The sequence below is a fragment of the Sciurus vulgaris genome (assembly GCF_902686455.1).
Source record: "Sciurus vulgaris genome assembly, chromosome: 11".
Lineage (NCBI taxonomy): Eukaryota > Metazoa > Chordata > Mammalia > Rodentia > Sciuridae > Sciurus > Sciurus vulgaris.
This window is the reverse complement of record NC_136472.1, coordinates 87,753,432-87,897,610: the sequence shown is the minus strand read 5'-3', so window position 1 is coordinate 87,897,610 and position 144,179 is coordinate 87,753,432.

Here is a 144,179-nt window from a genome sequence, read left to right as displayed (position 1 = left end):
CAATGTTGCGGTATGGTACTTCTATCTCTAGCTTTTTAAAATATCAATGGCTCCTATTCTTTGTCAAATGCTTTTTTCCTATCTATTGAGATAATCATATTATTCTTGTGTTTAAGTCCTGTTTCTGTCAGTTTTTGTACTGGAAAAAAAAAAAAAAAAAAGACCTAACCAGAACAATCTTACAGGAGAAAAAATTTATTTTGGGGGCTCACAGTTTCAGGGATCTCAGTTCCATTACTTAGGGCTTGAGGTGAGGCTGAACATCATTGTGAAGGAATGTGTTGGAGGGAAGTAATTCAAATGAGGATTAGTAAGCAAAGAGAGACTCCACTGGCCAGGCACAAAGTATACACCCACAAGGCACAGCCTCAGGGACCCACCTCCTCCAGACACAGCCTATTTGCATTCAGTTACCACTCAGTTAATGCCATCAGGGGATTAATTTCTGATTGAGATGAGGCTCTCAGGTTTAAATCAGGTTTGATCCTCCTTTAACTTATTCTTCTAGTGCAGTTCCCTCCCTGTGCTGGTTTTAATTTTTATTTTTCACTTTCTCTTCCTAAAATATTTCATTTAGTAAGTATGGTTGTCAGGATTTCTAATATGAATTCTTTTAAATTCCATTAATCATGGTAGGTTTTCATTTCATCTTCAAATTCAAAGCTTAGTTTTGCTGGGTATAGTATTCTGTTTTTATGATTTATTTATTTTGATTCATTGTAAACAAACGGTGCAACTTGTTTCTCTGGTTGTGCATAAAGTAGAGGCATACCACTTGCATAATCATACATATATATATGGCAATAATTTTGACTCATTCTGTTATTTTTTCTCCCCCCCAACTCATCCCACCTCTCGTTTTTCTCTATACAATCCATCCTTCCTCCTTCCTTGCCTCCTTACCATCCCCCATTACATATCATCATCCGCTTATCAGAGAGATCATTCAGCCTTTGGTTTTGTGGGCTTGCCTTATTTCACTTAGTATGATATTTTCCAATTTCATCCATTTGCCTGCAAATGCCATAATTTTATTATTCTTTATGGCTGAGTAATATTCCATTGTGTATATATACCACAGTTTCTTTATCCATTCATTGATTGAAGGACATCTAGGTTGGTTCCACAATCTGGCTATTGTGAATTGAGCAGCTATGAACATTGATGTGGCTGCATCTCTGTAGTATGATGATTTTAAGTCCCTTGGGTATAGGCCAAGGAGTGGGATAGCTGGGTAAAATGGTGGTTCCATTCCAAGTTTTCTAAAGAATCTCCACACTGCTTTCTAGAGTGGCTGCACTAATTTGCAACCCCATCAGCAATGTATGAGTGTACCTTTTTTCCCACATCCTCACCAACACCTACTGTTGCTTGTATTCTTGATAATCACCATTCTAATTGGGGTGAGCTTGGACTCAGACCAGAGACCCTGCTCCTTACAGAAGAAACAGTAGGTCCAAATATTCATCATGTTGGCTTAGGATCAGACTTCATTAACATGACTCCCTAAGCACAAGAAATAAAAGCAGGAATCAATAATTGGGATAGATTCAAACTAAAAACCTTTTTCTCAGCAAAGGAACTATCAGTAATGTGAAGAGAGCCTACAGAGTAGAAGAAAACCTTCACTACACATACTTCGGATAGAGTACTAATCTCCAGAATCCATAAAGAACTCAAAAACTTTACACCAAGAATACAAATAACCCAATCAACAAATGGTCTAAGGAAATGAGCAGACACTTCACAGAAGAAAATCTACGAGCAAACAACAAATATATGAAAAAATGATCAACATCTCTAGTACTAAGAGAAATGCAAATCAAAAGTACCCTAAGATTTCATCTCACCTCAATTAAAATGGATGTAGTATTCTTATTTGGTCCCTATTTCTTTTCAGAGCTTGATATATATTATTCCAAGCCCTCTTGACTTTTAGGATCTGGGTTGAGAAATCAGTTGAAACCTGGATTAGTTTACCTCTAAATGTAACCAGTCATTTTTCTCTTGCAGCTTTTAATTCTACCCTTAGTCTGTGTGGTATGCATTTTCATTATAATGTGTCTTGGAGTAGATCTATTTTGATTTTGTATATCTGGAACCCTATAAGCCTCCTGTATGTGAATTTCCATTACATTCTTAAGGTTTGGAAAATTTTATGACATTATTTCATTGAAGACTGTGCATCTGTTTAATTTGTATTTCAGAACTTCCATCTATTCCAATGAATTTTAAATTTGGCTTCTTAATTTTATCCCAAACTTCTTGAATATTATGTTTATAGTCTCTTAATATCTTTTCTATTTGGTCAACTTTATTTTCAATATTACATACTTTGTCTTCAAGGACCACAAATCTATCCTTAATTTCTTCTAATCTATTGGAGATGTTTTCCATTTAATTTAATGAACCATTCAATTGAGTTCATTAAGTATTTCATTTTGAGGATTTCCGTTTGTTTATTGTTCAGAATATCTATCTCTTTATCGAAATGATCTTTATTTTCTTGTGTTTTCTAATTTCATGACTTGTCACTGTACCCTATTTACTATAATCACTTCAGAGTCAAACCTCGTGCTATTCAATATTATGAGAAACAAAAATATGCTGCTTTTGTTCTCCACACTTTTTCAAATCCAGGTATAAACTTGTAATAGAGTTCTGGATTAGGCCAAAACTTTGTTACTAAATTTGGTGAAATTAGTATAATCTTAAATGAGGTCTAAAAGGGGGGAAGAAGAAAGATTGGGCAAAAAGGAGAAGGCAAAACAGATGGAAAGAAAATAACAAAGAAAGAAAGAGAGAAAAGATTTTATAGAATAATTCACACCAAAGTAGAAAGGAAAAATGGATGGTGGGTATTTTATGTAGTAGCAGATAATGCAAGAGGATTAATAGTGGATAAGAGGAGAAAGTATAAACTACTACTAGTGAAACAAAGATAGGAAAATTGATTCCAATTAAAGCTTTAAACCATTTTATGAAATGCATTCAAATGGTTTGAAGGTACAATGTTGACTATCAGGGTTACCAATTTTTTTTAAGTTAATGGGTTATTTATATGATCAAAATTGACTTTTGAGTTATTTATAGTAAATCATGCCAAGGTCAAGAAAATCCTTGCTGATTCATGGTTTGGATTTCACTGGGGTTTGTAGGTTTATCAGATGTCCATCATTATTTTGTTGTGGATCCAGGGCACAGGAGCCAAATCACCTGTTGCTATGGATCTCCCCACTATCTAGTTCTAGTTTGTTGGCTCATAGACCTGCAGTTGACTGCACAGAGGGTGCAGTGCTGTGTCTTGGTTGTTCCTATTGTGTGTAAGAGTTCAAGATGCATGCTGGAGTGTCCCTGTGATTGTCATGGTCATGGTGTACCTACTCTCTTATGCAAGTTCTTTGTTGTGTGGAGAAGATCCTGGCAGTTGTGTGTGCTACAAGAATTCTGTAGATTTCCTTTGGGTGTTCTCTGGTGAAGTATTCCCCATCTACACCATCCTCTGGGGTATTGTAATGATGGGACTTGGGAGGTTCACCTGAGTCCCAGTTTCCACTGCCCCAGATTGCGATTGATGAATGTTGATTCCCTCTGTTGACTATGTCTGGTGCAAGGTCCCACAGTGACCAGACAATGTTGTTTCACCCACCATTTGTGATCACTGGTCAGGCTGGGCATAGTTAAGACTGGAAGAAGTCACTTCCCATCACCTTGGCTCTACTAATTTCCCACTCAAATGCCCTCTGCTTCAGTGTTCTGGGGTATTCAGGGAACTTATCCTAGCAGCCTTCTGTCTGTGGTTGGAACCACCCAGGAACTGGATGTTTGTGTCACTGGCTGTTCAGGCAGCTTCCCTCCATTTTAGCCTCATGATCCCAGGACAGTTCCTAGGTTTCCTATGGGGCCCCTCCCAATTTTAGTGGTCAGGACTGGTGTGGTCCTGGTGACGAGGCTTTCCTCTGCTCAGGGCCAAAACTGCTGCTCTGTCAAGTGGATGCTGTGCAGAGGTTTCACCTTGACTTAGATCACTGCAGTTGAGCAGAGCGGTGGGTTTAGATGCACTTTATGGCACAGATCATGTGCCACTCCCCTTTTTCATGGAGACCAGGAGACTGAGAGGGTTTCACTGATTTTGAACTAGTAATGGTCCCTCTAAAAGTTCTTTATCGCCAGATATGTTTTGAAGATATATGTTTTTAAGATATTTCCTCTGTTTTAAGGACCATGATGTTCCTCTACATTTTGTGTACCTTTTCAAATATTTATAAATAGGTGAGCTTAAGAGTTTTTCTACTCACTCCCGCCATGTTTCTCTCTCTCTCTCTCTCTCTCTCTCTCTCTCTCTGTTGCCCCTTCTCCCTTTTCCCCTCAGGTTCTGGTTTGGGTTTAGGGAACTCTGCACTTATTTTCTACTCCAATAACCTATGTCTAAGTCTTTCCAGTTTTGCACTATTGAGTCTTACAGCATTTATTTGCCACTAATCTCTCAATTCTGCTTTTCCTTCACAGAGTCTTTTCTGCGCTATGAGGAGATCGAACATACTGCTTAGATCCCTTCCTCTATCTTCTCCAGAACATTGTTCTCTTGAATAAGTCAGAGGTTTTCTATAGGGGGAAATGCAAATACAATATTCCATTTTATCTGGTTGAGCTTTTTATCATCATTCATCACATCTGAACTCCTAAATGATTTCCCATCTCTCTTTTCCAGTTCTCATCTTGTGCTACAGGCTCTTTTCAATTGTATTTCTAAGTATTATATTTGACACTATAATTCGCATCCTCAAAAAAATTCCTTGGCTCTGCATTTCCCATGGGATACAATATTTAGTGACAAATCATTTCTTCTTCCACCAATTCACACAATCTTTTGTATCATTTTTTTCATATCAAACTTTTATTCTTTCCCATTTTGCTTGTAGTGCATGTGAGAGAGAGAGAGGGGGAGACGGAGACAGAGACAGAGAGGGGAGGGAGAGAGAGAGAGAGAGACATGCTAGGTCTTGAGCACAGGACTTCACACATGCCAGAGAAGCTCTCCAGCACTGAGTCACATCCTAGTCCCGAAGTGCACTGAATTGATTAAAATGACAACAGTGCCATTTGTTGAAACACTTTTCTCTTGTTAGAGTCAGACATGTTCTTAAAATTTCAGCAACTTCTAAAGGTTCAGCTATTTCAATACTTATAAAAATAATTTATATAATACTCAAGACTTATGAATTCAGCGAAGATATTCCCTTGAGGTTATTTTAGCATTAAATTGTACTGCCATAGAAAATAGAAATTACAAATTCAAGGGTAAGTCAGAATATGAACACAACTAAAATATAGGAAAATAGAAAAATTAAAGCATTTTGAAAAGGAGACTTCAAAGTTGATTTTCTTCACAAGTCCTGAAGGCACTTTAAGAAAAAAAGATTATGTAAGTATAGAAAAAGATTTCACAATTACATATTCATAATTATTTTATATAAATATTCCCCTGAAAATAAAAAGTACATTAACAGTTTTAGAGCTTACTTCTTTTAAAAATTATTTTCTTCCTCTGTGGGTTTATGAGACATTTTTCTCTTTACAGAAGGACTTCAATCTTACCAAGAAAAAATAGATTTTATTTTTTTTGTATTCAAGTTCTGTGGTTGTTATTTAGCACAATCATGAATATGGCCAATTAGTAAACATAAAAGAAATATTTTAAATGAGCTACATTCACATCAAATGTATCTACAGGGAAACTCCAAGTTCCCTAGCAATATGAATCTGGGTCATCTGAGAGGACAGAGAAGATGCTTGTCCTTCCTGTCAAAAATAAGTAGTCATTGCAGGAAAAATTCAAGTAAAAGAATGTGAGAATAAAGGACCAACAGAATGATTTGGGCATCACATGTCTTGACTGCTAAAGACATGCCTGGCCTAAGAAGGGAAGGAAAGCATTTGCTGTACAAAAGCTGTGAGATCTAAAGAAAGGGCTGAAAATTTGATGTATGGAAATTGAGTGCTTCATTTTGTTCCTTTCCGTATGAAAAGCTACTTCCTTTTCTTTTCATTATCTTACATTAAGATGCAGCAAAATGTTATGGTGTATAAGGATGAGATTTTAGGATGCATGAATATCATCCCAGCATATGGTACTTTTATGGATTCTCTTAAGTTATCTGATCTTTTTTAGCCCCAAATTTTATTTTATTTTTTGAAAATTTTTGTGTGATGCTGAGGATTGAACCCAGGGCCTCACACATGCTGGGCAAGCACCCTATCGCTGAGTAACAACCCAAGCCGAGTTCCAATTTTTGAATTTCAAATGGAGAAAGTAAAAATTATTTCCTGAGTGTGAGGCTGTTTCTTTAAACCTATGTAAATTACCTGTCCACTGTGTATGTATATGTGTGTATAATTATTTTAAACTGTGTAACATGTCCCTTGTTCTGTTTTATGCCAGTCCTAGAAGGCCTACCTCCTTTTGGATTTTTGATACAATGAAGAAACAATGTTTCTTTCCTATTGTTTCCTATTGTATATAAACATTTCTATATCAATAAATCTAAGGAAATATTGAATTATCAATCTTTGTTCAAAACTCTAGGGGAAAATAGAATTATCTTTATATCACTCTATAAAACTACAAAATCTTTGTCATGGGAACAAGTGATAAAATAACAGCAGAAAAGTATAGGAAATAAGAATTAAAGATGTGCATCATGAAATAAGTATTGAAAATACCATGTTACTGTCTTGGAATTCTGAATTGGCATGGTATTTTCAGTCTTCAAATTTTAAGAAATTTTAAAATGTATTCACACATCGGTAAGAATTAATATTTCATACTCAATATTATGTTGATGATTTTTATTATTTTCTCACAGAGAATTGACCCATGCACACATCCCAGGTCATGGAAGGGCAAACTGCATCAGCATCTCTCTGGAGGCATGTGATTCTTTTTATGGACTGAATAGAACTTCCCTCTGCCTCTAGAAAGTATAGCACCTTCTCTGATCTTCTGCATCCTCATGGGTGAAATTGCAAAGTAGTTGCTTATCACCTTATAGATTGGAGTTCTGAATGTTTGTCCAAAATAAATGAAAATTATCAATCACTGAGTACATATTAATTACTAATTTTTTTTATTTTATCTATTTTTATTTTTACAGACTGCAATTTGATTCACTGTACACAAATCGGGTACAACTTTTCATTACTATGGTTGTATACAATGTAGATTCACACCATTTGTGTAATCATACATGTACATAGGGTAATGATGTCTGTCTCATTCCACTATCTTTTCTTCCCCTACCCCCTCTAATTACTAATTTTGATGAGGCCTACATTACATTCTTGGGTTTAATTTCTTCAGGATATTGTCAGATATTGTCAGAAAGTAAGGGAAATGCATGGTCTCATTTTAAAACAATTAAATGATTTATTTTAAGGATACTTTAGTGGCTAATTTATTTTGAGACAAGAGTAGTGAGTTGATTCTGAAGTAGCAGTACTGCAGTTTTATTAATTCTTCCCTCTCTCGAAGTCATTGACATGAACTTGAGATAAAAGGTAGGAAATCTATAGTCCAATATCACTGAGCAGAGCAGCATCTGAGGACAGATATGGATTCAGTCTTCTAACTCAGATCTTCACTATTGGCAAAGAAATTTTGTATATTCAGATGAGACATGTCATCAGAAATAAATCTATCAATGTACTTCCTGTGCACAATTTGCAGCAATAAATAACTCCTTAAAATTTGAGAGAAGAAATTACACCAATGCTCAATACATGGCAGACTTTAATCAAGAGAAGAAAATAAGTGACAAATATATCCTACATCCAATGCATTATTGACAAACAATAAAATATTTGATGTGTGAAAAATATTCAGACAACTGTTAATTAAATGCTTTACCTCTGTCAAATGCCCAGCTGCTTAGATGTGCAGTGAAATTGTGTCAAGCAATGGGAAATTATACCAAATTATCTTTATAGAAACTTAGCTTTTGAATGGAAATACAAACTGTTCATTAACTGTACTTCTTTATTGCAATATATTCTCTATAGTAATGCCTTTTTTGAGCATTAATATATGATAGATATTGGTAGGTGTTTCTACCTTATACAGTAGGTCATTTTGTAGTTAATGATCAGAAAGAAAATGGATGAAAATTCTATCATAAAGTTCTGCTTTTATATTTGAATGCAAATCCAACCAGGGTGATTAGGCTTTGTGTTTTATAATTACTTAAACTCTTTCCCTTTATTGAAGAATATCTTTACGTGTGCTATTGTGATTGTCTCCTAATGCCTGTTCTGCATTACAATTGCATTATATAATGCAGCAACCATTCTTCCTGGATGAGATTGGCCATGGTGGGCCCTGAAAGTTCTAAGCCAACATGACTGCCTACCTCCAATGCCCCAACCTCATCCTGGTCACTATTATCTCACTTCCGTTCACCTTCAATCACTGGTCTCCTGCCTGGTCTCCCATCTTCACTCTATCCTTTGGCTCATTCCCCAGCAGTCCAGTAATCTTCACAAGCAATAATCACATTATATTACTCCTGTTTCATTCATGCCTCAAATTCTATAATCACTTCGCATTATTCTCCAAATAAAATCTAATGCTTTTTGATGCCTTACAAACCCCCTGTAATCTAATTTGTCTTCATTTTCCCTGACCCGTCTCATGATCTTCCACCCTGGTGCATTATTCTTCGGTCACATCAGTCTCCTTTCTTTTTCTCAGGTAACTAAGTCTTTTTCTACATCTAATACTTTGAATCATCATTCTTTTACCTAGAAATCTTCCATTCTCATTTTCAGAGGTCAGTCAAATGTAATACCTTAGAAGATTGCCATCACACACTAATATCACTACAATTCTCCCTCTGAAGTACTCCATGCCTTGCTAACCAGTTTATTCATTCATGGAACACTGCACAAGAAATAATGATCTCATGTGCTCCTTTACTTTCTTAATAAACATCACACCCATTTGAACCTCAGTTTTATGAAGAAATGTTAATTTTGTTCTCATCACTGTTTTGAAACAAGTACTTGAGAAGTGGCTTTTATGTTTTTTTCTGTTCACATGTTAACACATAATTGTTAAATGATGAAAAAAAATGAGTGGAACTAGCTTACAATGTATTATTATCAAGTCATATTATTAAGCAAAAATTAATTTGTATATGATATAGAGGATGATGATGATTGGAGATTTTTTAAAATAATATGCAACAAAATATAAAAGAAATTGTTTAGTGATATCATCAGAGTAGGCCTGAGCATAAAATGTTGAGTTAATCACCTACTCTTTTTAGCTTCCTTGACAACCATCACCTGAAATCATCTTCATCTTTCACATACCTAGACTTTGCTGAGTGTTCAGCTCATTTAACACAGGCACAAAAAAAACTTGTCAAATCAAGTGTATTAAAAAATTGCTCTCCTATTTCTAACTTTCTCATGTTTACAAGAAAATATCATCTCATTAACTATTAAATCCTTCCACAGGGTTCTGAGATGCAGGCAGGGGAAATTACAAGTAAATTAACTAAAACAAGGAATATTTAAATATTTCTTTGATAAATTAAGTTTTTACAATTTTTTTGAGGACATGCCCCTCCCTTCTTTCTATCATAGAACGTATTGAAGGAAAGTTGTTTATTGTTGGACATTCCTTGGATCCTATTTTCTTCTTTTCAGGTTTAGAAAACCAATAAGCGAGGGGGAGGATAGCTAAAATATCTTTTAGGATATGAGTGGAGAGTTAAAATATCTTTTAATCCAAACTAGGCAATGTGATGAACTTGGAGATAAAGCACTAAACAAAATAAACAAGCTTGCATTTGGGTTGTGTATTGTGGACAGGAGATAAAAGCGAAGCTTGTATTCGCATAGGTAAAATTAAAACATTTTAAAACTTGTTTTGGACACAAACCTGAAACAGTCCTTATAGTTGAACTCATGGGGGAATTCAGGCTTTTGTCAAATAACCCCACAAAGGAAACTATACAATTCAGATTGACCTAAAAGAAAAAGAAAAAGAAGGAGCTTATGTGGATCGAGTTTGTGGAGAAACGTTGGGAACCTGGATTTAGGTTGAGACATTTGATTAGCTGTTGAGTTTGAAAGTTGCTTTAAGAATAAGAATTGGAGAATATGTATTTTTCCAACTCTTTGTAATGTATCTCATTTCCAGGAACCTTGAAATAATGAATAGAATTTCTTCATAGGTCTTTCTTTTGCATCTTCCAAGGTCTTCAGTGCTTCACTTAAATGACAATGTCCTGTTTTATTTTTGGTGGTCTTATTACATTTCTTACAAATAGAGTAGATTACTTTTTTGAAGAGCAAACTAGATAGATAAGCTTTTCATTTTGGAAATTACCATTTTCTCTGTCTTTTCTAAAGATGCACATTGACTGTTTCCTCTCCAGTCTGAAATCTTATGAATGTCTCAGTACATCTTTTATAGAGTAACTCACAACTGGATATTTAGGACTGAATATTAAAATACTGTGCTTCCCATGCAAATGTCTGTGCATGAATGCGTTAAGGGGATAGAAGACATAATGTAATAATTTCTGAGGATTTAATAAACAGTAGGTAGAAATCTTCACCAAGTTTTAAAAATTATCATTAGAGCAACCCTGTGGCATAGAGTTCATCATACTATGTCAAGGATGAAAAAGTGAGCTCACAAGAGTAAAATACTCTACTTAAGCATATGTACTTTGCAATTAATCAACTAGGAGCTCGAGTGCATATCTAACTGCAGAAATAATGCTCATTTTATGGTAACTAAAGCAACTGCATGTGGATGCATATGCCATGACCACTAAGCAGGCAGGAACCTTAGTGATTTTTGTATGTGAAATATTTTCATTTATTCTTCAGAATACTTTTTATCACATGGACACTTTGTTACCTCATTTTATAATAGACGAAATGGAGTCAGAAAAAGATATGATAATATTTAAATATCAGTTAAGGATTAACTTAGTTTTTCAAAGAAAGGTAATATATTCCCCAATCTCTGCCTACATTTGTAGCAATTCATGTTGTTTAGTTAATTATACATAAACAAATATAACTAAGCTTGTTGTAATCATTCCTTCAAAATCAGACTTTGAGGGTTTATTTTTTTCCTTATGCTTTGCTCAGTAGAAAGGGAAATTGACAAGGCAATATGATACAGATTTCTTGAAGTATTCTATTTTATTCTTCTGTCATTATGGTGACTTGAGCCAAAAGTGGTTCAGAGTATGTGCGCACATTTCTGTGTGGAGGTATTGAGAAACATGGGTTCCGTAAACTCTTCTGATGTTTCCTTTAAGGGTTTAACATGTCAATAAATGGATAAAGAAGTGACTAGAAAGCCAGATAGGGTTTTGGTATAATGGTGTTTAAGCAATAAGTTTATCCTTACATACGTGGTATCCAGTAATCCATTTAAACTCTCAATGCCTTGTTTTCCTTACCTCTAAAATGAAAATATTTTGACCAGAAGATACCAAAGGTTTCTACATGAGTCTATTAAACTTTCAGCTATATCTAACTTCAACTCTACAAGCTTCAAATTAGATCGAACCTTCTCATTAGTTTTTCAGTGGAAAGATAGGACTGATTATTTTTCTTTTAAAATTATAGACTTGGGAGGAAAATAATCACATGAAATTCCACATCTACAGCAGAAGTACATTAGCAAACATAAGCTTTAACAAAGTTGGTCAAGAAAATATTCCTTTTCTTTAGTGGAAGATAAATTTGTTAGTAGCAGTGATTGAAAGTGTTTAAAAAAAACAAGGGTGATTCTTTTTAACTGAATGTCTATACCATCTTCTATCCATAACTTGAAATGATATGAAAAGCAATGTATTTCTCCACATTTTCTGGGTACAAAAATGTCATTGTTACATCTTTAAAGAGATATGAAAGTTAAAAGTATGCAACATGGAATAAATATAAGTAAAGAGCTTAAATTCCTTGTATATTCATTTCTCCTTGAAATGAGAAAAGGCTTAGTCATTGTAGCGAATAAATATGTAGTGACTTCTCAGTCCAAATTTACCTTGAACTTTGTTATTAAGGTGTTTCCTATGTTTTCCTTTTTTTTTTTTTTTTTTTTGTTTCCTGGGGAAAAAAAATCTTGGCACCATCAACTTCTTATAGGCAACTTAATATCTACTTGAAATTCTTTGACTGGATAACAGTTTAGAAGCTGAGGAAAAGGTGTTTGAAACTAAAATTACTTGATAAGCATAAGCACCATTTAAAATGGGATTTATTTTCCACAAAATAAGCACAAAAGTCAATAAGGATAAAAAGGAAAAATGTAGAATATAAACAAAAAAATTCCTAAGTGTATTTCATGTGAATAATATAATAACAATAAAGAAAAAAGAATTATACAGCATTTGAATGCATTAATTTTTGCTAGAAAACTTCCTTCTAAATGCAAGAGAATTGTTAAAATGTCGAATTCTGGATAGCAAATTTGTTTTTCTCAGTTTTATGAGCTAGAAAATAAGAACACTGTCTAGGTATTCCAAGAATCAGTAAATAAGTCAATATTATTTGGTTGAAGGAATCAGATTTGTGACTGTTAAGAGACAGAGTGAAACATATGAGAGGAATGTTAGAATAAACTGTAATACTAAAACAAAATTGGAGGCATCAATATGAATTCATAGTTTTTAACATAAATAGGCATATCTTTAAAATATAAGGTCTAACTTATAATGTACATATATTGCATAGTCTTGGATATGCTATGATGTATGTGTGTGTGTATCACCACTTTTTCTTATCAACTTTTGCCATATAGTTTTAATTTCCTCTGATGCTCCTTGCCTGAATCAAATATAGTCATGCACCACAAAAGAACATTTTGGTCAAGGATAGAATTAATAAACGATGGTGGTCCTGAAAGAATACAGTAGAGCAGAAAAATTCTTAACACCTAGCAATATTGTGGCCTTGGCAACATAGTACTGCAATGCATTATTCAATATTCATGGTAATACTATTATAAATAAACCTACTGCACTGCCTGTCATAAAAGTATGGCACATAACATTATGTACAATACCTAACACTTGATACTAAGAGTAATTGACTGTTTCTTATTTATGTACATATTATTATATATTTTATCATCAATTTACAGATATCATGTTTACTACATCTTTATTTTTTAACCATGTCATTTGATTTCAATAAGAGGTAAGTGACTGACCTATGCTGTCAAGGTTTGTACATGTATGCCCTATATTTGCACAACAAAAAAAAATCACCTGTGACATATTTCTCGGAACACATCCCTCTCACTAAGTAGCACATGCCTATATAACTGAGAAATTTCACAAAGGAGTTTTCTAATATCACTTATTGGTCTCATTTATTGGTTAACTAGTTGACATTTGACTGTCAAAAGAAATGTGATTTTGCATCTGTCTATACGAGCTGGTATAAAAACAATATCATGGATTGCATGACTTACAAACAATAGCTCTGGGGTCTGAAAAGTTCAAGATCAAGACATCAGCAGATTGGGTATCTGTTAAAGGTTTATTTCCTGGTTCATAGATGGCCCCTTCCCTGGTGACAAGGACAAAAAAAAAATTCAAAAAGAATTCTGAGGCATCTTTTATAAGGTCACTAGTGCCCTTCTGAGGACTCTGCCCTTAAGACCTATCACCTCCCAAATGACCCCCACCTACTGATACAATCACATTAGTGATTAGATTAGATTTCAACATGAATGGGGGGATGCATCATCATTCCTATCATAACAGATCAAGTGTATTCATCTAGATTATACTTCTGTTTCTCAAGAAGTCCTAGAAATGATGACTGTCTAGTAGAAATAAGTACCCTGATCCCCAGATATTGTTTTTGATATACCATGTCTGCTAAAAGAATCCTGTATTCATTGAAGAAATGGATAAGTACAGGGTAGTTGCAAATAAAAAATGAATTTGGAACATCAGGCTATGTCATAAAGAAAAAACAAGCAATCAAAAAGAAGGAGGGAATATCAAGAGGACACAGGATCCAGACTGAAGGGACTTTCATTAGGGAGACAATATTTACAAATGCATAAATAATGACATTAATGATTATAACAGATTGGTTAGATTGGTTAGAACAAAATGTCATGAGTCTGTACTGGCATATATAAATAGATTGACCAGTTAGTAAATGGTGGTTACTTTTAAAAACAGTTCAATACCAACTAGTCACCTGATAAATGCATTAGAAATAATGAAATTATAAAACTTTTACATTGCTGATGGAGTTGCAAATTGGTACAGCCACTCTGGAAAACAGTGTGGAGAATCCTCAGAAAACTTGAAATGGACCCATCTTTTGAAGCAGTTGTCCCACTCCTCGGTTTATACCCAAAGGACTTAAAATTAGTATAGTATGGTAACTCAGCCACCTCAATGTTTGTAGCAGCTCAATTCACAATAGCTAGATTGTGGAACCAACCTAGATACTCTTCAACAGATGAATGGATAAAGAAGCTGTGGTATGTATACACGATGGAATATTATTCAGTCACAAAGAAGAATAATATGACATTTGCAAATAAATGGATGGAACTAGAGAATATCATGCTAAGTGAAATAAGCCAGTCCCAAAAAACCAAAAGCCAAATGTTTTCCCTGATCAGTGGATAATGATATATAGTGGGGGTGGGGTGTGGGGGCTGAGAGAAGAATGGAGGAACTTTAGATTACATAAAGGGAAATTAGAGGGAGGAGTAGAGGTATGAAAAATGGTGGAATGAGACAGAAATCATTACCCTGTGTACATGTATGATTACATGAATGGCATGAATCTACATCATGCACAACCACAGAAATGAAAAGATGTACCTCATTTGTGTATAATGAATCAAAATGCAGACTGTAAAATTAAATAATTTTAAAAAAGGTGAAAACAAACAAAAAAATTGGTCAGTCTACATAGTAGTAATAAATTCAGGCAAGAATTACCAGTATGTGTTATAATTAGGAGGTAAAAGTTTAATGTTAAATAAGATATTTACATGATCTGAAATGCCTTCCCCAATAATGACTCAGTGGAGAAATCTGGCATAAACCAACTTAATTAAATGATATAGTGAGTAGGAACAGTAATGGGACAAACTCTGTCATATGCTTTCTGAAGGACGGGCTAAAAGAGCAAAATACCATCTTTGTGGTTGGAATCTCTGCCCAAGATTCATAATATAAGCATAACTTTGAGATACACAAAAATTCAAATTAAGGGACATTCTATGAAATAAGATTGCCAACTCTTCAAAAATCTTAAAACTCACTATTCTCCAACAGAAAGAACTAGGGCTTCTTAAAGAAATGGTTGATTATAGTTGTGGGGGTAGGAGTATTCAAGATAAGCATAAACTTTGGTGCCAGAAATTAAATTGTACTAAAAAGTAAAAATAAACCCAGAGCCCATGCACACAATGACTGACATAAAGCAAAGAACAGCGTAGTCAACCAAAAAGGCTAGTCAAAGGTAGAACATTTTGAACAATAAAATAGGCAATGTGTCTGAATAATAACCTAAAAGAAATAATCAGGACTCTGTTCTGCTACAAATAAATGATAAGTAAATGCAGAATAACAGATCTTCATTACAAAATAACTTGAAATAATTTATGTAAACTTTCTGCAGCCAAAAAGGTGAAACATAAATGTGGACTCTTTATATATAGGTATGTTTAGTGGCTTCTTTCCAAAGAATACCATATGGAAAATTAGTGTGTGTGTGTGTGTGTGTGTGTGTGTGTGTGTGTGTGTGTGGAGTGGGTAACTTTGCAGCTTTTTAATGAGAGACTTGGCAAACATAAACTCAGTCGGGTGATGAGGTTTTTTAATACCAACAGTGATAACTCATGTTGGTAATATGAACATCTGATATTATATATTGATTGTGGCAATTTACTTCTCAAGCAAAAACAAAGAAAAAACCCCATCATATCAGTAAAACCATTGCAAACATCATAAAAAGTCAATTGGAAGGCTCTACAAAATATCTAGTCAGTACTTTTCAAAACTGTCAAGGTCATCATGAGCCTGGAAAGTCAGAGAATCTGCTGTAGTATAAGGAGATCAAAGAAGCAAGATGACTAAGTGCAATGTGGTATCTAAGAACATAACTGGGATAGAAAAAAGACATTAGATAAAATGTACAAAATCTGAATAAGGTATGGTCTTTCAGAAAATAAAAATGTGTAAATATTTGTTCACTAACTGTGACAAATGTATCACAGTAAGGTGAAATATCAATACAGAAAACTAAATAAGAGATATATGAGAAAACTGTCCTATCTTTGCAACTTATGTGAATCAAAACTATATTCAAAGAAGAGTTATTTTTAAATTATGTTAAGGTCTTGAAAGACAAGGAAAGACTAAAGAGCATCTTAGATCAAGGAAAGTAAAAAAAAATACAATGCATGATTTTTGATTTCATTCTGTGCCATTTTCTTTTGCAAAACATGGCACTAGTCAGACAAATGGAAATATGGACAAAATAATTATATAAAATGATTTACGAAGGATATGGGAAATGACAACCCACAGGAAGAAAGCAGGACCTTGTAACCCAGGAGGAGGGAGCAGGGAAGAAGGCAAACACTCATCCCTTCCCAGTGACAATGGGTCCTGGGAAGGGGGGAGGCAGATACTGAGCTTTGGACCCTGGACTCTCATGCTTTGCCACTGTAGATGAGTCTTGGAAGGAGAAAAGCAAACCGTGAAGCTCTGGGTAGCAATGATCCCTGGGGGAAGAAGATAAGCAATGAGCATCAGGCTCTGAGCTTTTCACACTTTCCCAGTTGACAATGAGTTTCAGACTTTTTACAACTTTTTTCCTGACTGCGCAAGCCAACACCTTCTGCTTCAGTCTTCAATGAGTAAGCCTCCCTCATTGTAAACTATAAAACACAGACGCCTTCTGTAACCGGGGGCCGTTTTTCTACCCTGAAAATGACCCACCCCCCATTGCCTGACCAAATGACTCCGTGGTTTAATAAAAGGCATTGCTGAATCTGTTGAGGTCTGCTCTTGTCTTAGATATTTGTGCTTACAAATTATTTCCAAAGACTACCTTAAGTTTGGGGCTTTAGTCCTAGAATATAAATTCAGGACTGGTTTCTACATGGCAATTCCTCACCTTTACTACAATCAATACAAACAAAACACAAGTGTTTCTGAATTGCTTTATAAATGGTTATTTATAAGTCACTTCTTAAATATCTTGATTCCTAAACACTTGCTAGTTCTTCTATACAGATCAGATTCCACAGCGAAAGTTTTTTTCCCTTCTCTGAATTTCTCAAGCACTTCCCAAAGTGAGAGTGCACATGTCCCTATTCAAATCTCTTGCCTCCACAGGATCTTTGCTGAGACGCAGCACTGAAGTGGGATGAGCTTCCATCACGCAGATCACTCCCCACTTGACTCCGATTTGGAGCTGTGAAAATGGATAAGACATAGAATTAGTATAGGTAATTTGAAAAATGTGTTTTTCTGAAGCCTATTTCCACAAAACAATAATGTTCAAATGTTAAAATACAACTTTGTTGACATAGTGGCATGAAGTGGGAAGAGTAAATAAGATTACATATTCCAATCCTTTACACAATGGCTGACTTAGATGTGGACATACATTAAAATATACAGTAGAAAATAAGCCTGCATTTCTATGTAATTGGTATAATTCCTACCTTGGTTTTGTTCCATATAGGTATAAACCTTAGAAATAAATGTGAGGCAGAAACATCTTAGAAAAAAACCAAATTGAAAAAAGAATGCTTTCTAAAAGGAAATAAATTAGATAACAGTATTTTGAATCAAGGATATTCAGAAAAGTTTGAAATGTTGAGTAATATTACATACTAAATATGTTTCTCAAATTTAAGAGTGCTTTAATTCCATTTTTTTAATTTCTTTTTTTTTATTGTAAACAAATGGGATACATGTTGTTTCTCTGTTTGTACATGGTGTAAAGATGTACCATTTGTGTAATCATAAATTAACATAGGGTAATGTTGTTTGATTCATTCTGTTATTTTTTTCCCTTCCCCCAACCCTCCCACCCCTCTTTTCCCTCTAAACAGTCCTTCCTTCCTCCATTCTTCTGCCTCTCCCTAACCCTAACACTAACCCCTCCCACCCCCCATTATGTGTCATCATCCACTTATCAGCGATATCATTCGTCCTTTGGTTTTTTGAGATTGGCTTATCTCACTTAGCATGATATTCTCCAATTTCATTCATTTGCCTGCATATGCCATAATTTTATCATTCTTTATGGCTGAGTAATATTCCATTGTATATATATGCCACAGTTTCTTTATCCATTCATCAATTGAAGGACATCTGGGTTGGTTCCACAATCTGGCTATGGTGAATTGAGCAGCTATGAACATTGATGTGGCTGTTTCTCTGTAGTATGCTGATTTTAAGTCCTTTTGCTATAGGCCAAGGAGTGGGATAGCTGGGTCAAATGGTGGTTCCATTCCAAGTTTTCTAAGGAATCTCCACACTGCTTTCCAGAGTGGCTGCACTAATTTGCAAACCCACCAGCAATGTATGAGTGTACCTTTCTCCCCACATCCTTGCAAACACCTGTTGTTGCTTGTATTCTTGATAATCGCCATTCTAATTGAAGTGAGATGGAATCTTAGGGTGGTTTTGATTTGCATTTCTCTTATTACTAGAGATGTGGAACATTTTTTCATATGTTTGTTGATTGTTTATAGATCTTCTTCTGTGAAGTGTCTGTTCATTTCCATAGCCCATTTGTTGATTGGATTATTTGCATTCTTGGTGTAGAGTTTTTGGAGTTCTTTATAGATTCTGGAAATTAGTGCTCAATCTGAAGTATGATTGGCAAAGATTTTCTACCACTCTGTAGGCTCTTTCTTCCCATTGCTGATAGTTTCCTTTGCTGAGAGAAAGCTTTTTAGTTTGAATCTATCCCAGTTATTGATTCTTCCTTTTATTTCTTGTGCTATGGGAGTCCTGTTGAGGAAATCTGGTCCTAAGCCGACATGTTGAAGATCTGGACCTACTTTTTCTTCTATAAGATGCAGGGTCTCTGGTCTGATTCTAAGGTCCTTAATCCATTTTGAGTTTAGTTTCATGCATGGTGAGAGGTATGGGTTTAGTTTCATTCTGTTGCATATGGATTTCCAATTGTCCCAGCACCATTTGTTGAAGAGGCTATCTTTTCTCCATTGCATATTTTTGGCACTTTGTCTAGTATGAGAAAATTGTATTTATTTGGGTTTGTGTCCATGTCCTCTATTCTGTACCATTAATCTACCTTTCTATTTTGGTACCAATACCATGCCGTTTTTGTTCCTATTGCTTTGTAATAGAGTTGAAGATCTGGTATTGCGATACCCCCTGCTTCACTCTTCCTGCTAAGGATTGCTTTAGCTATTCTGGGTTACTTATTCTTCCAGATGAATTTCATAATTGCTTGCTCTATTTCTGTAAGGTACATCATTGGGATTTTAATTGGAATTGCATTGACTCTGTATAGCACTTTTGGTAATATGGCCATTTTGACAATATTAATTCTGCCTAGCCAAGAACATGGGAGATCTTTCCATCTTCTAAGGTTTTCTTTAATTTCTTTCTTTAGTGTTCTGTAGTTCTCATTGTAGAGGTCTTTCACCTCTTTTGTGAGATTGATTCCCAAGTATTTTATTTTTTTCGATGCTATTGTGAATGGGGTAGTTTTCCTAATTTCTCTTTCTGAAGATTCATCACTTATGTATAAAAATGCATTAGATTTATGAGCATTGATCTTGTAACCTGCTACTTTACTAAATTCACTTATGAGTTCTAAAAGTTTTCTGGTGGAACTTCCTGGTTCCTCTAAGTATATAATCATATCATCAGCAAATAGGGATAGTTTGAGTTCTTCTTTTCCTATTCGTATCCCTTTAATTTCTTTGGTTTGTCTAATTGCTCTGGCTAGAGTTTCAAGGACAATATTGAATAGAAGTGGTGAAAGAGGGCATCCCTGCCTTGTTCCAGTTTTTAGGGGGAATGCTTTCAGTTTTTCACCATTTAGAATGATATTGGTCATGGGTTTAGCATAGATGGCCTTTACAATGTTAAGGAATGTTCCCACTATCCCTATTTTTTCTAGTGTTTTGAGCATGAAGGGGTGCTGTATTTTATCAAATGCTTTTTCTGCATGTATTGGAATAATCATGTGATTCTTGACTTTAAGTCTGTTGATATGGTGAATTACATTTATTGATTTCCTGATGTTGAACCAACGTTGCATCCCTGGGATGAAACCCACTTGATCATGGTGCACTATCTTTTTAATATGTTTTTGTATGCGATTTGCTAAAATTTTGTTGAGAATTTTTGCGTCGATGTTCATTAAGGATATTGGTCTGAAATTTTCTTTCTTGATGTGTCTCTGTCTGGTTTAGGTATCAGGGTGATATTGGCTTCATAGAATGAGTTTGGGAGGCTTCCCTCCTCTTCTATTTTATGGAATACTTTGAGGAGTATTGGAATGAGCTCTTCTTTAAAGGTTTTGTGGAACTCGGCTGAGAACCCATCTGGTCCCGGACTTTATTTTATTGGTAGGCTTTTGATGACTTCTATTTCATTACTTGAAATTGGTCTATTTAAATTGTTTATGTCCTCCTTGTTCAGTTTAGGTAATTCATATGTCTCTAGAAACTTGTTGATGTCTTCAAAATTTTCTATTTTGTTGGAGTATAGATTTTCAAATAGCTTCTAATTATATTTTGTATTTCACTCGTGTCTGTTGTGATATTTCCTTGGTCATTCAGAATTTAGTGATTTGGGTTTTCTCTCATCTTCACTTTGTTAGTGTGGCTAAAGTTTTATCAATTTTGTTTATTTTTTCGGAGAACCAACTATTTATTTTGTCAATTTTTTTGTATTGTTTCTTTTGTATCAATTTCATTATTTCAGGTCTGAGTTCAACTATTTCCTGTCTTCTACTACTTTTGGTGCTGATCTGTTCTTCTTTTTCTAGGGCTTTGAGCTGTAGTGTTAGGTCAATTATTTGTTGAGTTTTACTTCTTTTATTAAATGCGCTTCATGAAGTAAATTTTCCTTAAGTACTGCTTTCATAGTGTCCCAGAGAGTTTGATATGATGTTTCTTTGTTCTCATTTACCTCTAAGAATTTTTTAATTTCCTTCCTAATATCTTCTGTTATCCATTCATCATATAATAGCATATTGTTTAATCTCCAGATGTTGGAATAGTTTCTGTGTTTTACTCTTTCATTTATTTCTAACTTCAATCCATTATGATTTCATAGAATACAAGGTAGTGTCTCTATCTTCTTGTATTTGCTAACATTAGCTTTGTGGCACAATATATGGTCCATTTTAGAGAAGGATCCATGTGCTGCTGAGAAGAAAGTGTCTTCACTCTTGGTTGGATGGTATACTCTATAAATGTCTGTGAAGTCTAAATTATTGATTGTGTTATTGAGATCTATGGTTTCTTTGTTCAATTTTTGTTTGGAAGATCTGTCCAGTGGTGAGAGAGGTGTGTTAAAATCACCTAGTATTACTGTGTTATGGTCTATTTGGTTTCTGAAATTGAGAAGGATTTGTTTGACATACATGGATGAGCCACTGTTTGGGGCATAGATGTTTATGATTGTTATGTCTTGCTGATTTATGTTTTCCTTAAGTAGTATGAACTGTCCTTCTTTATCCCTTGTGACTAACTTAGGCTTGAAGTCCACATTATCTGAAATGAGGGTGGATACTCCAGCATTTTTGCTGAGTCCATGTGCATGGTATGTTTTTCCCCATCCTTTCACCTTTAGTCTATGGATATCTTTTTCTATGAGGTGAGTCTCTTGCAGGCAACATATTGTTGGATCTTTCTTTTTAATCCAATCTGCCAGTCTATGTCTTTTGATTGATGAGTTCAGGCCGTTAACATTCAGGGTTATTATTGAGATATCATTTGTATTCCCGGTCATTTGGTTCATTTTTTAAATTTTATGTATTTATTTTTTTGACACCACTTGGTTTTCTCCTTTATTTGATGATTCCTTTAGGATAATTCCTCCCTTTGCTGATTTTCTTCTTTGTTTTTCATCTCTTCCTCGTGGAATATTTTACTGAGAATGTTCTGTAATCCTGGCTTTCTTTTATTAAATTCTTTTAGCTTTTTTTTTATCATGGAAGGATTTTGTTTCATTGTCAAATTTGAATGTAAGTTTTGCTAGGTATAAGATTCTTGGTTTGCATCCATTTTCTTTCAGGGCTTGAAAAATGTTGTTCCAGGCCCTTCTAGCTTTTAGGGTCTGGATTGAAAAATCTGTTGATATCTGTTTTGGTTTCCCCCTGAATGTAATTTGATTCTTTTCTCTCGCGGCCTTTAAAATTCTGTCTTTATTTTGTATGCTAGGTATTTTCATTATAATGTGCCTTGGTGTGGGTCTGTTGTAATTTTGTGTATTTGGAGTCCTATAAGCCTCTTGAACTTGATTTTCCATTTCATTCTTCAGATTTGGGAAATTTTCTGATATTATTTCATTGAATAGATTGTTCATTCCTTTGGTCTGTTTCTCTAAGCCTTCCTCAATCCCAATAATTCTTAAATTTGGCCTTTTCATGATATCCCTTAGTTCTTGTAGATTCTGTTCATGATTTCTTACCATCTTCTCTGTTTGGTCAACTTTGCTTTCAAGGTTAAATATTTTGTCCTCAATATCTGAGGTTCTGTCTTCCAGGTGTTCTATCCTATTGGTTATGCTTTCTATGGAGTTCTTAATTTGGTTTATTGTTTCCTTCATTTTAAGGATTTCTGTTTGTTTTTTCAATATCTCTAACTCTTTATTGAAATGATCTTTTGCTTCCCATATTTGCTCTTTTAACTGTTGATTGGTGCGATCATTCAATGCCTGCATTTGCTCTTTCATCTCATTGTTTGCTTCCCTGATCATTTTAATTATGTACATTCTGAACTCCCTTTCTGTCATTTCTTCTGCCATGCTGTCATTGGATTTTATTGATGTAACATCTAGATTTGTTTGCAGCATTTTCTTTCCTTGTTTTCTCATATTGTTCAGGTATCAGTGGACTGCTGAGATATTGCAGATTTCCTCTATTGACTTACAATGTCCCTGAAGATTTCTAATATCCCTCTTAGCCTTCAGTAGCCTAAAGTCTTGGAGGAAGTTGATAATGCGGTGCTCCCCAAGGAAGCTGCCTCTCTAGGGGTGGGGGCCTTCAGGTGGGGTATATTCCCTCCTGGTGGGCAGAGTTGTCTCCACTTGTTGACCAATGGTCATCCAAAGGGGAACTAGGCTGTGGGCTGAGGTAAGGCCTGTTTGGGTCTGTGTCCCTGGTTTTACCGTCCTTGTGCGAAAACCTCACCTGGTAGGGAAGACTCACCTGGTGGGGAGGTCTCGCTGGTCAGTTCCCCTCCTAGAGGTTCCCGTAAATCCACAACTACCACCTGGGCTGGGCTGCCTTCCTGTGCAACGTTCCCAGGGGCCCGGCCCTACCTCCTGGGCCTGGGAGCCTCACACTTCACAGATGAGTGTCCTTAGGCTGCCTCTCCTCAGAGAATCTGCCCGCAGTCCTGGAATCTTCGCTCTGCCCTTAAGCGTGTCTTCCACCAAGAAGCCTTCTAGGTCCTGGGACCCTGCTCTGCACCTAATCACCTGGCTATGCGACCCCTCCTCTGAGCAGCCACCTGGAGCCCCGTACAGTCGCTCCGAGTCTCAGTGACCCGCCGCACGCCTCTTCCTCTGGGCAGCCGCCCGGTGTTCCGGTGCAGTCGCTAGGAGTCCAAGCAATTCACTGTGCACCTCCTCCCCCCGCCAACCACCTGTAGCCCTGGTGCAGTCACTCTGAGTCCATGTGATCCGCCACACTTCTCCTCCTCTTCTGGGCAGCCCCTCGGGTGTTCAGAAGGGTTCGCTTTGAGTCCAAGTGACCTGCTGTACACCTCCTCCACCGGGCAGCTGCCCAAAGCTCTGGTTTGGCATCTCCGAGACCAAGTGATCCACCACGCTCCTCCTCCGGGCAGACCCCTGTTCTTCAGAAGCGGTCACTCTGAGTCCAAACAATTCACCACTCGCCTCCTCCTCTGGGCGGCTGCCTGGAGCCCCAGCGGTTGCTCTGAGTGCAAGCGCTGTGCTGAGCGGCCTTCTCTACGATGCTCCCAGTTGTCCGAGTTCAGTGCTCCAGCGGGGGGAGGGGAGTCTCGTTGGGCAACTCTACTTCACAAAGTTCCCTGCTTTCCGGGATGACCGCCCCATCCGGGACGCCTCCCCAATGGGAGAGACTCACCTGGCAGCTTTGAGTTGGTCCCAAGTCTCTCAATATCTCCTCTTTTGAATCCTGAGTCCTGGAGCAACATGAAATGCAGCCACCCTCTAGTCCGCCATCTTGAAATGCCCCTCCATTTTTAATCTTTATAAATGCTACTTGGATGCTAAACAATGCAGAAGTAGTGCTATGATGGGATGAATGCACAAAATTATTTCAAAGACTTATCCAGAGCAATGTATAGTTATCTCCCTGGACAGAGTCCTCAAAATTATCCATCTTTATTGGGAACCAAAAGAAGGCCATTAACCAGGTAAGCCCTATACTGGACTCACCTCTGAATCCATTTCTTTTCATACTTGCATTGAGAAACATACTTCTCAGCAGATTCTCTTAGAATTTCACCATTTAAAGGTACGTCTGTCTTTTTTTTTCCTAGTAATATCTTATTTCATCAGAATAAGGATTCAGTAGTGAAATATGTGATATGTTTAAGAAACACATATTTTTAAACAATAAATGTGTTTTTATTTACAGAAACTCAAACTACATAGAAAGAAACTTTATGGTTAATTTGATTGGAAACTAAATAAGAAAATAGCCACTTGAGTGACTTGGGCAAGTTTTCAGGGGCAATTCTTTTGAGGAGACCCATTCTCTCTTGCCTATATCCAGTCATCCAAAATAACTTTTAATTGTATTATTGAAGCTAAAAAGAATTAATGTTGAGGATTACAGTGCTGTCTCTATACCTAAGCAAAAAATTAAAGATAAATTAGAGCAAGGGTACATAAAGTCTAATGCATCAATTTATTAATAAATTTTAAAGCAAATTTTGAATAAAGGCCTAAAATCAAATGAAGAATATTAAACAGTTAGTAAAAACAGTCTTTAGCAAGAAGCAGTTAACAGATGTCTACCCATGTTCAAATTATGAGTGATAAAAAGAATATGAGAATATATAGAAGTATGAACTAAGCCAAAACAATTAATTTAGCCACATTGATGTGAGATGTACCAGAAACCATTTTTGCTCTTGTTAGTTTTATACATTACTCCTCAATTTACCTGATTCAGGATATAAAATGTGGTATACAACTATTGATTGACTCATTTCCTACATTCCACTTCCTTTCTAATTTGAAAGATTAAAAAAAGAACTAGAGAAGGGAAAGAAAAAAGAGTAAAGATTCCCAGACTATTCCAGAGCTATAATTCTGGATGTAAATTAAATCAGATCCGCCAGTTAAGTACACTTAGAGGAAATACAAAAAGAGATAATAAGGTGAGCCTCACTATTGCTCATCTTCTGGCAAGCAAGCAAGATTTTAGATACAAATATCTGGAGACAAAGAAATCAGCTCAACTCTGTGTTCCATGCTTTCACCCTAGCTTTATCAATTTAAAAGCCAGTTGTCCAGAATACAATAAAAGAAACTACAATTTTTCTTCTCTGGGTGGTAGTTCTGTCTGAGTCCCTTGACCATGATAGCATAGAAATGGTGGTTCATTTGTGCCCCACCTGGTCATCCAGTGAACTAGCAGGTCCTTAATTCCCCATATTAATTCTCTCACTTCTTGCAATATTCTTCCTTCTGGAGTAGATATTTAGTTCCAACTGATTAGGAGATTGCAAATTTTTTTTTCTCCATACAGATTTGTAGGTAGTATTTTCTTTACATAGCAAGACTCAAAAATTCTTTAAAAAATGTCTATTACTTTCAGAAAGACCTGCGTTTAAGAACAACTTTCAGTTATTGAAATTTGTTAGTACCCTTTTTGGGTTTAGAATTTCACACACTTAAGCCTATATTTAGCATATTAAAGCCATGGTGTGCCCAAGGACCTTATCAAAGAATGAGTGCTCTGACTTCTTTCAGTTCTTATTATTCAGTTTTGCATCCTACCAAGATACAAAAGCAGATGAGATATGGAAACACACACACACACACACACACACACACACATACATACATACACACACACACACACAGAGCAGTGTGTGATTTTCCCTTGGCAGTTTTCTTCAAGTAGGTTTGCCTTTCTAGAGATACTTTGAAAGCAATATGTCTGCTTGGGAGTGAGTATCAAGGATTTCACAAATATACCTCAGACCTCAGGCTCTATGCAGATAATAATAGGATGAAGGCACAATATATCCTCTTGTTGCGATACGTAATTCTTTGCTGGACTCTTGGAAGGAAAATGTAATTACTGCAGTAAATATTTTATGCACCTTCTTTAGAGATGCTCCTTGATTTACCATGGGTTTACATACTGTATGTTGTAAATATTGTTTATGTCAAAACTGAAAGTTAAGTTGTGAACATCATACTTTAGCAACACAATACAAGTATGGCAAATCTCATCCTTGTACTCTACTTTTTAAAGATTTATGTTTTCTCTGATATGTTTAATAATTTTGCTTATGACTGCATTTCAACAATTTTATTATGATATACTCTTTTAGTCAGCTTTTTTTCCTACTGTGAATAAAAGATCTGACCAGAACAATTGTAAAAAAGGAAAAGTGTATTTGGGGGTTCATGGTTTCAGAGATCTCAATCCACAGACAGCAGACTCCATTCCTTAGAGCTCAAGGTAAGGCTGAACATCATGGCCAAGGGAAGTGTGCCCAGGGGAAGCAGCTCACTTGATGATCAGAAAGCAGAGAGAGAAAGAGAGAGAGAGATCTCCACTTGCCAAATGCAAATACATACCCCAATGCCATGCCCCTAATGCCCACACACCTCCAGCCATACTCCACCTGCCTTCAGTCACCACTCAATTAATCCTAACAGGTTATTAACTTACTGGCTGGGTCCGAGGTTCTTCTAACATAATAATTTCTTCTCTGAACTTTCTTGCATTGTCTCACACCTGAGATTTTGGAGGACACTTCACATCCAAGTCACTACATATATTGAATGTAGTTTTTCTATCTGTTTACCTTTAGCTAGGATTTCGGAAGTCTCCTGGATATGAATTTATAATTTTGAGTAATTTGAGAAAAAATAGTGATTATTTATTTAAATATTTTCAATTTTCTTCTTTCTCTCTGGATATATAACTACAAATGTGTGCAATACCTGATAGAGTTTCATGGGTAATTGATGCTCTGTTCTTTTGTTCAGTCTCCCTCTCTTCTTCCTTCTCCTTGTCCTTCTTCTTCAGTTTGAGGCTCGTTTTGTGGTGGTTGTTGCTATTGTTTGTTTTGATCTATTGTTATATCTTCAAATTCACTCATCGTTTCTTCTGCAATGTTTCTTGTTCACTGAACTTCTTTCAGTGATTTTTGTTGTACTTTTTTGTATTTTTTATCTTTTGAAGTTACATTTATCTATATTTTATATCTTTAGTTTCATTTTGTGTTTATATTTTCCTTTAAGTCTACTATAGCATTTATAGAAGATTTTTTTTTAAATAAAAGATCCTTTCTCTAATTACAATAGTTCTGATATGTCTGGATGACTTTCAATTTGAATTACTCCAAGTTGTCTTTCCCATTTTTTAACCTTTTCTATGCCTAGTAATTTTGTAATTGAACATTAAACATAACTTACGTTATACTTGTAAGTATCTAAATTTTGCTGTCTGAAATATGTTGAAGCCAGGCACAGTGGCACACACCAGTAATCCCAGTGACTCAGGAGGCTGAGGCAAGATGATCTCAAGTTCAAAGACAGCCTCAGCAACTTAGTGGAGGCCCTGTCTCAAAATAAAAAGAAAAGAAAAAAAGAAAGAAAGAAAGGAAGGAAGGAAGGAAGGAAGGAAGGAAGGAAGGAAGGAAGGAAGGAAGGAAGGAAGGAGGGAGGGAGGGAGGGAGGGAGGGACGGAGGGAGGGAGGGAGGGAGGGAGGGAGGAAGGAAGGAAGAAAGGAAGAAAGGAAAGAAAGAAAGAAACTCTGGGTTCAAGAAATAAAGAAAGAAAGAAAACTCTGGGTTCAATTCCCATTATCAAAAATTAAAAACTAAATAGATAAATTAATAAATAAATCAAGTTGAATTATTTTTCAGGAAGTATATTACTAGTAATCAGCTTTAGAGGCCTGTGCATATCCTTTTCTCATTTGATATGGCATTTCTAAAATGTCTTTATTAGAGATCAGTGTTAGCCATTTGATTAAGGTCTTACCACTACAGAATGTCTCCTGAAATTTTTGAATGTGTAGGCATGTCTCTTCACCTTGAGTGGTTAGAATCTGAACAATTCTAAATGCTTTGTGGGCTCATTGAATTGTTCAGCTACATTGCATTTCTTTTCACAGCTTCTTGATGACTTACCCTTCACAAGTACAATTTAGTATTCAACAGACCTTAGCATCCTTTATTCAGATTATTTAAAATCTTTCTCTATATAGTCCCTCCCTTTCCATATTCTGCTCTCTAATTTCCATCAGGGTCAACTTCTCAAAATTGCAATCTGTCTTACCAACTAAGCAAGGTAACTGTGTTCTTCTTGCATCAGTCAGAATAATGAATCATGACATAAAATGAGAGTATTTATAATGTCTATTTCACATTTTTCTATTCTCCAAGTGACCAGAATCTTGTGATGAATCCTGTCCAATAACTTTAAATAATTTTCTGTATATTTTATTCAGCTTTCTAAATTTTTATAATAGAATGGCAAGTAAATTACCGTAATTCTAGTATTCAATAATAATGTCCATCCTTCGACAAAGCACTGTAACTATTCCCCCAATATGTTATGTTAAATACAGTGTTAGAATATTTAGCATTCTCTTTTATAGTAATGTTGCTTTCAGTGGGCATTTAGTATTTATTACAGATTGAGCAGCAGGTTTGATTTCAATTTTCCATTTGTATGTTCTTTCCATTCAGAAAAATGGACAGCTTATTCTTCAAGGGCTTAGATTTCAAACACAAATAATGTTTAGACTAAATTGTTCAAAAACAGTTAGGTCATATTCTGAATGTCTTAGTCTTCATTAGAGTATAAGAAGAGATAAAGCTGCCCTAAATTTTAACTTATAAATCTTAACAAGTTTTAAGCCCTTACTACTCAATTAAGAAACTTTGTCCCTTGAAGATTAACCTCTCAAGTACTTCTTGGAGTCCCCAGGGATGTTTCCCTTTTGTTCTGATCATTCTTCTTCTACAGCATTATTGCTTGGCAAACTGGAGATCAGTTTCTAGGTCAGTAGAGATCTCTGTTGATTTGCTTTGCCTAATAAAGTTATTTCTATTGTTTTATGAGTAGATGGGGATAGGTAGCGATTAACTCATGAGTTTGGTTGCTGGACACAAAAGAGTAAGATTGTCTTCATAGCTTATGTTGCAGTTTCTGTCAGCATTACTGCCTTAGAACAATTCGAGACATAACTTTGTTCTGTTTCCAATCCTTTTCTGTTGCCCACTGTGCTAGAACATGACTCTAGCCACTTCCAAGTTGGGAAGGACTTTTCAGATGATCTGATGCCTGCCCAGATATGCTTAGGTTTTTTTCCACCTCTTCTACTTTGGTCAATCACGATTTGTAACAGGAGTATTCTTTTGTCTTGGTAGCAGAAGTCCCAGAGAGTAAATGTTAGTCTGAAGCTGATACAGAACTGAATGAGATGCGTTTTTCAATTATCACACTGACTTTTTTCTCCTCTGTAGAATATACAGGTTACTAGATAGGTAAGTTTGACTGCATTCTGATGTCATTCACTCTGCTATTGCCAAAACAAATGTGCTCTAACTCTCAGGCTCTTTATTTTATTACTCTGAGCAGCAGCATCTGTAACTACAATCTACCATGCAGCCTACAGTGTATGTGTAAGCTTTGGATGTACCAGGACTTGAAATTCTCTGCTCTAATAAACCCAGTAGATTGTCTTGTCTCCCAACTCAATCCCATTTACAAAAAATTTATAACTATAAATAGATATTTTATGAAATTTATTCAGCATAACCAGGCAATTTTTTTTTCTTTTTTTGAGTGGGAATTGAACCCAGGGACACTTTACAAATGAACTTCATCCCCAACCCTTTTAATAGATATATTCTTTAAATTTTGAAACAGTGAGTCCCTACATTTCTGAGGCTGAACTTGAAACTTCTGATCTTTCTGCCTCTGTATGCTGAGTCACTGGGATTATAGGCTTGCACCACTATGCCCAGCATAGGCATTTTTAAAACAATAAGTATAATAGTATTCTATTTTTAAGTGCTGGAGAATCTTTAAAAATCATTGTAAAACTCAAATTGAGCCAGGCACAGTGGACTGTGCCTGTAATCCTCGCCGCTTGGGAAACTAAGGCAGGAGAATCAGGAGTTCAAAGCTAGCCTCAGTCAAATGAGGCACTAAGCAACTCAGTGAGACCCTGTCTCTAAATAAAATACAAAATAGGCCTGGGGATGTGGCTCAGTGGTCGAGTGCCCCTGAGTTCAATCCCCAGTACCAAAAAAAAAAAAAAAAAAAAAAAAGAAAAGCAACTCAAACTGAAATAGTCTCTGGTTGCATATTTCAACAGTATAGAAAAAAAAAAGGACTTGTAAATGTAGCCTTACTTTATTGGTATGAGATTCTTTGTGTACTAATGAAAATTAAAATTAAGGATGGTTCTAGAAGGATACATACTACTTTGTATAAAATTATTAAAAAGCTATAACAATTTTGATTCATGCACTTTTTGATTCATAACAATGGACATCAATGATTATACCTGGCTTCCTATGACAAATAGTCAGCAACAGATTTTTGAAGATGTCAGCTGCTAGGCTGCTGGGCTGGCTTCTATCCAAGCAGCATGGCTCTTTTAATCATGCTCTCCAACACAGTGGCCATTTTCCCAAGCAATTATATCGGTACTCTTCAGTTCCTCTTGGCAAATGATATATCTTCCTTCTATTGCAGGCATGATTTTTTCCCCTTGAGATAGAGGTAAATACGTTAACTGTTTGTATTTAAGATATGAAACTTTTTTCATAACCAATTCATTATCTTGATCACTTCCTCTTCAGTCCTATTTTGAAACATGACAAGTAAAACATTTTTAAGCACAGATGGGGGTGGCCACCTGTCAACACATATTGCAAAAATTAAGCCCACTTACAAGAAAAATCTCAAATATGAGATTGCAGAATTATATGAAAAATAATTGCTTTTTTCCCAAATAAAGATTTAGTATGATTTCTGACTTGAAATATTTTAAAAACTAATTTTACATTGCTAAAAATTCTACATGTAATATTTTCACATTCAATGTAAAATTGTCCAATAGTTTTAAAGTCAATGATGGCATGGAATTTGGAACTTTTCCTAATGATTCTCAGATTTGTCTTTTAAATGGAATGTTTTGAAATCTACTGAGTCTTCCTGAAATCCTTCTCAATATACATGTGAACACAAAATGACACGTGGTTTCAGGTGCATACCATAAAGTAAATTTGTGTAATATCGGATGCAGTGTTAGTTTAAATGGTATTATAGACATTTGTCAACAAAATGTGTGACTGGTTTTGCCATGACAAAAAAGGACTACTATGTGTCCTGTACAGCATATTCTTCCAGGTTGGTATCACCTTCTATTGTCATTGTGATCTATAAAAGTTCTGCAAGTTGCAGAAAACAATACTGCAGATGATTTTTATTCATAAAATGCAAACTGTGTCCCAGTGAATATTATTATTACCATGTGTGACCCACCAGTTTTGCATCTGTTTTGTACATTTTCAGTTTTACTAAATAATTGTCTAAATGTACATGTGTCTTTAGATTTTCTATTGTTCCACTTGTACCATTTTACTGGTTTCCTCAATAGTTAAAAAAAAAAAAAAACTTTGATGTGTGTATGTTTACATGAGAGTATTTCACTGTTAAAGTGTTCTTTAAAAATTTCTATTATAAATTATGTTTATTTTACTAAGTATATTTTACTAAGATTTAGTGAAATACTTATTTTACTAATATTTGTTTGGTTTTCAGTGGGTTTTTTTGCTTTTTTTATTGTAAACAAATGGGATACATGTTGTTTCTCTATTTGTACATGGAGTCAAGGCATACCATTTGTGTAATCATAAATTTACATAGGGTAATGCTGTTTGATTAGTTCTGTTATTTTTTCCCTTCCCACCTCCCCTCTCACCCTTCTTTTCCCTCTATACAGTCCTTCCTTCCTCCATTCTTACCACCCTCCTGAACCTACCTTAACCCTAACGCTAACCCCTCCCACCCCCCATTATATGTCCTCATCTGCTTATCAGCGAGATAATTCAACCTTTTAATTTTTGAGATTGGATTATCACACAGCATAATATTCTCCAATTTCATCCATTTGCCTGCAAATGCCATAATTTTATCATTCTTCATGGCAGAGTAATATTCCATTGTATATATATGCCACAGTTTATCCATTCATCAATTGAAGGGCATCTAGGTTGGTTCCACAATCTGGCTATGGTGAATTGAGCAGCTATGAACATTGATGTGGCTGTATCTCTGTAGTACGCTGATTTCAAGTCCTTTCGGTATAGGCCAAGGAGTGGGATAGCTGGGTCAAATGGTGGTTCCATTCCAAGGTTTCTGAGGAATCTCCGTACTGCTTTCCAGAGTGGCTGCACTAATTTGCAGCCCCACCAGCAATGTATGAGTGTACCTTTTTACCCAATTCTTCACCAACACCTATTGTTGCTTGTGTTCTTGATAATCGCCATTCTAATTGGGGTGAGATGGAATCTTAGGGTGGTTTTGATTTGCATTTCTCTTATTACTAGAGATGTTGAACATTTTTTCATATATCTGTTGATTGCTTGTACATCTTCTTCTGTGAAGTGTCTGTTCATTTCCTTAGCCCATTTGTTGATTGGGTTATTTGTATTCTTGGTGTAGAGTTTTTTGAGTTCTTTATAGATTCTGGAAATTAGCGCTCTATCTGAAGTATGATTGGCAAAGATATTCTCCCACTCTGTAGGTTTTCTCTTCACATTACTGATAGTTTCCTTTGCTGAGAGAAAGCTTTGAATCTATCCCAGCTGTTGATTCTTGCTTTTATTTCTTGTGCTATGGGAGTCCTGTTAAGGAAGTCTGATCCTAAGCCAACAAGTTGAAGGTTTGGACCTACTTTTTCTTCTATAAGATGCAGGGTCTCTGGTCTGATTCCGAGGTCCTTGATCCATTTTGAGTTGAGTTTTGTGCAGGGTGAGAGATAGGGGTTTAGTTTCATTCTGTTGCGTATGGTTTTCCAGTTTTCCCAGCACCATTTGTTGAAGAGGCCATCTTTTCTCCATTGCATATTTTTGTCCCCTTTGTCTAGTATGAGAAAATTGTATTTATTTGGGTTTGTGTCCATGTCCTCTCTTCTGTACCATTGATCTACCTGTCTATTTTGGTACCAATACCATGCCATTTTTGTTACTATTGCTTTGTAATAGAGTTGAAGATCTGGTATTGCGATACCCCCTGCATCGCTCTTTTTATTGAGGATTGCTTTAGCTATTCTGGGTTTCTTATTCTTCCAGATGAATTTCATATTTGCTTGCTCTATTTCTGTAAGGTACCTCATTGGGATTCTATTTGGAATTGCATTGAATCTGTATAGCACTTTAGGTAGTATGGCCATTTTGACAATATAAATCTGCCCATCTAAGAACATGGGAGATCTTTCCATCTTCTAAGGTGTTCTTTAATTTCTTTCTTTAGTGTTCTGTAGTTCTCATTGTAGAGGTCGGTCTTTCACCTCTTTTGTGAGATTGATTCCCAAGTATTTTATTTTTTTCGATGCTATTGTGAATGGGGTAGTTTTCCTAATTTCTCTTTCTGAAGATTCATCACTTATGTATAAAAATGCATTGGATTTATGAGCATTGATCTTATAACCTGCTACTTTACTGAATTCACTTATGAGTTCTAAAAGTTTTCTGGTGGAATTTCCAGGTTCCTCTAAATATATAATCATGTCATCAGCGAACAGGGATAGTTTGAGTTCTTCTTTTCCTATTCGTATCCCTTTAGTTTCTTTGGTTTGTCTAATCGCTCTGGCTAGAGTTTCAAGGACAATATTGAATAGAAGTGGTGAAAGAGGGCATCCCTGCCTTGTTCCAGTTTTTAGGGGGAATGCTTTCAGTTTTTCACCATTTAGAATGATATTGGTCATGGGCTTAGCGTAGATGGCCTTTACAATGTTAAGGAATGTTCCCACTACCCCAATTTTCTCTAGTGTTTTGAGCATGATGGGATGCTGTATTTTATCAAATGCTTTTTCTGCATGTATTGAAATAATCATGTGATTCTTAACTTTTAGTCTGTTGATATGGTGAATGACATTTATTGATTTCTGGATGTTGAACCAACCTTGCATCCCTGGGATGAAGCCCACTTGATCGTGGTGCACTATCTTTTTAATATATTTTTGTATGAGATTTGCTAAAATTTTGTTGAGAATTTTTGTGTCGTTCTTCATTAAGGATATTGGTCCTAAATTTTTTTTCCTCAATGTGTCTCTGTCTGGTTTAGGTATCAAGGTGATATTGGCTTCATAGAATGAGTTTTGCGAGGGTTCCCTCCTCTTTTATTTCATGGAATACTTTGAGGAGTATTGGAATGAGCTCTTCTTTCTTTGAAAAAATAAACAAAATTGATAAATCCTTAGCCACACTAACAAAGAGAAAGAGGGAGAAAACGCAAATTATTAAAATTCGGAATGAACAAGGAAATATCACAACAGACAAGAGTGAAATACAAAATATAATTAGAAGCTATTTTGAAAATCTATCCGCCAACAAAACAGAAAACCTCGAAGACATCAACAAGTTTCTAGAGACATGAATTACCTAAACTGAATTAGGAGGATATATACAACTTAAATAAATCAATTTCAAGCAATGAAATAGAAGAGGTCATCATAAGCCTACCAACAAATAAAAGTCCGGGACCAGATGGGTTCTTAGCTGAGTTCTACAAAACCTTTAAAGAGGAGGTTTTCAGTGTTTTGATTGAAAAATTTTAGAATTTTTATGTCAATTTACTTACTAGGTGTCCTGTTTTTCCTGTATCTGGTTCTATGCCCTGTCATAATTCACCTTAAAATGCAAGATTGAATGCTGGGCCTGCCAGTAGATATTTTTGTACTAAGTTTAGTCAATCAAAAATAATACATGTAAATCAACCATTAATACATTACTACTAGCTCTGGTATATAATGTTACTTTGTTTTCAATTGAGAGAAAAGAATTCAACAGGTATACTAATACTCTTAGGACTGGAGAAGTTCACAGAATAAATCACGTAAGAAGGTGAGCTTGAAATTTGCTCAGTTTAGTGAGGACACAGTTTTACAACTATCATTTAGAAATAATCACTTGTATCTATATTTAATTTAAATGAAGATATAAAAATATTCAGCTAAGTGTCAGCTATCAATAGGAACTGTGCTAAGTGCCAATGATACAAAAGGAATTTGCTGACTGCTCTCAGGAAAAATGAAATCTAGAATTGAAAATTAGCAGTGTTACTCTTCTTGAGTTTATTATTGCTCACAATCTGAGCATCTGATCTAATATGAACAGTTATCTTGTGAACAAGTACCCTTAGGTGAATGATGTATCCTATCTCTTATAAGATATGTGCCAAGTTAATAGCAGATATTGTGACTAATATAATCACATGTATGACACAGTTGATAAAATTAACTTAGAAGTACTCAAAAGATATGTTTGTTCAGTGTAATTCATCTGATAATGATAATATATTTAGTACCTGGTATGTTCATATACATTGGGCTAGAGAGTAGTATTGAAAATATTTTTGCAGCATAATTTCTTCCCTAATTTGAGCAAATATAATGTTATATAAAAGAGAGTAGAAGATGAAACAACAGAATTAAACTTGCCAAAATGCTACAAGAGTTATAGTAGGGTTAAGGTAGCAAAAAAGTTAGAGAAATGTAAGCTGTGATATTGTATAAAGGTCCCACTCAGAAAGCAAATATGCCTTAAGGGGTAAACAGTTCTACTTAGTCAGGAGAAAAAATACAGATACACATTCTGAAAAGAAGAGCCAGTATGTGCTATGTCAGGATGCATGGACAAGTCAGGAATGTACAGGCATATGCTGCAATATGGCAAGAGGAGTGTGGGGCAGTCTGAGAAGTAGAGGAGAGTAAACTGGAAGGCAGAAAGTGTGAAATACACTTAAGAAAGTGAAGATCCACTTGTGAGAAACTTAGTATTACAGAAATTTTGCTACAAGTATTCTGGAGGGAACTATATATTGCTATTAAATAAAAATTTCATTTGTATTTATAGCTAAATATAGAGCAAAGAGTTAGGATCTACAGAGGGGGCAATGTAAAAACAGAGAATTCATTTAAGAAATTTAAGCCAGGCATGTGATACACATCTATAATCCCAGCAACTCAGGAGTCTGGGGGCAGGAGAATTACAAATTTAAAGCCAGCCTCCATAACTTAAGGCCCTAAGCACTGAGACCCTGTCTCAAAATAAAATATAAAAGAGGATGGGGATGTTGCTCAGTGGTTAAGCATCCTTGAGTTCAATCCTAAGTAATAATAATAGTAATGAGGAGGAGAACCTTTTTATTCTTTTTTTTTTTTTTTTGGTACTGGGGATTGAACCAACAGACACTTTACCACTGAGCTACATTTCTAGCCCTTGAGACAGACCTGTGCCAGTTGCTGAGACTGGCTTGAAAATTATATTCTGTGTCTCATTGAAAAACATTTACTAATCAAATAACATATTTTCTGCTGTGTTATATTCTAGATGTTTTATCTATTTGCATTTAATTTTTGCTAAATGATACAAGATCTTGGCTATTTATGGTTTTTGTTTGTGTATTGATGTTCAATTTTTCCAGTGCCACTTGCTGAGAAGACTGCTATCTTTTCAATAATTATACTTGGCAATAGTGTTGAAAATTTTTGACCATATTTATTTGGGACTTTTTCTGAGTTTTCCATTCTTTGCTAATGATCTATGGCTCAATCCTTTTATAGTAAGACTTGAAATCAAGTCAAATGAGTCTTCTAATTTTGAACTTATTCAAAATTATTTTGGTTATACTTATTCCTTTGCATTTCCATTACATTTTAAAATAAGTTATTCCATTTTACATAAAACTTTCTGGGATTTTGTTAGATATTCTGCTGAGTTTGTAGATCTAATAATCAGTGTCTTTATGTACATTACTCTTTTTATCTTTGGTATACTTTGCAACTTAGAAATGTACATATTTTTAAGTATTTGCTGATTGATACTATTTTAAGTGTTACTTTTAAAATTATTTCATATTGTTAATTGCTTTATAGAGAAATATTGACTTTTATGTATTGACCTTGTATCATGCATTCTGGCTAAAATAATTCTTGTATTTATTAACATTAACTTTATAGACTTTTGGGAAAAATCTGTATAGACAAGCCACTTTTTATTTGCTGGCTTTCCAATCTATGTGAATTTATTTGTTTGTTTTCTTTGATCACTGATTTTGACCATTTATTATGGTGCTTAATAGCAGTGATTAAAGTGTACATCCTCTCCTTGTTCCCAGTCTTAGGAGGAAAGCAAGTACTATAGTTTTTAATGATTAGCTCTGGTGTTACCAAGAACTTTTTGGAGATGTTTTTATGAGGATTAGCATTCTTCTATTACTACTTTCGTGTTCAAAATTTTTTTATCATAAATGGGTGTTAAATTTTATCAAACTCTTATTCTGCATATATCAAAATAATGGTATATTATTTTCCTCAGTCTGTGAGGTGGTGAATTATATTTCCTGATTTTCAAGTTTAACCAACCTTGGATTCCTTAGATAACTACTCCTATCCTTCATGTCACTTGGATACTATATGTTATTCTTTTAATATTCTAGTAGTTTGAGTCTGAGAATATATTATGTTGAATTTTTGTTTCTATACTAGTGAATGATTTTGGTCAGGAGTTTTTTTTCTGTAGTAGCTTTGTCCTATAATATGTTTTGTATCATAATAACAATAGTTACATAGAATGAGTTGGAAAGAGTTACTTCTTGTTTCATTTTCTGGAAATTTCACTTAATATATTGTTATTTGGGGGTTACCAGGGATTGAACTCCAGGGAACTTGAACACTAAGCCACATCCCCAGCCCTATTTCCTATATTATTTAGAGACAGGGTCTCATTGAGTTGCTTAATGTTCACTTTTGCTGAGACTGGCTTTTAACTCAAAAGCCTCCTGCCTCAGCCTCCCAAGTCACTAGGATAGCATGTGTGTCACCACACCTGGCTTTTGCTATTATTTCGTACTTAAATATATGGTTAATTTTGGCAGAAGAAGCCATTTGAGCTTCTTTTTAACTTATTTACTTCTGAGAATATTAAGATTTAAGTTCTTTAGGAGATGCATAATTATATAGGTTATGAATATTATATTGAATGAGGTTCAGAGTTTTATATCATTTAAAATTTGTTTCATCCTAATTGTTGAATTTATGTACATCAAATTATTCATGATATTCCATATTATATGTTAATGTCAATAGATATTTGGCAACCTCCAGTACCTTTCCTGATTTTTGGTTATTTATATCTATTCTCTTTTCTTTCTCTCTTTTTATTTATCCTAATTTGTTATACATGACATTAGAATTCATTTTTTTTTATTTTATTGTAAACAAATGGGATACATGTTGCCTCTCTGTTTGTACATGGCGCAAAGGCATACCATTTGTGTAATCATAAATCCACATACAATAATGTTGTTTGATTCATTCTGTTATTTTTTCCCCTTCCCCCCACCCCTCCCATCCCTCTTTACCCTCTATACAGTACTTTCTTCCTCCATACTTGCCCCCCTCCCTAACCCTAACTCTAACCCTAACACTAACCCTTCCGTCCCCCCCATTATGTGTCATCCTCCACTTATTAGCGATATCATTCGTCCCTTGTCTTTTTGAGATTGGCTTATCTTACTTAGCATGATATTCTCCAATTTCATCCATTTGCCTGCAAATGCCATAATTTTATCATTCTTTATGGCTGAGTAATATTCCATTGTGTATATATACCACAGTTTCTTTATCCACTCGTCAATTGAAGGACATCTAGGTTGGTTCCATAGTCTGGCTATTGTGAATTGAGCAGCTATGAACATTGATGTGGCTGTATCTCTGTAGTATGCTGATTTTAGATCCTTTGGGTATAGGCCAAGGAGTGGGATAGCTGGGTCAAATGGAGGGTCCATTCCAAGTTTTCTAAGGAATCTCCACACTGCTTTCCAGAGTGGCTGCACTAATTTGCAGCCCCACCAGCAATGTATGAGTGTACCTTTCTCCCCACATCCTCGCCAACACCTGTTGCTTGTATTTTTGATAATCGCCATTCTAATTGGGGTGAGATGGAATCTTAGGGTGGTTTTGATTTGCATTTCTCTTATTACTAGAGATGGTGAACATTTTTTCATATGTTTATTGATTGCTTGTACATCTTCTTCTGTGAAGTGTCTGTTCATTTCCTTAGCCCATTTGTCGATTGGATTATTTGTATTCTTGGTGTAGAGTTTTTTGAGTTCTTTATAGATTCTGGAGATTAGTGCTCTATCTGAAGTATGATTGGCAAAGATATTCTCCCACTCTGTAGGCTCTTTCTTCACATTACTGATAGTTTCCTTTGCTGAGAGAAAGCTTTTTAGTTTGAATCTATCCCAGTTATTGATTCTTGCTTTTATTTCTTGTGCTATGGGAGTCCTGTTGAGGAAGTCTGGTCCTAGGCCGACATGTTGAAGATCGGGACCTACTTTATCTTCAACATGTCGGCCTAGAATTCATTTTGACACATCATACATAAATGGAGTATAACTTCTCATTCTTCAGGTTGTATATGTTATAGAATCATGCTAGTCATGAAATCATATATGTTCATAGGGTAATAGTGTCCCATTCATATTTTTATCCTTCTTCCCCCTGTGTCCCCGCCCCTTTCTCTCCCCTCTGCCTAATCCAAAATACCTCTATTTTTCCCTAGCACCCCCCTTATTGTGAATTAGTATCCGCATATCAGAGAAAACATTCAGCCTTTTGTTTTTGGGGATTTTTTGTTTTGTTTTGTTTTCTTTTTTACTTAGCAGGATAGTCTCCAGATCCATTCATTTACTGGCAAAGGTTATAAAGTCATTCTTCTTTAAGGCTGAGCAATACTCCATTCTGTATATGTACCACATTTTCTTTTTCCATTTATCTGATGAAGTCCTCCTATTTGGTTCCACAGTTTGGTTATTGTAAATTGAGCTGCTATAAATATTGATTTAACAATGTCACTGTAGTATGCTGATTTAGTATGCCTTTGGGCATAGACCAAGGAGTGGGATAGCTGGGTCACATGGTGATTCCATTCCAAGTTTTCTAAAGAATCTCCATACTGCTTTCCAGAGTGGCTGCACCAATTTGCAACCCCACCAGCAATGTATGTGTGAGCCTTTCCCCCCACATTCTCTGTCAACATTTATTGTTCCTAATATTCTTGATAATCACCATTCTGACTAGAGTGAGCCGAAATCTTAGTTTTTAATTTGCATTTCTGTGATCCCCAGAGATGCTGAATATTTTTTAATATATTTTTTGATTGATTGTATTTCTTCTTCTGTGAAGTGTCTGTTTAGTTCCTTAGTCTATTTATTGATTGGGTTATGTTTTGGAGGGGTATTGACTTTTTTGAGTTCTTTATATATCCTGGAGATTAATGATCTGTCTGAGGTCCATGATGCTAATGGTCTGAATCCATCAATCAAAAGACATAGACTGGCAGATTGAATTGAAACACAAAACCCTACAATATTCCGTCTCCAACAGATTCACCTCATAGGCAAAGATATCCACAGACTTTAGATGAAAGGACGGGAAAAACTATACCACCCATACAGACGGCATAAACAAGCATGGGTTTTCATCCTCATATCAGATAAAGTGGACTTCAAGCCAAAGTTAGTCAGAAGGTATAAAGAAGGACATTTCATACTGCTTAAAGGAATTATACACTGAGACATAACAATCATAAATATTTATGCCCCAAATAATGGAGCACCTTCATATATCAAACAAACTCTTATCAAGTTCAAGAATCAAATAGACCACAACAACACAATAATACCTGGTGACTTTAACACACCTCTCTCACTGCTGGATAGATCTTCCAAACAAAAGCTAAACAAAGACACTATAGCACCAAAAAATATAATCAATAATTTGAACTCGATGGACATATATAGAATATTTCATCTATCAATGAGCAAATACACTTTCTTCTCAGCAGCACATGGATCCTTCTCTAAAATAGACCATATGTTATGCCACAAAGGAACTCTCAGAAAATACAAAAAAATAGATCTAATACTCTGCATTCTATTAGATCATAATGGAATTAAATTAGAAATCAATGACAAAATAAAAACATAGAAGCTACTCCAACACCTACAAAATAAATAGTACACTATTGAATGATGAAAGGATAGTAGAAGAAACCAGGGATGAAATAAAAAAAATACTTAGAGGTAAATGAGAAGACCAATAGACCATATCAAAATCTCTTTTTTTAATTTTATTAATCTCTACTACTTATTATTTTCTTTATTTTGCTGACTTTGCCTTTAATTTTGTCTCTTTTTCTGGTTTCTTTAGTTAAGGCAATGTATTTGAGAATATTGTTCTGTTCAAAGAAAAGATTTCCATATGATATCATAGGTTTCACCCTAAGAAATTAAACAATGTGCAGTATTTATTTGCATCCTGCAAATGAGCTTTGTAATGATTTAATTCACATTTAATTCAGTATATTTTTACTTTATTTTCCTCTTTGGCTGTGTTACTTATAGTGTGTTTATTTTAAATTTCCTAATATCTGGAGATTTTCTTCATAAAATCCTTTTTTTTTTTTTTTTTTTTTTTTTTTTTAGTACCAGGAATTGAACACAGGGATACTTAAATATCAAGGGACATCCCCAGTCCCTTATTTTTATTTTTTAATTTTTTTTGTAATTTTTTGATTCATTGTGCACAAATGGGGTACAACTATCATTTCTCAGATTGTACACAATGTAGAGTCATAGTTTTTGTGTAATCATACATGTACATAGGATAATGATGTTTGTCTCACTGTATCCTCTTTCCTTCTCCTTGACCCCTCCCACCCCTCATTTCCCTGTACACAATCCGTCCTTCCTCATTCTTCCCTTACCCACTCTCCCACCCCCCTTATATATCATCATCCACTTATCAGAGAAATCATTCAGCCTTTTGTTTCTTGGGATTGGCTTATTTCACTTGGCATGATATTCTCCATGTCCATCCACTTACCTACAAATGCCATAATTTTATATTTCTTTATAATATTCCATTGTGTATATATACCATGGTTTCTTTGTCCATTCATTTACTGAAGGGCATCTAGGTTGGTTCCACAATCTAGCTATTATTAACTGGACTGCTATAAACATTGATTTGACTGTGTTACTATAATATGCTATTTTTAAGACCTTTGGATATAGGCCGAGGAGTGAGATAGCTGGGTCAAAGGATTGTTCCATTCCAAGCTTTCTGAGGAATCTGCACACTACTTTCCAGAGTGGCTGCACCAATTTGCAACCCTACCAGCAATGTATGAGTGTACCTTTTTCCCCACATCCTCGCCAATAACTATTGTTGCTTGTGTTCTTGATAATCGCCATTCTACTTGGGGTGAGATGGAATCTTAGGGTAGTTTTTATTTGCATTTCTCTTATAACTCGAGATGTTGAACATTTTTTCATATATCTGTTGATTGCTTGTAGATCTTCTGTGAAGTGTCTGTTCATTTCCTTAGCCCATTTATTGATTGGTTATTTGTATTCTTGGTGTAGAGTTTTTGAGTTCTTTATAGATTTTGGATACTAGTGCTCTAGCTGAAGTTTCTGGGTCAAATATTTTCTCCCATTCTGTAGGCTGTCTCTTCACATGGCTGATTGTTTCCTTTGCTGAGAAAAAGATCTTTAATTTGAATCTATCTCATTTATTGACTCCTGCTTTTATTTCTCATGCTTTGGGTGTCATGTTAAGGAAATCTGGTCTTAAGCTAGCATGTTGAAGATTTTGACCTACTTTTTTCTTATATTAGGTGTGGGATTTCTGGGTCTAATTCCTAGGTTCTAGGTTCCATTTTGAGTTGAGTTTTGTGCAGGGTGAGAGACAGGGGTTTGTTTCATTTTGGTGCATATGAATTTCCAGTTTTCCTAGCACCATTTGTTGAAGAGGTTATTTTTCTCCATTGTAGGTTTTTGGCAACTTTGTCTAGTATGAGAAAGCTGTATTTATGTGGGTTTGTCTCTGTCCTGTACTGTTGGTCTACCTGTCTATTTTGGTGCCAGTGCCATGCCATTTTGTTATTATTGCTTTGTAGTATAGTTGAAGGTCTGGTATTGTGATGCCTTCTCTTTTGCTCTTTTTGCTCAGGATTGCTTTGGCTATTCTGGGTCTCTTGTTTTTCCAGATTAATTTCATGATTGCTTCCTCTATCTCTATGAGGAATTCATTGGAATTTTAATTAGAATTTCATTGAACTTGTATAGTACTTTTGGTAGTATGATCATTTTGACAATATATATTCTGCTTATCCAGGAAAATATAAACTCTTTCCATCTTCTAAGGTTTTCTTTAGTTTCTTTCTTTAGTGTTGTGTAGTTCTAATTGTAGAGATCTTTCACCTCTTTTGTTAGATTGATTCCCAATTATGTTATTTTATTTAAGGCTGTTGTGAATAGGGTACTTTTCATAATTTATCTTTCAGAGGATTTATTACTTATGAGTAGAAATGCATTAGATTTATGAGTGTTGATTTTATATTCTGCTACATTGCTGAGTTTTTGAGTTATAGAAGTTTTCTGGTGGTGTTTTTTGGATCCTCTAATATAGAATCATGCCATTTGTGAATAGTGAGTGATAGTTTGAGTTCTTCTTTTCCTATTTGTATCCATTTAATTTCTTTCTTCTCTCTGATTGCTCAGGCTAGAGCGTCAAGCATGATGTTCAATAGAAGTGAGGAAAGAAGGCATCCCTGCCTTGTTCCAGGTTTAGGGGGAATGCTTTCAATTTTTATCCATTTAGGATGATGTTGACCATTGGTTTAGCAAAGATAGCCTTTACAATGTTGACGTATGTTCCAACTGTCCGTATTTTTTCTAGTGTTTTGAGCATGAAGGGGTGCTGTATTTTATCAAATGCTTTTTCTGCATCTACTAAAATAATCATATGATTCTTAATTTTAAGTCAGTTAATGGTGAATTACATCTATTGATTTCTAGATGTTGAACCAGCTTTGCATCCCTGGGATGAAACCCAATCGATCATGGTGCACTATCTTTTTAATATGTTTTTGTATGCAATTTGCTAGAATTTTGTTAAGATTTTTTGCATCTGTGTTCATCAGGGATATTGTTCTGAATTTTTCTTTCCTTGATATGTCTATGTCTCGTTTTGGTATCAGGGTGATACTAGCTTCATAGAATGAGTTTGGAAAGGTCCCCTCCTTTTCTATTTCATGGAATACTTTGAGGAGTATTGGACTGAGTTCTTCTTTGAAGGTCTTGTAGAACTCAGTTGAGAATCCATCTGGTCTCAGGCTCTTCTTGACTGGTAGAATTTTGATGCTTCTTCTATTTTGCTTGAAATTGACCTGTTTAAATTGTGTATGTCCTCTTGATTCAGTTTGGGTAGATCATATGTCTCTAGAAATGTGGTGATGTCTTTAGATTTCTAATTTTTTTGGAGTGTTGATTTTCGAAATAACTTCTAATTATGTTTTGTATTTCAATAGTGTCTGTCATGATATTTCCTTTTACTTCATGAATTTTAGTAATTTGAATTTTCTCTCTCCTTCTGTTCATCAGTGTGGCTAAGGGTTAATGGATTTTGTTTATTTTCACAAAAAACCAACTTTCTGTTTTGTCCTTTTTTTGAATTGTTTCTTTTGTTTCAATTTTATTGATTTCAGTTCTGATTTTAATTATTTCCTCTCTTCTACTACTTTTGGTGTTGATCTGTTCTTTTTCTAGGGCTTTGAGATGTAATGTTCATTTATTTGTTGATTTTTTCTTCTTTTATTGAATGCACTCCATGCAATGAATTTTCCTCTTAGTACTGCTTTCATAGCATCCCAGAGATTTTGATATGTTTTATCGCAGTTCTTGTTTGCCTCTAAGAATATTTTTATCTCTTTCCTCATGTCTTCTGCTATCCATGCATCATTCGTATTCATATTATTTAATCCCCAGTTGTTGGAGTTGTTTGTTTTTATTTTATCATTGATTTCTAATTTCATTCCATTATTATCTGATAGAATGCAAGGTAGTATCTCTATTTTATTGTATTTGCTAAGAGTATCTTTGTGGCATAACATATGGTCTATTTTAGAGAAGGATCCATGTGCTGCTGAGAAGAAAGTGTATTTGCCCATTTATGGATGGAATATTCTATATATGTCTGTTAAGTCTAAATTATTGATTGGTTATTGAATTCTATGGTTTCTTTGTTCGATTTTTGTTTGAAAGATCTCTCCAGTAGGGAGAGAGATATTAAAGTCACACAGTATTATTGTGTTGTGGTCTATTTCGTTCCTGGAATTGAGAAGGATTTGTTTGACGTACATAGACGCTCCATTGTTTGGGGCATAAATATTTATGATTGTTATGTCTTGTTGATTTATAATTCCCTTAAGCAGTAAGAAATGTTCTTTTTTGTCCCTCTGACTAACTTTGGCTTGAAGTCCACTTTATCTGATATGAGGATGGAAACCCCTGTTTTTTTACTGAGTCTGAATGCATGGTATGTTTTTTCCCATGTATTCACCTTTAGTCTTTGTGTGTCTTCTTCTATGAGATGAGTCTTTCAAAGGCAGCAAATTGTTGGAGCCCATTTTTTAAATCCAATCTGCCGGTCTATGTTTTTCGATTGATGAGTTTAGGTCATTAACATTCAGGGTTATTATTGAGATATGATTTGTATTTCCAGTCATTTTGGCTTATTTTTGGTTTTTAACTAACTTGTTTTCTCCTTTGATTGGCTTTTCCTTTAAGGTAGTTCCTTCCTTTGCTGGCTTACATTGTTGCTTTTCGTTTCTTCCTCATGAAATATTTTGCTGAGAATGCTCTGTAATGCAGGCTTTCTATTTGTAAATTCTTTTAACTTTTGATATCATGGAAGGATTTTATTTCATCACCAAATCTGAAGGAAGTTTTGCTGGGTATAAGATTCTTGGTTGGCATCCATTTTCTTTCAGAGCTTAAAATATATTGTTGCAGGCCCCTTCTTGCTTTTAGGGTCTGGGCTGAAAAATATGCTGATATCCATGTTGGTTTTCCCCTATGTGTAATCTGATGCTATTCTCTCACAACCTTTAAAATTCTATCTTTATTTTGGATGTTGGGCATTTTCATTATAATGTGCCTTGTTGTGGATCTGTTGTAATTTTGTACATTTGGTGTTCTGTAAGCCTCTTGTATTTGATTTTCCATTTCATTCTTCAGGTTTGGAAAATTTTCTGATATTATTTCATTGAATTGGTTGTTGATTCCTTTGGTTTATATCTCTGTGCCTTCCTCAATCCCAATTATTCTTAAGTTTGGTCTTTTCATGATATTCCATAGTTCTTGGAGGTTTTGTTCATAATTTCTTACCGCTTTCTCTGTTTGGTCATCTTTATTTTCAAGATTGAATATTTTGTCTTCATTATCTGAGTGTCTGCCTTCCATGTGATCTAGTCTGTTGGTGATGCTTTCCATTGAGTTTTTTATTTGGTTTATTGTTTTCTTCATTTGAAGGATTTCTGTTTTATTTTTTAAGGTTCTCTATCTCTTTGTCAAAATGATCTTTTGTTCTTGCAGTTGCTCTTTTAACTGTTTTTTGGAGTGATCATTCATTGCCTGATTTGCTCTCTTATCTCATTCTTTGCTTCACAGATCATTTCAATTATGTCCATTCTGAACTCCTTTTTTGACATTTCTTCTATGATTCTGTCATGGGAGTCTATTAACATAGTGTCTAGGAACTAGACTATGTTGTTTGGGAAACTTTCTTCCCTTGTTTTTTCATGTTGTTCCTGTATCTTCCCCTCTAACACTGGGTATGCAAGGTGTTGCAGTTTCCCTCCTACAGGCTTATTCTGTCCCTGCAGGTTTCCAATACCTCAACTTAAAGTGGGAGATAAATATTAACAGCACAAAATACAAACAATATGCAACCTTAACCCAAATAGCCCTTATTAAGATATTGACAGTATTGTTTTGATAAACAGAGCTGATTTTATTATTATCTACAGCATAAACAATAGTTTTGTAATAGGTTCACAATTTCTGATGGTGGACAAAGAGGAGAGGCAGGGGTATAGGATATAACGTTAATTAGATAATAAGTGAGTTTATAGAGGTACTAGATCACAGGATGAATGAAAGTAGAATCAAAAGAAATTGGTTGTTACCACGAGAAAAAGGAGAAAGAGACTCCAAGGAAATAGATAGATAAGAGGAAAATAGTGAGAATATAATTTAAAAAAATGAAAAGTAGAAATAATAGTAATTACACTCTAATAAAAAAATTCTACAATAAAACTGTAATATACTGTCCAAACCTCCTTGTCTTCAGTAGCCTGATGCATGAGAGGTGCTTGATAATATAGTGTCCCAGGATGGGGGCTGCCCCAACTAGAAATGGTGGAGTCCAGGTCAGAAAAAATCCACGATAGCTGGCAGAGGCAACCCCACTTGTTGGTAGATGGGGAGCCAAAACTTAGCGCTGGCCTCTGGTGCATGGTCCAGGAGGTCTGCCAGAGTGGTAGCTTGTCCTGAGCCTTTCCCCAGTTTTTTTCTTTTTTCTTTTTTTTTTTTTTTTATTTTGAGACGGGTTCTTGATAAGTTGCCTAGGGTCTCACTAAGTTTCTGAGCCTGGCTTTGAATTTTCCCTCCTCTTGCCTCAGCCTCCTTAGTCACTGGGATTATTGGCGTGTGCCACCATGCCTGACTTTTCAGAATCATTGTTTTTATGAACTTGATTATGTTCAATGTTTTTAGGTTTGTACATAGCCCATAATATGATCTATTTTGGTGAGTTTTTCATCTGTCCTTTTCTTTCCAAACAGTACATTTTTCTTGACTTCAATACATGTCCATTTGGCCAAGCTATTTCTTAGTGGTGTTTAGGTCTTATATTTATTTACTAACTTTACGTTTGCATGTTTGATTAATTATTAAGAAAAGAAGATGAAGCATCGTACTGTAATTGTGAATTCGTCTATTTCATATTTCATGTCCTCATTTTTTCTTTTAGTTTAGTATTTTTATTAGTGCAATATAGTTATACATAATATTGGGTTCATTTTGACATAATCACATATGCATGGAATACAATTTGCTCCATTTCAGTACCCAGTGCTTCCTCTTTCCCACTCTTCCTCCATCCATCCCCCTATTCCCCTTCATCTACTGTACAGGTCTTCAGTTTATTCAGTTAATTTTAGTTTATATTTTATAGATATACATAAAAGTATATATTTAATACAATATTTTAAATATATTTTGTATATGTTGCATTATAGCATATTTTCTTTTCCAGTTGAACATTACATTAGATTTATAATACTCCATTAAAAATTGGTTGTGATTTCAGTATTATTGAAACCATAGAAAATTTTGTTGAGATTAATTTTTTTAAAAAATCTAGGTCTAGACTCTTAGACTTGCTGAGTGAAAACAAATTGAACCATTCAAAAATGAAAATCTTTGGAGCAGAAATTATTTTTAATTTCTCTTCCATATTCATCAGCTTTAAGTGAACTTATCTCTTTCAAATACTTTTGGAATATTTAGGACATTTAATAGTATAAACATAAGCATTAGTCACTTAAGTTTTCTGATCTTTTATTCTCTTGTAGATGTGTCAGTTTCTTTCAAATTGCATTAACTTCCAGGTATTCTGAATGCCCTTTGCAGGATATTTTTGCATAGTCATCAATATTCAAACAGAAAAGATAATGTTGTAAAGGTTGATGCACTTTGCTTACTACTTTCTGTATCTTAAATGTTCTTAGAACTGGTTCATCATTTCTCAATTTTGTCTTTTCTTAATTTTGTCTTTTCTCTCAAAGTGATGTTTAAGATAGAAAATAATGAGGTCCTATGTATTTATCCCCAAGGTGATAAGCTGTAAAATGGTTACATTACCATGTACTAGATCCTTGCTATAACAATGATCACTTTTAGTAAAATAAATTCAGTATCAGAAATCCATGTTTTTACCACATAAATCTTCCCAGACACCATGATATGATACGTTTTTCATGAAGGTGCAAATGATTATGAAATATTCAGTATTTTTAGCACCGACTTGTGAAAGAACATACAAAAGAAAATAAGGTGTCTCTCTGAGATTTTCAACGTCATTCTTTTCCTGGCCTCCTGACCTTATCACTTCTTCCCTGGTTATTCTGATTGATTTAATATACTTTCAGCTCTAAAAAGACACCTGCTGACTTGTGCCTCCACACATTTTATTCACGATTATCACAATAACTAAAATATCCTCACAAACAACCAGCAGTCCTATCTTCATCTTCTGACTGAACCCTTCTTTTCCCAAATGTTCTACTATAGTACACCATTCCTTTCTGTCCTTGCTCTAAACAAAATCAGAAACTAAAATACCACCATTGGTGTCTGACAAATCCCACCAAGGATTCTATCAAATCACCTAAAACAAATTGCTCCTTATGTCTTTACAAATACATATCTCACCAATACATGTCCTTTATTTCTCCTCTTCTTGTTTTTAATCCTTCAGTATTTCTCCAATAAAAGTAGTGAGACATACCTAGGATTGTAGCTTCTTTGTCCTTGAGTGCACTAGATTGACAAATCAATTATACATGGTAAATCACGTATTTATTTACTAAATGAGTGAATAAATAAGTGAATAAATATGTAAAATTATCTGAAGCTCATGTTGAACCCAGATACCATTACAGTCCCTAGGCAAATTTCTTTTAATAGTTGAAAATGAATATTTATTTCAGTGTTGTGATAGAAAGAAAAGTTTTCATTTTATTACAAATCCAGCATTAACGTTATATTCCATTCTCATACTCCATCCTCACTTTCAAATCTATTTTCTCTTGGCTTTTAAATTACTTCTGGATTTGAGACATTTACCTTAAATAAATCATGTGAATTCCCTCATTTTATCAAACTATATTTTAAAACTATAAATAAACCAGTTTGACTTTCCCCATCTTTGGTTTTTATTATATTTTAGAAGAAAGTCCCTATTTATTCACTTATCCTTTAATCACATAGATATATTTCCTTATTTACAAATAAAAAAATGTGTACAAGTGTGTGTGGCGTGTGGGGTGTGTGTGTGTGTGTGTGTGTGTGTGTTTAATCATGCCCAATGCCCAACCTTCCCCTAACAAATCATGCCAAAATCAGGGGTATGTATTTGCAAGCAGTATAATAAATAGTAATACAAATGTATGCCACTGATTTCATGGTAGAGAAAAATGCAAGGATTTGTAAGTGAAAGGTGTCCCTTTATACTGATATTTTCTCCTTTTAATCTTAAATATTAGGTTTCAGAAAAAGGCTGACTCCACAGGAACTTTATCCTTCAATTCTCCTCTTGTTGTTTTTAATCCCTCAGTATTTCTCCAATAAAAGTAGTGAGACATACCTGGTCATTGACTATTATTTTTTTTTTCTTTTTTGTATTCTCTGTGTGGGGGGTTTAAACCATTATTTTTGATTACATTTTCTGGCATGATCACGATTTCCTGTAATATTTCTTTTCTCTCCCAAGGGAAATCCATGTCTGTGCCTAGCATTTGTCTCTTATTTTCTTTGTGAAAACTGAGACAAGGAAGCAAGGAATCAATTTAATATTTCAGCAAGATCTATTTCATTGGTCGATAATTTATTCTTATGATTTTCACTCTGCAGGCTTCTTCAGGTGACCTCTGGTCCTTTCTATGCCTGAAACACATTTTGTGTGATATTTTGACGTACTGTGATACTTTTCATTCCTTCTTTGCTTTGGTTTTCCTTTTCATTCTGCTCTCACGGTGGTGCCCTCTGTCTCTATCTTGCAATTCCACATAGCAAATATTTCATACCTCATATCTGAGCTGCTCATGTACTTGATTACTTTTTACAAATCATTTTTCATCTATATTGGATTTTTTTAATTTTTATGATATTTGCTTTTAGGTTACACATAAATACAATCCATTGGGAACAATGAACACTAATTTACTTTGGAACATGCTCCAGTTTTTCTTCTCCTTTTTATTTTACTCTGTACAATATAGACAGAACATCATTTTTTTTGAATTTCACATCAGACTGTGCGTGTTATCAATTGTTTTTTTCTTATTTATTGATTCCATTATTTCTTCATTAGTCTTAAGTATTTTCTCACATTTCTTCGATTATTTTTATTTTGTCCTTGTATGCAGTTATCTAGGAACTGGTTCTTTTATATTTATAAAAGTGAAGATAATAAATGTGTCTCCATACTTGGACTTCTCCTTAGACTAGTCATTCAAGGTCACATTATACGAAGACCATGTCTAGATATGAAAGCTCTCTTCTCATTACCTTATTGTTTTAGGTATTTTATATTTTTTTGCCATCTTCCATATTTCTGAAATGAACTTCTTAGATACAGTTATTTTGTATGTCTTTGTAAATTATGCCCTACAACTTTTCACAAACTCGTTCACTCTCTTTTTCTCAAACATTTGAGTGTGAATAACTATAGAGTAACCTGAAGTTCTGGGAGATTGATACACTATCGTGGGCAACAATACAGAGAGAGCCCATTGTTTACTTTATTCAGCTTTTTCCCAATGGAAACATCCTACAGACCTACAGTTCCATGTAACAACCAGGATATTGACAGTGACACCTTAAAGATGAATCACCACAAAGACTCTCCATGGTGACTCTATAGACACACTGAATTTTCAGTTCAAAATTGATGTAAATGAAATCCGATATGTAACCTTTGAGAATTGGCTTTCTTTTCACTCAGTAAAATTCACTAGTACTTCATCCAGATTGTTATGTATCTCAATAGCTCGTTCCTTTTTCTTTTTATTACTCAGTAATATTCCATGGTAGGGATGTATGTACACAATGTATTTAACCATTTACCTGTTGCAAGGCACCTAGGTTGCTTCCAATTTGGTGTCATTATGAATGACATCAATATAAATATTCAGTTGCAAGTTTTTGTGTCATTTCTTTGAGATGAATGTCAAGGAATACAACTGCTGGGTCATTTGATAATTTTTATATTTAATTTTTTTAAACAAAGTACCAAAATATTTTCTAGAGAGGCCATACCATTTTACATCTCCACCATCAGTGCGTGAGTGATCCTTCATCCACTTCAATGCTTGTAGTGATGTTTCATTGTGATCCTAATCTGCATTTCCTTTTTGGTTAATAACATCGAACATGTTTTTACATGCTTATTTGCCATCTGTATAGCTGCTTTATGTCTTTTATTTGATTTTTTTTTTTTTTTTACTTTCAATCATTAGAGTTCAGTGTGTTTTCTAGCTAGTATTGGGTTGACAGTTATGTAGTTTGCACATATTTTCCTCTAGTTTGTTGCCTTTCTCTTCAACTTTTTAAATGGGTCTTTCACAGAACAATAGCAATTTCATTGCTCTCCTTTTCAATCCTGACTGTCTTAAGTGACTGGCTTGACCAACAAAATGTGTCAGAAGGAACAGTTATTCAGATTTGCTTTGTTTTTGGTAGTTGTCGCTTTTGAGGAGTACCAATTGGTCAGTTGGAACTGGGGAAAATGTCACTTAATTGGTCTTTAGCTGATGTTTTCTTACAGTTACTCTGTTATTGTGGGTGAGGGGAAAGTAAATCACTGAGGTGCCAGGTTTACATCATACCAAGTATACATTCTTGACTATATTCAACTATTTTGTGAAGGGCCCTTGAGTCCATGTTCATAAGTACAACTATTGGTAGGTTTTCTTTCTTGAAATGTCTTTATCTGGTTTGGGGATTAGGGTAATTCTGGACTCTTATAAAGGCGTAGGAAGTATTTCTTGTTCCTTCATTTTCTGAAAAAGATTGAGAACTGGTATAATATTCTATTTGAATGTTTGGTATGTTTTGTCAAAGAAGATCTCTGAAACTAGTAATTTTTTTGAAGGTTACCAATTATTCAGTATTTTAATAATTTTAGACCTATATTCACATGCTTTGTTTCTCCTTTTATGAGTCATGATGTTTTGTCCTCCTAGAAACTGATCTGTTTACCAATTTGGTGGGTATAGACCTGTTCCACGTATTCTTGTATAACAGTTTAATGTTCATGTTTTCAGTCCCTTGACTGCCAGGAGCTCAGCTGAGCTCAAAAGAGTTGTGGTCAGGAATCAGTGTAGCCAGTTACAAAACCATGTCAGAATGAAAGTCAGAGTTGAGACTTTAATCACTTACTGTGATAATGTAACCAAGAAAAACAGAAGGGAAAAGGTTTAGGAATGACAACGGACTCCACTGACTCATAGTGGAGAAGACCATCCTCAAGTCCTTTCTCCCACAAGGGAGCATCCACAAAGATGCCTGAGCTAGGCCTCAGTTGAGGGTCCCCAAGACTACCTGACTAGCCTCTGAATCAAGGCATTGGAGCTCGGAAGTCGATGGGCTCAAGAACAAGACTGGGCAGGGCAGCCTGGGTTCCTGAAGGCCACGTACAGTCTGAGTCAGCAGCACAATGTTCATGTGTGTGTGAGGGGGAGGTGTAGTTTCTCTGCTTGGTCAAGCCTTTCAGTGGCTCATGATCGGACCTGAAAGACTCAGCATGTTTTTGACCAGGGTTCAGACTTCTCTTTGATGTTCACTTTCAGATCTGAGATTGGGGATTTTTGACATCTTCCTTTTTTTTCTTTGTTGACTTGGTTAGACATTTATCACTTTATCAATATTTTTAAATACTCAGCTGTTGGTGTCACTGATTTTACCCAGTTTTCCTGTTTACAATTCCATTGACTTCTCCATTTTTTTTTTTTCTTGTACTTACTAAAGGTTTAATTTGCCCTTCTTTTTCCAATTTCTGAAATGGAAACTAAGCTTGTTGATTTTAGATATTTTCCTCTTTCTTCTGTGCAAATGAAAATTCCTCTCTAAGCACTACTTTCATTGCATTTTTATTCTTACTTAGTGTAAAATAGTTAAAAATTTAACAGTAGACTTCAATTTATGGATAAAGAACAACATAAAAATTTTTCAGAAATATACAATTTTTGAATTGTTAACTATCTTTGATATTGATTTTTTAAAATTATGTAGCCTCAAAACTAACTTTACAAAGTATCTATTCACTTAAATTTGATATTATGCATTTCATAACCTGGATATGGTCATTTTGATAAATACCTTCTGTTTTCTGGAAAATACTATACACCCTGATGTTATTGGATGAGTGTTCTAGAAATGAAAATTATGTCAGGTTGATTGACAGTAATTTGGGTCAACCGTAAACATTAATTTTCTGTTGGCTTGCTCTATCAATTATTGAAGGAGTGGCATTAAAGCATTTAGCTCTAGTAATTTTAATAATTTTATCACAGGTATTATAATGCTCTTTTTTTAATACATAAATATTTAGAACTGTTTTAACCTCTTTGATAATTAGATAACCCATCTCTTTCCTAGAAAATTTTCCTTGTTCTAAAGCCTGCTTCATCTGAAACAAATATAGATACTCTATAGTTTTTTGATCAGTATTAACATAGCCTATTATTCTCTATTTATAAAAATAGTTATGTGAGGACTGTAGTTAAAGTGATTGTAAATTTTTTTGAAACTACTTCAATACTCTCTGCATTTCATTTGGTTTATTTGAACTTTTCATATTTCTTGTGATTATAGGTACTATCATGTGTGGATAGGTTTTATATTTGTCAGATTATTGTTTACCAATCCCCACTCTTTAAGCTTCTCTGATGTTTTATTTTTGTTTGTTTGTTTGTTCTAAGTTCTGGAGATTTAGCCCATGGCCTCACACATGCGTGGCAAACACTCTGACATGGTACTACATCCCTAGCCAACCATCTCTAGTTTAGATTGAGCATTTTGTATGATTTTATTTAATCAGCTGTCTTAGCATGTCAATTATACTTATGTTTCAAAAATTTGGGAAGGCCGTCAAGAAGTTAGCATATAGTTTAATCTATTATTAAAATAACTCTATGTTGCTTCAATTATAATACAGTTGCTTTATAATATTTTCTGTACTTCTCCTCTATTCTTTTTTGTTGTTGTTGTTCTTTTTAGTTATACATGACAGTAGAATGCATTTCAGCACATCACACATACATAGAGTATGACTGATTCTATTTAGCATCGCACTCATGGGGTTGCACATGATGTGCCCTTACCCTGGTTGTGCATTCAAATACAAGGCTAGGAAAGTTATGTCCAATTAATTTCACTGTCTTTCCTATTCCCCTTACCTCCCTTCCCTTCATTTCTCCTTGTCTAATCCTATTAATTTCTATTATTCGCTCCCCAACCTCCCTTGTTTTGGGTTACCATCCACAAATCAGAGAGAACACTTGGTTTTGTTTTTGGGTGTTGGCTTATTTCACTTAGCATGATATTCCCCAGTTCCATAAATTTACTGGCAAATGCCACTATTCATTCTTATTTATGGCTGAGTAATATTCCATAGTGTTTATATACCATGTTTTCTTTATCCATTCATCCATTGAAGAACACCTAGGTTGTTTCAATAATTTGCTATTGTGAGTTGAGCTGCTATAAACATTGATGTGGCTGCATCGCTATAGTGTGCTGTTTTAAAGTCTGTTGGGTATGAACTGAGGAGTATGATAAGTAGGTTAAATGGTGGTTCTTTTCCAAGTTTTCTAAGGTATATCTCCATAGTAACTTCCAGAGTGGTGGCATCAAAATGCAGTACCACCCACAGTGTATGAGAGTACCCTTCTCCCCACATCCTCACCAACATTTATTTTGACTTGTAGTCTTTATAACTGCCATTCTGACTGGTGTGAGATGGAATCTCAGTGTAGTTTTAATTTGCATTTCTCCAATTGTTAGAGATGTCGAAGATTTTTTCATATATTTCTTGACCATTTGTATTTCTTCTTCTGTGAAATGTTTGCTCAGTTCCTTTGGCCATTGGCTCATTGGATTATTTACTTTTCTGATGTTAGGTATTTTTGAGTTCTTTTCATGTCCTAGAAATTAATGCCTTATCTGAGGTACAGGTGGGGAATATTTTTCCCACTCTGTAGGATCTCTGTTCAGGTTCCTGATTATTTCCTTTTCTATGAAGAAACTTTTCAATTTGATACCATCCCACTTATTGATTCTTGATTTTACTTCTTGGGCTTTAGGTGTTTTATTGAGGAAGTCAGTTCCTAAGCCAACATGATGGAGAGTTAGGCCTAATTTTTCTTCTAGTGAGTGCAGGGTATCTGGTCTAATGCCTACATCCATAACCCATATAGAGTTGAGTTTTGTGCAGGGTGAAAGATAGGGGTTCAATTTAATTCTATTATGTTTGGATTTCCAGTTTTCCCAGCACCATTTGTTGAAGAGACCATCTTTCCTCCATTGTATGTTTATGGCACGTTAGTCTAGAATGAGATAACTGTATTTATATGAGTGTGTCTCTGTGCCTTCTAGTTTGTTCCATTGGTCTTCAATTCTTTTTTGATGTCAAAACCATGCTGGTTTTGTTACTATACCTCTGTAGTATACTTTGGGTCTGGTATTGTGATACCTCCTGTGTCAACTTTTCAAACTAAGGATTGCTTTGGCTATTCTGGGTCTCTTATTTTTCCAAATAAATTTCATGATTGCTTTTTTTTATTTCTGTGATGAATGTCATTAGGATCTTAATAAGAATTGCATTAAATCTATATAGCACTTTTGGAAGTATGGCCATTTTGATAATATTAATTCTGCCTAACTAGGATAGGATCTCCTATCTAGGAGATCTTTCCATTTTCTGAGGTCTTCTTCAGTCTCTTTCTTAGTGTTCTGTAGTTCTGTAGTTCTGTAGTGTTCTGTAGTCATTTTAGAGGTCTGTCACCTCTTTTGCTTGAGGCTAATGTAAAAGAGATAGTTTTCCTAATTTTTCTTTCAGCTGATGGGTGTTGATTTTGTACACTGCTATTTTGTTAAATTTGTTTATGAGTTCTGGAAGCTTCCTAGTAGCGTTTTATTGGGTATTTTAAATACAGAATCATGTCATTGGCAAATGCTGCTCTTCATTTCATTTGTTCTTCATTTCATTTAAGGAACAAGCCCCCTCTGTGACCCCTTCATTTTTTCTGATGTTAATTTGTGACAGCTCCTTTTTTTCTTGGTTAATGTTATGGTGTGGACTCAAGGTGTCACCCAGAAGTGTCTTTGTGAATACAGGAATATTCAGAGGTGAAATTATTATATTATGAGGGCTATAATCTTATCAGTGCATTAATCTATTTGGTGGATTAATAATTGGAAAGGACTATTATATTGGGTGGTAACTGTAGGCAGGACAGGTGTGACTGGAGGAGGGGGTCACTAGAAGTGTGTGGGGATTTCATCTTACCCCCTGGCTCCTCTCATTCTTTCCCTCCATCCCACTGCCTTGAGCTGAGCCACTTTCCTCTCCCGTGCCCTTCCAACTGATGTTCTGTCTTATGTTGGGCCCCAAGCAAGGGAGTCAGCAGACCATAAACAGAGACCTCTGAAACCATATGCCCATACTAAACTTTTCCTCCTCTAAGTTGTTCTTATCAGGCATTTTTCTCACACTGACAAAAAGCTGAATCAGTTAGTTTGTTTGCCATTTACCAATTTTTTAATATTTTCAAAGAATCAGCTACTCCTGTCTTTGATTTGTGTGAATGACTTTACCTGCTGATTTTGTCTATGATAAGTTATCAGTAAGTTGATAGTGGTATTATTATTACCACTTTTGAAAAGTATTATTATATTTTAGATTAATAATGACTTTATTTTTGTAGTTTCAACTTTCTAGCATATGGTCATTTTCCTTCTGCCTTAACAAAATCTTTTTAACACTCTTTCCGTGACTAATCTGTCAAAGATATTTTTTTTTCATTTTTTGTTTGAGAAATTTCTATTCTTTTAAAGATAATTTTACTCAATAGAGACTTCCATATGTTTTCCTCCCTTACAAACCTTCATGGGCTTTTCCTGCTTTCATATCTTCTCATAAGAACTCTGCTATAGTTCTTAGCCATGTTTGCTTAAAGGTAGATCTTACAGATATACCCCACCTTGACTTCTTTCAAGATTTTCCTTTTGTCTTTTTGTCTTTGTGGTTGGCTATTTGAATGCAAAATATACATATATATATAATATATATTAAAATATATGTATACACACATATATACATACATATATACAGCATATATATATATATATATTATTTATTTATTTATTTATTTATTTATTTTTGTAGTATAGGGGATTGATCCCAAGGCCTTTCACACACTAGACAAGTGCTCCACCACCCGGCTACATCCCCCACCAAACTCTGTGGTTTTCACTTTAGCTTGTTTGTATTTATTGTTTGTTTGTGGTTATTTTTCGCCAACTAGTGGTTGGTGTCAGTCATTAACTTTGGAAATGCTTTGGTTATTAGAGTTTCAAATACTTACTCCTATTTTTTCATCCTGGTATTTCAATTATACTTGTGTTGAAATTGTCCTGCAGTTTGTAGACCTTCTGTATTTTTTCTTCATTGTTTTCCTTTACTTTTCAGTTTGTGAAGTTCTATTCACCTATCTTCAGCTTCACTAATCATTTCCTCAGCTATGTCTAACCCACTGATGAACTCCTAAAAGTCTTTTTCATATTCATTAATGTTTTTGCTTTACAGCACTTTAAAAATTCTTTCTTAGAGATTTAATGTGTCTTATTTCATATGGTTCTGTTTTTACATGTTGTCTAGATTTGTCTTTAGAGTCTTCAATAAATTAATCAGATATTTTAATTTTTATCTAATAATTCCCAAAATCTGTGCCTTCTATGAGTCTTCATCAAAACACCTGCCTTTTCTCATCAGTCTGTTTTTTCTCCCTTCCTCCAGCATACCACATCAATTTTCGTTGAATTGGGCATGCTGTCATAAGTAAGGAGAGCTGTTAAAATACCTTATTGTGAAGATCTTTATTAATATGAGTAGGGGTTCAGAAATGTTTAATCTTTGCTATAACTAGCTTAAAAGAGACCTAACATTCCTCTCCAGTCCTTTAAAATTTTTCTCTCTTTTTTTGCGTTTGGACTTTCTCAAGAAGACCTCCTCAAATGCATTTAGTATCTTCCTGCTCTTCCAAGTATAATTCCCTGGATGACTGGGGCGCTATTGGTGTGTTGGCAAGGTGTGGGAGAGAAACATTCTGCATTCTAATGACAAAATCTCAATCTTTTATTGGACCCATGTTTCTGGTCTCTGACCTTCACAACTGTGTAGCTTCTCCCCTTCCCTTGGGTGCCACAGTAATATAGAGGAGAACAGTTCTAGGAAAACACTTTCTCTTGTAGCATAAAGTTAAAATAGTCTCCGCTGGAAAGCAGGTCATTGTTATAAAAAGCACTCAAAAGGTTTGCTTTCTTTTTCCCATGAGTTAGGAGGAGATCCTTCTTGACCCTTCACTATGAGAAATTGTTGGAGTTCAGGGTTTTGTTGTTGTTGTTGTTGTTATTTTTGTTGTTGTTCTTGTTATTTTCAATAGGACTCACTAAACTATGAGAGCCCCTCTAAGACCTGAGGATTTTATCACTCTTAAAGTACTCCACACTGAGCTTCCATCAGTTCATCAAAATTACCTTTTAAATGTTCTTGCCAGTTTATGGCTATCATAATTTCTCTTAGAGATAAGCACATTTCATTTCTGAGTCTATTCCCCTGTGTCTGCAGAGTTTGGAGTGATGCTTTAGTCTGTGACCTAAGTTCCCTGATGGGTCATTAAAATTGGTTGACTTTCAGCTTGTACAGGATTTTGTTGTTTAAAAAATGGGAATGACAATTTCTAAGATCTCCATATGTTGTAACTGGAAATGGAAGTCCCTAAGCTTTTTCAAAACAAACAAGTAATATTACCTTCATCTCCATTTATACCTAAGGAAGGTGAGGAGAATGGGTATCTGCCTTTCTTCAGACTTGGTGTATTTTTTGGGTCTTCTTAAAGTGGGAGGGAGGATGGAAGGAAAGAGGAAGAATAAAAGAGAACCGATACGGAGCAAATTATATTCCATGTATGAATGATTATGTCAAAGTGAACCCAGTATTATGTATATTTATAATGCACTAATAAAAGCATTCTTAAGAACTCAAAAGAATAAATCAAGATTCTTTTTAGTTTTTGTTTTGATACCTAAATCTATGAAGATAAAATATAAAATACAAAGTATGCTTTTAAATTCACTATTAACTAATACCTTCATCCCCTAAATTCTAACACCTCTAAATTCAGAGGTAATTATATATACATATGTGCTTACTGATATCATCAATAAAATGGAGAAATGAATGAAAATTGCAGTTTATTGACCTAACGTCCATATTAATAGTTATTAATTTAACTTCCAAACAACCCTATTAGGTAGTCTTTATTTCTGTACTGCACCTGAGAAATCAAAAGTTTTAAGTAAAAATCACTTTCATGTGCAAACATTTTTTAGAATAAACGTTTATACCCAGCTTAATTATCTAATGCCTGGTAAGAATATGAAATAGGTGAGATTATTTTTTTCTTTATACTGAGAGAAAGAAATTACCTGTTCACTGATCAATCAATAGGGAGAAATGTTTATTCTGCTTTTCTCTCTTTTTTGTACCCCTTATCTTCATTGCCATATTGCAGAACCTGTACATGTTTCAATCTAATCACTTCATAAAACATTTCCTACCTTAATGTTAATTTATTTTCCTCTTTGAAATGTGTTGCAACAGAGTATAGGCACTTTTGTGCTAAAACTGTAAATTCAGCTTTCTAGGAGCTCAACAAGTCAGCACCGAATACTAACGTGATCCCCCCCCAGGCATACTGATCCACAGAAACACTGCATTTTGCACTTTGTGCAAAATCATCTGCTTCTTCTTGTGTTAATTGCTAATCTCATAGCCTAGCAAACCATAATCCTATCTTCTATTAAATCTATCTGAGAGAGGATCCCTTGTCAGAAAATAAGAAGAAACTTAATACAGTTTAAGGTGAAGTAAAAAGCTTTGACTATGTCTACACAAAATCAGGACCAGCTGTAACATACATATAGGCAGTGTTTTAATTCAAAACACATGCATGTTTTGTCAAAAATCCCAACATGCTAAGAAACTAGTATTTTAATAGGTTTTTTTCTTTAGATTGTGAATATCTTTAATTTTTTTTAATTTAAAATTTTTAATTCTTAAATTTTTTAACTAAAATAAATAAATACAGTTGAATAGTAGTGTTTTTATTAATGTTAATTAATAAAAAGTTTCTACAGAAATATTATATTACTAAAGTTCTTTAGGAGCAGCTAGATTAACATGTTCATTATTTAGGATATTTGACTAATAGGAAATAACCTTATCATTTACAGTAGAAAGTAAACTCATCCTATCTCAAACTAAACTCAATTGTTAAACCTACCCTTGGAATATACCCATTTTTTTCTAGTATATTTTACATTATCCAAGTTGTGTGATTTAGAGGGACCCTCATGGGTAATCCTAATGTTATCTGGCGTAAGACAACCTGATGGTTAAACTTTTAAGATTTCCCTGCTTATATGAAAACCTTTAAACTAAAAGTAGTATTTGAGTACAAATATTCTAATTGTTTAGTTTCCCAAATATTAAAACTAAACCCACATAAACAAAACAAACTTTTTTAAAAAGGCCAAAATTAATTTGGTTTCCAGTTAAATATCTCACTTTTTTCTTTTCCTGGTAATTTAACTTTTAAGATGCTAGATAGTAATAGCTCAGTAGTAAAAACTGTCAGAAAAAGATCTATTTTAGTATTAGTGAGAGGGAGCAAAAGTTAGGTGTTGTGGTTGATGTTTATTTAAAATTTTTTTGTAGACTTTAGTTTCATATTGTTGGGAAATTGCAATGCACTTGTTATGGTTTAGCTGTGGTATCCTCTGAAAGCTCATGTTTAAGGCAATGCAAGGTTTGGAGAAATGATTGGGTTATATCCTAACATAATCAGTGAATTAATCCCTGATGGGATTAACTGAGCGGTAACTGGAGGCAGGTGGGCTGTGACTGGAGGAAGTGGTTCATTGGGGGTGTGGCTGTGGGTATATATTTTGTATATGGAGGGTGGAGTCTCTGCTTCCTGATCACCGTGTGAGTTGCTTCCCTCTGTCACACTCTTCCACTGTGATGTTCAGCCTCACTCAAGCCCTGAAGAATGGAACCAGCCTTCTACGGACAAAGACCCCTAAAAAATGTGAGCCCCAAATAAACCTTTCCTGCTTTACAGTTGTTCTAGTTCGGTCCTATAGTCACAGCAGCAAAAAAGCTGATTAAAACAACACATTGGAATGTCTTTTGATCTTACTACCTCCTTCCCTACATATATGAAACAAAGTAACACCTATCTCTCTGGTGCTACTATACATAAAGTGACTAAAAATGTAAAGGATAATCCCAGACCAATTTTTCAATATCTCTCTGTTTAAGAAACTTGATTAATAGCAGCAAATACTATTATTTGTAGCAAAAAGTCTTCTTGAGTGTTCTTTAATACTACACAATTAGGACAGCCTATACTTAATTAGCATATGTCTGTACTCTAGAGCTTTCCATATAAATATATATTAGTAAAATTTATGATATTAAAAATTATAATACTAGAACAATTAACATTTTGGAGTGAATTTGACAATTACTTAATAAGTGAAAACTGAACAAAAATTAATTTGCAAATCCTACTGCAATTTTTGGTATTACTGATTTTGTGGAGTGATAGTGATCACAAAAAAAATCCAATGTATTTTATTTATTGAGAAACAGTTATTCCTCTGGGACTTTGACAAAAGCAAATATATAGTGTGTTTTTTTTTAACATCTACAAATATATATGCTTGAGATAGTGTCTGTGTAGTTATATATACAGATTATATTTATGTCTACAAATCAGTTAGCTAAGGTAAAGAGTTAATTTTTAGACAATCAAATCTCTGAAATATGATACCATCATATACAATTACAATAAGATATATAAATCAATGATTACTCCATTTCATGTCCATAATTCAGGACTACAGATTTTGCTCCTCAACTTGCATTTTCTAAATATAATTTTCTTACAACTTAGTTTATTTGAAATTTGAATGAAAACATGGGAGGGAGAGATTGGGTTGGATTTTATACCAAAATAAAAACACTTGGACATATTCTTCTTCATAGCCACCAGTATTAAACATATTCATGGCACTTCCCTGGCTGTATCTAACTCTGTAATAAAAAGATTTATAGCTGAGGAAAGGGGAGTAAAAAGATACTAAGAAATGATAGTGATTTTTTTCCTACTTTTTAGAGGTTTATCTTGAATCAGGTCTGTATACTGCCAAGAACACCACCACCACCCACGTTCTCCTGTCCTTTACAAAGCCCATATAGGTTATTAAACCATAAAAAGGTAAAACTTCAAGTAAATATCTGATTTTTCATATTGAACACCAAAACCTTCTGGTTTAAAAAAATTGATTCTCTCGCTTTGCATAAAATAGTATTCATGAAAAATACGGGAGCCCCTTCTCATAATTTCAGAAAATAAAATAGTGGATTGTAGCTATTTTCCTATGAAGAAATAGTATGCCTAGTGTTATTATAACCATTTCTTAAAAAGAGCACTTTAATTCCAAAGTTTCCTGTCTTTCTGAATTACAAATATTGAAATAAAATATTTAAATGATAATACAAATTTTCCTATACCAATGTGCAACAAAGTAGTACCTATATCTGTGAAGCCAAATCAAGGATATGTTTTATGTTACTTGCAGTGAGAAGCACTTTGGATTGTTGTAAAATTGAGAAAGTATTCCCAGGCTCTAGGTTAGTATTGAGCTATAGAATTGTAATCATATTAAACTTCCAAATGACCCCAGAATTCATGTGGACGTATAGCCCATCTGGTCCTTAGAGTTTCCCCTCATTATTCTCTTCCTTGTCTTCTCTTCCCTTGTTCTCTCGTTCTTCCTGGAACCTCCCCATGAACTGTTTCTTATTGTGTAAATGATGATAACTCTTGTGGCTTTACAACCGAGTCCAGGCCGTCATTACCATGTGACTTAACCAGACAGACAGCTGTTCTGAATTAGGTATTTTTTCAGTCCAGATGAGATGGGTCAAAGTTGTAAAAATCAGTCACAGATGTTTCAAATCCTGGCCATCATAACTCCTTAGCACTTGTTGTTTATGCCATTCATTTGGTGCAAAACATCTGCTACCTTATATTTTAAATAATTTTTGTAAGTCTTTTTCTCTGCATTTCATCATAAACATTCAATGCTAAAATAACTCAAATTTCCCTGCAGACTTTAGCACTGTACACAACATATGTTCCACCACAATTCAAATCAACCAACCTATTGTGTAGCCTATTATGAATGTCTCAAATAAGGAAATAGGTGTTTTTATATCAGAGAATCAAAGAACCATTGTTCAATGAGATTGTTAGGAATATTGGAAGGAAGAATTTGCTTTGAACCTGTCATACAAAGTTTCCTAGGCGCAGGAGTTACTTTAACAAGATTGATAACAACATTAATAAAGCACTACCATTAGTGACTTTTCTCCGAAGGAAAAAAATTCCGATTGATGGACACTAAAGGTAATAGTAGATGATCAATAAATGTTTACTAGCAAGGATGTTTGTGAACAGGTGAGCAAAATGGAGGGGCTGTAAAACCCAAGATAAAAGGGAAGGGGGATCTCAGCCAAATTTTTGATTCAATTTGAACCCTTCATGAAGGCAAAGCATAAGGAACTTTAATTTGTGATCCAGGACTGTAAAATTCCCCCACAAATGTCCAAACTTTATTCCTAAAATCTGTGACATGGACGTGGGAATGATAAATTGAAAATTTCAGTGCACTTTGCAAGACAAGAGAATATATTTAATACAACTCATAATACTATAGCTTTTTAATAGAGGAGGTGGTTTTTTTCTAAATTCATTATACTATTTCTAAACATATTTCAGATTTGAAAGAAATTGAGTAAAAACTTATATAATTGCAACCTAGATTCTATCACATGCTTTATCAAAAATCTATTTATTTTTCTATTTATAGGTATATTTATTTCTTATTTCATACATTTCAAAGAAAATTACGGAAATTACAAGAATTCCCCCCAAACATGTTATCTTTCTTACCATAGTTACAGTTCATTTGTTTAAAAATTTCCTTTTGATTTCCCATGACGTGAAACACACCAATTCCAACTATGTTTGCTGAGTTGTTATTTAATGGTTCTAATAACCTTCTATGAATATGCAGAATAACATCTTCTAAAAGGTTCCTTTACTTTCCATCGTGTACTGGAATCAGTTAAAACCAGCTTATTATGTCTCTTGCTAATTCTGTATTTGGTAATATCAAGTTGGTAGCTTGAAATCCAGCATAGTGATTGATAGTGGTAATATTCACACAATGACCAAACTAAAATTGTGGAAATAAGCAAATATTTCACATCTGAACTCTTTTCCCACTCCCTTGAGAGCTTGAGGTAATTTTTCTGATCTCATCTTTACCAAAAATTAATTTTCTTGTACTAGAATTTCATAAAAATGGAAATATAGTATGAATACTTTAGGTAAAGTAGATTTAACTCAGCATTCTTGTTACTATATGAATCAGTAATTTGTCTTTTCTATTGCTGATTAGATCTCTAGTATATGAATATACCAGTTTAAGTCATTCTCTTATGAATGAACAGATAGACCGTTCCTATCTTTGTAGTTAATAATAAGGCTTCTCTGTACAAATTTTTGTTAACATATTTTTCAATGTTCTTGGGTAAATATCTAGACTTGCTGACTAATTTTGTAGGTATACATTTAATTTTATAAGAAAATGCCAGACCTCTGCCAAAGTGGTTTCACCATGTTAAATTATAATTACCAATGCAGGGTTTTTGCAGTTGTTCTGCATCATCTCCATTGTGTATATATTTTAGTGGATGAATAATGTTATTTTTTAGTATTAAATTTGGTTTTCCTGATGACTAATGCTATTGAAGAGTTTTTAATTTGTTTTTAATTCGTTTATTGTTTAATTATATATCTTATTTTGCAAGTTTCAGCTCAAATAATTTTTATTGTTTGTTTGATTACTTATCATTCTTGAGTTGGAGGAGTCTTCTTATATGTTTGATAACTATCCTCTGCATGCCTCTTACTTTCTTTTATTGACTCTTTGCAATAGCAAAATCTATAGTATAATGTTGAATAAAATTAGTAAGGATGAATATTCTTATTTTTCTTTCTCAATCTCATGGGGGAAACAGTTATTGCTTTAACATTAAATATACATTTGGCAGAAGTTTTTCATAGGTACCATTCAACAAATTGAGCAAATTGTTCCCAGATTGTTGGGGAATTCAATCATGAATGCATTCTGAAATTTTCAAAATGTTTTTGCAAATATTAGTATCACATATTTTTCTCTTTCTTCTAATAATATAGTGTATTATACTATTTGATTTTTTTGACATTTTAAAACAACCTAAAAATCTTTAAATTAATCCTGTTAGTTCCTGATATATTATTCTAGTTATATATTAGCAATATTTTAGACTACTATTCCATAAATTATATTTTTATTTGTGGTTATATTTGACCTAAGAGTGAGAAAGTGTTCCCTCATGCATTTTCTCAAATAATTTGAGTAAAGCTGGTGTTATTTCTCACTTAAATGTTTGATATTTTTGAAAAGTTTATTGTTGGAAGGTATTTTTGTATATAGGTAGCTAGTTCAATTTCATTAACAGAAGACTATTCAGATTTTCTTTTTCTTATGTCATTTAAGTTACCTGTTTCCTACTTATTTGTGCATGTCATCTTAATTTAAAATATAATAGCAGTAAATTATCCATAGTATTATTATCTGCCAGATCTGGGTCATAAACTTCTTTCATCACAAACTTTTTGGAGACTTCTTGGATTAATATTTTATTACTTCATCAAATATGCATTAACCTTGCAACCATAAAACTTTATTTACTATTCCCATTTTTGTATGGGTCTATTTTACCTGCATTTATAATAAATAAGAGCAGACAATATTATCCTCTTTGCTTTAAACAAACATGTTTTAAAGAAATAAAGAATATTTATAGAATGTTGACCATTTTTGATACTCCTCATTTATAAGCTAAAGAATCTCCTTTAAGATTTCCTATTCTGCTGGTTCAATGGAAGAGAACTTTCTCAAATACCTTTTATGTAGAAATTAATCTGTTCCGCCTTCAGTATCATAGGGTATATTTGGTTAATCGGAAATACTGGTTTGAGAATCTATCAAACAATACCCTCATAGGTTCTATTGAAGATGTCTATTCAAGGATTTTATCACATGAAAAATGTCTTCTATCGTCTCCTTCATGGTTTTCTATGTTAATTTAAATGCTGTCAATTGAACCCTGGGGTGCTTTATCACTAAGTTATATACCCAATCCTTTTTGTTTTGTTTATTTTAAGCCAGAGTCTCCCTAAATTGCTAAGACTTGCCTCAAACTTTCAATCCTCCTGCCTCAACCTCCCAAGTCACTAGGGTTACATTTGTGAGTCAAGGGGCCTGACTCTTTCTCATTCTCCCTCTCCTCCTCTCCTCCTCTTCCTTTACCTCCCCCTCCTCTCTCTTCTCCTCTCCTCCTCCTGCTCCTCCACCTCCTCCTCCTCCTTCATCTTCCCTAAGCTTAATTATAATATAACTGACCATGACTTTATTTAAATTTACTTCTTTGGGTTTTTTTTTTTTTTTTTTTTCCTAGCTGAGGTCTGCTCATTTAGGACCAATTTCAGGGTCAGTTTGAGACTCAGAGCAAATTCATATAAGGGTTTAGCAGCATTTCCTTTCTTATATTCTCACACTTTTTTTAAACAGTATTTTTTTTGCCCAGAGCTGGAGTTTTATCTCCCCAGGGTACCATCTATTGCAGGCTGTTCTCCAGCTAAAAGACATAGCAATCTGTATCTCACCTACCCTGTTCCCTTTTTCTAAGTGTCAACTCTTGGATACATCTACTTCTGAGTGTTTAGATCACTGTCCCCATACCCACTTCCAGATATTAAAGCTGCTGTGTAGAAGAGGGATGGGTATAGAAGGAAAAATTCAACCATACTGGAAGCAGGATTCCAATGGTAGGAATTTTTAGTAAGTAAATACAGCATCAAAATTTGTAGCTTTGGTGGTGAATAAAACTCAAAGTAACTAAAACTCACTTTGTACTATTGTTCAGCTTACCACTCTGGAAATAAAAATAAACATCATACTCAATACAAAGAAAATGATATGAAGAAGCCACTAGTGATGTCTCTTGAGAAGTGTTGCTCTTCATAAATGCAGTTGGAGACCATCTTAAAGTATTATTTTGTCTTAATGGAATAATTTCACCACTGTTTTCCTTCTAATCCTCTCTACAACTTACCACTTCCTTCATTGCACAAGAACCTGAGGTCAAGAGAAAATAAACATGTAATCCTCCTTCCTCAACCTCCCAAGTCAGTAGGGTTATATATGTGAGTCATAAATCATAGTTCAACTATCATAACATGATGATTATGGAATAGTGTGCAAAACATTCCAGTTTAACTGTCTCAAGTCAATTCGACAATTACAGAGGTCTTTTGCTAAGCTTACAAAAAGTTAAAATTTCTTGTGGTCCTTTCCCATAGAAACATATTTTATTAGATAAAAGGTAAAAGCATATAAGGAAATACTTTTAATTTACCAAATGCTATGAGAATTATAAAGACAAGTGCTATGGAAATACAGAGATAGGACAACAAGCCCAAAATTGCCAGGAGTGAAGTGTAAATCATATGTGCATTATACTGGTCGATAATAACAGAACTAAGTCCCAAAGTAGTTTTTAAAATTAGTTGAAAATTGAGGCTCTCTCCCTTCAACCATATCATTGCTCTAATGTCTCAGACAGGCCTTCCCTGATCACTATAGTATGGCACCTTCCTCTATGATCTGGCTTATGACTCTCCCTAATTTTATTTTCCCAAGGTGCTTACTATCTTGTACCAAACTATGACATACTATGTATTATCCCTGTTCTTCTCCAACTAGAAGGTAAGTTTCCTGATCAGAGAGCTTTTTTGTCTGTTTAAATCACTCATCTATCTGTGGCGTTAATACATATCCAGAACATAGCTGGTGTTCTATGCAAAGTTATTGGCTGAATGCATTTACTAAATGATGGAAGTGATACATAGGGGCAAGAATAGAAGGTTTTTCAGGGACTGCATAATGTACCACCAATATACTATGTTATTATCATTAACTATATTCAACACATGATGTAATAGATTTCAAAGAATTAAAAAAGGTTCTTGGTTCTGTTTTATCTACAAGAAACACATAGAAGCACATCGAAGAAATTGTTCAGTTCTCTTATAGCATTTTTACATTCTAGCATTTTCTTTTATTCCTTAGAATCTTCATCAGTCTGCTTATATGACCCACCTGTTCTTTCATGTTGTCAGTTTGCATTTAGAACCCTTAATATTATTTGTAGTTATTCTAAATTCCTTATCTGATAATTCCCAAATAAGTGTCCTATCTGAGTTTGGTTCTTTTATTGCTATTTTTCATCAGATTGTACTTTCCCTTGTCTTTAGTCATGCTTTATAACTTTTTGTTGAAAACAGAATTTATTATAATGAGAAGAAGAAATTGAGGTAAATTGACCTTTTTATCTTAAATGTATGATAATATGTGTAGGAGTTGTGCTTTGTGCAATAATCACTATATCCTTAAGTACCATAAAGAACCAAATTGATCTTGTCTGTTTGCTTTTATATCTCATTTTGACTTTGGAGTTCTCTAAGTAATACTCATCACAGATTCTTTATCTTTCAGCTCTTTCAGCTGTCATTAATAGTTATTATTGTAAGACCTGTTGGGGCAGTGGTGACATGTGGAAGAGAGAGAGAACCTTCAATAATCTTAAGATTGAACCTGAAAAAAGAAAAAGATGGAATCTGTCTTTCAGTGGTCCTGTGTTAAGGCAGTGATCCTCACAAGAGTTTCTTTGGGAGTATGGTGTTATACCCTTCCTAGCTATGCTCTGATCTATTCCTTTGAAGGATCCTCAATACAGTTTTCTATGCTTTTTTGTGAGAAAAAAAATCATAAAAGAAACTGAAGTTGGAAAAATACACTTCTCCCAATGGACCAAGGCGATGTCAGCATCTTTTCCCTTGGAGATCAGACATTTGCAGAATTCTTGGTGTATTCCATAATGACCACTTTCCTTTCTTCTTTGACGAGTCATGAGGGGATTGTTTCCTCTGGATCTTCAACATTAGAACGTTTTCTGAATCTGGCCCAAATGTCAACAGTTATGTGGGAATTTCCCTAAAACAGAAGTCCCCAGAAATTTCTCACTCCAATGCTAGTTCGCACTTTTCCTCAGTCATTTGTCAAAGTGATCTTTTAAGGATGTTTGCCTGTTTATGACTCCAGAGTTTTCTTCTTCAGATAAACAGGTGTTGGTTGTGAACACTTCGGAAATGGTTTTTTCACCTGATTTTTGTGGTTGAATACCCTACCACTTAAATTCTCCATTGGGTCTATACAAACGATTACTTTTCAGTTTTTTGAACTTTCTCTTGTTATAAGGATGATAAGGAAATTTTTTAAAATTTATTTTTAATTATTATTTATTATTATTATCATCATCATTTTTGTGTGTACGTATATAGTATGGGGATTCAACCCAGGTCTTCATGGGTGCTAGGCAGGTGCTCTACCACTGAACTGTATTCCCAGACCTAGGAGGGAAGACATTTAAGTGTTTTACATGTTGAAGTTAAAACTGAAAGTCCTCCTTCATTACTTTTTATTTCAAATATGCTTTCTCTTTTAAACAGTGCTTAAAATATTACCATCTTGAAATGAAATTTCATTTATCAGCTTCAGGTTTTTTCTGTCTTTAAAATATTACATTTATATATGAATGTATGTATGCATTATTTATTACTATATGCCTGTTGAATTATGAGTTATGGTATTAACCATAATGGCATTTTAATGCATTTGAAACAAGTGGCTTATGAGGTCTCAAGTAATTTTATCTTTTTCTATGAATTAAGATGGCTATCAATTGAAAAATTACTTGTTTTAATGCAAATATTGACAGAACATCATGATTGCAGAAGAAAGCATGTTTGGTCTGCTAGATAATATCAAGAAAGGCATTATGTAGAATGTAGGACTTTTATACTCATGCTGAAGCTAAAAGATGAGTAAGAGTTAGCTAAGTAGACATGTTTTGAAAAGGTATTCCATGCAGAAGGCAGCCTGTTGAAAGGCATGCTCTGCAATTTCAATAACATTGTGGCATCTTTCAAATGTAAGGTAAAATGTGTACAAAGATCAAAGATAAAACTAAAGAGGAAGTTGCAGCTGAGTATCACAAACATGTTCTTAAACGCAAATGAGTTTAGATTTTCATCTAATAATGTGGAACATTTTATAGTAGGATAACAATATCATCAAATTTAAATGTAAATTCTCATTATATATTGTATTTGGATTTTTTCAGTGCTTAACCAGGAATTTCATAAGGTACTAAAAGTACAACAAATAGAAATAAATAACTAATGTAGAATAAAAATTAAGAAGTATGTAATAAAATTATTCTATGTATATGAATATACTACTCTGAATTTCACCTTTTTATATATCTATAGTGGACTAATTTAAGAAAAAAACTGTAAATAAATAGAAGAAATGCAAGTAGAATATAGGAAAATGAACAGGAGGAAGGAGGAGAGGAGGTGAAGTGGAAATACTGGGGGCTGAATTAGAGCAAATTATATGCCCTGCAGGTATGAGTAGGTCAAAATGTATCCTGATATTATGTGTAACTGTAATGAACTAATAAAAATGTAAAAAAGTATTTAGAAGAATTTTACATTAATAATCTCTTGGATTTTGAGCAATAGTTATATAACCTCTCAAGTTTAGTTTGTTGCTTGTAAACATGGAGAATGTAAAGCACATATTAAAGAAGTAAAAGTGATACATACATAAAAATCTTGGTCATGTGCCTGGCATGACCTAGATTCTTCCTCCGTGATGTCATTCATAAAATCTTAAAATTTAACAAAAGGAAAACAGATCTTTCTTGGTCTTGTTATATTTTCCAAAGATAACTCCCAATTTTCCCATATAGCTAGCTCTTTTTAACTTCCATTATTTTTAGCCTCAAGACATTTTTGCATTTTCTCTTCCAAACCCTGTTATTGGAATTCTCAGTTACTCATTTTCCAGGTTTTACATAGGAACACCTGGCATCCGAATGCAGCAGAGCAAAGAAGATTGTGGAGCCAGTTGGCAAACATAAATAGAAAAAAACAAACCAGGCAAAATCTAAAAGTGAAAGCATTTACATGGCCTTTTAAATGGAAATAGGAGAGAGCAAGAAGAGAAATCATTGTGTTGGCAGCAAACCAGTAAGAGCAAAAACGATGAAGCAGTTGTATATATTTTTCTATTTCCTCCTGCTTCAATGGTTTTACATTTTGTTTTAGTGATTATTTCTTCAGTTTCTCTGGGAAAACTTGTACCTAACTGAAGTTTGGTATCTTTCTCCTGTAGTGCCCATACTTTCTCTTTCCTTCTATCCTTCCCTTTATTATTTCCATTTTTTCTTCCTTACTCAATAATATTTGTCGTTTCTTTTCTATACTAAAAATTGAGCTATATCCCAGAAGAAAATATATGTGCAATTTGAAGTTTCTGTCAATATGAAAATCATAATCCAGTGGAAAAGAAAACTAATCAAAACAAAATAAAATGAATAGAAATCTTCCGACGTACATTTGCTAAAATATAGCAAGACTTTTAGTGGATGGAATACAATGCTTTCAATATAGAACATAAGAAATTTTTATTGCGTTCTTATGATTAGATGTCATTCATATTACTTTCTTAATCCTTATGATGAACATATGAGATAATGTTATTCTTCCCAGGTAAAATTAAGAAAAATGACATTCCATAGCAACAGTGTTGTTGATGTCATAGAATGAGGTCCTTCAGGTTAGACTATCTGTGACTTACCTACCTTGGCATTTCCTGGCATAACAATGAATATGGCAGATCACACACACACAAAAAAAATTCATACTTTCCAAATGAGTGAATTAAAAACCAAATATTTTCAAAGCCAAAAATCTAGAAATCCTAGATGTGAATAGTTTACATTGATTTAAGATAAGAAATAAGGTGGTCAATAACAGTTGAAAAAAACTTTCTTGAAGAATATTTATTTATTTTTATTTATGTTTCATTTTTCATTTATATTTTCACCATCCATTACATTTAAGTGTATAGTTGTACAATACCCTCAGCTAGCTTACAATTTGTTTGGCATTTCACATTGTTTTTTTTTTTTTTTAAAGGCTGTGTTGCTGATTTTCTTTTCTTTTTTTTTTTTTGGTAAAAGTTATTCTCACATTTATTCTTTAGTGAAAGTCATGATTCACTTAAGCTATTTTAAGTGATAAATCATTTTTGTGTCATGTAATTCTCTCTCTTTTCTCATTAGATTTTCAGCACGAGTATTGTAAAATTTTTATAATGCATACTGATGAACAGACACTGACTCAACTTTAATAATTTAACTTACTTCAAATATATACTTAAATAAGGCTGCTGCTTTCACCACTTTTATACTATATAGCTCATTAAGTCCTAACTGAAGCAGAGAAAGAGAAAGTGTATTTAATTTAGAAAGAAGGAAGTCAAATTATCACTGTTTGCACATAATAAGATCTTTACATATAAAAAAAACCCAAAGTCTTCACTAAAATGTTTATTAAAACTAATAAACAAATTCAGCAAAATTACAGGATATAAAATCAACATCAAACTATCAGTACCATTGCTGTATACCAATAACAAATTATCTAAAATAGAAATCAAGAAAGAAATATAGGAATAAATTTAACCTGAGCAATTAAAGATTTCTACATTGAAAATTATAAAATATTAGTGAAAGGAAGAAAATAATTCACCAAAACACTGAAAGTCATTCTGTGTTCTTGGATTGGAAAAATCCATATTGAATATGGAACAACCCATATTGACATTCTTTATAGAACTAGATAAAGCAATCCTAAAATTTGTTTGGAACAAAAACCCAAAAGAACAAAATAGGAGGTTTTACACAATCTGGTTCAAAATACACTACAAAGCTGTAGTCATCCAAACAGCATGGTGTTGGCATAAAAAAGAGAAATTGGTAATACAGCATTTTGAATCTGGATGTAAGCCTTCTGGTCCACAGTCAATGGGTTATGGCAAAAGTGCAAAGAACACGTGAATAAAAAGGACAATCTTTTCAATAAACGGTGCTGGGAAAAATTGGATATCCACATGCAGGAGAATAAAGTAGAACCTTCCTCTCACTGGTTAACAAGTTCAACCCAAAACTGGTGAAAGCTTAAATGTAATACCTAAATCTACAAAACTACTAGAAGAAACATAAGGAAAACACTTCAGGACATTGAAATGGATAAAGAAATTTTGAACAAGAACTCAAAAGTGCAGGAAACAAAAGCAAACACAGACCCATGGGATTACATCAAACTGAAAAGCTTCTGCTTAGCAAGGAAAACAATCATAGTCAAGAGGCAACCTACAAACAGGGAGAAAATATTTGCAAGCTATACATCAAATGAGGGATTTAAATGTCCATAATATCAGTAGCAAAAACCAAGTAACCTGACTTAAAAAAGGGTCACATACCTATATAGACATATCTCAAAACATACAAATGACTAACAGATACATGAAAAGATTCTCAGCATGACTAATCACTAATCATCAGAGAAATGCAAATTAAAACCACAATGAGATTTCACCTCACTGCGCTAAGAATGACCATTATCTAGTATACTAAAGATGACAAGTGTTGGTCAGGATAGGGAAAGGAAAAAACCCTTATACACTGCTGGTAGGAATACAGAACAATACAGCTCTTATGAAAGATGTTAAGGTTTCTATAAAAAAGAAAAGTTAAAAATGGCATCACCTTATGATTAAGCTATTCCACGCCTGGGTATATACCCAGAAGAAATGAAAGCAGTACGGAATGGAGATTACCAGATCCTGGAGGGAATAGTGGGGAAGGAGGAATGCAGAAATGTTGATCAATTGTGTTTAATTACAGTTAGAAGCGAAAAAATTCTGGTGTGCTATTGTTATATAGTAGGGTGACTATAGATAACAATTATGTACTATATATTTCAGAACACTACAAGGAAAATTTTTGAATGTTTTTACCATAAAGAGGTGGTAAATGTCTGAGGAGATACATGTTTAACCTGATTTAACATTACATAATATATACATATATTGCACTGTCATATAGTACCTGTTAAAATGGACAAATCCATGCTTTTATGATCAGTTAATTTTAATTTAAATTTAAAAATATGTCATTAGCTCATTCCTTATTCTATTGTATATTTACATATATGTTCTTTTAAGCTGCAAAGATTTTCCCCTGGTCTTCTAAAACTCAAACATAAGTTTTTTTGATTGTCAGTTGAATTTTTGAGCTCTGATGTCTGTCAAAAATCCATTTTATTTAATTCTTCATCTTTATATTGAGGCACCATTGCTACTGACTCCTAAAATAGTTCAGTAAAAAATAAGACTGTTACCTTTATCTTCTCAATCAAAGACTCATAAGTGATCCATTTTGGTTTTTTTAAACTCACTCAAGAAAAAGGATCTACTGAAATGCCTTCAATCTTGTTGGACTTTCTCTTATATTCCTCATCATTTTGATCCTCTCAATTTTGGCATCTCATTTTGCCCTTCGATTTTTCTGTATTTTTGCTCAAATTCTATCACACTCAATGAAATATCTTTCAACAGCTTTGAGAGAACCTATTGCCTTTCTTTTTTCATTCTTTGAGAATACATTATTTTATTCTTATCTGAAAACCTTCTTGAAACAGACAGCATTTTTATCTTTGGTAATTCCTTTCAATTTTTGAATGTCTCGTCTATTATAAGTTTACTATAATTATAATCCATCCATTCTGTAGCTTTCAAATATTGATAGTAACTGTTATGATTAGATAAACAAAAGATAATTTGCACAATTATTCCATTCTTTCTTGCATTTAATATAATAAATGCTATATTCTTCCATATACATTTTTCTGAACTTGCTTTTCATCAACCTTAAGTGTCTCCTGCTTAATTGGCTCTCATTTACTCTTTTTTGGAATCTCTGGAGATGAAGACAATAACCATTAGTAATTGACCTCATCATTCTTTATAAATGTTTTTGAAATATTGCTTCAATCTTCTCTACAACAGCACTTTTCATGCATGGAACAATGGGTTTCTAAATGCTGGGTAGGGAGAAAAGGCCTCTGTGGTCAAATGAACTCAGTAGCAACCACGAAGCACGACCTTTTGTTGGATGCACATTAACTAGACTATTAATGATTCTGTGTCAAGTTAGGGCAAAGAAGTACACTTCACTTTATTTTATTCAGCACTTCTCAGTCTTATTTTACCACAAGCTTCAATTTTCACCTAACAGCTATGAATACAGTGGCAGTTGCTCTGGGAACTAATAGGTCAATGCTGTTTTTTAACTGTTTTCATCACTTAGCCTTGTTTCCATGATTTGTTGAATTTATTGTCAGTTTTAAAATATCAAAATTCTTCTCAAGTTTTTGAAGTGTTATATTACAAGTTGTGGTAGTTATCACCAGAAAAATATGATCATCTTAATCATGTTAGTATGGTCATCTGAACACATTGTGGTATCATACCTACTTTTTTACTGAACAGGACTACTCTACCACACAATGCCAAAACCAAATGGAAATCTACATTTACCAGAATTTTTCCTTCTTGTTCTTTAGTCATCCAGCTAAAAGTGCTCCCTTTCCTTCTTTTAAATCTCATGGTCATATAATGCAAAAGTGGCATTAAATTCAATTATGTTGGAACTTTTCTTTATCACTGCACATTTTTCAAAGTGTGCATTATTCTGATAAGGTTATAAAGGTTAGTATTTCTGTTCTTATTTTTAAGATCAAGAGAATATGATGAAGATTTAAGCGAGTTTTGCCAAAGCACATCTTTCAGTCCCTGGGATCAGTGGTGCTGAATATAGTGAATTTTGCCACTTCCCAGCAAGCAACTAGGAGTTACTCAGTGCAGGTCAAGAATGAGAAATGTTAATCAAAGGGAATAGTAAAGAATCAGTGAAGCACTTGACAGTTTGATATGACCCATACTCTAATGAGCACAAAATGTCTATAAAGATCATAGTAAAACAGTTGTTGGCCTCATTTTGATAATTTTGTTTTCTCATTGATAGCAAAATAATGAAACAAAATAAATCATAAGTGAAGAAACATTTTTAGCAGAGCACGGTTTCACAAACCTGTAACCCTAGCTACTAGGGAAGCTGAAGCAGGAGGATGAGAAGTTTGAGGCCAGCCTGGGCAACTTGAGAAAGTCTGTAGCTCAGTGGTAGAGCACCCTAGGTGCACTCCCCAGTACTGTAGTAGTAATAATAATAATAATAATATATATATACTTATTTATTATTATTATTATTATTATTATTATTATTATTAAAGAAGAGTTTCATGCCACTAAGTAACTTAAGCTCAAAAAGCAGGGGTTGGAGAGCTGGAGATATAGCTCAGTGGTAGAGTGTTCACCTAGTATGTGCAAAACCTGGGTTCATCCCCAGAACCAGAAAAAAGATGGCATGAATTGGAGACTTGGAAAATTTTGATACTGTTTCCTGTGTTCCACTTCTATGACTTATTTAAGACTGATTTGATGTTTACATGAGACAGAACCATAGCTAGGGCCTTTACTATTAGAAATTTATAGTGTAGCTCTCACACTGTACCAGATCTTTTATATTGTACTGGATCCCCTCTTCTGTTACCTTTCTGAAGTTAGATCTGTTATTATACTTTTCATCTAAAATATCACTGTGTACCCCTAAAGACTGTGAAGTAGATCTGCATTATCCATGATAGTGCTCCACACCCTGGCTCCAGCCCGTTCACCAGCATTTCCTGAAGTCCACCTAGTGGCCACGTGTATGGGCCATCCAGGTCACAGACCCTGACCTGGGCTGGGAAATGAACAAATTCCTGGAATTGAAGAGTGTGATGATCCTTCTCTTTACTCACCTTTTCCTCTTTAAACCCAATTAAAATTTCAGTTGTCTTATGAAGCCCCTGACTTAAACTGTCGTTAGTTTTCAGATGCTCTTCCTTCTCTTGAGATGTTTTGTCTGTTACGTGTGATCTGACGCATTCAGAGACATTCTTCAGGATCCAGTAAATATTATCTATTCTCTGAAGACTACTATGATTATGATTCAAAATTTGTAACTATTTATTATGTATTTCTGATATTTTAATTTATTACACTATCTAGTATTTATACATCTCTTTTTTTTCTCATGTGTTCATTTAATTTTCTGTAATCCCTACCATGCATATACTCCATGAGGGTAGAAAATATGTATTTTGTACTAATTAGTTTCCAATTATTACTACAACAAATTACCATATATGTGGTGACCCAAAACAATACAAATTAATTATTTCAATTCCAGAGGGAAAAATAAGAAATGAATGTTCCTGGAATAAAGTCAAGGTGTTGGCAGGTGGATATTCCTTGCACAGGCTCTGTGGGAGAATCCATTTTCTTCTAGCTTTTAGAGGTCGCTCACATTCCTCAGCTCATGATACCTTCCATTTTGAGTCAGCAGCATGACCTACTCCAATCCCTCTCTTTCTCTGGTTCCTTTCTTGTTTTATTTTGATCCTTATGTGGTTACCTTTGGCCCATCTGGACAATCTAGGATAATCTGTATAACTTGAAATCCTTAATTAAACACATTTTCACAGTTTCTTTTGCCTTTTTAGTACAATATTTACAAGTTTTGTGGATTAGGACATAGACATCTCTTTGAAGGGAACTTATTCTCCCTACCCTACTTGTTAATCATTACATCTCTATATCTTGCATGTATTCTAGCATATATCTACTACTTAATATGTATTAATTGAAAAAATAATGAGTTTTTTAGTTATTGGCATTCAAGTCATGCTAATACTTGATTGTGAAATTCTTGAGGCAAGGGAACATGTTTTAATTCTCTCTCTATCCCCATGTCTTATGTAATTTATGGTCTATAACAAATTCAAATTAAGATTTTGTTGTGTTAATAAATTCCCTGAGCAACATAGCTGACTTTTGTTTTTAATGAAAATATCTAAGGAAATATCTTGTTATGTATGTAGAAGAACTAACTTTCGAGAAGCTATACACTTTGGGCCTTTTAAATCACATTCCACATTTAATGTCAAATGAATCAGATAGAAAGTTAGAAATTGCCACAAAGAGCTGGTGGCCTCTTGATGTAGAATTGCTGGGTCCTCTCAGTCCCCATCCCGAGTTTACTGTGTCATTTCTCAGCTAGATCCTTACTTTCATTATCAATATTTCAACTTCTGATTCCAGTTCACCATTTTATCAATGAAATTTCAAAAGATACATGATTAAATTACAAGAACTCTTTCTAATCTCATACCTTACAATCATAGTTATTATCACCTAAAACATGATTTATTATTATGAGGCTTTCAAATCAGCACAAAAATGTTACAATATATTAAAATCTTCCTCCACTCAAGTATTGGCAGTGCTGAGTACACAGTAGTCACTTAATAGCTAAATGACTATTGAGTTATGAAGTTTTTAATACCTGTTCCTTATCCCTTTCTGTTTTCAATATATTTTCTTATTCTTTGCATCTTGTATAAGCACCTGGGTTAGTTCCTTAGTTAATCCACCTATATTACCAACTTTTAATGACTTTAGTGTATCTTCAAAAGTTCTGTTCTATGAAGACATTACTAGCATTTGCTTATTTTTATTTGTTGTGCTAAAATTTGCTTGTTTTTGTTTGTATTTTTTAAAATTTAAACCTATAGTTTGAAAAGGGTATTTGTCATAACCACACTATAAATGCTTTTTAAAATCATCACTTTTTTTTTAATGGTCCCTACATATGCCATATCATTTCTGTGTTCAAGTTTTCTGAAATGTTTTCTTTTTTGTCCAAGCACAGCTCCAGGTCTTTCTATTACATAAAGCTTTGGCCAAATAGTGATTTCCCCATTTGGCCTGTTTCACTCATAGAATTGAATATCTATCATTTTTGTATCATTTACCTCAAAGTTTCCCAATCTTCTCCTGAAGATTAGAATCACTTGGGCATGTATTAAATATATAGATTATCAGGCATGTCTCATAAAAATTCCAGTTCAATACTCCAGGACTGAGGCTTAGGAGAAAAATAAAAAGCCAAGTCCTGCAAAGAATCCAGTCATATTAAAAAATTAAAATAGTGATCCTGGGCTCTTTTCAGGACTTGACTTTTCTTTGTCTCTTAATAAGAAATAATAAGAGAGCAGAATGCGTTGGTAAAGTTGAAACCCTGTTAACTATTTTTCTATTCCTGATATTTAAATATAATTGTAATTTTTTATAGAATACTTAATCTTAATATAATTTAGGTTACTTTTCTGCCCCTACTGTATGCCACGTTAATTTTAAGGCTGCATATATAAGGTGTTCCACCAAACAGTAGGGATTTGGTAACAATGACCATGTTTTCTTTAGTTTATTGATTCATTGACACATTTATTGAGCTCTTTACATGTTCTAGGCACTGTCACAGGTAGTGTAGTACATGGCTAAAAAATGGAAATAAGATAAATTCTTTTTCTTGGAATTCACTTGTGGGTGGAGGGAACAAAATACAACACTACACTAAGATAATATAAAGTAATATAAAATTATAATATGACATAGTAATAGAAAATAAGTCAGAAGGATAAGGGAAAATAAGCAGTGTTGATTTGACCATGAAGGAAAGGAAAATCTCTTTCTGCAGCTAATATTTGAGAACCACCCTTGGGAAGATCTGGTAGAAGAACATGCCAGATAGAAGGGAAAGTAAGTACAAAATCCTAAAACAAAAACATGCTAAGGTAATGATATTGATTTATATAAGTTCCCTGCATTCAAGAAATACTAAGTAAATATTTATTGATTGTAGGAATGAGTGTTAAAAAAAGAGTCCACTGACAGAATAAATTTTAGGTGAAATGTGTTTAAAATAGGACATATGACAAGTTTCATGATTGTTCAATAAATGACATGCATAAATTCCAAGTACTCAAAATATTCAGCTATTCTAAGCTATTTTGAAAATGTAAGTTAATTAGTAAAAATCAAGTTACTCCTAGTAACAAGGTATGATATTTTTCTCTTCTTTCCCACAACCTAAAATAACAAACTTTATTTAGAAATAATTTCAACCATTTTTCTCCCAGAGGACACTCTTCTGAGATGGAAGAAAAGTTTGTTCTGTCTTCATTTCAGTGATGCCTTTTAATTTAACTAGGTGTGGGATATTTTAGTGAAGGAAGATTTTAATATTTATTATGTTCATGATTAAATTATGGTCCTACATAATTCAGATTGTATCATTATTTTGATGTTTTTAACAGCTGGCATTTTTTATTACCCATCAAAAACTCTAACAATTTTAAATTAAAATATTGACAGGAATTGCCATTTAGATGTTTCAGAAAACATAGAGTATGCATCTGATCCTTTACAGTATATGGAATGTTTAGGTGAATAGGCATTAGATTCAGGTGAATCTTTTTTCCAACTCTGAGTTTCAGCCTAGATTTGTTCTTGCCATTTTTTAAAGGCTATATCCAAAAGTCCCCTATTTGGTGAGACTTCCTGAATACTTCAAATAGAATCACAACACATCCCGATTATTCATATTTTTTCCTTGATACATACATACACACACATACACACACACACACATATATATATATATATACATATATCATTCATATATCAAATAGACACCTATTTATTCATACAGTATTTATTTTTACATTTCAATATATGCATGTTATTCACATATTTTATGTTTTATTTATTTAAATTTATATCTTCTCTAGTAGAATGTAAGCTCCTTCAGGGGAAGAAGTTTTATCTGTATTTTTCATAACTATATACTTAACATTAAGAATAGTGTTTCCTATTGCAAGGGGTCAATAAATATTTTGAATAAATAAATGTTGAATGTATGAAATTACTTTATGTATATTATAAGGAACTGTAAACATTTATAATTCAAGTTTCTGAAGGTTCACAGTTTTAATGAAATTTTCATATCGGGACAATGTCACTGATTAAAAGTAGTCAGTGTTTACTTAACCTTAAAACATATTCTTAGTTGAATTAGTATTTTTACAATCTGTCTCTTTCTGACTTTCTGTTGTTGCAAATTTCTGAGAAGAACCAAATGTAAGGTAAATAGCATGTTAAATGAAATAGCAATTACAAAGAATCAGAATTCTATTTATTCAGATTTGATTATTATAATATTGTTGAACTTTTTCAGTTTGTAGATCAGTACGTTAATAATAAATAGGAATTAAAAGAAAATAGCAATAGTAAATAGGCCTTTAAAATGAAAAATACCGGGATTGATGATTATAAACTACTGGCTCCTAAATTAACAATTCCAGCCTAATCCTTCCCACATTTCTCTTTATTTAAGTGATTCTCTCCTCAGGCCATTCAGAAGGAGTTGGTCCTGCCACAATTTAGTCAAAGGAACAGTCCAAGAACCATATAGATTTTTGTTTCAGATAAGTTCAACAAGGCAAAGTCATCTACTTAAGGGATACTTGCAGTTGTACTTTTATCCTCTATCTTTCCAACCCATTGATTAAAGCATTTGTCTCGATCCCATATATATTTATAAGTTCCCTATTACTTTCATCATATCCATGAGGTGAAACATGTGTCTGTAAGCTTTCTGTAAATGCTTAGGCAAGTGAAGAAAACTAGAGAAATTCTTTCATTTACCTTAAACTTCTTTTCCTTAGAAAACTACAGGAAAAATTATTTGGGATGCTGTGCTTTAAATGTGCTGCTTTGGATTATACCCATCAGTACAGAATAGATTATAGATGTATAATAAATAAAATGGTATTCCTAGGCATTGTGTCAGACCAAATTACCTAGAAACATGTCATGATATTAGTTGTCACTGTTTCCTTCTTATTCTTTTCCTTTCTTCTATCCTCCTTTCCTTCCTTCCTCCACCATTGTGATCCTTCATTCCCTTCTTTATTTTCTTCTTTCCCTTTCTTCCTTCTTTTTCTTCTTTCCTACTATATCAAAATGTCAATGGGGTCCCAGGGGTTACATCAGGAAAGATGCCAAATAAAGGCAGGAAATTTTTCAATAATGTGGGAAGAAGTTCATTCCTTGCTTGACCTAGTGGATCAGACTGGTAGCATTATGCACAAAATCCAACTGAATCAATAAAGCACAAGCCAATATAAATATATATGAATATTAGTGGTTCCAAGGGCATATAAAAAGGAGAGGACTAAACAATAGCTGAAGAAGATAATTGAAGATCAGAGATAATAAGTTTAAGGAAAAATATGAGGCTACAAATCCAGAACCATAAAAAGTTCAAGATCTGGAGCATGAGTAAAGCCTAGGAAGTCAGTTTTAAGGATGGAGAAAGAAGTTTCTGCATAGTAGTGATGAACAGGGTAGCCCTAGGAATACTTTTCCTGTATGTGCTAAATTCATGATACCATGACAAGTGACTAGATTTGTAGGTACAACATTAGGGAATAAAAAAGGGTATGAATGTAAGTTTTTCCCAAGCTGCTAGCAATCCGATCATCCTACAGGTTCTGTTTTTAGTACTTTGGGGATGCTGTAGCAAATACACTATGAACTGAGTAGATTAAAAGCAACAGAAATTTATTTCTCAAAGTCCTGGAGGCTGGAAGGACCAGACTTACCTAGCTTGCCTTACCAGGTAAGGCTCCTGCCTTGTAGACAGCACCTTCTCAGTGTGTGATCATGTTGGAAGGAACAAGCAAGCTCCCATAGGCCTCTTTCATAAAGTCACTGATTCCAGTCATGAGGCCCCCTCTCCTGTGGCCTGGTTACCTCACTAAGGGCCTTTCTTGTCAATTTTATCACCTTGGGAATATGATTTCAACATGTAAATTCAGTGGGATACAAACATTTAGACCATATCAAGTCCTTCAATACTCTGTACAAATTCTTTCTTCAAAAGTTTTCATTACATATTACATTGTACTCTTCAGGAAATAAAGTATCATAAGTATTGTTAAGGATACTTTTTGTTTTGAAAAGTACTAACTGCCCAGATGGTCAGAGAACTAACTCTGCTCTCCAGTTTCCTTGATCTCTACATTCCCCTATGTACTGTGATGGTTCAAATGGAAAAAATTACCTCTAACATGTAATATGACTATCAATCCTCCATCAGTCGTAAGTGTATAAACTATCATTTCTTCTTGCAGCTGCAGTAAGCATTGAGTCTATCTCATATGTCTTACTCCTATATGCTGACCAACTGACCAGTATCTTAGAACTTACGTTATAACATTATGTTATGTGAATCCATTGCTTTTCCTACCTTGCTGTCTCTTATTCTCATACTCTGTCACTCTTGGAGCTTTGACTCCTCTATATTCAACCCGTACAAGAGACATTCAAATACTAACTAGTTCACCTATGATTTAGCAGAAGGGAAACATATAGTACAGGTGTGTGGACTTCCTAAAGGCATCCTAGAGTAGTGATTTAGTAGAGTCTCTGGGACTAGAAAGAAATTATCTTGAATCTTACTGTGGTTACTAATGAGCTCTTTCAAGTTGTTTTTTAAACCATGGATCTCAAAATGAAGATTATATTGTACCTCACAGAGCTGGCATCATAACTGGATTTCTAATTATAATGTTTAATATTTATTATTTTTTGATTGATTGATGGTAAAATTTCTGCAAAAGATAAATACATTAGGTGTGCTATTTCCCAGTGGAGCTATTTCTGCTAACAGGGCAAACATTGATGGTCAATGAAACCTTGGATATATTTTCTCAAGCACTGCCTGGGAATTCAGACCTGTTAGAGAACTTTAGTCTTCAGTCTATATCCCTGCCTGATTTATTTACTGAGTAGAGAATCTAGATCCCATGGAATGTCATGGAGCACAAGTTCCAGTCATTCAGAAACATGTGAGGATATTCCGAAGCCAAAAGATAATGATGCTTTCTTAAATTTAAGAACACAACATCACTCTTGCATCACTCTTACAAGTGAAGTTGCAAACTGAACAGCCTCATCACTTGACTCACATGTTCCACAGGTGAGAGAAGAACACAGTTTTGCACAGATCTCTTATTTGCATTTACCTTCTGTCAACCCTTGCATGGTTCTACCAGATAACTACTACTTTTCTTATCTCCAAAGAGGCTGTCAGATAATTTTTTAAAGATTTTCTTTAATTTTATTAAGCAGTGTTTACACCTGCAAAACTCTTTGCCTCACCTCCCTGAAATATCAATACAACATATAGTCTTCTTCTTCACGTGTAGTTGCCCAAGAACTCTGAATATTTTTCTCAATTTTGTTCACCTACTCCTTCTGCCTGAATTACTAGCTTTGACATACACAGTATTGTAGAAGGGGTTGATTCCACCGTGTCCAGCATGGATGAGGGAAATGGTTTATGTCAGAGGACAGTGCTGGCTATTGATTAATCACCAAGAAACCCATTTAATTAAGTAAACACAGGAGCCAATAATCTTTTCAAATGGAAACGGGTGTGACAGATTGAGACATATCAAGATCTGGCCTCTAACAAAATGGAGGAGTCCACCTTCCCTTTGTTTATAGCCATACAGGTAAGGAGGGACCAGGAGGGGCTTCTTCTGTGAGGAACAGTATTGGGTGGAGTTACGGAAGCCATCTGATTTAGTAGGTCATCCCAGAGTTAGCATTTCCTCAGGTGGTGGACCACTTTTGCACAGAGTCACATGCCCCAGACTATCTGAAACAGTCTCTCATGACTGCCAGTTCCTGGGAATCAGACCTCTGTATCCCATGGCTCAGCAAAGCCTGATTCTGCTAGTCATGGATGGCTTCCCACACAGTTATGTCATGCAGCTTATTCCTATGACTGAGTTTCTTAGGCTATATTTCTAGATGTTCAGTTTTGTTTTCCTCAGGACCTATGTATTAATTTTGCCCTTTTACTTACTTGAGCAGAGGTAGTCTCCTCTTTGTTTTGCTTTTAACTTTTTATCCTTTACATTCTCTCTGTACTAGTTTTACAGCATCACCCCATTGAGGATTTGCTCTCATTTATAAAGGTCTCACCTCTTCTTCCTGAGGGTAATCTCTCTTCAGTTATGCAGGTCTGTAAGGCTGAGGAGGCAGAAAAATCACAAAATTCCATTTTCACTGAATATGACTTTATCTCAGAAGCACAAATTCTGGAGAAATTTTATTTGTTTCTAGGTACATTCTCACTTTCATAGAGGGCATTGTGTTATTAATGTTTGAAATACTTCCCTCATAGTTTTCAAATCTCTAGAAGAGATCAGATGACATATAATTCATATTTTCATATGCTATAATACTGAGTAAAAAAATTAATATTTTCATTTGCTTTGTTTGAAGTAAATATGTACAATCTATGAAAAGACACCAAAGCTTCTAGAACAAAAGATCAAACAAAAGCAATTTCTTGACCCTTAGTTGCCCACCCAATTTAAACTAGTTGTTTTGATGAAAACCTTTAATTGTTTTCCCCATTTTTCTACTGAAACAATGAGTAATATTTTGCATATTGAAACGTTTTCAGGGTTTAATAAAACTTCTATGTTTAGAAGAGCCTTGTTATTTTGCCTTATTAAAAATCCATGCTTATCTGAAGAATGAAAGAAGTTTGAAAACTAGCATTACAGAATGAAAAATAACTCTCTCTATTCTTATTGGCTACACAATTACTGTTAATTTTTTCTATTCTACCAGAGTACCAATAATTGAAAATGCTTCCTCTTTTTATTATAGGTTGTGAACTTGGGTGAATTTTGAGTCCCAAAATATGTCCCAGTAAACCACATGCTGAGTGATGTTGATGATTTGCAATCCCTCTGAGTTTGTTACAGCACTTGTAAAGTGGTAGATGATAATAATAGCCCACTACAGGTTTGTCATGAAGACAAAATAAGATAATGCATATGAAAGTAATTTCTAAACTATATCCCTTTTTAAGTGTAAAATCTTATTATGATTTTTGGCTTGCAAAATAAACACAACACCCAAATTTTTGAAACTCAATTTAAATGCAATGGATAAGCTATAATTATCTGCATAGCTGCTATTTATTCTGTTGAAAGTGATATAAAATAGGAAGTTTTTTACCCTTTGAGAAAAATTGCTAAACGCAATCTCTGTATTCTAAAGGGACCCTTGCTCTTGGACCCTTGCTCTTGCTCACAGTATGAATTTCTTGTAACTTTTGACATATTTTAGAATCTATAACTACCAGATTTTGAAAAAGTTGAATTAACATTGCAAATTAAGCATTGCAACTCAATTGGATCTCAAAAACCATGGTGGTCTGAAAAAATTAATGCTTTAGAATATGAAGAAAATTGAAGCTAAATGTGGCATCTTTTCCAGAATTTGTGACCCCTCATTCTTCCATTAGCCAATCTGATAAATTTATAGAGCAGAATTATATGCTTAGCAAAGATTATATTCATTTATCATGAGGAATAGGAGAGAAAACCATTTCAGTGAATTTTCTTCAGGGAACTCACAACTTGAGTCTTAATCACACTTTGGTTATGAGAAACACATTCAAACAAATTACTTTAACCCTATAAGTTCCAATTTCCTTAACTTGCTTATGGGGATCTAGAGGAACAATATTCACTAACTGTATGAATTTGTGAAAATATGTATGTATAAATAACCTTTCAAGGATATAGACAGAGTTTTGTTTTTGTTTTTTCCAATGGAAGAGGACTCAGAAAAGCTATGGAATATAGGTATGCATTTGAAAAACATGTCAGATCCAAAGAATCAAAGCCAATCCATGTATAAGGCATATTATAGGAGTGGCAAAGAATGGATGGAAAAGAAACAGGACAAGTAAACAGAAGCCTGATAATGGAGGACTTTTCAAGAAATTCTAAGGGATGTATAATTTATTTGTTATTTATTCATTGGAAGGATTTGAAAAATTTTACATAGAAAATGGAAATTGTAATGTTTATATATTAACTAGGTATAAGTCACAATGTTTCTTTATATAAAAAAGTAAAACATACTCATGTTATTTTTTATCTTAAAAAGTGTAATGTCACCCATCCTAACAGAAAATAAAAAACTTGAAAGATGAAGCTGACCCACAAGTGACTTAACTGTCAAAAAAACTCACAAAAATCAAAACTACTATTCTTTAAAGAAAGACAGCAAAATTTAGATTTGACAAAGTACACTAATAATCACTAACATTAAAACATGTGGTCCATACTAAGTAAATAAATAAGTTAATAAAATTCAACTTAAAAATGAACAAGATGACAAATGTATCAGTCTAAGACAGAAGACACTATTTAAAAAATTAAGGAAAGCCCCAAAAAATGTTAGAACAAATTGTGGTTATGAAAACTATTGTTTTGGGAGAGAGAAACAGTCACAAAGAATATATTCTATATGATTCCATTTGTATGAAAAACTAAAATCCGTAGGAGTAGGTTTCAGCAGGATGAAGGTTTGCTCCTCAGGAGTCATTTGGAAATGTCTAAGACATTTCTACTCTCATGACTGAGAAGCTCAGGGGAGAATGCAACTGGCATCTAGTGAGCACAGGACAAAGATGAAGCCAAAAATCCTATAATGCACAGAGAAACACTCCCATCACCAGCGAGAAATTATTCAGCCCAAAAATATTAATACTGCTATGATTGAGAAACTTTGATCTAAAGCAATGGGAAAATCAGTGATTATATATTGCTAGGGGTGGACAGAAGATGATCACAAGGGACAAAATGGAACTTTTAGTGGGGTCATTGGATACTCCATAATTTTATTATGGTGATGATTACACAGGCCTAGTTATTTGTCAAAATGTTAAAATTCTAACATTAAATTCTTAACATGGGTGCACTATTTTATATATCAAAATTGATAACACCTATTTTTTAAAAATACATGTAGTAGCACAACTGAGAACACACCACACTCTTTCCTAACTGCTAGCAGATGCCACAGCTCTTCCTCTGCCAGGAGTGCTATTCATCATCTTATCAGGAACATAATATCAGTTCCTCAAAGAAACCAACCAGGACGCACTGCCTAATGTGTTCTCTTACTTAGCTTTATCTTAGGACATTATCACAATATTATATCAGTAGAGTACAAGATGAAAGGAAGGGGCTTCATTAGGAAAATGACTTTATAGTTCATATAAGAAATATTGAGTCTTAAGGTGAGCTATAAACTCTAGTTAACTGCTTGCTTTTCCAGTCCCTCTATGGTATGAATGATTTTCTTCCAGTGTACTACCTCTTGAGAAAATGAGTCCAATTCAACTCATTGAGTTCACACTATATTTTTGACACAATGATAAATGTTGCTCTTAATATTGTTCTCCGACAAATTCATGATGAGCAACCCTTCCAGATGGTCCTAAGCATGGTATGATTCTGCTCTTGCTACTTACCAGTTGCCAAACTTTCAGTAGAATTGACCTTAATTTTACTTCATGTGCCCACAGAGTGGGCCTTGTGTAGCTGTCTATCTTAAATGATATTGGCTAACCATAAAATTAATTAATGTTAAATAACAACCTACTGCATCTGTTACTAGGGATAGAACCATGATTAATATTTGTAAGGTGCAATTTTATAAATAAAGGCAACAGATCTGTGTCTAAATATTTAAGTTATAAATCAAGTTAACAACCTACTAAATGCAACATGTTGCATTTTTCACTTTGGTGACTTGATAATGCCATTCTATAAAAAGAAAAAAGAAAGTCTATGATTTTCATATTACATGCAGTCATATGGCAAACATCATGGAAATTAATGGTTTTAACATATGGCCATAATAGACTATGGTTATTCTGTTAATGAGCAGTGATATTTACATGTACAATTAAATATGTACATAATTCACAAAGCATCACATTTAGTTCAAAAATTATTTTTTCCTCCTCAGTATAATGTCACATAAATATCATACAACTATCACATAAAAATGTATGACTATATTACATTATTGTTCTCTGAAAAAAAAGTCAACCTAATTTGTTTTCCTCTAATTTAAGTGTTTCCATTGCTCAAATCTTTTCTTCAGTCAGATGCTGATTTGTTTCACATTAATGGTAATGTTTTCCACAAAGTTTCAAACAATTTGGATATAGGTGTCTTTCATTTCAGAAACATAGGGCAAGCCTTTGGTAGAAAAATGTGTCTGAGGTGTGGATTTTGTTAAACATGACAGTAGAATGTGCTATGTTGATTCAGAACTGACCAGAAAATCCTGGGTGCCTGAGAAACCCATATTTCTTACTAATTTTATTTTTGTGTGCAAGGCTATCTAAATGTGTGACCTCAACTCAAAGATGCTCTTACCAGAGTCTAATATGCTACTGAACAAAATGAATTATTTAATGGTACTGTGCAGGAAATCAGATGCTGAAAATACTTTAGAGCTGTATACTGAGGAGTTAGAAACTGGACACCCCGTGAGAACACAACTCTTTACACTGAAAGAAAAAAGAAAAAGCCATAACGTGACAGTACCCCCCCCAAAAAAAAAAAAAAAAACGAGTTAATCCTGGGTGAAAATAAAGGTGATAGACAGGTTTCCAATCTTATCAGTGCAATACAGCCCATGTGGCTGTTCTTAGACATAGGGATCCTTCAGATCTGATCCTAAACATTCTTTTCCAGAGAATTTAGGCTTGTACTGAAGAATCAGTTTGACAAGTTCCTTAAATGTTTGAATCCTGAAGCAACTTGTTTGAGAACAATATTATTGATTATAGTAAGAAAAAAAAAAAAAAACTCAAGAGCTATGTAAATAAACACATTGAATAGATTCTTAGGATATAAATCATAAAGCAGAGGGCCAGAATTTTACAGAATGCAAGTATAGTATTTAAAAAAATAAACACCACTCCAAGGTACAGTCAGGAGGAATCAGTTCTAGTATTCTACAACCCAATAAGGTAAGTATATTTTACAAACAATTTATTCTATAATTAAAAAAAAAAACAAAACAAAACGATGAGCACAAAGGATCCCAGCATAAAGGAATGGTACATGTTTAAGAAAGTGGAAATGTTCATTACCATGGCTTGATTATTTCTGTATATATGTATCGAATCACCACAATGTGTCCCATAAATGTGTATAATTATTGTCTATGAAAATGATAAATTTAATCAATAAATGAAAAAATGACAAAGAAATGATACTAAAATGAGAAATAACAAAAGAAATTCTACCAAACTTAAGAGAAAGTGAAAAGTAACCAATCTCACTAGAGAGAATATAGACTGAAGACAAAACAGTAAACAAACAAAAAAAGCAGAACACAGAGAGTAGTCTCAGTCAAATCTCTTAAGAAGTATAAGAAGCAGATTCTCGTCAAAGCAGAGACAGAAGATCAGAGAAGAAGATGCAATTAATTCTGTTTAAAATGTAGGAAAGGAGTCAGGAAATCTTCACAGAGAAGAAAATGTTTGAACTGGTCTTTGAAGAAAATACTGTTAATTGGCAAGCAAAGAGGGTTTTTTAAAAAATATTATTTATTCTAATCAAGTGGGAATAGCATGAACATTTCAGGTAATTTAATCTTTCCTGAATAATTCAGAATTTAATTCAGTATCTAGTATCTCTCCAAGTCATCACTTTGGAAACACATTTTGATGAAACTTGCTAAATCACTGACATTTTAACTTAAAGATCTGTGGTTACTAAATGCTTGAAGAGGAAAAATGGGTATAAAACTAGAGTATCATATTAAAATAATATTTTTAAAAGATACTCGAATTTAAAAAAGAGAGAGTGGCCTGGGGATATGGCTCAGTGGTCAGTGGTAGGGTGCTTGTCTAGCATGTGCAAGGTCCTGGGTTCAAACTCCACTGCAGCAAAAATATCTCAGGACTGGAGATGTGGCTCAGTGGTAGAGCAAATGCCTGGCGTGTGTGAGGCCCTTGGTTCGATACTCAGCACCGCATATAAATAAATAAAATAAAAAAGATCCATTGATAACTAATAAATAAATAAATAAACGAAAAGGAACTAAAAGTATTAATGCAGTGGGTTCTTTAGAAATCAATTTGCAAAATGAAATTATATAGCAGTACTAAGGAAATTGTGTGAAGATGCTTTAACACCAGTGGTAGAGTATGTGATGGGTGAAGGAAGAGGAGTCACTGGAGGATAAAAAAATCACTGATAATTTTAAAATTCATTTTAGCACTGCCATGACTTGTATTTTCATTGTGATTATCTGTAGTAAAAAATTATAAAAATAAAGATGTGCAAAATGAAGACAGAACAGGGTCTATGTGCCTTGAGGGCTATACTTAGAAATAAATAAATAAATAAAAAACAATAAAAATGGTTAATGTTTTGCATCAGAAGTCATATATACATATCAGAGATGGAATGTTCATAACAGCTTGTAGAGTGTCTAGACCCCATTCAAGCTGAATTCAGACTAGGAAAGGCTGATCAAGAACAAAGTATTGTTTTATTCTTATATTACAATTAGGTGTTTGATGTGATCCTAAGTGCAGAGAGCTGGGTCAGTCACCCTTCTCTTCCTTGAAAGAACAGGATTCTGCCTATGTTCTTCTGTTATCCCTTATAACTGAGCTCTGATGATACTGCACTAGCAGTAAAATGTGGCTGCACTAACTGGCTGAAAACATGTAAATGCATTTCAAAGACACCCACGGTATCCTTTGAAATTAGGTACAAAAGATCCTTACTTTTTGTGAACCAAAGCAAAATTTGCAAATGCAGCTTTTAAAGTAGCCACAGGAGAGTATCACATTAAGGTTGGAACAACTCTGAATAGATGCTTGAAAATTAGAATCAGTACCTCAGCTCTTCTCCTATGTGATTGCTGTTTCTTCTGTTGTCTTCATTTTATATATACATATATATATATTTTTGTTGTTAAAATTTTGTTGTTAAAATTCTAAATTGAAAAATGTATATTACAAATCTCTATAGACATTATGCAAATATTAAAATTAACCTTATGAATATTTATTTACAATTACCTCCACCCATTATTTCATCTTTTTTCTCTGTAAGTTCATCCACTTTTATGGATTTATATTAAAATAAGCTACAGATGTCAACACCCATCCATCTACATTCCCCCATACTTCAACATGCATAGCATTAACTGTAGTTCAAAACTACAGTATTGAATGTGTGTGTGTGTGTGTATATATGTACCTATATATGTATATATAATATATATGTATATAAAACTTGTTTATGTACAGTTTGAGGTAGAGAAGTACTACAAATGATATTCACAAACTTAAGTATGCTGAATTGATCCCATTCATTTTAATTTCTCTGCTATTCCTATGAAAAGTTTCTCAGTTCTTTTGTGTGCTTTAACAAAATACCTGAGAATGGTAGTGTTATAAAGAAGTTCATTGGTTTTGGAGATGGTGAAATCCAAGAGCATGGCCCAAGCATATTGACAACCTTCTTGTGGTTTCCTCCGATGGAGGAAGGTGGAATGGTAAGAGAAGACAAGAGCAGAAATCAGAGAATGTTTTTAAAGACAGCAGTCTTTCTCTAATCAGCATGTATTCATTCATGAGCATGAAACCTCATGACCTAAACAACTCCAGTTAGGCCCTACCTCCCAACAGTGTTGTATTGAGCAAGACGTTTCCAACACACACTTTATAGGGACACAGCCAAAGCAGTGGTGTGAGCCATTTTGCCTTTTCCTATTTACAACAACTTGATCACTGTTTCTCTTGTTTTTAAGTAAGATTTTCTCTGAATTTTACTTCTACACTGAAATGGACCAAGCTTTATTTTTTGTTATGCTGTCGCATTTAATGTCTTTTGATACCTTATTTTCAGTCTGAACAGATTTCTTGCCAATAATGTTGTGATGTGCAAGATTAACAATGTTGCTATCATATTAGGGCTTTTTGTCTACTTGTGTTGGTTTTTTTCCCTAAGTGCTGCTCATCCAAGTCGCAGCATCTAATGTTCTAAGGAAAACTGGTTTTCGTTATGGGAACTTTTAAATTGAGAACAGCTGTGCCATGTGCAGCTCTAGTTCTCAAAGGGGTGTGTGCCACCACCCTTTACTCATTCCAGTTTGGCAAATCAGGTCCATTATCTTGGGGTGATAATGATTCCTGTTGGAAATGTCTTTTCAGTAAGTAAATAACAATTGCTTTATAAAGTGGTTCTAGTTCCATTAAAAAATGCTGAGGTTATTAAGGACATTTTTCTTTCATCATCAAAGAAACATGATATGATATAAATGGAACACAGTTATTTTAATAAAATTACTTCAATCATCAAATTAGCAGGTTTAAAATAATTTACTTCAAGATCCTATATGAGAGGCTTGTGGTTCAAGGCAAAGGAGAAAAATTATAAAGTCCATTGTAATGAATTTCTAGAAAATCGATAGTAAAATGAAGATAATCACAACACACTAAGTATTATGCAGTTGGAATCCTAAAATATTGTATGAGTTGGGATGGTTTAATGTGCTGGAAAGGCAAAAGAGTGACTTTATTGTCTTGAAGAGTATTAACGGGTATTACCAAGAAAATGCCTAGCAGCTGTTCTCCATCTCTAAAGTGAATGTGAGTTAAGCAATATTTTAAATTCATTCTTAACAATTTAAGACCTCTTGAGATGACTTTCTGCTCTAAGATTATAGAAAACAAAATGTATTGCCTTCTGAGTATTGAACTACAGAGACATTATGAGAAGGATTGAGATAATCTATACATGGAACAATTTCAACACCTTTTCAATGATTTCCTTCATGCATATAAATGCATATTAACTCTTTATAAGGAAAGCATATTCTTTTAGTTGTTTATATTATTATTCAGAGCAGGCTATTTTGCAATCCCAGGAGCAAGAAACGCACGACCCCTGACTCATTAGCACTAATCAAAATGAGCTAACCACCTGAACCGAACAACAGACTATTTTAGTGGAGCAAAATGTTGACAGTCTAGGTTTCAATATATGTTTTGTTGGCAGCAAAGAAGTACACATAATAAAAAAAGTTGAGTTTTCTTTCTTTCTTGGGATTCTCTAAGTTTATGCAGGGGTTTTAGAGGAGAAAGAAATGGACAGATTCTTCCATGCTTGACAATTGAGGAATCTTTTAGAGTGAATCAAAAGTTTTAGTCAGGACCCAAACTGACTGAATCATATGGAAAGAATAGGTAATTTTCTTTCCGACCTGATTTGCTGATTCCCAGACACAACCCACTGATTCTTTTGTATTAAGCCAGTAGCCACCATGGTAACCATTTTATTATATACTGTTCAAACTGGTCAGCAGTTCAGCCAGTCTTCAAGGGGTAAGGCATTTAGAACAGCATTAAAAGAATTCTGCAGTAAAAGATAAGCATTTCCCAGAATAAAAGACTTGCCTTGAAGCCTTCCTGTTTAGTGCAAAAAGCGAAAGATAAATCAGATGTTTTCCCACTGTGGAGGAAGAAGATGGTAGTATATTTTTGTAGGCAAACAAATGGAAATTAAATAACCCATACATCCTCTGCCTACAAAGTAAAGAAACCATGGAGAGCAGATACATTTGCTTTCTGCAGGGTTTTAAGTACCAAATTTAATTTAGAGAAGAAACCCTAAGCAAAAGGAAGACTTTGGAGGATAATATGGAGCATTGGCAGAACCCCATTCTCAGCTAAATGAAATAAGTGCTACACTAAAGGGAGTTGAGGTAGAAAACTGGAACTGACTACTTTATTCACCAAGGGAATGAGTACATAATCCAATAATTTATTTCCACCAGCAATTTGCAGTATTTCCTTAGAAACAATATGGAGAAGGAATTCTTGCAATTTTATAAATACTTCCCTGAGGAAATAGCATGATACAGCATAGATGTCTTCTATAAATGTCAAGTAGACACATTACTGGATTATAGAATATACAGAAGTTGCTAATAGAATATGAATATTGAATGTCATTTTGAGAATTACTATTTTCCCTTTAAAGAGAAGATTTCTTCTCTTCAGAACTCAAAGTTCACTTGAGCCCCAAGAATTCTGCTTCTGGGTTCAGATGGATCATATGAAGAGCACAAGGACTGGGAGAATACAGGGAAGAAAGAGCTAGTCAAGTTACTCACTGTCTTTGATCTCACCAGGGTCCAGTAAAACTATTAGGGCATCTCTCATTTTCTCTAAGCCATGGTGAGTACAGCATGAGTGGCAGACTCTGAACCTGTCTGTAACAGGCTCCTGACTCTATTTGGCTGTTCAGTACTCTAGATTCCTGATGAGTCCTGTCAATCAGCTTTTTTATCTTGGAGTGGATTCAAAAAATTGCTGGAGTTTGGTTTTCTAATGCCAAAGAGACAGCAGAATGCCTTTTCCCAACATCTTGAACATGTAAGAATGAAATCAGGATACTTAATCTAATCCACTTTCCCTAAAGTTGAGAAACCTTGATGCCACCAACAATGCTCTTTCCTGTTCAGTAGGTGCCAAAGAAAGGGAAATGATTTTCTCACACTTATTTTTTGAGGACCATTTAAGACTGTTACTTTCTAAAATTTGGTCTTAAGGTTCCTATCCATATGGCTACTAAGAGGCAAGTTGAGACTGAAATTTAGCTATGTTACTTCTGATTTGCTACATGAATGAGATGTGGGAAAAATAAGGAAGTGGAAAATGAGCATGTAGGAAGAATTACAGTCTGTTGAAATATATGACTTTTCCATATATGGGCTTCAATTTTCCTTGCTAATGATGAAGGTATCTTTCTCAATATGGTAGCAAAAAGAACCCCAGGCATGGAGGCAAAAACTTACCTTTCTTTTATATAAAACAAGAAGAAAACATGCATGACATTGTGCCTAGTGTAAAGATCATGCATTTTAAAGTCTTTGTGTGAAATTAATCACCTGATACTGCTTTTCTGAGCTTGAATCTTCACATTCAGAGTTTGATTCTGGGAAATTACCTATAAACAGAAAGAGTTAAGTTTTAATTGATGAATATTTTTCAGCTATTGTGTTTCTGAACAGCATCATGTCATTCTTTCACATCCTATTCTTTGCTCTGAATAGTCCATGTGTGGGTCAGCTTAGGATAGGTTATGGGGAGGTAATGAGCAATCCTAACATCTAAGTTGATTTTAGCAATGAAGAATATTTCTCATGTCCATTCTGGGCTAGCTGAGGTTGACTAAATCTCTGTCTAGGTCATGGTTATTTATGGCAGTAGTGGGAAAACAGATATAGTAAACCCCATATTGACTCTTAAGGCTTCTGCGCAGAAGTGGCATAATGTCAAATGCACCCATATTTTATTTGCTAAGCAAGTCACAGAGTCTTAATAGACTATTGCTGCCATAAAGACCTTATTAATTATTTCTATGTTAAAAATGGATATATACAGCTTGTACTAGGCAATGGTGATCATAGAAAAAGGTCATAATCCCTGTCCTAAGCATCATTTGATCTCATGAAGGAGAGATATTGTACTTTTGTGTCTCATGATAGGATCTGAGGTAGAAGTGAATGCTAAGGCTTAATATTTTGATTTTTTTTTAAACCTTGGTAATGCTCTGTATAAGGCCCTGGTATTACTTTTAAGGGTGCCATTAATCATATCCATTTTCTGCATGATCATTGAAACACAATTGTTATCAATTAATCATCAAAAATTATTAAACCACAGTTTACGAATCTTAACTATCCTGATTACTCATTTCCTTTATTCAAAGAAGGAAAACAGAGCAGTTCCTGCAGAAGTGAAAATTCATTTCTGGGCTCTAATGGCAAACAGTCTCACTTTTACCAGTAAAATAAATTTAGATATAGCCAACCTTGACTTTGAAGTTCCTACTACTACACTACTTTAAATTACATTATTGCTTTGAAATGTTAATGTGAATAGTTTTATCACTAATTAATAACAAAAATTCCATGATACACTGTTGAGTTTGCATCCTATTGTATATAATACCCAATGTAATAAAAATGTACAAGGATAATGTCCAGTCTCCCTGAGCATGCCTCTTTTTGAAATCCAGGACACCCTAAATTTTTTCTATACTTGATTATTAATCAGCTCAGAAAATGCTTTAAGTTCCATTTCCCACTTTCTGTTTTGAAGCTATCATCCCCTGATTCCCATTATTTAATCTCTCAGCTTTGCACGTAGATTAACTCCCCTGCCTAGCTTTCCCTGCGTTTATTACTTAATTGCATGTGTTTCTCTGCTGTGATAGCATTCCCCTATGTTGTATCACTCACCAGGTCTGTTTTCATTGATCATGATCCCCCATAACATGATGCCATTTCTCTCAGCTCTTGGGTCTGCAATTGTAATTCGTGGGGTTCACGACAGTTTCTTGCTCACTTTCTTCATGTATCTATGAGATTGATCTTCTCCACTTTTTAAAGTTATGTATAATCATAAGCCATGTTGATCCATTAAATGGGAACAGAAAAGTTGTGTGGCATATTTTGCTGTGATTTTTAATAGCCAGTGCAAAATTTACAACATTCTCAACTTCTGTCAGTCAAGTTAGAGCCTCCATCACCATAGGCCTATGGTGACTGTGAAAGCCAATCTTCATTGAATAGATAGTATATGTGAGAAATAAACATGTTATTTTGAAGTCATTAACATTTTGTTATTTATTAAAATATCAACATAATGAAGCCTGTTCTTCTTGATACAATGCTCAAATGGGTTAAATAAAGTAGTGCCTCTTGTTTGTGTTAATTACATATCATTCTTTCGTGCTTCATTATATGTAGAGTCATATGTTTTAGAATGAGACTTTGAATTTCTATTTGAAATTTTCTGTCAATTTCTATTCAAAATTTTCCTTTTTTACAAATTCTTTCATCTTAAGAAAAAAATATTATTCAAGTAGAACTCTGTCCTCGAATGGAATAAAATTCCTAAAAAGGTAATTTTAAACATATTGAGATAAATATCTTGTTTAAGTTTCTTCCAAGGAATTATATGCAGAACTTCAGTGCCAGAATGATTGTATCTCTAAGAAAAACTTTGGCATTTACAAGGCCAACATAAACTTGGTATTGGAATTTGCAGATCGTTCTCAGAGCATAAGATTAAAGGAAAAAACTTTAAAGGTTCTCAGCTGGTATACATCAGCATGTCCTCTTAAGTAACTGAAGGGGAAAGGACGGAAGGCTTACAACTTTGGTATTTTATATAAAGGAGTAACCTTATTTATTCACAGATCACTGATTTTTATCTGTCTTAAGTCAATTTGCTAAGGTTTTTTTATGACTTTTTTGAAAAAGTTGGTGGTCTTGACTAGACATAATATTGAGAAGGCAGATGTAGGGGTCATAAAAGCAAAAGTTTAAAAAAAGCAAAAGTTTAAAAGATTGAGCCTGTTGTGGTTAAATTAAAGAACTAGAGGCTAAAGGAAAGTGACCGAATGAATCATGCCACTAAGCAGAGAGTGAACAGTAGGAAGAAAATGATCTGAACCCCTTGTTGGAGCACTCTATTCTATCACTTTCATCATAGACACTACAAACATTCAAGATGAGAATGCACCTTCAAGGTATCCAAGTCAGTGTTTACCAGCCCTCAGCATCAACTGTGAATAAGTATTGCCTGTCTGGTTTTTTTTTTTTTTTTTTTTTATATGTTTGGGAAAAGGTAGAGAGATTGCAAATGCTCAAATCCTCTGGTCTCATCTTTAGAACTCCCTTGTTCAGTAGATCTCTGATGGACACCAGCTACCTATTTTAAAGTTCTTTGTGTTATGAATGATTTTGGTCTGACCTAATTAAGAATAGACCCAAGCTAATGTGGTATCTTGCATGTAGCAGGTGTTTTGGTCATGCTGGTGAATATGTGCTTAGGCCTTTGGATGCAGATCTTTTTTTCTTCCTGTGCTATTGTTTCCTGTATTACTTTATTACATTAACTGAAACTGGCATTTGAATATTGGTATACATGAATTGATGGAAAAGGCATCCTTTTATATGAAAAACTTGTATGTTTTAAGAGTTTTGATGTATTTCTTGACACCTCTTTGGTCTTATTTTTTGGATTTAAAAATATGAGTTAATAACATCTACATTAGGTAGTTTTTGTTCTAAGAGTAGGAAAGGACCATCCAGACTGTAGATTTAACTGCCCTAACTTTTCAAAATCTAAGTACTTTCTTCTAATGATGTAACTTTCTTCACAAGCTATTAATTTCCTTTTTCTGTTTTTATCCCATTTCTCTTAACACTAAATTAATATTATTTCAGTTGAATAAACAATAACATTAAGTGCATTTTATGGTCAGGGTACTACAAAAATATTATTGAAATATAATCTCTGAATAATGACATAAACATTAGTAGATTGTAACATTTAAGTGGTAGAAGTCCAATTGTTAAATATAATTCAGTGGAACATGATAAAACAGTGGGAAATGCCATAAATATAATTATTTTATAATCACCTAGCTCTAAACTAAGTTTAATCAATGATCAAATGTTTATAAATAATATTTATGTTCTAAAAATAAGTAATAATTTTTAAAATATGCCAGTTCATTACAATTGGAGACAGGAGGAAGACAAACAAGTTGAGGAAAAATACTCCTGTACGAATCTCAGAAGAACATTTAAATCTATAAGTAGAAATTAAAATAATAATAATAATAATAATTTGGCATGAGTCTGTCAAGTCCAGAGTTACATGCTGATTTTCATCTGTTTTCCTCATGGTTGATTATGATAGTTTGATATCCTATTACTTAAGTTGGACTTGTTGAAGGTAGGCATTGCTGGACGAAAAAAAAAATGGGGGAAAATGTCTCAGGGCGTCAGGACAGCAGCAAAGTGAAAAGTTTGATCTGTTTTTGTCTTGCTACAGTGTCCCAAGGTCAATCACCTGAAGTGTATGAAGTAAAGGGATTATACTAAGCCTATTACACTACTGAATTCTAGTTATAACAAAGTCCCCCAAATGATAAGATTATGTAATTAAGCAGGAACAAACAAACTGTGGTGTACTTGGCTGGTAAGACCCCCATTTTCCCCCAAGCAGTGTTGAAGTGTGAATATTACATTATTATTAGCATTAGTATTGACCACATTACCATTGCTAAGCACACTGATGAAGTTTCAATACATTTCTTAAATATTTAAGGTAAAATTAGTCATATACCCTAACTTCTACAAGGCCACTTTACATAAATTTGGGGTTATTGAGATATAAATTACATACAAACTTTATTCATTTTGAATGTACAATTTATAAATTCTGAAAAATTCATGTAGTTATGTAACCACCACCGAAAGTTTCATCATGCTGTTTTATAATCAGTTTCCTCCAACTGATTTTTGCCCCTAGTTCGAACATATTCTGGAATATCAAATATGTGTAATATATATTCTATTTTATCAGGTGTCTTTCACTTAGTATTCCACCTCTGACATACATTTGTGCTGTCTCATCTATCAATAGTCATTATTTTTTATTGCTCATTAGTTTTCCATTGGATGGTTTTACTATAGTTTGGTTATTCATATAGAAGCTGAATAACACTTGGATTATTTCTAGATGTAGACAATTATGAGGACAGCTAGTATAAGCTTTAAAAAACAGGTCTTAATGTCTGTATGACTTTACAATTATTACTGTAACATAATACCACATGAGTATACCATGAATATAGTAGGGCTTAAATTTTATGTTAATGAAATGATTAACAATTACTTTAGTAATAGTGTTTTTATGATATATGAAGAATATCAATATGCTAATACTGAAGCTGAACTGTTATCACATATATATGAAGCATAAAATAGTAATATTTTATTAATAATACAACTATTTTCAAATGTAGAGATATGGTGAAAAACTACTCTATAAAATAAACCTTCAATTATTAGTATTGCTATTATTAACATTGCTATTATTATTAATATTACAGGTGACTCTTGAACAGTATAAATTTGAACTGTCAGATCCACAGATTTTTTTTCATTGGAGATTTGCAAAAATTTGAAAAAAGGAACAGATGAACACGTCTAGATACACATTCTGAGTCTATTGAAAAATTGAGATAAAGTTAGTTATATGATGAATGTATAAAGTATGTGTAGACATAGCCTATTGTATCATTTACCATCACAAAATATACATAAATATATTTTTTATGAAGTTAAAAATTGCCAAAGCTTGTACATACATACAGGATATGTGGCATCATTTGCAGACAGAAAATGTAAATAAACATAAAGATGCAGTACTAAATCATAACTGCATTAAATTAGCAGCAATTCATACTGTAGTACTTTGTAACACTTGTTAATTATTTCTAATAAAATAAAACTCTCAATAAAAAGTGATATCTTGCAATGCTTGCATTTTTACCATATAAAATAATTTCTATATTATACAAAATATGTGTTAATTGACTGTTATTGGTATAGCTGAGGTTGAACAGCAAGACACCAGTAGTTTAGTTTGGGGGAGTCCACAGTTACACATGCCTTCTCAACTGTGCAGGGGCTGTCATCTCTGATCAAGTGCATTTATGTTGCAGTGGCAATGTAAAGACTCCTCATTTCTACTCTCTCCTGTTCTTAACTTGACCCTGCACTTTAGTCTATAGAAGACTTTAATTGAATAAGGAAAGCATTGTATTTACATAATTCCAACAAAATTAAAATGCTTTACTGATTTTATAGGCTCTGCACTCACGTTCCTAAAAAATGAGAACCTTCAAGATTTCCATTTTCCCTGCAAAATGTGAAGGGATCCCCACTTCCCCATTAAGTCTCTTGCTTTCCTACTACTTCCAAGAAAGGAAAATTTATGCCATGGGAAATTATTCCACAATTTAGTAAATTCCTTTAAAATGACAAAATTATGCAATGAAATCATACTATGTTCTGTTTCTCCAGGCCTCACCATCTAAATTTTTGGGAGTTAAACTAGACTGAGCCAGCCATTTAAAAGGCAATTTTGAACAAGCTTGTACTTGCATGGCTTGGAGTTAGGTACAGAGAAACTTCCCCTCCTTCATCAATTCACCCCATAATCCCTAGAATTATTGTTTGCCAAATCAATAGGAGCTTCAAGTCCCATTATTCAGCGGTTTGATTACAAATACAGTCTTAAAAATGCAAATAGCCATTCCCAAGAGAGTTTTAAATGTGATATTTCTTTGGTGGTTTTATTTTCATTTAAAATTAAAGATTCCTATTACAATTATAAATTTTGCTTACATATTGGGAAATGTCACCCTTTAGAGGACACCAAAGCCTTCTGTAAAGTTTGCAAGGGTATTCCCTACACAGATTTTAATTTGATTATTAATTTGACCTTTAGTAAGTTGATAACACAAATAGCCTCTGAATAGCCACAGACCATTCTCTTCTTCCCTGACCCAAGGTTACTAGCTGGACTTCTAAGAATGTGCACATTATCTGAGGTATTTCACATTGCCTTGGGCTAATCATAAATGTACTGGTTTTCAAATTTCTTTCCATTCCAAGATCTATCCTTGGCAAGCTCTCTATAGCTAACTTTTAGAGTAGGCATGGATTCAAAATTTTCATCTTCAACTGAGTGCTATGCCCAATTTCGTATTTCACAAAAGTAAACAAATACAGAAAGCATGATTCTTCACAAACATATTCATGATAAGGTTATGATGTCACTTTCGTCAAAAGCATTAAATTTTGCTATTCTTTAATGTGTTCAAGATATCTCTGAGACAACTAAGTCAGAAATGTTACCATCTTGTTTTTTGTGGTGCTGGAGATTAAACCCAGGGTTTCATGCATGCTAAACAAGAGTTCTACCATGGAGCTATACTTGCTACCCCAGAAATATACCAATTTTGATACACAAAGGTGTCTAAATATTCCATAACAAAAGATTGACAATGAATATTACGTAACATTGGTTTTCTTCTAACACCTCGTTCTTTCATTTTTGTATAAGCCTGTGTATATTATATTGCAGTAACCATTAAGTCTTCTGTAGGCTGAATAAACTTTGACAGCCCATTGGACATTTGAAGATGTTATTTTCTGTTCTTGATTGATGTTAAAAGTTATAATAGTGAGAGATTATTTATAGAAATATCACCTCCAACAATAACAGTTACTAAAAGAAAGCACAAAAATTCCATAGTTGCCTTATAAAAGCACTTACTGAAAATTTGAAAATTAGGCTTTCAGAGCAGTCTTTCTTAGGTTTGGCAGTTTGAGATGGAGCACACTTGACTTTTGCCCCAAGCATCATAAGTTAAAGAATTTTCTCCAGACTTTTGGTTTCAAGGCATAATTTAATGTAATCTTGGCAGCTTTGAGAACTTCTTTATTAAATGAATAGTTATCTGCTTTCTTTATTATCAGTAGAGGCTTTGAACTTTCCACTTTCAAGTGAAATGGGGTTCTTCTGCTGATCAGGAATCAAAAGATTCTGCAAAGATCCATACATTAAGAAAGGAATATGCATCACTAATTTTGATGTTTTGTGGTTTTGTATAAATGTTCTCTTTTCTAGGACAAGCTAGAGTGGGTAACATGAGCACTCTACGTTTAAGGTTTTCAGACTAAAAATGAAACTGCCATATGATCCAGCTTTATCCCTCCTCATCATATACACAAAGGAATTAAAGTCAGCATTCTATAGTATACCTACACTCCCATGTTCACTGAAGCACAATCCAGAACAGGCAAGTTATGAAATCAGCCTACATGCCTATTAACAGATGAATAGATAAAGAAAATGTGGTATGTATGTATATATATTTATATCATACATACACAATGGAGTTTGACACAACCATAAAGAAGAATGAAATCATTTTATTTTCAGGAAAATGGATGAATCTGAAGATTACAATGCTAAGAAAAATAAACAGACACAAAGACAAGTACTACATGTTTTCCTTCATATTGGAATCTAGGGGAAAAACATGAAAGTCGCAGGAAAACTAATAGAGAAGATGAAGGGGATCTGGGAAAGGATAGAAAGGAGGGTAAAGGAGGATATGAGGGTGTATATGAGCAAAGTAAGTTATTAGTATGTATGTATATACTGAATGAAACCCATTATTCTGTATAATTAAAGTGTCTAATAAAATATTGCCCAACTGTTTCTAAAACTTTTCTATCAATTTATATCTATTTCATGATTTGAAAGATTTGACTTCTTCAGGTTTTCATCAAAAAATGCTACTGTCTTTCATTCAGATATTAGTCTTCCTAGTGGATGTAATGTGTATATTGTTGCCATTTGGTTTGCATATCCCTGATGATTGATAATATTGGTTGTTTTTCAATGTGCCTACTTATTCTTTCTACATATAATTTGCAGAACTGACTTTTCAAACCATTTCCCTATTTTTAAATTTGGGTGTAAGAATTATTTCTGCATTCTGGATGTCATCAGACACAATCTTGCATTTATTTTCTCCTTACATTGTCTTTTCATTTTGTTAATGTCCTTTTGAGGTACAAAATTTTTTTTTAATTTTGGAGAAGCCCAATTTATTATTTCTTGCATTTCTTGTAGTTTTGCTTTTGTATGTAAGAACCCATTGCCTCACTATGATGATTAATATGGATTGTCAACTTGTTTGTGTGTATTGATGGTGGAGAGCAACCTGAGGAGGCTAATCCCAACCTTCATGTAGGCAGTGCATCTTAATAGGCTGGGGGTCTGAAGAAGACTGAGGAAGGAGGAAATCAACATTACCCTTTCTCTTCTCTTCGTAGGACTTGGATTATTGCTGATATTACCTCAGAACATCAGACTCCACCTCCTCCACTCTTCAAAGAAGACTCTGATCAGCAATTCTCCAGAAAATCCCAGACCTCCAGTTCAGACTGGGGTTGCATCATTGATCCCTCTTTTCGGAAGCTCCAGTTTCTTGTACTGAGCAGTTACTGTTTCTTCCAGCTCTCTGGTCTGCAGATGGCCATTGTGGGACTATCCAGTTTCTGATCCTGTAAATTAATCTAAAATATAAATACCCCTTTTAGAATCACTATGTCTATTTCTACCTATATCTCTTATGTATATATCAAATCTTATTGGTTCTGTTCCTCTAAAGAACCCTAATACATTAACCCAACTTACAAATATTTATTCATATGTTTTCTTAGAATGGTTTTATATTTTTAGCTCTGCTATTTAGGTCATTGATCCATTTGGAGATAACTTTTGTGTGTTGCATAACTTGGAGATCCAATTTCATTCGCTTGCATATGGATGTCTAATTCTTCCAGAATCACTTGTTGAAAAACTGTGTTTCCCTGCATCTAATTTTCTAGGAAACCTTCACAAAATCAATTGTCCATAAAAATAATTGTTTCCTTCTGAACCATGAATCTTATTCCATTGATCTACACGTCTGTTGTGTTCGTAAAGCACTGTGTCAATTATTTAGATTTGTAGTAAGTTTCAAAATCAGAAAGTATAAAGCATTTCGATTATCTTCTTTTTCAGGATTGGTTTGGATATTTTGAGTACCCTAACACATCTATGTAAACTTTAAAGTAACTCAAAACTCATGAAAGATCTAGGTGGGTTTTAATTTTAATATCGTTGAATCTGTAGACCAAATTGAGAAATATGGTCTATTAATGTTCTCTGCTCCATTTTTTTATGTTCTATCTATCCATAATACAGGTTTTCTTTCATTTCTTATAACAATGTTATATATATACTCTTTGGTGTATACAACTTGCACTTTTTGTTAATTTATTCAAAGTATTTTATTGTTATTAATGTATTTTTAGATGGAATGACTTTTTAAATTTCACTTGCAGATTGGCCATTGTTAATGTATAGAAATACAATTAGATCTGTATTTTAATCTTGTTTCCCACAACCTTCCTGTATATGCTTATTGGTCAAATAATTGTGTATGTATTCCCTTGGATTTTTAATATAAAAATATGACTTCAAGTGGAGATACACACACACACACACACACACACACACACACATATATATTTCTTCTTTATACTTGTTTTTCTATGTCTATTTATCCTTCATAAAAGGACACAAGATTGTCTTGTGTCTTCTATTAGGAGAAAAATATTGTTTTGCCATAAATCTGATGGTGACTTGTGCTTTTTGTAGAAGCTCTATTTTAGGTCAAAGAAGTGCCCATCTACTTTTTCTTTAGTAAAAATTCTTAAAGAATTTTTTTATTCATCTCAAATACTTTACCATTAATGGGTGATGAATTTTTCCAGAAAAAAAAAAATTTTATGTATTAGGTGATCACACGCTTTTTCTCTTTTTTTTATCAGCAAGATGTATTGCAGTAATTCATTGATTCTAGTAAATCAACTTTCCTTTTCAGATATAATACCATGTGATCAGGGTATATAATCCTTTTTTATTTGTCTCTATATTCATTTGCTTGTATTTTACTGGGAATTTCTGTTTATATAGTCAAAAAAGTTATTAATCTTTTGTTTTTAGTTTTATCTTTATCTGAATTTGTTTATTAAGATAATATTCACCTTATGAAATACTTCAGAAGAATTTATGAAGGATGGGAATTAATTTATCTTTATTTCTACAAGATTAGTAGTGATATGTTTTTTACGTTCCTTATTTTAGTAACTTGAATCTTGTCTCTTTTATGCTTTGTCTAAGTAAATTTTTTTTCAATTTTATCAGTCATTCTAATGAACCATATTTTTCTATTGCTGAATTTCTCAATGGTCTTATACTCCCTAGTTTTCAGATTTCCATTCCATTACCATTAATTCTTGCTTTTATATGCATTGGGTTAGTTTATTGTTCCTTTTATAGTTCTTAAGATAGAAGCTAAGGATATTGATTTGAGATTTTTTAAACATACATATTTGTAATTATCATTTAACTCTGAGAATCTAATTTTCCTTTTTCTTCATTCATGAGTTTGATGTATTTTTTTTTGTTGTGTTCTTCATTAATCTCTAAGAATTTTCAAAGTTCCCTTTTCATTCCTCATATTACCAATTGGTGTTCAATAGGGTTTCATTGAATTTCTATGTATTTGTGAATTCCCCAAATTTGTTTCCCTATTGTTATAGATATACATTTTATTCTTTTCAGACAACATGCTTAGTTTAATTCTAATAACCTGTGGAATAAGGATTTTCCCACTAAGCAAGTCAGAAAAAAGAAATATTTTGTCCTATGACTAGGTCTTTTCTCAGGAAGTTTCTAGATAAGTTAAATAGCAAACACTCAAAATTGGCCAGATTCAGACATTCCAAACCTATTTCTTCCTTTTTTTTTTCTTTTGCTATATTATGATTTTCATAGTTACTGTGAGATTACTCATTTTTCAGGCTATAGAGAAGTCATGGAAAGAGTGGCTAAAAACATCATAAAGCTTGTAGTTCATATTGCATTTCAGCATATTTCTTTAATATACGATCTTTCTACTACTGGAAATCTCTGATTAATTTTCAGAATTCTGTAAAATTTGATTTGAGCAAATTTTGGGGTCAGTTGTTCATTGCTTTCCTAAGGAGTGGAATTTTAAGATCTTTACTCTGAATTTCTAAATATCTACTTCTGATTTACTTAATTCAATTCTTTCCTTTGGATAGCACTTTTAAATTATGAATACAGTAAATGTTGCTAAATATATGAATTGTGTGTTTTTTCCCTGTAGAATTGTAAAGAAATTCATTCACAAATATATCAACTTTGTTTGCCATAAATGTTTCTAAGCTGTTTATACTTTAAATGTAGAATAAATAAATATTGAACAATTATGAATTAAGTAATACAATAATACAAACATTGTTGAAACCCAATGTGTTTAAGTCCAAAATAAATACATAGTTGTGTGAGGTACTTATAGTTTATTCTTCAACAGAATATTCTTTTTAAATTCCAGAGATCATTTATTCGAAGGTATCTTTGAAATAATTTCTCAATACCACATTGTTTAAAAAGAATAAATATGAATGAGAGAATAATGGGGGAACTTTAGAATATGTAGACAAAAATGGGGGGGTATTAAAAATGGTGGAATGAGACAGACATCATTATCCTGTGTAGGATTACACAAATCGTATGAATCTACATTGTGTACAAACATAGAAACGAAATTATGTACCCCATTTTGTGTACAATGAATCAAAATGCAGTCTGTAAAAAATTTAAAGCTAAATAAAAATAATAATAAAAAATACAATAAAAAGGAAAAAATATGAAGTCTATATGAAGTTAGTTGGAAAGAAGCAAAAATTAGAATTATATAATTCATTTTCTATTATTTGAGTGGAACTTGGGGATAGTAAAAATACATTCATTTATTTGTGAACTTTAATGGTCTCTTAAGGACAGATGCTTAAATAGTTTATATTAGAATTTTAGGAGGTATAGAAACCAAATGAAAACATACATGAGTTTATAAAGAAGTATATATGGAGCAAGTGTATCCTTAGTTTTTTCTCCCTACCTGGTTATTCTCATTTTGTTTTTTAAATGTTTTTGTTAGTACATTATAGCTATACATAAAGTTGGGGTTAATTTTGACATAATCATACATGCATAGAATATAATCTGCTCCATTTCAGTCCCTAGAACTTACTTCCCCTTCCCCTGCATTCACTCTCCTCTATTCTGTGGGTCTTTTTCTATTTATTTATTGTTTTTTACATTGGTACTTTATAGATAAGTTTAAAGGTGGAATTCACTGTAATGTGTGTGTGTGTGTGTGTGTGTATAGCATAATTTGGTTGATTTGATTGCACATTTAATCCTTTCCAATCCTTCCTGTTCCCCTCTATCTTCTTCCTTTACTTCACTGATCTCCCCTCCATTTTCATAGTATCTCCTTCCTTTTTACACTTATTTTCCTTTATCTTTTGCATATGAGAGAAAACATTTGATCCTTGACTTTCTGATTTTGGCTTATTTCACTTTGCATAATGTTCTCCAGTTCCATCCACTTATCAGTGAATGTCATAATTTTATTCTTCTTTATAGCTGAGTAAAATTCCATTATATGTATAGACCACATTTTCTTTATCCATTTATCTATTGACAGGCAACTGGGCTGGCTCCATAACTTGGCTATCATGAATTGTACTGCTATAAACATTGATGTGCCTGCATCCCTATTATATGCTGACTTTAGTTCTTTTAAATAAATTACAAATGTGGGAGAGTTGGGCTATCTGTTGGTTCTATTCCTAGTATTTTGGGAATCTCCGTATTGTTTTCTAAATAATTTGCAGTCCCACAAACAATATGTGAGTGTAGTTCCACTATTACATTGTTGCCAGTGTTCATTATTTGTAGTCTTTTTTTTTTGCCTTTACTGAAAAATTTCAATTAATATTTTATTTTGTTACTATTATAACTGAAGAGAGATGAAATCTTAGTGTAATTTTAACTTGAATTTGCCTGATTGCTAGGAATGGTGAATTTTTTTTCATATATTTTGGGTCATTTATATTTCCTCTTTTGAGAAATATCTGTTTGGTTCTTTTGTCCATTAATTGAGTTATTATTATGATTTTGAGGGGCATTATGTTTTTTGAGTTCTTCAGATATTCTGGATGTTAATTACCTGTTGGAGGAGTAATTGGCAAAGATTTTCTTCCATTCTTTAAGCTCTCTCTTCACTCTTATATCCTTTGTTAGGCAGAAGCTTCTTGATTTAATGCTATCCAACTTATTAATTCTTAGTTTTATTTCTTGAGCTGTGGTGTTCTTATTAAGGAATTGGTGTCTGTGCCAATATGCTGGACTGCTGACCTGATGTTTTCTTCTAACAGTTTCTGGTCTCATTCCTAGATCTCTGGTACATTTTGACTAACTTTTGTGCAGGGTAAAAGATAGGGATTCAGTTTCATTTTTCTACATATGAATATCTAGTTTTCCCAGCACAATTTGTTTAAAAGGGTCTTTCCTCCAACATATGTTTGGCATCTTTGTTGAATATCAGATGCCTGCATCTATGTGGGTTTGTCTCTATATGTAGTATTCTATTCCATTTTAATGCTGATACCGTCTTGTTTTTTGTCACTATACCTCTATAGTATAATTTGAAATCTGGTACTGGGTTGCCTCCACTGTTGCTCATCTTGCTCAGTACTGCTTTGGGTATTCTTGGTCTTTTATTCTTTCAAATAAATTTGAGAATTCTTTTTCCTAGTTCTGTGAAGAATGTCATTGGTGTTTCGATGGTGTTTTAGTTAGCTATTTGGCTGCTGTGACTAACGGATCGACCAGAGCAGTTTTAGGGGAGAAAAAGTTATTAGAGTGCTCATGTTTTCAGTGGTCTTTGTTCATAGAAGGCCAGCTTCATTCCTCTGGGCTCAAGGTGAGGCTGGACATCATGGTGGAAGAGTATGGCAGAGGAAAGCAGCTCACATGATGATCAGAGAGCAGAGAGAGAGAATGTGTCCACTTGCCAGATATGAATGTATACCCAAAGTCACACCCCAGTTCCCAACTCCTCCCACCATATCTTGCCACTTCAGTTACCACTCAGTTAATCCCATAAGGAGATTAAATCAGGGACTGGGTTAAGAGTCTTACAACCCAATCATTTCTACTCTGAATCTTCTTGCACTGTCTCACACATGAGTTTTTGAGGCACACCTCACATCCTAACATAACAGATAGGGATTGCTTTGAATCTTTTGTATTATGGCCGTTTTATCCATATTCATTCTGCCTATCCAAGAGCCCTGGAGGTCTTTCTATATTTAAGGTCTCCTTCAATTTCTTTCAATAGTATTCTATGATTTTCATTGTACAGGTCATTCATCTCCTTGATTAGATTTATCCCCAATATTTTTATTTTCTTTTTCTTTTTTTTTTTTTAATAGAGTTACATTCATTTCTCAGCAGATTCACCACTATAGTATGTTGATCTTGTTTCCTGCTACTTAGCTGAATTTATCAGCTCTAATAGTCTTCTAGTAGAGTGTTTTGGGTCTTCTAGATATATAATTATTTCTCTAGTGAACAGAATTAATTTGATTTCTTTTCCTATATGTTTCCTTTTAATTTGATCTATTTATTTATTTTATCTGATTGCCCTGGCTGAATATTCAAGAACTATGTTGAATAGGATAGGATTTGTGAGGGTTGACATCCTTATCTTATTCCTAATTTTATAGGAAATGCTTTTGTCTTTTTCCATTCAGTATAATGTTGGCCTTGTTTTTTTGTTGTTGTTGTTGTTTTTTTTTTTTTTTTTTTTTTTTTTTAATATAATCTTTATAATGTTGAGTTAGGTTCCTTCTATCCCTAGGTTCTCCAGAATCAATTTTTTGGTACCAGGGACTAAACCCAGGGGTGCTTACCCACTGAGCCACATTCCCAGACCATTTTTATTGTTTTGAGACAGAGTCTTACTAACTTACTTAGAGCTTTGTTAAGTTGCCAAGGTTGACCTCAAACTTGTGATTCTCCTGTCTCAGTTGCCTAAATCACTGGGATTACATGTGGGGGCCACCATATCCAGTTCTCCCAATTTTTTACATGAATGAGTGATGTATTTTATCAAAAGTCTTTTCTGCATCTATTGAGATGATTACATGATTCTTGTTCCTAATTACATTTGTATGGTGAATTACATTTATTGATTTGTGTATGTTAAGCCAATCTTGCATCCCTGAGACAAAACCCACTTGATTATAGTGTTCTATCTTCTTCTCATTCTTCAATAAGTATTAAATTCCCTTACTTGAAAATTTTCCACTCATGTACTTCCTCCTTAAACTGCTGCCCCATTTCTGTAGAGGACCTTACAGGAAAATTTGCAGAAGAGTCTTATGTGCTTACTGTCTCCAAGTCTTCTCATCTTATTTTTTGTTTATTAAAACTACCTCAGTCAGACTTTACCTTTATAATTCTCTCAGTACACCCTTGAGAACATCAACTTGAATCTTCATATTAATAAACTCAAAAAAGATATTAGCAGCATTTAATATTGTATGTCTCTGTTTTTGTTTTTGTTTTTTTTTTTTCTGTTTTCTCCCCCTCCCCCAGATTGACAATTTGCTACAGCTTTCCTCCTACTAACTTGGTTTCTCTTGTCTATCTAATTTTCCATTTTGGTCTTATCTCCCAGACCTCTTCATATGGGAAAGCTACTATACTTAATTCTTGGACCATTTCTGTTTTCTACCTAGGTTTCTCCCTAAGTGATCTTATTCAGATGCTTGACTTTACCATCCAATCCTTAAGGACTCTATAATGTTTATCTCCAACATTGACCTCTCCTATTAAGTATGTACTCTAGTATATCCAACTTTTTATGGAACCTCCATTTGGATAGAAACATTTCAAATGAAGCATCTATAAATAACTTATTCATATATCCTTAAGTCTGTTTCTCTTGAAATAACGCCATGTTTCCAGATACATAAGCCAAGTTCTTCGTTATCATTGACTTCTTAACTTTGTCTCAAATGTCATTTAATCTGGAAGCAAGACATATTGAGTGTACTTTAAATACAACCAGAATTTGACCAATTTGTATTATTCACACTGCTACCACCCTGGCCCAAGATGCCACCATCTGTCACTCAGATCATTCCAATAACTTCCCAACTGTTCTTCATATTTCCGTACTTTTATGCCTGTACCACAAATCTCAACTGCATTGATGGAGTCATTATTTAAAATCAACACTGAGATGGCACTGCTCTTCTATTCAGATCCTCCATATGGCTCCCCATTTCTCAGCAAACCATGGTTAAAGTCTTTACAAAAGCCCAGAGGTCATATTCAGATGCACTTGCAAGTCACTTTTCTGACTGCACTTGCAAGTCACTTTTCTGACTGTTACATACTTAACTGTGACTAAACTATGATATATCTTACTAAAGTGATGAATGTGCCTAATTTAGGTCACGTGCATTTTCTGTTCCCTGTGCCACATGTATATATCCCTCACATACCTCTAACATCTTTGAAATCTTTTTTTTTTTTTTTTTAGTTTTGATCCCCTCTGTTTTTTTTTTTTTATTGTAAACAACTAATCTCCAGAATCTATAAAGAACTCAAAAAACTCTACTCCAAGAATTCAAATAATCCAGTCAACAAATGGGCTAAGGAAATGAATAGACACTTCACAGAAGAAGATCTACAAGCATCTTTGAAATCTTTACTTAAATGTCTCCTCCCCAGGAAGGACTTCCCTTTAATTTGAGGAACACTCAAATTACAATTCCACCCCATTCCAGAAAATCTGTCTCACTTTCTCTACTCTATTTACTCCATAGTTTTATTACAATATTTAATATAGTGCAAATTTTGATTCATTTATTATATTTCTTGTCTGTCTCTTTTCACTCAAATTCTAGAATATAAACTCATGAACTTTTGTAAGTTATTTCCCTGATAAATTCCCCAGATAATCAATGTATAATAGGTAACCAATAAATATTTATTGAACGAATAAATGTTTATTCAGAACTATCATACTCCTTTTATTATACATTGTGTAAGAAAAAGAATGAGTGAACTTATATTTGTAAACTAAAAGTCCAACTATGTAACTACAAACATGAGATTGCTTTTTAAAACTTTATCAATTTATAAGATTACATTAATTAATCCTTCTTCAATTTATTGAAGGCCTTTTCTTTCCAGCTATGTTTAGCACAAAGTGGCTGAAATCCTGAAATATACAATCTTAATAATAAACGCAATGCTCATAATCAATAGGACTTGGGAGGTGACAGTTCCTGGTTTGAGGCAGAATAACCTAAAATCTCTTGCTTATGGGCATGGAAACTGTTTCCCAGAAACCTCAGCAGTCTTCTTACAACTCCTCAGGCAATACTAGTTCATATGCTAACCCTTGGTTAATTGGTGCCCTAATGGAGTAAGGATATCATAATGGAGACCAATGATCATTTACACGGATTTGGGCTAGAGAAAAATCCTTTCTGAGTAAACAGCCTCCCCAGCAACACCTGAGAAAATAGAATTTTTTGTTAACAAGAAAGTAGGTAGACTTTAGTCAGCAATTAGCAAAGTTGGCTGTAGTTATTTTTCCTTCCAGGTCTAGAGTGTTTCTTTCATTAATAATGGGGGGAAAGCATGGTAGTAAAAAAAAAAAAAAATCACAAGATTTATAATTAGGTAAACCTGACTTAAAATCATAGCTCCTCAGCTGGCGAATTTGGGCAAGTTATCTGTTAATTGCTTCATCTCATAAATGATTTGAATAAATCCTATATCATGTGCTATTTTGAGAATTTCAGTGATTACATATGTACCTGTTTATCAAAAATAAAATAGGAAGAACTTATTAAATAATTATAGTATTATTAATATATATTCAAATGAAGCTAATGCACTTACAGTGCAACAATGTTCTTACAGGCATTGCCTATTTGATATTATTTGTAAACCTATGTGTTTGTGTCTTTTCTGTGAGAATAGTATAATACATGAAGAGGACAGTACTAATTTTCTTTTTTTTGTTGTTTGACTTTTGCTAATACTCTTCCCCATTTGCGTTGTCCAGGCAGAGGGTATTCAATAAATGAAATCTCCGGTCATTGAAGGAAGAATGTCTTAAGATGTTGCAATACTCACAATGAAGAAATACTATGTTTGTCCTGAGAAACATGACTATGGATCTCAGGAGGCTTCATAGCCCTGAGACCCTGATAGGGACCAATGAGGAGAACTCAAAGTAGAAATATCTGTATAGAAAGTAATTTAGAGGTTGGAGATTTGATGGAAGAAGTGGAGTCCTTTCTTGCAAAAAAGGACTTTTAAAGCAAAAACACCATAATTCTTAGCTGAAGTGTGCAGTATTTACTTTCTTTCCCCAGCTCAACAGATCATATACAGGAAAAATTATTCATTCATTTCGCTTATTGAATTAAAATATTTATAAGAGAAATAAGGTAGGTGCAACTTCTCTAATTTTAGAGTTGAGAAAGCATTCTAAAAATTGAGACTAGAACTGTAAATCTGAATCTGAGCACTGACTTGTGCTTTATTGCACAATGCTATGAAAATGGTATGACCTGTGCAATCCAGTGGGGGTGTCAGGGAAGAGATCGGGATGACCCTGATGAGAGCCTGAGAGAATGAGATTGCCCATGGTCTCAACAAATACATAAAACCCAAAAGAAATTCATGGGTAAAAAAAAGAGCTCCATTTAAGTTGGGCAATATGGGCAGCTTCCCTAAAATATGATAGAATACTGAGAGAGCATGCGAAGAAGGCACTTTAAGTAAAAACTTAAAATACTTTAAGTAAAGTATTTTACTTTAAGTTTTACTTTAAGTAAAACTTAAAATACACTGGACATAAAAAGTAAATTTTGAAAAACTGCCTTTCCAAGGGCAGAACAATCCCAGTTGGATACTCCTGGCACAGTCAAATAAAATGTCTTTTAACATATAATGCAGTTTAATGTAATTATGTAGCTTATTCTATTATCTATACTTTAAATCTTAAATATGTTTTCAAGGAGTTCTCTATTTTGAAGAATTACAGTTAAAAGCTGAAACAACAGCAAAAAAAGAAATAAAAAAGTAAAGAGGAAATATTCTGCTTTTATTTAAGCAGTTACAGTTAGAAAGAATACAAAACCATCTCATATAAGTTACAAATAACATAAATCATAGTTAATTAAATGTTAACTACAAATTAACATTTATTGATATAATTTGGAATATTCATAATTACTAGAAACTAATGTAGATACATTTGTGCTCATGTTTTAAGAATGTAAATGGTCACTAAAACTTTTGCCTGCTCAAGATCCTTACATACTTCATTTAGGTTTTCTTAGGAAATCTCAAATAGCAAAACTTCTTCCTCCAAATGTGGCTATATGATAACCTCCTTGACCAAATACTTCATTGGCAACTATAATCCTTCCTTCAGTGGGTTAATCTAATAGCCTAGTATAGTGGTTGGCTCTTTCTTCCAACAATACAGAGATAGGAATGAATTTTCAAGGACAATAGTTCATTTCCTTGGAGGAAGGAACACTCAAATTCAAAGAAATTGTAGTCAGATTTGATTTGGTATGAATCTCAGTATCTGACAGGTATGAGAAGCCAGTAGAGAAAGGAAGACCCTTAATAATTGTCAACTGACTTAGGGTGAAACAAGAGTCCTGGTTGGAAAAAACTATAAGGTAAATAAATCCCAGCTCTGTACCTGAGGAGAATGGGAGAGCCTATTAACTTGCTCTCATTTGCTCAGTTTTCTTTCTTCCAGAGATATCCTTGGTGGTGTTGGTGAAAGTTGAAAGAATTTAGACTTGGGCTCAATTTAGCTATAAATAAATATTATATATTTAATATTATAAATATTAGCATATAATTATCAAGTTGATTATTTTCTAAGCAAAAATAACAAAAATCTCTAAGGAAAAGGATGTGAGAAATAGCATGAGGTTACCAGTAACAAACCCTAAACAGTGTGTAGGAATGGGTAAATGTTTGGTACAGATTTTGTGTGTATGTTGGTATATGTGGAGGAGAGCTGTTTATTCAACAACCATATTCTTTTTACCTCAGTCAAAAGGCATATCTTTTTCAGAAGTCCCTAGGTTTTTCACATTTCATTTTTCCTCTTCTAAATGATTCATTTAACAACAATTTAAAAAAAAAAAAGATACTTTCAAACTTTCCAAAAATGGTTAGCTTATGACATTGGAAGAGAAAATGAACAGTTAAATCTATAGTTTACTCTTTTACAAACTAGAAGAAACTGATAGATAATTAACATATGATTATGTTATTAATATATTCATTCAGAGCCAAATTTGAGTTTATACAGAATTCTGAGATTCATGGCCAAATCAGCCTGCAATTATTGGCACAGTATATCTATTTATGTTACATTAGGCCAATATAAAGATTTTTCTAATGTGGGCGTTACAGCAAAGATAAAACCAAATGAACAAACAATACTGAAATCATCACTCTATGTTTAACTTTTCTAAAACTAAACTCATAGTTGGCTCTGCATATATGATACCAAGTGTTCAGTTTTAGAAATATTTTTTGCTGACATTATGCCAAATCATCCAGATAAGCATTGAAATGTATCTTTGAAATTTTATCCTCAAGAAGTTTGCTATTATATTAGAGAATCAATTAACTTTTTACTCCTATATTTTAAAAAAGGAATAAGAGTGGGCATCAGTGCATGTATTTAACACTGAAATTAGTTTTGAACAAATCTCAGTCAAGTTCACTCCTTTTAGTTCTAGAATGTGTGGGGGCTTATAAATTCATATTGTCATCTTTTAAATATTTGTCCTATAAAAGAGTAATACAAAAATACAGTGGAAGCCCCTAATGCTTTTTTAAAAATTTGCTGATTTTATTTTAATAAAAACTGAAGAGCAAAATCAATGCTGGAGAACACAATATTCATAAATTTCTTTTAAAATAAACTCCCTGAAAAAAAAAAAAAACTCTAGTATTCTTATGTGAGCCACATTATTTTTTCAATTTCCTAAATCCCTGTACAGCATTACTTCTTTTGTTTGTTTTCAATTACACACACATGCACACACACGAACACACACACACACATACATACTTCTAAAAAAATCTATTTTGAATAAGTGCCATGGAAAACTAATTCAGATAAAAATTAAATAAACATTATATTTAAAACTGTTAAAACACATGGAAAAAGTGAAGATTATATACAAAGGATTTGTGTGCAGACAAAACATATTTCTACTTGGGCCTTATTCTAATCTAGGTTAATGACTCTAAATCAATTACGTAAAATTCCAAAACCCCACTACCCTCATCTATAAAGGGGAGAATATATTATCTATTTCAAGAGTTATACAAAGAGTGAAGTGGTTTACCTATATAAAGCAGTTGGCCCAATGCCTAATGAAGTAATGCCTTCCTATACTTCTGATGATCATTAATAAACTTGATTAAACAATTGCTATTATTGTTCTACTGGGAGAACTTAGAAGACACTCTATTTATTCCAAAAACTTTTTCTTTTAAAACCATTCTTTTCCTACAAAGTTATTTTACTAAAGCATTTATAATTAATTACTCAGTCAGTGTTACAATTATTATTGTTGTGTAACAAACAACCCCAAAATAAAACAGTCATTTTATTATGCACTTGACTCAGTGGGTAGGAATTTGGGATGATTGTAGAGGAGATAACTTTTGTTTGCTCCATGACATCTCTACATGGAACGATACCATGGCTGAGAGCAGCTTGATAACTGAGATTTGAACTTGCCTAGAAGCATCTCTACTCACATATCTAGTGGTTGGTATTGTCTAAAAGGATGGATCTGAGGCTTTCCACTGGAGCACTTGCATGAGGTCTGTTCATGTGGTTGGACTTCTGGAGAACAAGCATTTTAAAAGAACCAAGTGGAAGTGACAGGGCTTTTTCTGTCCCTGGAAGTCATTATTCCCTTGGTTAAAACAAATCCATTTCACCTGAAATTCATGGACATAAGAAAAAGACCCCCAACTCTTTGAATGAAAGGACTAATGAAAATTTGGGAGGCAATGTTTATAACCATCAAAGTCTGGGGATTTATAGGTTTATTTTACTTCTTCCAATTCCTTCCCCAGTCCAGAAATACAATATTCCAATATATCTAATTTAGATATTTTTGCCTTAATGTTCTTGTCCCTCCAGATTCAAGTTAATGGAAGATACCCCTTCAACAAACTAAACCCCATTCTTTTGAAGATATGACAATGTTTTGAAATCTAACCTTCAACAAATGAAAGAACAGATGAGTTCTCTATCTTTCACTACTTTAAGTCCTATATTTCATCTTAAAAGATATATAGAACCCAAGTGAATTTCAGAATTAGCACTTATTAATTACTGATTAAATCCAGGGCACAACATTCCTTTGACCTCAAATAAACACATGATTAGGAATTAATCCACAATGTGTCTTGAATTGGTGAAATATTGGCTCTGGTTTGCTGATTTGATATACTTAACCCATGTAGTACATATACTAAATTATTTTTATAAATATTTCAGTAATACAGAAAATTCTTTGGGAGTTGACACTGTTAGATAAAGAGCCACAGTAAGTGAATTATGGCTGTAAAATATTACATAAAGTTAAGTGTTTTATAAGAAAAACACATGAGGGTTGGGGATGTGGTTCATTGTTACAGCATTGCTTCATATACTTGAGGCCCTGGGCTCCATTCCCAGCACAACACAAGAAGACAAAGAAAAAGCAAAAGCAAAATGTGATAATTTTATTTAGAAGCCGACTATTTGAGGGGGTTCTAAGTCAAACTTCTAACTCTAACAGATTCAATTGCTAAAGTAGATTTCTGAACTTGAATTTTAGTATTTTTACTTTGCTTACTGAAATGTAAATCAATATTTGTTTAATATCAATACTATAAATATATATTATATATGCTTTAAGATATTTGTGTGCATTGATCTTTTATATTTTGAGTATAAAGTGTTAAAGGACACATGATTTGCTTTGTGTAATGCTATACAGAAAATAATTATTGCTTTTTGATCATGATGGATAATGGATTTAATTAGTGGAATGGGAATTGTAATTAAATATTTTATGTATCACAGTAAAATGCACATTGAGCTGCAGCAATTAAAATTGTGACTCAACAAATAAAGATTAAAATTTATAATCCATGGTGATTTATTAAATACACATGCCCGAGATGAATATATGTTGAAAATTGTGTAGGAGTCTTAATTATTAAATGAACATGTTCAATTATAAACAAAGGTTCAGAAACTATTTGCAAAGGTTTTGCACTTTGTAGATGAGTCGGGTATCTAAGAGTGAATACAAATAGAGAAAGAGGTATGGGGTTTTTCTCTCCTAGGTAAAACAAAAGAAGCCTTTAGAATAGATTTGGAAGATGAATAAAGTAAATTAGAATTCATTGGAGACAAATGAGTAATGAGCCCATAAATATTTCACAGTGTTTTAAAAGAGGGAGGGGATTATGTACAAAAAGAGAAATAAACCAAAGGCCTCTTTCAAAACAGAGATAAACTATCAATTGGCATAGGATCTACCAAATGTTTCTTCTAGGTGCTAACTTAACCACAGTAATTTGGCTTTCCAGAATTTAATTAATATATGTAAGAATTGTGTGTTTGAATTTGGATACTCCAGAAGCTGATCCTGACATTAGCAAACTAATCCAAATGATTTACTTGGGGGTTGCAGGAGACACAGGTGTCAGAGTCATCAACTTAGCTATGCAAGGGAAGAAAACCAGTACATGGTGCATAATAAAGGCAAGGGACATAGTGCAACAACATAACTCATGCATTGGAATTATGGCATGAGAAGGGCCATTGACTTGGAGTACCTAACTCCTTTCTGCCACTGGGTTGTTTGTGGGTGTAAGAATTTCTATTTATGCTCTGCTTCAGACAAAACCTGAATGAACTGAGATGCATGTACTAGCAGACGGTAATAGATTGGAGAACACTGAAGTAAACAGGCTTGAGGAACAGGTCCTGGTACAGAAAAACCTGATGCTAAATTTTGGCATTCTTTGAAGTGGATACTCTTTTATGCATTTATTTACTTTTCTTATTAATTCAAACAAAAATTTATAAGAGACTAAAATATGCATTAAAGTCTTGATTCTGTCAACCAAACTGTTAAGAAATAAGTAAAACAGGTCATTTTTAATTGGATGTAAACATGCTGTGGACTCATTGCCTAGATTACTGCCTGGCACTTAGTAGACTACATATTTATGGAATGATTATATAAATCAGAAAGAGAATGATAAACATCTAAAAAAACAATAAGTGAACTGAGAGAACTGTGAAGGAAAATGACAACAAAAATAGGTGATGAAAATCTAACTAAATGGGTAAAGCAAATTTGGATCCAATGTTCCGAGATGGCCATATTGAAGTATGACTTTTGAGCCTAGAGCTTGTTAAAATCCGAAGCAAGTAAACAAAGTTATAAAAAATGATTTAGTTAATTTATTGGCACTGTTAGTACTGCCAAAGTAAAGATCATATTTGCATATAAATAAATCATGTGATACTTCTGAGCTTAAATTATTTCTTTTAAAATAACGATCTCCAACTCTATACAAGTTGATAGGATTTCATTATTTTTTATGAGAGAAAATTATTCCATGCTGTGTAAGTGCCACATTTTCTTTATCCATTATTCAGCTGATGGAAACAATTGGTTCCCATTTCTTGGCTATTGTGAGTAGTGCGTCAATAAATATGGGAGACAGAGATTCTGTCTGTACTGATTTCATTTTCTTTGTACACAAACACAGGGGTGAGATTGTTAGATCATATATCAATTCTATTTTAATTTTTCGAGAAGTCTCCTTACTGTTTTCCTTAAAGACTGTAATAATTTGCATTCTATGAACAGTGTGCAAGTGTTAACTTTTCAAGTGTTCAAGTGTTCACTTTTAAGTATGTCCTCACCAGAACCTGTCATCTTTAATTTTTTTTTTTTTTTCAGGGTATGTGGGTACCAGGAATTGAACTCAGGGGCATTCGAGACTGAGCCACATCCTGAGCCCTATTTTTCATATTTATGTACAGACAGGGTCTCATTGGTTGCCTAGCACCTCACTTTTGCTGAGACTGGCTTTGAACTCACAATCCTCCTGCCTCAGCCTTCCAGGTGACTAGGATTACAAGCGTGCCCCACCATGCCTGTTTCTTTAGTCTTTCTGATAATAGCTATTCTCACTGAAAGGAGGTTATCTCCTTGTGGTCTTTCTTTGCATTTGATTAGTGGTGCTGAACAATTTTTCCCATACCTGTTGGTCATTTGGATATCTTTTTAAAGAAATGTCTATTTAGATTTATTTCCCAACTTTAAATAAGGTTATTTATTTATATTTGCTGTTGCGTTTTTAAAGTTCTCCATATATTTTAGATGTTAATCCCTTATCAGATGTAAACATTGCAAATATTTTCTGCCATTCTGTAAATTGTCTCTTTAGTGATTATTTCCTTTGCTGTGCAGAACCTTTATAGTTTGTTTTAATCCCATTTGTTTATGCTTCCTTTTTTCCTCTGTGCCTGCCCAGCTATGTCCTGAAGTATTTTCCCCATGGTTTCAGAAGAAAATATAAACTCAGATTCATAATTTAGGATATTACGTTTAGAACTTTACTCTGTTGTCAGTTGAGTTTTGTACATGATTAGGGACAGGGATCTAGTTGTATTATTCTGCATGTGAATATGCAATTTTCTCAGCACCACTTATTGAAAAGATTGCCTTTTCTCCAATGTATGTTCTTGACACTTTTGTTGAAAATCAGTTGCCTTGGATGTATGTGAGTTTAGTTTAATCTGTCCATTAAGTTCCATGAATATATATATGTATTTGTTTTAATGCCAATGTCATTCTGTTTTAATGACTAGAGTTTTGTAATATATTTTAAAGTCAGAGAAGGGTAATATCTCTTGTAGTTTACTTTCACCCCAAGATGACCTTGGCTACTCACAAATTTTAGTGATTCCATATAAATATTAGGATTAACTACTCTATCTTGTGAAGACTATCATTGGTATTTTGACAGGAATTTTATTGAATAGATCACCTTGGATAGTATGGACAGTTTAGCAATATTGATCTCTCCAATAATAAACATAGAATGCCTTTTAAATTGTCTCTTTAATTTCTTTCATCAATATTTTATAGGTTTGATAAGAACCTCTTTGGTTAAATTTTCTCTAGTCATTTTGTGATTTTATAACGATTGAGATTTATTTCTGGATTTGTTTCTGAAATGCTAAGAATATATAGAAATGCTACTGATTTTGTATGTTAATTTTGTATCATGCAAATTTGATGAAATTATCAGTCCTCACAGCTTTTTATGAAATCTTTAAATTTTTTTGTTGAAAATCGGTTGCCATGGATGCATAAGTTTTCAACAACAAAAAAATCTAAAGACACCACAAAAGATAATGCTATCTGCAAACAGTGAAAATTTGACTTCTCTTCTCATTAGGCTAGATTTCTTTATTTTTTCTTTGCCTGATTGTTCTTTTTAGGACTTCCCCAACTCTGTTGAATAAATTCATGAAAGTTTGCATCTTTGTTATGTAGCATCTGGATATAGAAAGAAACCTTTCAGCTGTTGGCTAATTATAAATGACCTTTATTATGTTGAAATATGTGCCATCTATGCCTAATTTTTTCAGAATTTTTATCATGAAGAGATGTTAAATTTTATCAAATGCCTTAACCTATTAACATAAACATGTGGGCTTTGTCTTTATTGCATTGGATATCATGTGTATTGATTTGCTCCTGTTGAAACTCCTTCCCATCCTTGGGATGAATCCCAATTGAAAATTATGAATAACCTTTTTAGTCTTCTGTTTAGTTGGTTTGCTAGCATTTCATTGAGGATTTCTGCATCTGTGTTCTTAAAGGATATTGACTTGTAGCACTTGGTTATTGTTAACTTTGTTGAGTTCTTTTCTGGTTTTTGTTTGAGATTAATAATTCTGGCCTCAAGGAATGAGTTTAGGAGAATTTCATACTCTTCAATTTTTTTTTTTTCTTGGAGTAATTTAAGAAAAATTGGCATTATTTTTAAATGTCTGGTAGAACTCAGCAGTGAATTCCTCTGGTCCTGGACTTTTCCTTGATTTGTAACTTTATTACTGATTCAATTTTTACTGTTTATTCGTCTGGTCAGATTTTCTATTTCTTTTATGATTCATACCTTTTGGTAAGGTATACGTAACAAGGAGTTTGTCTATTTTTGATATGTTATAAAAATGGTTTGCAGGTAGTTATAATAATAATCTCTAATGATCCTTTTTATTTCTGGGGTGTCATATGTAAGGTCTCCCTTTTTATCTATGATTTTATGCCTATCCCTATCTTTTTCTTCATCTTGTCAAATTGTTTATCATTTTAAAGGAATAGGTCTTCATTTTGTTGACCTATTTTATTATTTTTTGAGATTTTTTGATTTTTTAGTCTCAAATTACTTGAATTCTTCTTTATGATTTCTTTCTAATTTAAGTCTAGTTTTTTCTTGTTTTCCTTGTATCTTGAGACAGCAGTTACTTTTTTTTGGTGGGGGGAGGAGTTGGGGTACTGGGGATTGAACTCAGGGACACTTGACCACTGAGCCACATCACCAGGCCTATTTTGTATTTTAAAGACAGCTCACTGAGTTGCTTAGCACCTTGCTTTTGCTGAGGCTGGTTTTAAACTCACAATTCTCCTGCCTCAGCTTCCTAGCCTCTGGGATTACAGGCATATGCCACCTTGCCCAACTTCTTCCTGCTTTTTTGATGTAAATATTGGTTACTATAAATCGCACTCTTATAACATTTTTTGCTCTATCTCATAGATTTTTGTATGTTGTGTAGCCATTTTTATTTGTTTCAAGATAATTTCAAAAATCCTTATTAATTTCTTTCTTGGTTCATTGGTTGTTCAATATTAATATGTTTAAATTTTACATATTTTTATATTTTTCAAAGTTTTTCCTTATTATTAATTTCTGGTTTTATTGCATTCTGATCAAAAAAGATCAGTCAATATGAGTTGAATAATTTTAAGTTTGTTGAGACTTATTGTGTGGCTTATTATATAATTTGTCTTAGAATATTTCCATGTATTAATGAGAAAAAATGTTCATTCAGTGGTTATTGAATGGAATGTTACATAGATATATGATAGTTTCATTTGATCTAGGATATAACTCTGATGCTCTTTTTATTTATTTTATTTTTTTGGTTTTTTACTTGCTGTCTGGAAAATGTGTCAATTGCTGAAAATGCATCATTAAAGTCCTTTACTACTATTTTATTGGAGTCTATCTCTCCCTTTATGTTTATCAATACCTGATTTACATATTTGGATGTTCTAATATTAAGTGAATATGTTTAAATTTGTTATTTCCTTCTGCTGAATTGATGATTTTTTGTCATTACCTGATGTCCTTTCTTGTCTCTCGTATTGCCTTTGATTTAAAGCCTGTTCTTTTGATCTAATTATAAGGCCTACTTTAGTTTTCATTCTTCTTGCTCAGTCTACACAAGTCCTCAGAAGCAAAGTGAATTTCTTCTAAGCAACATATAGTTGCATTTTGATTTTCTATCTATTCAGTCATTCCATGGCTTTTTATTGGAGAATGAAATCCATTTACATTTAAGGTAAGTATCGATAAGTAAGTTGTTACTGAAGTCATTTTATAACTTTTTTCCTAACTTCATTCTAGTTCTTTTTTTCCCTCTCTTACATTTTCTTTTGGGTTAAGTGTTTTACTCTAATACTGTACTTGATTAACTGCTTACTCTTTTGGGTTTGTTAAATATAGTTGTTTGCTTTTTGGTTATCATGATACTTACAAAAAATCATTTTTTGATTATAATAATCTAAATTGAAATAACAAAAACTTGAGATGATAATAATAATAAGAAAAGCAAGAGAAAAGGAAAATATATTAATAAAGAAGCTACACCTTCTCTCTGTTCTTACCCACATTTTGAATTTTTGATGTCCCTTATTACATCTTTCTACATTGCTTATTTCTTAACATATTAAGGTAGTCATTAGTTTTTAATTATTTTATTTTTTTTCTTCATACTAAAGATATAAATGGCTATGTACCACATTTACAATATTAGAACATTCTGAATTTGTCTGCATATTTACACTTACCAGTGAATTTTATTCCTTCTAACATTTTCACCTAACTCATCAACATCTTTTCATTTTTCAGTTTGAAGAACAACCTTTAAGATTTCTTGTACAATAGGTATAGTGGAGATATATTCTCTCAGCTTTGTTTGTCTGAGATTGTTTTTAATCTCTCCATTTTTGAGGAAGAGCTCTAGTGAGTATTTTCAATATTTTCAGTTGATTTTTTCTCAACACTGTGATAATCTCATATTACTCTCAACTAGCCTGTAAAGATTCTGCTGAGAAGTCTGCTGTCAAAATTATCTGTTTCTTTTATCTTGAGTTCTTGAGAATCTTCCCTTTATCTTTCACTTTTAGAGTTGAATTTTAATGTGTTTCTGTAGAGTTAGTTGAGTTTAATCTGACTGGTGACTTTTGACCTTCTTGTATCTGGATATTTGAATCTTTCTCTAGGTCTGGAAAGTTTTCTCTTATTGCTATTTTAATAATCTTTCTATCCTTGGAGCATTCTCAAGTCCCATTTGAACCTCAGTCACCCAGATATTTGGGCATTTGGTGAAATTCCCAAGTTCCTATCGGCTTTCTTCATTCCTCCTCATCTTCCTTCTTTTTACTACTCCTGCCATGTATTTTCATGTAGCCTGTTTTTGATCTCATTAATCTTCTCTTCTGTTTAATCTATTCTGCTACTGATGCCATCTATTACATTTTTCTTTTTTCTTTTAATTTTCATTAGTGCATTATAATTATACATAATAGTGAAATTCATATTGTCATATTTGTACCTACACTTAACACAATTTGATCAGTCTTATTCCCTAGTATAATCCCTTATCCTTCCCTCAGCATTAGGACTTGTATTCAATTTTTAAAAATTGCTTCCATCTCTATATTATATTTCTGTTTGAATATTGAATTTTTTCTGTATTAATGAAGTTAATTAAGTTTCTTTAACTTATTAAGTTTCTGTTTTAAATTACCCATCTAAGAGTTCATGCATACTGATTACTATCTGATCATTTTCTAGCACCTTATTTTGACCGTTAGGTGAAGTTATGTTTTCCTGAAAGCTTTTGGTGCTGGATGTGCAATGTTGTCTGACCGTGGAAAGAGAGAGTTTTATTCCAGTCTTCATGATCTGGCTTTGTTTGTGCCTTTCTTCCCAGAAATTCTAAGTCAGTTACTTATTTTCTGGTCCTCTAGTCATTTCTTCTATTTTACCAATAAACAACATCCTAAATCGAGATATGCCATGAGTTTGCTGTTGTGTGTTGTCACCATTAAAGCACTAGAGGATGATCAAAGTCTAGGTATGTCCCAAATCCACAATTTGGTATATAGCACAACATGAACCACATGTGTTAGTTAGCTTTACATTACTATAAGAGATACCTGAGATAATTCAACTTAAAAAGAAAATGTTCACATTGACTCTGTTTTTTAAGTTTAAATATATGAATAATTGGCTCCATTTCTTTGGGCTGTGGCCACACAGTACATCATGGAAAGAATGTGTGATGGTGGAGGAGGCCTATTCAGTTCAGGAATTGAAGGAGAGAAAAAGAGACCATGATCCCACAATCCCCTTCAAAGACCTGTCCCCAATGAATAGAAAACCTCTCACTAGACTTTGCCTCTTAAAATTTCTACCACCTCCCAATAGTGCTAAACTAAGGACTAAGCCTTTATCATATGGGCTTTGTGGGCAATTTTAATTCAATGATAGCACCAAGGGAATACTTAACAAATGTAGTAATCCCTTCACATTTCTCTCTGAGACTGGGTAGGCCCAGATACCTCATCTGTTGTTACTGGCCTGTGGTCATGCAGTGCAGAAACTCATTCTGGCTCCCAGGAAAAATCGGAGTGGAGGGATCAATCTCAGACCCTTATGCCATGTCTGTGACCACCAAATCGCTGCCAAAGCTATATCACACCATGGACCCCCAGCTTGCCAAGACAGCATAAAACCCAGTGTAAAAACAAGGTCCACACTGCCATGTGCTACCTACATAGAGGTTGATTTGTGACCTCAGCTCACTGCCCCTAGCCACAGGTGATGCTGTCCAGAATAAAAGTCCAATAGACTATAGCTAGATATCTCTGCCTGGCACTAGAGCTGTTTCAAGGCTCCATCAGCAGGAACTAACCTGGAGATGAGTGTTAGGCTCTGTCCACTGTTAAGTTTCACTAATATAGTGAAAGAATGGACATTTTTTTAAGCTGTTTTATCTCAACTCCCTAAGGTCTCCCTCCCAGTAATGGGAACAAAGCCCTTAAAGCTGTTCCAGGAAACAGCCCCAAACAGAGAGTAAAAGAGTAAATTGAGCCAGATAGCCAGATAGTGCTCAAACAGTAGGATTACCAGAAACTATTGACCAGAATCTACGCCCTGTTGTAAAACATTGTGAAACATGTTGTATGTTATCAGCCAACTCAGACCCCCTTTGGAATTTCCCGGCAGCTTTGTTCCCCTTTTTCCTTTTTTTTCCCCTTTTTCTCCCTTTCATGTGCGACACCTCCCGATGTGTGGTTTCTGCCTTTATAAACTTGTAAGATTTTCTGCTAGGGACTTGACTCCTCAACTCCTGCGTGAGTCACGAGTTGGGTCCCAGCGCGCTGGAATAAAAACCTCTTGTGGTTTGCATCAAGTGACGCCTCCTGCGGTTGATTGGGGTTGCCGTTGATCTGAGGGACAGAGTTGGGGGTCTCCTTTTTGGGGGTCCTACAATAGTACTGAGTTCCAAGGCAAAGCTTGGACTAAGCACTTGCTGCCCCAGCTTGGGTAGTACTAGTGAAGGCAGTTCCTTGGCAACCTAGACTGGTACTAACCTGGGTTGTGACTGCATCTGATAGTCACAAGAACATGCGGTCTCTGGGATCCACTGAGGCCCAGGACACAGCTGGCAATAATGCAGACCAAAACATGAGTCCATTCCCCCAACTCATGGGTTTTTGCCTGGTCCTGGGATTGGACTACAGCTGTATTAGAGCATTAACACAGCCATATCCATGCTTCCTGAGGTTGGTAAGGTAATCTTTTAAACTACTTAAGCTGATATTAACCTAGGTTATGCCCGTGTTTCACAGGTTCAGATAATTACATAGTCTCAGGAGTGGAAAAATACTCCCTAGGCCTACTATAACTCTGTCACTGATGTAGGCCAAAACTTGTGTCTCTCCTGCTGGTGCACAGATTGTTTCCAGATGCTGGGAGAGGTTCAGAGGTTCCCTCTATGAAGCGTTTGGTTTCTGCCTTGTGCTGGTTCTCAACAGGGTGGGCCATGTTCTGAACTCCAACACAAACTTCTATGCTACCCTTCATGCCCTACTCTCTGGTTGTAGTATTATCATCCAGCTCCCACTAGTTGGGAGAAGAGTGTTAGAGACAGTTAGCCACCTGGCTAACTGAACCAGTGGCTCAGTTTGTGGGTATTGGTCCCAGGGTCAGAGTAATTTGACATTGCTCAGCACATCTTGACACCCAGTACCAGAGTGTTGCCTTGGTGTCAAGTTTAAGGCTTACTAAGTCCCTCCCCTTCTCCCATTGGAGCATGTGTCTCCAAGTTCTTTAGAGTGGGGGAAGACTGACACCAGAAACCCTCTTCTTCCTAACTTCTTTGACGTATCTGTTGTTGTTGTTTACGTTCTTATACGAAAACCAGACATCATGGTCTTTTATCTGACTTCCTTAGCTTTTGTGAAAGTAGTTTAGTGTGTGAATAGCTGTTCAAACTGGTATGTCTATAGGGAAATGATTACTGAAGGATTTTACTCACCTGCTGTCTTGCTCTGACTCCCAATTATATGAAATTTCCATTCATTCAAAATAATTTCTGTTTTCTATATGAAATGTAGCCCAGGTCTAATTCAAATTTGTAGTCTATAGAAGTTGTGTATCAGCAGGGCTGTACTTGGGACTGCTCTGGATTGACTTCGTTTCTGTGTGAAAGACAGACTAGTGCTCATAACTGAGGCATGGCCCTGGGTATGGGTTAGGGCATTAATGATGGAAAGAGGACAGGCAGATGGAGAGACATGCCACAAGTGATTCTTCACTGAAGTCTTGAGCTGAGAGCTCAAGAAATTTGGGTAATTCAATACTTCTCTTACACTGGAGAAATCAACTTACTACCATTCAACATCTCAGTAGGCTACTCAGTAGGGTTTGTAGCTCTGGATGCCATATCATGGAAAACAGGAAACTCATATGTTTAAACTGGTACAGAATTGGTGAGTTCATTTTTCCCGTATGTTCACAGCAACGATCAAAAGCAAATGTCAAATAAGGAAAATAAGCAAATAAGCAAATGTCAAATCAGATTAAAAAATAAAAAAGAAATTAAAAAAAAAAAGAATTGACTTCATCTCTTGGCTACTTTCAAACCTAAATATAACCTATTTCAAAAAGTCTTGATAGCTCTGTTGGCTTCATAACTCCCATGTGCCATGTGAGCTTTTACCAGCTGAGTTCATGGTGCTTTATTAACTGTTAATGGATTTATTGCTGAAAAACACTCTCACCCCAAACTATGTATAATTAATAGTTGTTTTAAAATTGCACCTTGAATCCAACAAAATGCTTTCATATACATTATTTAATTCTCACTGGGATAATTGTTTTTAATTTTTGTAAAGATATAAAATTTGAGAATCTGTTATGTTCAGAATTGTACTGCATGCACAATGTCTCTAATTTTCTGAGATTATAATTTCATATGTTTATGATATACAATATAAAGGATTTCTTCATTTTATTTATTTTAAAATTACCTTCTACATGTTTATATCTATTATTTATTGAGTTCCAAGAATATACTAGGTTCTTGTCATGTTATGAAATATTTATAACAACATTGTGAGGTAGGTAGCAGGAAATGAAAATCAATTTCTAGTCTAGCTTATTGCTTGTAAATTGTATCAATAAATATTATTTCTAAGAATAGATAATAAACCTAATTTGCTATATAACTCAAGTGGTTGGACTCCTAAACCTACAATTTTAAGTTTTTCATGATCTGGTTTCAAACTCTCTGTCTAGATTATCTGCAAATGTATTACTTTACAGGCGATCATCTGTAGTCTCACCTTGTATTCCCTCTCTCAGATGTCTGTGTTCACTTTCCCACCTGCTACTTTTGTGTTTACAGTACTTGCAGTGCAAAATACCATTTCTATTATTTATTATTCCATTTTCTATTATTTGAATTCATACCTGAAACCTAGCCTGAATTGCCTAAAAATTTTAGTGACATTTTCTTCTGATATTAAAGTGTGTGTACTTATTCCTACATTTTATTATTATGATTTTCTTCTACTAAAATTGCACTTCCTTCTGCTTTGATACCAATAATTTCATTTTATATGTTTCACGGTTTAATAATTAAACAGCATTTCTTTTGATTCTCTGATACCATTTTGAGAAATTGTATTATTGTTTTAATTTAAGAATTGGAAAGATAAGTCTTGGCATAGTTAAATGACTGCCTCAAGTTCATTATATTTGTTAGTACACATGTGTGTGTTTGTGTGTGTGTATGCATGCGTATGTGAGAGACAGAGAAAGAAACTGGAGTCCTTTCTTTGTGTCACATATTTTACTAAATACATTGCTATATATTTTCTTGTTCATTCTATCAACATTTGAATAAAAGATTATTGATCTATTCACTTCTAGATGAAAAAAACTTTGGAGTAGGATGCTGATTAATATGCCTGATTTTATAATATCAATAAGTGGTAGAATATATGTTTGAACCAAAGCAATCTAATTTCAAATCTCTCACTGTTTTTTTCCATAATTATTTATTTACGTGTTTGTCACTATCTATACATTCTATATCTTTTAATAGTCTCTATTCTAGAACATACCTTATATACTATACTCTTCCTATATTTATATTCTTTTTTAAAAAATTAATTTGTTCTAATTTGTTGTATATGACAGTAGAATGCATTTATACATTTTGATAAATCATACATAAATAGAGTTTAATTGCTCACTTTTCTGATTTTACATATTATAGGATCACATCAGTCATACAGTCATATATGTACATGAGGTAATAATGTCTGTTTCACTCTACTATCCTTCCTACCTTCATACCCCTTCCCCTCCCTTCACTCCACTTTACCTAATATAAAGTAATTCTATTTTTCCTTATCACCCCCCACCTTGTGATTAGTGTACACGTATCAGAGAAAACATTTGACCTTTGGTTTTGTGGGTTTGGCTTAGTTCACTTAGCATGATAGTCTCTAACTCCATCTATGTTCCAGAAAATGCCATAATTTCATTATTCTTTAAAGCTAAATAATATTCCATTATATATATATGTAATATATATATATCACATTTTTGTTATCCATTCATCTATATTCTATAGTCTTACATTTTGACAACAGAATCTCCTTACTATTTTTTCTATGCCTATGGAATAACCTTGAAACTAACCTACAAGTGTTGGTTAAAGTCTCTGAATTTTAATCTAGGAGTTTTGTTCAATCCATGCCTCCCTCACAAGTGGATTAGTGTTTCCACTGTATTTCAAGCTCATTTCAATATTATTTATGAGACTATGGAGACCTTGGTGGAAGTAGGAAAAAAGTTGTCCAAGACTGGTGAATAGTTAAAGACACTCATTAGGCCTAACCCCAATAAACCTTTTCTGCCTAATGAGCCTGTCTAGTTTGATATCTCAAACATTCCCATGAGCAAATTGTAATACAGTAGTGATTTGGGGACACAGAAAGGTGTAATGGCAAAGTTCAGATTTTGAAATCAATTTCCTGGAGTTTGAGTTTTCTCTTTGCCACAGCTATCTCTATCATCTTGAAAGAAGTGCTGTAATGACCTGAACTAATTTTGTCTCCTGATACAGAACTGCTAGAAAATTTGCAATAATCCATTTGGAGGGTATCACATAGTATCATGTTTATAAGAGATTTTAATGAAAATACTTCTATTATTTTGCTTGTTTTACTGATAAATCGATAATTAACATAGGTTGCCTACTTTAGAACTAAAACCTTGATAATATTTTCTAACTTAAAACTTCTAAGTAATTTCTATTTGTAGACATAGAATAAAGTTCATATTTCCTAGGCTAGCATCTTTAAATGCTCTTTAAGACCTGACTTCTGCCTACTTGTGGCTTTATTTTTTCTGTGCTCTGTCATTAAATTGGCATTTCTTTAAAACTTCCATGTGTATGTGTAAACTTCCTGTGTATGTGAATTTGGTTACCTAGAATTTTGTCTTGAAAATTTGTCTTTCTAGTGAGCTCTCATGTGTCTTTCAAACTCTGGCTCAAATAATTCTCTCACTAATGAATCTGCTACCACATAAAATTAACTATTGGTATTAGAATATACATATGATGTGTACACACACACACACATACACACACGCACACACACAGGTGAACTCTGAAACTCTTTAGGTCAAGTATAATGTGTTACTCATTTTCCTTTTGGCCAGACATCTAGTATGATCTTAATCTTAAAATATTAAATCACAGGCTGGGGATGCATTCCTATAGTAGAGCAATGGCCTAGGATGTGGAAGGCCCTGAGTTCTAGGCCCAATACTGAAAAAAAAAATGAGTCATTCAAGGTCTGATAGGTAAAATATTGCCTCCTCTTCTTCATAATTAATAAACTTAATCTGATTTTGTGGAATGCTTTCCTTGAAGACTTCTGAAACTAGAGCTATGTTCATAGTAAAGAATGTTATTATTAGTTGTTTGCTTTTTAAGACTGTTTTTAACATGACTCTGGAAATAGTACTTGTTCCCCAGCTCTTTTTTCCTTTTCCATTACTATTGTGTATATAAGGACTTCAGTTTACCCACATCTTCTAAGGTCACCCCTGGTAGATTCAACTTTTGACTTTAAGCACATTCCCTTTATGCTATGTGGTTTATGACTCTGTTTATGAACTGCAAACATGGATTTCAAAATCTGTTTTATTTATACAACTCAATCTACCCATTACAACAAAATGCACTTCAAAAATCAACTACAATGAAATCACCACAATCAATTTTAGAACCCCAAACTAGAAACTATTACTTGCCAATCTCAATTTCCTCATCTTTAGGCACATGTTTATGTACTTTCTGTTCTTGTAGATTTACCTACTCTGGATATTTTCTTGTAAAATAATTCATAAACTATGAGCATTGTGTGACTGGATTGTTTCACCTAGCATGGTGATTCAGTTTCATTCATGTTGTAGCGCATATCAGAACTTCATTTCTATTTGTGGTTTAGTAATATTTCATTGTATATATGCATCACATATTTTAATTCTTTTATCAGTTTGTGGAAATTTGGATTTTTTCTATCTTTTCTGTTTTTTATAATGGTACATAATATTTCTGTACTAGTTTTTACAGGGAAAATATTTTCTTATTTCTCTTGGGTATCTAATTAGGAGAAGAATTTCCAGTTCAAATAACTCTGTGTTTAATTTCTAAGAGGGGCTTCCAGATTGTTTCTGAAATGGCTATACCACATTACATTTCCACCAGCAATGGATGAGTATTCTAATTCTCCATATCTTACCACCACCTTTTATTATCTAATGTTTATATTGGAATATTTGTTAGAATTACAATTATTTTTATAATTGTTTATTGGAATTAAGTGTTATTTTAGATATCTGAGTGGGTGTGAAGTAGTATGCCACTGAAGTTTTGGTAGCATTTCTCTAATGAATAATGATCTTCATGTGATTATTAACCATTTACATACTTTCTTTGAATAAATCACTCTTCAGATAAATTTTTAGTTGGGTTATTTGTCTTTTTATTGTTGAGTTGTTTTAAGAGCTTTTGTGAGTTCTAAATACAAATATTTTACTAGATATTTGATTTGTAAATATTTCACCTTACTCCAATTAAAATGGCTATTATCAAGAACACAAGCAATAATAGGTGTTGGCTTGGATGTGGGGACAAAGTCAGACTTTTACATTGCTGGTGGAGTTGCAAATTGGTGCAGCCACTCTGGAAAGCAGTGTGGAGAATCCTCAGAAAATTTGGAATGGACTTACCTTTTGACCCAGTTATCCCAAAGTACTTAAAATTAGTGTACCACAGTAACGCAGCCACATCAATGTTTATAGCAGCTCAATTCACAATACCTAGATGGTGGAACCAACCTAGATGCCCTTCAACAGATGAATGGATAAGAAACTTATGAAATGGATAAGAATGGATGCCCTTCAACAGATGAATGGATGAGAATGGATATATACACAATGGAATATCATTCAGCCATAAAGAAGAATAATATTATGGCATTTGCAGATAAATGGATGGAATTGGAGAACAGCATGCTAAGTGAAATAAGCCAATCCCAAAAAACCAAAGGCCAAATGTTTTCCCTAAGTGGATGATGATATATAAGGAGGTGCTGGGGAGTGAGAGAAGAATGGAGAAACTTTAGATTATGTAAAGGGAAATGAAAGTGAGGGGTATATGAAAAATGGTGGAATGAGACAGACATCATTATCCTATGTACATGTATGAGTTCACAAATGGTATGAATCTACATTGTGAATAAGCATAGAAACGAAAAGACATACCCCATTGTGTACAATGAATCAACATGCAGTCGGCAAAAATAAAAAAGAAAAAAAGAAAGTAAAAGTACCTGCATGAGTCTTGAAAGTATAAATAATTTCAAAGTTGCAGCATGCGAAAAAGAACATAAGACAAAATGAAAACTGTTCTGTTTTCATTTAGTATATGCATGTGAGTTCCCATTATATTTCCAACTCTGTTAAGCACTGACATACACACTGAGTAAAGAAGACATGGTCCTTGCCCTCCTGGATCTGGCAACTAATGCAACACAACTTTACAATATAAATGTAGATCATTGGAAGTAGTGTTTTTCTAACTCATCACTGGATCTCAGTTAAATCTAGTGTTTTAGGAATTTTGAAAAAAAAAAATGTTCCCTTAGTCATTTTTCCCAGCATAATCTTCCTCATGGTCTGGAAACTTAAAAATAACCACTAAGTAAATAAAATATCAATTTGTCATTTGGATAACCTTTTACTTGTTCAGGAAGCTCAAATCTGGTAAAAATTGGCAATGTGAAATTTATAGTGTTTTCTTACTACATTAAGCAGATTTTTTTTGTCTCTCTCTCCATCACTCCCTACCTTCCACCACACACTCATTCAAAAACACATAATATTGATAGAAATAACAAAAAAGGAATCAAGTTTCTCATTAATGTTCACATAGAACTATAGCAAGAGAACAAAATTGAGATATGAAATGAAGATTCAAGAACTAAGGATCAGTAAGTAAGAAAATGTAGGACACTTGGGGGTTGTCGCATCATGAAAGAAGAGGAACTTCTAAGGGATATAGAACAGAGAGTTGGAACTCCTTTTAACTTTCAGGAATGATATAATGAGTAAGATCTATGAAATTACTGACTTTGAGGATGCATATCCAGCTTCACTTTTGCCATCAGCTCCTCTGACATTATTTAATTGAGTCAATATGTACAATTAGACCTGTGACTGAAACCATGTGATCTCTACAACCTGGTTAGGACACAGGAGGATGAGAAGAATAGAACTTCTTCACTGTAAGTGTGACTTCAAATTGTCCTAAGTCTCTTGAACCCCATCCAAAGATAATTGTTTATCAGAGGAATCTTTATAACTAATCATAATTAAAGTTTTTTTGAGAAATTCCTTTTCTCATTGTCCTTAAATAGATCTGCTATTTCTAAGCCTCCTGTAGATTAAACAAAAGCTTGTTTGGTTTATTTACATGTTGCAAAATCATCAGTGAGGCAAGGTTTAAAAAGTGCATCTAGCATCATGATACCTTCTTAACCTCCACACATAGAAAAATCTGTTTACTCTGTATAACCAAACTTGTTTGTATATTAAAAAAATTTCAAAGAAAAAAATAATAAGAGGTTAGAAGCATTTTTTAAAACAGAACTTGATGAGCTCTTTTCAAGGTGTCAACTGATCTCCCTAAATTTTTCAGGACAGTTTCAGAGGAATAGTTCCCCAAATCTTGACACAGAGAGAGAAAATAAACACACTGGTTTAAGGGAAAGAGCTCTTTGGGACAAAACAAAAGAGTTTGAGTTTGGCTCCATCTCTTACTAAATGTCCAGCCTTGTTTAACCTGGTTTTTCCTCCATTTTCTCATCTCTAAATGAGATATATCAGAATTTCCTCAGGAGGACAATTTTATGGATTACTAGTGATTACACATAAAAAATTATCATGTGATATTTTGCACATAGGACGTATCTTTCCTCTTTTCTCATGCATAGAGACCTCAAACACACAATAGATAAAATAAGTCTGATGACACCCAATTAAGTTGCTTTGGCTCTTTGCAGACCACACAGCTAGCTATAATTAATACGTGTGGTTTGTTTCTTATACATAAGTCTTCATCACTTATGGCAAATTAGGACAACTGAATTTGTTTTGTCCCTAACATAGCCATATGCTCTTAGTCAATATGTGTAGAACTGAAATTAGAGGATGTCTGTGGGGAAAATAATGTTACAGTTATCTGATCATCATAGTTGTGGTTTAATATTTGTAGGACATGGGTGTGTGTACATGTGTCTGTTTGTCTATCTGTAAACATACATAAAATACATGCATTTATATATTTGCATTCAATATATTTATATTTATATAGTAAATATAAGTGAAATGCATTAATATATTACATATACACTATGAATATTAAATGCATTAATATATTACATATACATTATGAATATCTGATTAATTGGCATTAAAATCTTACTGAATTATTTGCAAGTCTCTATATAGCATTCTTTAACTTAATCAAAAAAGTTCTACCAAACTAAAAAGAACTATGTAGAATCAAAGTAGAATCAGATAGGTACATCTTTCCTGTGGAATAGTAATATCACTCTATATGTGTGACTGAAAATACTTCTTTTAACTGTGAAAGATAGTCACTAAAAATAACATCATCATGGTTGTCAGTCAGTATTCAAGGTCCAAAAAGTTAAATAACATCTGGCAGTAGGTGTTTTGAGGATAGTAATACAATATGCCCTGAAAAAAGCCTATCAATGAACTTTAATAGATAAAAGTCCATAACAAGATCATTTAGCTTCAAATATCAATACTCCAATATAGTTTATGGTAACATGAAATTAAAATCATGATCAAAATTTCTAATTTTGAAAGATCCAAAAATTCCAAATTGTATAAACTTTCAACTTTTGTATAAAAAACTTACTTCATTCTTGTTTATAGAACTAAAAAAAATTGACACATGGCAAAAATACAGTATGAACATTTCAGCCACAAAATAAAAGGATTTAATTACTACATGTCTCCCATCAAAAACATAGCACAGATGTTCATTTTAAAATGCATATTTTTAAATTAGAATTTTCTACAAATAAAAGTGATTCATCTTCGACTCCAGGTCCTAGAAAAATTGTGTGACTTCTTACATGATAATGAGTCACCATTTTAATTAGAAGTTGTCATTCACCCCAGCACACCAATCTCTGAGAGCGATCAAGTAACGTTTTGTACAGCTGCTCCCGTGCTTTGCCTGTCATCTTGGCCTGACTTTGAATTCCTTTTCCCCACCTTTTCCTCTCCTATAGATAATCCCCCTCCTTCTTTCCTCACACCCACTGAGCTGTCAAGAGTTGAAATACTGTGATATGAAATCATTGTCTCTATGACTCTAAAAAAAGAAGAGCTTGCACTAGATTTTGATCAAAGAGAATCATTTATAAGATAGATGCAGCATAAAACCTCAGGGAGTGTTATTTTCCCTCCGAAGCATCAGGATTATGTGAAATAACAAAGACAAAGAAACATTTTTAATCATTTTTTTTTTTTTTTTTTTTTGCTCTTCACTGCATGATTGAGATTTATACTATAACATAATTCTCATTTTTATTTCTTTGCTATTCTGGACCATTTCAGAAAGATGCCACCTATGAACATATAACACACGTTAAAACAATAAGGTAAGGATGAGGGATATACAAAGTATAGTTCTCACTTTTGTTAACAGCAATGATTGAATAGTGAAAATAAAGCTATAACTTATTTTACAGAGGCAGGAGCAGCTTGGGAGGAGACCCAGAATGTTGGCATCAGCATCATCAGGTGACGATGAAACTTGGGTAGACTTCTTGGTTCTTTTCAATTCTTTCGCCACCGTCCTCACAAGGATGTGTTTATTTTTAAAAAATCTTCACTGGTACGTAATAATTATATAGAACAGTGAGTTTCATTGTGGCACATTCATTTGTAAAAAAGCACAATTTGATCAATTTCACTCATTAGTACCTGCCTTTATCTTCCCCTTCACCCTTTCCCAATCCCCTTCCTCCATACTATCGGTCTTCCTTTTTTTGTTCATTAAGTCCCCCTTTCCCTCCTTTTCTCTTCTAACTTCCACATTTGCCAGAAAATGTATGACTCTTGACTTTCAGTGCCTGACTTAATTCCTTTAACATGATGCCCTCCGGTTCCATCTATTATTCTGCAAATAACATAATTTCATTCTTTCTTCATGGATAAATAAAACTCCCATGTATATCATATATAATATATATGTATACACACACATATGCATATATATTACATTTTCTTTGTTCATTCATCTATGGAAGACACCTAGGCTGATTCACTATCTTGACTATGTAAATTCACCTGCTATAAACATGCATATGCATTTATCTCTTAATTATGCTTTCATTCTTTCAGATAAATACTAAGGAGTGGTATAACTGAGTCATATAGTGCTTCCATCCTCAGTCTTTTGAAGAACCTCTTTACAGTTTTCCATAGTGGTAACACTAATTTATACTCCCACCAACAGTGTATAAGAGTTCCTTTTGTCACACATTCTCACCAGTATTTAATTTAGTTGTATTCTTTACGCCATTTGTCCCTCTTTTGAGAAGTGACTGTTTAATTTGTCCATGTATTGAGTGGGTTATTTAGGGGTTTTTGGTATTAAGCTATTGGAGTTTTTTTTTTTTTTTAATAGATTCTGAATATTAAACTTCTTCTAGAACAGTAATTAGCAAAGATTTTCTCCAATTGTTTAATTTCCCTCTTCAGGTTGCTTTTATTTTTTTAATGCAGAAGATTTTGATTCGGATGCCATTCTATTTGGTGATTCTTGATATTATTTCCCGAGTTATAGGAGTCCTGTTGAGGAAACTGTTGTCTATGCCTATATATTAAAGTGTTTCCCTTATGTATTTTTCCTACCAATTGCAAACTTTTTAGTCCTATTCCTCAACCTTCTATTCATTTTGAGTTGACTTTTGTGCAGAGTAAGAAATAGGGATGAAGTTTTAGCCATTTTATCTAGTACCATTTATTAAATAGACTATCTTTTTCTTCAATAGAAGTATTGGCACCTTTGTCAGAATCAGTAGATTCTTGTCAAGAATCATAACTGTAGATGTGTGAGTTTGACTCTGACTTTTATTCTGTTTCCTTGATCTACATATGTAGTTTTAGGTTAATATGATGCTGTTTTTCTTGCTATTACTCTGTAGAACATTTTAAAGCTGTGTATTGTGATGCATCCAGCATTACTCTTTTTGTTCAAGACTGCTTGGATTATTCTATTTTGTTCTTCCATGAGAATTTTAGGATTGTCTTTTTTTTTTTTTTTTTCATGTTCTATGAAGAATGTCATTGGTATTTTGATGGGGGTTGCATTAAATATGCAGGTCACTTTTGGTAATATGGCCATACTATTTAAACTATGAATTTTACCTATCTATAAGCATGGGCAGTCTTTCCATCTTTGGGTATTATCTTTCTTTTTTTGTCAGAGTTCTATAAATTTCCTTGTAGAGTTCTTCCACCTCTTTGATTAGATTTATTTGTAATTATTTTACTGCAGAAGACAGTTAAAGGACACAAAGAAGAAAATGACAAAAATCACCAAGATAATTTAAAAAGAATGAATCTCATTTGAGAGTTTATCTGCAAATGAGAAGTAGGATCAAATCATATAAGAAAAAGAAAATAAATTATGAAAGTAATACATAGCTCTACATAATCACACTGAATGCAAATGACCTCTATTCTTCAATTAAAAGATGTATGATTACAGATTAGATTTAAAAAAACAAAACCAAGCTATATATTTCCTGTAATAAACACATCTCACAGGCATAGACATCCGTAGACTGAAAAAGAAATGATGGAAAATGACATGCTATGCAAATGGGACCTGAAGACAAGCAGAAGTAGTTACTCTCCTATGCAAAAAATTAAACTTTAAAGTCATAATTAATCAGAGGAGAAAAAGAAGAGTAATTCATATTGGTAAAGGGAACAATCAAAAAAGAAGATATAATAATAATAAAGAAGTATGTCTTAAATATCAATGTGTCTAGTTACGTAAAACTAATAATGGTTAGCATAAAAGTTCAGATAGGCTCCAATGAAGTAATTTGGGTGACTTCAGTACACTGTCTCACCAATAAATAGATCATCCAGTCATAAAATCAACAAAAGTACTATAGAATAAAAACATGATAACATTCAATTGAAGTTAACAGACATCTGAAGAATATTTTCTCCAACAGTTGAACATACTTTGCAGTTACTCAAAGAACTTTCCCCTTGAGCAAGTAGATCATATTTTAGCTCAGAAAGTAATTTTAACACATATGAAAAAAGTAGTTGAAATAATTCCTGAATCTTGTCATATTATAATAAGTGAAATTTGATGTCAACAGTGAGAGAAACTATGTAAAAACTGAGAATGAACACTACACATTTGAATGATGGGTAGATCAAGGGATAAAATTTTAAAATTCTCATAATCAAATGAGAACAGAAATGCAATATATCAGCAATTCTGGGGGACAATGAAGGCAGTACAAAAAGAAAAGTTTAATGCTGTCAGTGCCTGCACAGAGATATGAAAAAGTCCTAGATAAGTAACCTAATGATACATTGCATGTTCTTAGTAAAACTAAGAACAAACTAAAACAAACCAATTTCAGGGAAAGAAAGTACAGGGAAAGACATATAAAAATTAAAGTCAAAATTAACAAAATACAGAATAAAAGTACAATACAAAGGATCAATAAAACAAAGTTAGCTCTCTGTAAAGATAAACAAGATTGATAAACTCTTAGCCAAAGTAATGAACAGAGAAAGAAGATTCAAATTAATAAAATTGGAGACAGAGAAGTAGATATCACCACAGATACCACTGAAATTCAGAGGGATATTATAGACTACTATTTTCAATAAATTGAAAAATACAGAAGAAATGAATAGTTTACTAAACACATGGAACCTACCAAAATTGAAATAAGAAAATTCATATAATTTAAAAAGACTAACAAGAATAAATGAAATTGAAACATTGAAAATCCTTCCACAAATAAAAGCCAAGGACTAAAAGGATTCTTATCTGAATTCTACCAGGTGTTTAAGGAAGAGCTAATACCAATATTCCTCACAGTATTCCATGAAATAGAAATGGGGGGACACGTCTGTGTTCACTGTATGGAGATAGAATCAACTTGATAACAAACCCAGCCTGGTAGTGCATGCCTGTAATCCCAGCAATTTAGGAAGCTGAGGCAAGAGGACTTTGAGTTCAATGCCATCCTTAGCAACTTGGTGAGACCCTCAGAAACTTACCAAGATCCAT